Here is a 141,883-nt window from a genome sequence, read left to right as displayed (position 1 = left end):
GCTAAATGCCCCCTCCCTGAAGTGCCCACTTTAAAATGGTTGATTTTACGTAGCGTAAATTTTGCCTCCATCTACGTAAACAAGTCTCTTTTCTGAAAGCCACATCACCTCTAAAAATGTAATTAGTCTTCTGGAAGCTCTTTATAAACTGTAATGTGAGCTGTTATCACCCGCATAGTAAAACAACCCTCTAATTCCAGCCAAGTGTCTGGCATCTGAGGATTTATAACAAAGGCACCTACAACAGGGGATAAACTCTCCACAAGGGTAACTTGTGACTACATCCCTCTAAGATTTTAAACCAACAGAAGAAACACCTCCCGCCAACAAAGGTGTCTCTCATACCTTTGAAAATGATTCATCCAGAGAAACCCTCTTCTAGCATCTTGCTAGTTCCCTCTCCACCCAAGATGATAAATATAACATTAGCCTGACCCTTCGTTCCCACATAGCAGACCCTCAACCTCTTGACCCAAGGATGGAGACAGACCCTCTGGGTCCTGAGACAGTGCTTCGCACCGTCCCGGGGATCCCACTCAGAACATTTATCAAAGATTTCCAGCATCACGTTTGCTCTCTCCGCCTCACGCTTTGTTTTCATTAAAAAAACCTGAAAACCCACGGTGCTTTCTAGACCAAAAGAAAAACAAGAGAATCAAACGAGAAAAGGGAGGGGTAAGTCAACATCCTAGGGAAGCCGAGCATGCACCCCACCCGCGCGGCCTCATCACCTAGGCATCCGGCTAGCTGCAGAAGACGGCGTGATCAACACTGACCTCTGATCTGCAGCCCTGGACTTTGACCTCAGGCCTGTGACTGTGCGTTGCCTTCAGTCAGCCTGGTGCTGGGAGAGTCAGAGGAGGCCCGAGCAGGAAGAAGACCACAGAGGACTCTGCATCCTTCCCTTTTCAGGGTCAAACCTCCTTCCTTCTGATGAGCAAACGCACCACAGTCACCGTGGACGAGCCAACTCCCAAAGAGCATCGCCCCAGGAACTCAAGACAACCACTGGAGACAAGATCAGTCTGTCCGTTCGCCTGTCCTCTTCCCTCTGAGAAAATCGATGCTCCACGCTTGGTTTGATCAGGCATGAAGGTGGGATGTGGCTCCATGCAGAACGTTTCTGCATCTCTCCATGCGGGCAATGCAGGGATGCACCACACCAGCATCACCCCTGAAACACACCTTAGGGTCAGCTCAGCTATCAAAACAAAGATTCGCCTAAACTTCAGCACAAAGGAACCAACACAACAGCTCAAGGTTACACCCCAGCTTAGTGGGCAGCGGGGCTGTCGTTCGGGGATGCTGGCTGCCTGGGCTGTGCTACCTGCCGCACGTGGCCTCCCAGGTTGAGTCCACTTGAGCTGGAATGGGGAAGAGCTCGGGCTTGTAAGCAAGTAATGTGGTAGGTGCTCAAGTCCGCTGGCTGGGGTGTAGACCCTCTGCCCCACCAGGCTACAGAGGGTCTGGGAAATAGAGCCCCAGGCTTGTTACCCACCTCCACACACACGGCCAGTACAACGGGAGAAGGGAGAAAGGATTTACATGGGCAGCTAGCAGCCCCCTTGCCGTGTGCCAAGTTCCCACATGGGTCCCTACCACCGTCTGACTTCTGCTCGCTGCCTTGTGGCTCTTCTCCTGGTTCAAAACCACACAAAAGGCTGCTCGTGTGGAAGAATAATCATCAAAGTACTTGAAGAGGAATTGTTTTCAGCAGGGGTAAAGGAGACTGCAAATGGATAAGCAGCATGGGGTCCATGCACACAGTGGAATTTTATGCGGCCATGAAAAGGAGTGAAGCTCTGACACGGGCTACAACGTGGATGGACCTTGAATACACGATGCTCGGTGAGAGAGGCAGACACAGAAGGACACACAGTGTGTGATTCCATTGATAGGAAACGTCCAGAACAGGCCAATCCACAGAGACAGAGGCAGATTTGTGGGGCATTGGCCACCTTGACTTTGAGGGTCCTTGGAGACATTCAGGTGACCCTCTTAGGGAGGATTTGGGGAATGTGAGCTCAGGGCGAGGATGAGTCTCAGGTTCAGGAATGCGGGGCGCACGATGCACAGGTCCTAACGGAGCCAAGGGCGTGCAGGGGAGTGTGTGGGGGAGGGACCAGGCGGACCTCCACAGCCAGAGAGAGGAGGACGTGCCAGCCCTGGAGAGGGAGGCACACCTGGATGGTGCAGGTGAGACCCTGGGGGAGGGAGCAGCACAGAAGACGGGGGGAGCCCACCCCGAGCAGAAACACCGAGGAGATCCGTGAAGTGTTGGTTTCATGTTTAAAAACAGCTCACGTAAGTAATAATTTCCCAAGATAAATAAGAGCCCAGGGAAACAGAAGCCACGTGAACACCGGCAGAAGCATTATCTTTAAAACAATCCTGAAGGAAGGATGGGCGGGCAGTGACCCTGACAGGCAGGCGTGAATGGACCAGCCTTTTGCCCTTTATTGCCTCCTATTCAGTTGCTTTCCAGCGTGCCATAGGTGAGTAGACTTTCTCCCAGAACATGTCCCTGACCCCGAGAAGGCTGGTGTGCCCGAGGTGGAAGGGACAGTGGTGCTTGTGGTGGAGGCCACGGTGGAGGCAGTGGTGGTGGACATGTGCTGGCGGGGCTGGCAGGTGAGTTGAGCTGGTTCCTGTCTGTGTTCCTTACTCTGGGGGGTCTGGCTCCTTGATCCCAATAGAAGCTACACTGGGATGTCATCTTTCCAAGCAGCCTCGACAGCTGGACTTTTAAATTTCACGAAGAATTACCGGGGCCAAGATGACGACCTTGAACCTCTCCGTTCACGGCTTTCTAGGGTCCGTTGAAAGACTGGAGAGAGTCCCCTCTGCTTACTGCTTTCCCTGCCACCTGCTGCCACACCAGGCCCCCGCTCCTGCCCCAAATGCCCCGTCCCTCCCCTCACCCATCCCGGGCTGGGAGCTGGGTGCAGAAGTGGCCTCTTTGCAGCCTAGCCTTCCTCGCCCACCAGCACATCAGAGCGTCTCAACGTCCCCGCAGAACCACTCCCCCTCCGAAGCCCCGGCTACACGGGGCCACTTTGCAGAAGTTGCTCCAGTGCTTCATCACCACCTCCCCGACGTGTGTCAAAACCCAGGAGCTGCTGCACGCAGAATTGTTGCAGGGCCTGCAGAAAAGGGAGCGCCCAGCCAGCAGGACAAAAGCAGGTAATAACGGACCAGACCTCTGGGGTCATGGTCTCCATGGCAGCAGGCGACCCTTCCCCAACCACTGTGACAGGCAGCTTCGGGCTGGCCCATCAGTGGGCCCCTGAACTCCTAGAACCACCAGTGGGCAGCCATCAGCGGCCCTCACGGCTGTTTAAACGGGGGGTCTGCACACCTCACGTCAGTTCCGGACAAGCCTCTCCGTGCATCTGATCCTAGTGCAAACGAACCACAAAGGACGCCCCACTTCCAGAAACTTCCATTCATTCTTCTTAGAAATTAGAAGAGCAGGATCTGTCTAAACACCAAGAAATCCCAGTTGTGACCCTAAATAATTCACACGGGCATCAAGAGATCCTTACACACCCACAGAACGGGAGTCTCCACGGAGGATGACAGCAGGGCATCTCACGCACTTTTGTTGGCTCTTAAAAGATTTCTGCCAAAAGAAAAAATTCTCAGGGAAACCCCAAAAGGCTGACAGTTCCCGGCGAAGCTGCTGGGAAAGCAGTGTTTCCAGGGCAAGGCTGGGTAAGACCGTCTGCGGCAGGGAGGCCAGGGGACACGTGCTCGTGGCCATCAGCTGCCCGCGTGTGAACGGGGTGACGTGAGAACAGCGCCGGACGCCCTGCACATGTCTGGAAGCAGCAAGAACTCTGCTCAGCGTGTTCTGGACAATTTCACGCCACCCGGGTTTTTGACGTTTTCTTCTCTGGGATCACTGGCTGGCCGGCGCAGACACGGGGCCTTAAGGGAACCTATCTTCCCCGTCGGTTTTCATCAGATCTGCGCCATGACCCTTAAATGCAGAGAAGCCGGGAGAAGTCAGAGAGGTGGCCGAGGGGATGGGTTTGTCAGCAGCAGCCTGCAGGCATGCCAACGTCAGTTCTGAACTAGTCGGTTTGCAGTGTAACCTGGACCAAGTTAGGAACCCCCGTCGGGATGGGGGAGGGTTGATGCTGGTTTATAATGAACTTCAAAAAACAACCCGGAAACACCAGCCTCGTTAAACACAGAAACGTGGGGAAGGCTCCCGCTGGTCAGCAGAGAAAAATTTTAAAGCCTTTGGTAAAGGAAATAAGTATTTCAAAACTCTGCAGAAGCCAGGAAGTCTCTGCATTTCCGTGGGTGACAGCGCCATCGTGTGGCTTCACGGGGAACGGGCACCCAGATTCTGGGTTCTGATCCAGAGTCAGTGGCAGCTGCATTCCTACCGGCCCAGGGAGCACCCTTCAGGACAGGCAGCCTCGCAGGCCTCCCCATGAACCTGGGTGGGGGGAAAAGCTAACACGCCGTGCATCTGGCGGGGAGAACTGTAGGTACTGGAATACGAACTGGTGTCCTGCGTTTAGGGGATGGATAATTATCTTAGAGGTCGTGGGGACTTGTTTTTGGGAGATGCATCCTGGAACATTCTGAGCCATGTTGTGTGTTTAGCCATCCAGCTCCACAGACAGACAGAAGGCCCCGGCCCCAAGATCCCAGGACCTGCATGCCCCGGCTGCAGGCTCCTTGACCCCCCTCTGTTCTCTCCCCACTCCTGCAGGCTTGTGAGTCTGTGTCCTACATTTCCACAGATTGAAAACAGCATCAGCAAACGATACCTGAGTGATGGCTCTTCTGCCCTGTATGGGTCTCATAATTGCCCCATTTACAGATGAGGAAACTGGGGCACAGAGAGAGCAAGACACCTGCCCTTGGTCACACAGCTGACAAGCGGCCGGGCTCCGGGTTTTGTGCTCCAGACACCTTGTTATGAAACAAAAGCCTTTGAATGGCCCTAGGAAGCCAGGAGCAGTACGGCCCTGTCCCCACCACGCTGGCACAGACCTTTGCCCCCCTCGCACTGCCCAGGTGGTCCCCACGAGTCCAGGGCTCCCCAGCCCCCAAGCTATTGCCTGAGCTGCTCCCGCCCCCACCCAGGCCCTTCCTCATCCCTTCTCTGCAGACATCGGCCCCACCCCCCCACCACCACCTGCCCTGCTCGCTCCCGTCAGCGGCCCCTGCCTCTTACAGTCGGTCTGATGTCCTGGGTCACCTTGTCCACCAAGCAGTACGGTCCCCAGGGGCAGGCTGCCTGCGGATCAGTGCTGCTAGGAGAGAGAGCCCGGGGTTGTGAGCCTCCCAGGGTGCCTGGGGCTGTCTCCTGAGAGAGACGAAGAGGTGAGGAAAGAGGGAAGGAAGGAGGGAGGGAGGGAGGGAGGGAGACCCTTGCCTTCTGTCTATGCCCTTCAGGCTGACTCCATTGTAGGCGGAGTCCAGGAAATCACCGTGTATGATCCCTCCATGCACACAGACACCCCCAGCCCCGCCAGCCTCCTCGGGAGCCCCCATCTCCCCTTCCCTGTGGTCCCCAGAGCCTCAGGAAGCAGAGGGTCCCAGGTCTCCATCTACACCAGCCGACCGTGTGTGGCCATCAGCCGTCCAAATGCTTGCTAATTCTGGTGGAAGGGGGCTGAGGCCACCCCCACTTGTCCGAATCCCACCACGAGCATCCCCTTTCAGATGGCTGACTGCCTCTGTCCCCAGTACTGCCGTGCAGGTAAACTGAGTTCCCACCACGAGCATCCCCTTTCAGATGGCTGACTGGCTCTGTCCCCAGTACTGCCGTGCAGGTAAACTGAGTCACAGCAGAGGGAACTCGGGAGCCATGCACAACCTGTTGTCCTCTAGGGTATCCCAATAGTGCCTGGTGCCCAGAAGGCCATCCAGCCCCTGGGACCCCAGTAGCACAAAGCTCTGCAGGAAAGCATCTGTAGGGCTCCCCTGGGGTGGACACTGGGGCACCTGGAGGGACTATGCTGTCTGGGTGCTGGGGGACCATGTGCTGATGCCTGGGCTCCTCTCTGGGAGGGGGGATGTGGCCACTGGCAGACCTCAGCCCCAGGGTTTCATCCACAGTGGAGCAAAGGGACCAGTGTAGGTGCCATGCAGGTAAGAGTCACCCACACACCTGGGCACACAGGTGAGTCCACAGCAGAGAAGGGAAAATGGTTTGGTGGTTTGTCAATCAGTGAAACAGAATTACTATACAACCCAGCAATTCTGCTTCCAGGTATGTCCCCAAAATAACTGGAAACAAGTGTTCAAACAAATACTTGTACCTGAATGCTCATGGTAGCACTATTCACAGCAGCCAAGGGTCCACAGATGGGTGGATAAATGGATGGTTGGATGGATAAATGGATGGATGGATGGATGGGTGGAATGAGTGGATGGTTGGATGGATAAATGAATGGATGGATGGATGGATGGATGGGTGGAATGAGTGGATGGATGGATGGATCCTTGGATGGATGGGTGGAATGAGTAGATGGATGGATGGATGGAAGGACGGACAGACAGATGGATGATGGATAAACAGAATGCAGTCCATCCACACAGTGGAATATGACTCAACCATGAAAAGGTGTGAAACTCTGACACAGGCTACAGCGTGGATGGACTTTGAATACATGATGTTCAGTGAGAGAAGCAGGTATAGAAGGCCGCTTATTGTATGATTCTATTTATAGGAAACGTCCAGAGCAGACAAATCCACAGACGCAGAACGTAGACTAGCGATTGTGGGGTTGCAGGGAAGAAGGACTGGACTGACTGAGATTCACCTCTGAGGACGGGGGTCACTTCCATTCTCTCACGACCTTCCACACGGTGGGCTGTACAGCCCCAAGAGGACCCTGTGTGGGTGTGAGAAGCTGGGCTCTGGATCTGAGAGCCTTGAGTGGGTCAGAGCGACGGGACACAACTGGACACCAGCACTTTCTTCTGCTTCCCTTTGTCCTTTGAGTGGACTCTGGGCCCCTCACCAGGCCTGCAAGACCTCCATGACAGGGTCTCTGACAGCCTGTAAACACCCCCAACCCCCAGGAATTCTCCCCTTGGCCCTTAGACCACCCTGATGGCCTTGAGACCTCAGGACACGCCAAGCTCCTTCCCAGTTCATACCTGACTGTCTTGAGATCTCAGGACACGCCACGCTCCTTCCCAGTTCATACCTGACGACCCTGAGATCTCAGGACACGCCAAGCTCCTTCCCAGTTCATACCTGACGGCCTTGAGACCTCAGGACACGCCAAGCTCCTTCCCAGTTCATACCTGACGGCCCTGAGACCTCAGGACACGCCACGCTCCTTCCCAGTTCATACTTGATGGCCCTGAGACCTCAGGACACGCCACGCTCCTTCCCAGTTCATACCTGATGGCCCTGAGACCTCAGGACACGCCAAGCTCCTTCCCAGTTCATACCTGACGGCCTTGAGACCTCAGGACACGCCAAGCTCCTTCCCAGTTCATACCTGACGGCCCTGAGACCTCAGGACACGCCACGCTCCTTCCCAGTTCATACCTGACGGCCCTGAGACCTCAGGACACGCCAAGCTCCTTCCCAGTTCATACCTGACAGCCTTGAGACCTCAGGACACGCCAAGCTTCTTCCCAGTTCATGGTCTTTGCACATGCTGATGCTTCTGCCTGCTTGCTGTTCCCTGCACATGGCTGGCTTCTCCTGGCCCTTTAGGTGTTAGTTTACATGTTGTTCCCTCTTCCTGGGCAACTCTGTCACCAGCCTGAGTTGACATCTTCATTCTTCCCTTCTGCACACCCTGCGAGGTCACTTCCCCCCAGGGAACTCCCCACAAGCAGCAGTTATATATTATTTTGTTTGTCTATGCACTTTCAGTGTTCATAGCGGATGCTCAGCCAGCATCTACTAAGGTGAATTCACGGGCAGCCCTGGGTTGTCTCCTTGGTGGGTGTTCGGGGCCCTTCTGTGTTGGCTCCTGTGTTGGCCTCCCTGCCCACACATAGGCTGCTCAGATGTAGGGGGCAGTGGGTTTGAGTTCAGTCTTAGTGGTACTCACAGCTTTCCTCCTAAAACTACCCCCTGGGCGCTGGCGCCCACATTGACGAAGATGTCCAGGAAGGAGGGTCTCTTCTGACCTCACTGAACCCACTCTATGTTGGGGAGCGGCTTCTCTGTGTCAGGCACAGTGCTTTATTCAGTGGACATTTGATACCAGATGGATGGGCAGTTGGTCAGGTAAAGCAGAGCGTTCAAGATAAGCTAGGGGCTGGGGACAGAGGTCGAGAGCAACAGGACAGAATCAGACGTCGGCACAAGTGCGCGTAGTCTACAAACCTAAGTCCCAGCGTCTGGGTCTGTGGGTAAATGCCGGCTCTTCCCCAGCTGGACGCTTCCTTTTGCCTCAAGAAAAGGCAACCCCCCAATGAGACATCACCTCACACCCAGCAGGACGGCGATGATCGTGAAGCAGAACTCCGGGGCTGGTGAGGATGCGGACAGAGGGGAGCCCAGGGATGCCGGAGGTGGGCATGCACAACGGGGCAGCCACGCTGGAAAACACTGCGGCGGTTCCTCAAAATACTAAACATTGAATTCGCGTATTATCCAGAAATTCTCCTCTGAAATTCCCCCCCAAATCATGGAAAGCAGGGACTCAAAGAGACAGTTGTACACCCAGGTTCACAGCAGCATTATTCACAAACGGCTAAGAGGTCAACATACCCGAAGTCCATGGATGGATGGATGGATGGACAGATGGATACACGAAATGGGGTCCATCCACACAGTGGAAAATGACTCAGCCATTAGAAAGGAGTGAAGCTCTGACACAGGCTGCCACGTGGATGGACCTTGAGGCCATTACACTAAGTGACATAAGCCAGACACAGGACAAATACTGTGATTCCACCAGTACGAGGTGCCTAGAGGAGTGAAATCCACAGAGGCAGAGAGCAAGAGGGTGGGGCTGGGGCTGGGTTGCGGGGGGAGTGAGCGTCCCAAGGAGACAGAGTCTCAGTTTGGGAAGATGAGAAAGTTCTGGAGACGGACGGTGGGGATGGCTGTACAACGTGAATGTACTGGAGCTGTGCATTTAAAATAGTTAAAAACCAGGGAATTCCGTGCCAGTCCAGTGGTTAGGACTCAGCTCTTTCACTGCCATGGGCCCAGGTTCAACCCCTGCTCAGGGAACTAAGATCCCACAACACGTGCAGCATGGCCCCCCCAAAACAGTTAATGTAGAGAATGTTATGTATATTTTACCACAATCAACAAAGGATAAACAGAGTTAGTTAACCAGCCGCACATGCAGACCCGGCCACCTCATGGACCTCGATTCCTTTGTGTAATTACTTTCAGCCAGATGCTTCCGATGCCCAAAAACTAGGTACTTGGTGTGAGATGTGCATGAATCTGTGCTACGGGGGCGCCCAGATCCTGAGCCGCAAAAATAATGAGAGCCAATTGCTGACTTCTCTGTATCTGTGTCTGATCCTAACGAAAGGTCTGCAGCACCCAGGGTCAAAGTTAACATGCGTGGGCTCTGGGTCATACTCTAATGATGTGCGCTAACACGCGCCAAGGTTCAATACATAAAGCAGGTGGAATGTTTTCTAACACTGGGATTGTTTTTAATTCAATAAGGGAAGTTTCATTTCTTTCAATTAAGTGCTTTTAAAAAGTCCATCCCTTTCATTGCTGGGCAAGGTATAGTAAAATAAGTACCAATGTTATTTCTACTTGTAATAAACTCAAAAAAGTAAAGAAAACCTCAAAACTGGTGAAATGCTCTGGCAGGCTTGTACAAAATTAAGTTTCTACGTAAACATCGATCATGTCCTATTACATCTCAAAACACAGAGCATAAGACTGTAGAAAAAAATCATTTGCTATTTGAATGATGTGTAAATTGATACCCTTTTCCAGCTACGGTTAATTATATAACATCTGCTAATGTAACGTTTAAGAAACTGTGGGAAACCCCAAAGCAATTATGATCACTGTCAAGAAAGTTAACCCTTCACGGAAAGCAGTTTTTTATTGTTCACGATCTTGTTGCTTTTCAAACCTGTGCCGTAAAGCTCTCCGTCCAAACACATAAAGCAGTGAACTCGGGGTGATTCTCTTAAACTCGGAGTGATTCTTTTAAACAGTAAAACGAAGGGTATTACACGCCACACTGGCATGAAGGCAGAGACCCGTGTAATCCACAAACCTACACTCAAAACCACCCACATGTCCGGAGGTGCCTCCCCGCCATGGCTCTTAACTCCCTTGACGTTTTTTTTTACGGAAAAAAACCCCCAAAACTGTCACGGGTGGGTTGTGTCCCCCAAATGAGGTATGTTGAAGCCCTTACCCCCAGGACCCCATCATGAGACTGTATTTGGAAATAGGGTCTTTACAGAGGTGGGTAGGATGAGGTGCTTCGGGGTGGCGGTGACGCCTGTGTACTTACAGGACAGGGTGGTGACACTGGGGACTGTCTCTCCAGTGGCTGCGCAGGGAGACCTCATCTTCATTTTTCACCCTGAAGCGTAGGAAGCGCCATTTCCTTTCTGGATAACATTTCCGATTATAATGCAGACGTTCACAGGTGAAACACTTGAGCTGAGCTGGAAACTGGGTGGGGCTGTGACCCCAGTAACTTAGGACCTCAGCTTAGTAAAGAGACTCCTTCTCTGAGCCCAGATGATTGAAAACTTACCCTTCTTACCTGCAGTCCCGGAGCAACTAGAGGACTGGACCCCATCTGTACAGCAAAGCAGAGGAGCCAGCAAGGGAACAGGGACCCTGCCCCCTCCTGGGCCTCCCTCAAGCCCTGGGCGACGGGCGAGTCAGCCATACATACGGGGACATGGTCTCTGTTTGCAAATGATCGTGCTTCCATCGCTGTGTTTTGTCTACTCTCTCGAAGTCCCACCGTACCGTTATTGGGGAGAACGCATTTGAGCGCCAGCTCCTGGATCAGACAGGAGACCCAGCCCTGGGTAGGATCTGAATCTCAAAGGCACGTCTCATTGCCCAGGGTCTAGAGGAGGACCTCTTTGACCGGATCACCGAGGTTCTCCATCCTGAAGCAGAGCGCTCCGAGGACCTCACCCTGAGCCGTCGTGGGACAGAGGAGACCGGCGCGGGTGGCCCCGGACGTCCGCCCCGCCTCCAGCAGGCGGTGATGAATGTCCGCCTGTCTTCATCCAATGCGCCCCGGCCCTGGGCAGCTGCAAACCTGAGCTGACGGGCCCGCGGCCTGGACCACATCCTCAGCCGAGACTCCTCCGCGGTCAGACGTGCAAACCCCCGCCCCCGCAGGCCCCCAGCTCTGCCCCTGCGGCAGTCCTTCAGCCACCACCTCACGTTCCGGGAGCCGGAGGCCGTCCAGAGCCCCCCACACTGTCCTCTTACGCATACGTTTACACCCGATAGACAAACAACACTTTCCCAGGGCCTCTGTGGCTCGCGAACGCAGGGGGACGGGCCTTCACCAGCACGGAGAGGAATGAGGACCCCCAGCCGGTGCATAGAGCCGTCCGGGCTTATAAGCGCGGCAGACCTGGATGTCTGGTCCGCATGGTCGTATTTCACTGTAAGGCTTATAGATGGTCCGACCTCCGACGAGGCAGCTTGCGCTCAGCCCCAGGACAGCGTTCCTGGGGGTGGGGGGCGGGGAAGAGGGGGACAGTACAGCCCCGGGAGCTGCCGATGGTCTTGGGTCCCCAGGGCAGCAGAGTCAGCCCTTCCAGTCCCGTCTCACAGGAAAGGAAAGGGAGGGAGCGGGTGTTACAGGCTGATGTCTGTGATGGAGATGGTGCCTCTGGGACGTCATGAGGTCATGAGTGTGGTCGTAAGGGTTAGTGTCCTTATGAAAGAGACCCCAGCTTCCTGGCCACCTGGGAAAGGGACCTTATGTGGAAACAGGGTCCTTGCAGATGAGATGAAGTGAAGGTCTGAGATGAGGTCCCCCTGGAGGAGGGTGGCCCTACATCCAATGACAGGGTCCTTCTAAGACACAGAAGAGGAGAGACACAGACACAGAGGAGAAGCCCCGTGAAGATGGAAGCAGAGATGGGAGGGATGCGGCCACGAGCCCAGGGGCGCCTGGAGCCCCCAGAAGCTGGAAGGGGCGGGAAGGACCCTCCCTGGAGCATCTGAGGGAAGCGCGGCCCTGGAACATCTTGACCTCAGACGTCTGGTCTCCAGGATGAGGGAGGATGGATTCCTGTGCTTTTAAATTCCTGGTTGGTGTCATTTGTTATGAAAAACCCCAGGAAACTCATCACCCGAATTTAGTCCTGACCAAGCCGAGGAGGCTTGGTTGCCATGACCCTTTGCAGGAAAAGCCATAAATTCTGGCTGTTAGGGCCACCTGTTCCACCATACATGGCACCACCATACCCCCATTCCCTCTCATTTTGGAAACATTAAACAGCAATTCTGGACTCTGTTTTGCAGCGTGGCTAGTCTGACCGTCGGCACCACCGATGCATGAAGTTCTGTGGCCGGTGGACTCCCGATGAGCGGGGACCCTCAGGTCCAGCCTGGAGTCCCCCAGCCCCGGGGAGCACTCCAGGCCCCGGCAAGTGGTGGTGGGGTTCCTTCTGGGCTCCTTATGCAGCGTCCCAATTCCCATCCCAGCTTTGCCTAACCCTGACATGGGGCGTCTCCACCCTCCGTGGCCCCAGCAGCGCCACACGCCGGTGGTCCTGCGTCCTCCTTCCCGAAATGAGGGCACCATCACCCGAGCCAGGGCGAGTGCACTCCTGGAGGTGAGGATGCCGACGGCTGATCCGCACCCGACCGGTCAGCATCCTGCAGCAGACGTGCCAGCTTTGTGTGAAGGAGGACAAGACCACATGCCCTGGTGGGGGGCAGCATCCCCTCCGGAGCGCTCACCCAGCCCTGCTGGACGGGTCCCTGGGGGCAGCACAGCTGCATTCTTTCTCCTGGGACCGTAGTTACTCCAGAGCCACGTCCCATTCTGCAGGACAGGGGCCTGGTCATTGCAACCTCGGCACCAGGGAGACTCAGAGAGGTTGGGGTCCCCCCGGGATCCCTAGGGTGATGGGCAGGGATGGCAGCTCCTCCCCTTTGCACAAAGCCCCCAGTGCCTCCCGGGTGACGTTTCAGGGTTGGTTTTTCCCCCCTTTCCACACCCACGTCCACTGCTCTCGAACAAACGTCCCGATGACTGGACTCTCAAGAGGTCCCTCTTACAGTCTTCAGGTTTTCTCTGAACTCCTCCACTTTCCTACCTGACACCCTCCAGCTCATAAGCATCCGTATCTCCTAGAATTCAGACTTTGGGAAATCCTGTGTGCTTTTCAAAGGACACTGAAGCTGCTTCATTCATGCAGGCAACACTGCAGAAAAAGACAGAGATTCTCTCTGAAGCCACGGTACACGCCCAGGGGTCAGTCCACCTGTGAGCTGTTCCTGCAAAGACAACCAGGCAGCAGAGGCGGGCGCCTGACCCCTCCGGGCTGGTGCCGTATCTTGGGCAAAGTGGCTCAAAACTGTGTGTCTTAAAAGTAGCATAGACCTCGCCAGCCAGACCCCTGCCCGTGTTTCTGAAAACGGAGATCAGACAAGGAAACGTTTGGCCCTCACACCCTGGGGTCCACAGAGCTGCTGTCACTGTGGGCGCGCGGCATCACGAAGCCCCGGCGCGATCTCTGAAGGCGCCGTGTCCCCCGTAACCCACCGCGTCGAGAGGCCAGGCCCGGGCTGTCCCTGTTTACAGCAGCCTGTCCTGGCGGCCCACGCCTGGCTCTGACCCTGGCTGACCCCCTATTTATAACCCTGCACGTCCCAGCAGCCACACAGACACAGCCCCCGTGACAGCTGAGGAGCAAAGGCGCGGCCCCGAGGCCTTAGGTGTGCAGATCCTGTTACACGGGCCCAGAAAAGACCTGAGCCCCAAGGCGTCCGGGGTCCCCACCCCTGAGCCGACCCCCCAGCTCGGGGGAGGCTGGATTCTCTGCGTGAGCCCAGCTGCCAGCCAGGACCCGGAGGGGGAGAGGCTGTGACATCTCCCCAATGTGTGGGTTCAGGTCTTCTCTCACTCGGAGGGAGGGGGCCACAGTCCCCGAGGCTGAGGGCAGTGCTGGCCGGGCTCGGGCCAGAGGGTGTGGCATGGATGGGGCCACAGCCAGGGAAGGCATTTCATGGAGATTTGCGAGCCCAGGTGCCTCTAGGTCTGAGCCGCTCTGGGTGCCTTTAAAGGAGAGTGACCACATGGATGGACCTAGAGGGCATAATGCCAGGTGAAATGAGTCAGAGAAAGACAAATACTGTGTGATCTCACTTACATGTGGAATAGAAAAGACAAACGCACAAATACAACAAAACAGAGGCAGACTCACAGATATAGAAGACAAACTCGTGGTGACCAGTGGGGAGAGGGAAGGGGGTAGGGGCAAGACAGGGGGAGGGGAGTAACAGATACAAACTACTAGGCATAATCTAAATAAGCTACTAAATTCCCTGGGTACAGCACAGGGAATACAGCGAAAATTTTATAATCACTGTAAATGGAATACAGTCTTTAAAAATAGTAAAGACTATTCATGTTTTTAAAGACTACCTATGTTGTACACCTGAAGCTAATATAATATTGTAAATCAACTATACTTTAATTTAAAAAGAGGAATCAGGGGCTTCCCTCGTGGCGCAGTGGTTGAGAGTCCACCTGCCGATGCAGGGGACGCAGGTGCGTGCCCCGGTCCGGGAAGATCCCACGTGCCGCCGAGCGGCTGGGCCCGTGAGCCATGGCCGCTGAGCCTGCGCGTCCGGAGCCTGTGTTCCGCAACGGGAGAGGCCACAGCAGTGAGAGGTCCGCGTACCGCAAAAAAAAAAAAAGAAAAAAAGAAAAGAAAAATCACCAAAAAGGTACATTATTTTATAAGTGTGCTTTATTGTACAGTCTTCATATTTTTAGAATCGCATTATTTTTATACAGTTTACCCTTTTAAGGAAAAGAAAAAGACGTTGCTTACTGAACATAATGGTCATATTTGGTTAAATCATTTAAAACCATGAGTTATTGTTAGGCTATTTAACTTGAGCGCAATGTTTCCTTCCCACAGACAGGTAGGTGTCTGGACCCAACAGCCCACAGCCTGGGAGAATGAGCTCTGTATCTCGGTACCCCAGCCCCCCACTTCCAAACATTTCACCCCCCAGCTCCCTGACCAAGCCCCTCAACCTCTCTCCCATCCCCTGGCATCCCTTTCCTCCAGCAGGTCCAGAGTGCGGAGGTCTTCTGGGAGAGGGAGGGCGTCCAGTCATCCCTGCAGGATAGAAAGCCCACTCCCCCGGGGGACAAGGCAGGAAATGTCACACTGGGTGGCCATAGCGACGCACACAGAGACCGGAGACGGGTAAACAGACCCGCCAGCCCTGCCAAGCGGAAGGAGGCCACCTCGCCAGGCAGGAGGCCATGCCCAGCTGTCCCCCTCCCCCCGCGGCAGCTGCTCACCCCCGCCCCCGAGGCCGCGACCAGGCGAAGGATGGCCGTGTGACATGGAACAGACACACCAGAGAGGGGGCCACGTCCCAGGTTACGGTTCTGGATAAACTGACATGCGGGGTAGTGTTTGCAGAGACCAGCATTTCCGTGCTGTCAGGCAAGGTTTGGGCTCCTGTGCGCGGCGAGGCTTCCGTGTTCAAGCCGACAACCCTTGAAGACCTTGTTGCGAGAAGAGGTTGGAAGGGCTCGGCCGCGATAGTCATTTCCCTCTGGCCCACCAGGTGGCGCGAATCGCCACCAGCCTCCGCTTTAGAACACATTGATTCCCAGCACAGATATAGGTTGGGGCCATATTTTCACCCCTAGCAGATCCCAGGTCCCCAGAGCTCCCAGGAAATCAAGTGAGATAATGTATAAGTCACACACCGCGTGAAATACCCACAAATACACTTGACACAAAAAAAGAAGCCTGCAGTCCCGCAACTGTTAACAACGTTTCACAGGGAAGGTTTATCCGTGTTGGTGGGAATGTAAATTGGTGCAGCTGCTGCGGAAAAAATTAACATAGATCTACCATGTGACCCAGCAATCCCACTTCTGGAGGTTTGCCCCAAAGAACTGAAAGCAGGGTCTCAAAGACATATTTGCACAGCCATGCTCACAGGGGCACTGGGTGTAAACCCAAGTGTCCACGGATGGATGGATGGATAAACAACAGTAGAGTATTATCCAGCCTTAAAAAGGAAAGGAATTCGGACACATGGTACAACCTAGACAGACCTTGAGGACATGATGCTGAGTGAAAAAGCCAGACACAGAAGGACAAATAGTGCGTGAGTCCCCTCATATGAGGTCCCTGGAGGAGTCCGATTCCTAGAGACAGCAGGTAGAAGGGTGGTTTCCAGGGACTGGGCAGGGGGATGGGGAGTGAGTGTTTAACCACAACAGAGTTTCAGTGTGGGAAGCTGAAGTGGTTCTGGGGACGATGCTGCAGGTGCTTGCATGACCCCATGAATGTGCTTAATGCCCCTACAGCGTGTACTTAAAAATGGTTAAGATGGTCATTTTTACGTGATGTGTATTTTACCACAATTTTAAAAAGTCTTACTACATGTTTTCTTTCTACGATAAAGTTCATCGAACTATACGAAACTGTAAAGACTTCAGAAACCATAGCAAAAGAAAAGTCGAGTGCGGGTCTCTACCCAGGAGCCCTGCGCCAGCTCCACCGGGCACATGCCTCCCGGAGAGGTGGATCGCCCCTTCTCCTGACCTTCGGCAGAAGCTGAGCTTCAGGCCCCAAATCCCAAAGACAACCCCATCTCCCTCTGCAGAATGCCTCGGTGTCACCCACCCAACCCACAAACTGGTGGGTGTGTGAGGGAGGGTCTCAAAGATGGTCTGCCCTGCAATTTCCCACCCTCTCTGTAAGCCTCCCCGAAGCGAGCCTTTGGAGAAGATTCTCTAAAATCCGAAAGGTGATTCACTCCGAGGGTCATCTCTGTAGGACATTTACACTCAATACAGCTGCACAACCGCCCACCGGTGTGAGGCCGGGTCCAGGACAGTCTTAGGAGGAATGACCACGGACCACGGTTTGGGTATCTTTGTTTGTTTGGCTGTACCACGAGGCATGCGGGACCTTAGTTCCCCAACCAGGGATGGGACCCGTGCCCCCTGCAGTGGAAGTCTTAAGCACTGGGCCAGCAAGGAGTTCCCTGGGGAAGCTTTTAAAAATCCCAAGAGGTACATCTGAGTTCCATAGTTTTGCCAAGTAGGTGGACCCCAGCAGCGGCTCTGATCCCATTTATTCAGGGATTAACTAACCAGCACACGGTCCCCTGGTTACGCAGATGGCAGCTATGCCAACCTCAGCCCCAGATTCCAACTCAGGGCCGGTTCTGGCCTGAACAAGTACAAGACAAGCATCGGTTAATAAGGTGGGACCAGGAAATACAGGACAGAGGAAGAGGGACCCCTCCGTCCTGGCCGGGGTGGGTTACATATGCCGAGGATGAGGGGTCTGCTCTCTGTGAGAGGGAGCTTTCCAGGCAGATACTCCTCCACCGTGCAGCCCGTGGGCTGGACTCTGAACCACCACCCACCCAGACCCCACAGTTGTGGCCTGTCTGAAGGGTGCGTCATTCATTAGAATGCAAATGAGATGAGACGGCTTTTTCTGAAGACACCCTTTTCCATCATTTTCACAAGCATTTGGTACCAAGGCAATGTCCCCGCAAAGGACTAAATCACAGCACCGCCAGTTCCTTTATCTCCTTTCTGTTTTATTTCTGCCCACCCTCGCTGAGAAAAGGTCCTTCTGGAATCTTCTGGAATCAGCAGAAAGACAGTTGTGTGTTCTTCAGCCAGCTCACCGGTGGTCTCTTTGTCCTGTGTGGAGCTTTCCTCTTCCTCGGCATCTCGTGTTCATTTCTACGAGCTGCTCCCGGGACTCGACCACACCAGGACCCTTGTCAGCTGGAGCTAGAGCTAGAAGAGTCCTTCCGTTTGTGTTGAGGTGATGGTGCTGATTCGGGGACCCCAGAGGAGCAGAGAGGTGGGTTTGCCGTATCCAAGGGTCGTAATTACGCTCTTCACACCAAGACTGCCTACTTTTCACACCTCGCCAAACGTGGCTCCCTGACAAGCCTTAGTACAACTCCCTTAGTGTTCTTACATTACATTTATGCGTCTGGATAGAAGGCACCTTGGCCAACTGAGTCAGCAGATTTCCAGATAAAAAATTTGGGCCCAGAGCTCTCTTCCAGAGATCAACATGGAGCCAGTTCTGATGCCTGCAACCCTCCACCTGCCAGATACTCACACCCACAACCAAGACGGCGCCCTGGGTCTGAGGGCTGTGGATTCTCCAGGTGTGCCAATCGTCTGTCCCATGGTGGTTCTTCCCAGCAAACCCTCGGGGACCCTCTCCCATCAGTCCAGCTGCTGTGGTACAGAGGGCAGGATGTGTCCCTGAGGCCACTGCAGCGACAGCAAAGCCGATTCTTGGATAAAGGACACCTAGGTGCCTTGTTCTCAACAGTCTGGAGACCCCTACTCAGAGCCCTGCATGCAAGTTAGCTGGTATCCAAAAGAATCGAAACCAGGTTTACAAAAATTTGTACACGCATGTTCATAGCAGCACAAGTCACAATCAGCAAAAGGTGGAAACAACCCAAGTGTCCACAGATGGATGGATGGATGGATGGATGGATGGATGGATAAACAGCATGGGGTCCAGCCACACAGCGGAATATGACTCAGCCGTGGAAAGGAGTGAAGCTGTGACACAGGCTACAGCGTGGATGGACCTTGAACACACGATGCTCAGTGAGAGAAGCAGACACAGAAGGACACACAGTGTGTGATTCCATTGATAGGAAACATCCAGAACAGGCAAATCCACAGACACAGAAAGTGGGTTAGCGGTGCTGTTACAGAGTCCAGGCTCACTTTGCTTGCTGCACGACAGGCCAATAAATCAGAGATGAGGTGTTGAGGCAGGGAATATGACTTTATTTGGAAAGCCTGCAGGCCGAGAAGATGGCAGACTAATGCCTCAAAATAACCATCTTGTCAGGGTTTGGATGCCAGTTTCTTTTATAGCACAGAGAGGGGCAGGAGATGAGGAAATAAAGTAAAAAGGCCATAAGTTTTGCAAATATCCCCTAGAATGGCCAGCCTCGGGGAGGGGCTGTGTTAATTTCTTCTTTCTTGCAGCCATCTGCAGGTGGACAGGGTCTGGATGCTTCCCTGAACAAAGACACTTCGGTTTAACATTCAGGCAGAGCGGCAGGGTTCCCTGAGGCAGACCACTGTGTATAGACAGTATCTTTTTTGTGAGAAAAGCAGCGGGAAGCAAAGGTTATGGTGAAAGAAACAGATCCAACGTGGAGTCAGAATTGGCTCTTCCCTCTTACAGTGCCAAGGGCTGGGATATTGGGGGAGGGTTTGGGGTTCATAGCAAAGGAATGTGGAGTTTTTTTCTAAGGTGATGAAAATGGTCTAAAATTGACTGGGGTGATGACTGTCCACTCTGAACACAGTAAAACAGCCCTGAATAGAACAGTTTAAATGGGTCAATTGTGTTATGTGAACTGCATCTCAATAAAGCCCCTTTTTTACAAAATCAATCCATGTCATCCACTATACGAATAGGATAAAGGACCAAAAAAACACACCATCACCGCAATGGATGCAGAAAAAGCATTTAAAAAAAAAATCCAACAACTTTCATGATAAAAACTCAATACACGAGGAACAGAAAGATCTCCCTTAACCTGATTAAGGGCGGAAAAATGTTTCTGTGAATTTTACCTCAATTTGAAAACAAAAGCTTGATTGGGAAAAAAAAACTCTCAAGGCCAAAGGAAACATAGACCTTCAATGTCTGAGTTTACCAAACACAAGGGAAAGAGCAGGGATGGGACGGGAGGGGTCGCAGTGGACCCCCAATCTGGCGCCCTACCCAGCCTGACGTGGCCCAGAAAGACGAGGAGACTTTGGCAGGTACCCAGCTTCAGAAGCATCCTTCACTCCCCCTCCCAGGAAGAGCAGAGACAGCCCACAAAGGAGGTGGCACAGGCAGTGACACAAAACTACGGTTTATTTAAAAATAGGTAACAAAGCAAATGTTCCAACAGACTATTTACAACCAAGCACTCTTTTGTTCCTTTGAAAAAGAGATTACACGGCCGCATCGTTTGAGATCAAAGGTGCACATACATGCATAAATGTCGGTGAACGGTTTGGGGTTTTCTTCTTATTTTTTGGTAGAACTTTTTTGCATTAAAATGGCGACATTTTGTCCAGAATTATTACCTGCTTGAACAAAAAGCCCATTTTTTTTTTGTCTTGGGAAGAAAAAACAACTATGCTATTCAATTTGTGGCTCCAACAATGTACTGTCATATGAAGTAAATAAAAGAAAAAAAATACAAAGTAAGAGTTTAGATTAAATTACCCCACAGAAACCTGAGGGAAGGAAGGAAGTCTAATCCTACGAGCATGTAATCAATAATGGAGTTTATGCATCCCGTCTTATGACTTGATTAAAAAATTCTTCCATTTATAAAATAAGTCCACATCCTTCTGAGAAGTCATGAAACAGCTGCCGCGGATCTAGGGCTGGTTCTTCAGAGAATGGTCAGCGCTCTGCGTGACCCTCCTGCTTTTCTCTTTAGACCCTGATGACTCGGGGTTGTCTCAGAGATGACTTAAGTCCATCAGCATTTACTGTGTATGAAGGATGGGGGTCATGGAGGAGGGGTTTCTGCCAGAAGTCGGAATACTGCGTCCTCCAAAACGTGTCGTTTCTGGAATGAAATCGCATGGCTATGATTGAGGGCAGTTTCTGTTTCCAAACTGCAGGAAAATAACAAAGAGCTTTAATAACAGGGAGTCGATATCTGAGCTGGGAGCCTCTGGGACAGGAGGCCCGGACTGAGCCCTGATCCCCCAACTGGAATATGTTCATCTTGCTTTTTTTTTTTTTGAAGTGGCCAAAGGCCTGTTCGTGTGACAACACCAGGATGCCCTCAGGTGGTTCCTGCCCTGCCGTGCACATGGGGCTTTCAGAGTGAACGGCGGGTGCAAGTTGGGAGGTACAAGAGGGGAAGTGTCCATCTGCCCGCGAGTCGTCTCGGCTCCGCCGTGCGTACCCCAACTCCGTGGTGCCCCAGGTCCCTCTGCTTTAAACGGAGAAGGATGACACCCCCCCCAAAGAAGTGCATCGTCCATTCAAGTGTCAGGTGTCCACCAGGTGGAGAAAACCCTGCTGCTACCTCCTGCCTGACCCCCTCGCGTCCCACCCTTCACGCCCCCTCCTGAGCATGGAGGCAGAGAAGAAGGGGCAGGAAGGAAGTTCACTCCCCCTACCCCCGTGTCATGGCCCGTTCCTGCCAGCCTCAGCAACCACACACACACACACACACACACACACACACACACACACACACACCCATCTCTCCACAGATATTTTATTCCTAAATCGCGGTTGCAGACACACAGCAGTGCTGAGCAATGAGATTCTGCGGTGATATTTCCCCAACTAGGAAAATACTGATGCCCAAAACATCAGGCCCATGACTCACCCCCTCCCTTTCCTGCCCAAGGGGGCAGGGCTCTGTTCTGACAGCTCCACCTAGCATCGGAATGTTCCACAATGCTCAGAACTACGTCCTGTAATAGAAACTCCTTAATATCCACGGGCGAGGACACGGCGAAAAACATACTGCGTTAACTTGTGAACAAACCTCCCTTTTTTTCCAACTCACCTCTACTCCAAACTGATGTAGCGTAAAGGAATAGTAAGGGGTGGGATCCACAGTGTTGGTTTTCAGCACTGAAAAGCACGCCTATTCCCTGTGCAAACAGCTTCAATGGGGCATGGTGTCCGTGCTCTTCTGAGACAGGGAGGGGGTCTGCTAGAGAAACCCCACCTAAGCTCATCTTTTCTCATTCTCAAAAGAACATGCTGTCTCACCAGCTCATCCACTCGTGTACTGATCACACAAACCTTATGTAGACACCGACCCAGTGCCAGGCAAGATCTAGGAGCTGGGGGTCCCAGCAGTGGGTGAAACAGACTTGTTCCCTGTCCTCAGGGGTATATGTTCTAATGGGGCCTGGGGGCTGCTCCAATGGGGACATGACATCCAGACAGTCCAAAAGTACCGTATTTTATGTCACAGCATCAACATCCTTCCCTATAAAATCTTCCCTCAGGACTTGAAACATGAAGGCCAAAACCAAAGATGTTTCAGGGGCAGGACCACGGAAAGAATTTATCTCTAGCTCATCCACATTCCAGAAACATTAAAGGACTTCCTTCAGGCAGAAGGAAAATGGCATCAGGGGGAAATAAGGATCTAGTTGAAGGAATTCAGAGTTTCAGAAATGTCAGTGATTTTGGTGATTACATATCCTACATTCTTATTATTTAAATCTCTTTAAAACTTTCACTAGCATAGCTGTAATGGACTGAGTGTATCCCCCCAAAATTCATATGTTGAAGCCTCGACCCCCAATGGGATGGTGTTAGGAGGCAGGGCCTTTGGGGGGTGACTAAGGTTAGATGAGGTCATGGAGGGTGGGACCCCCAAGATGGGATTAGTGTCCTTTTAGGAAGAGGAATAGACCGGAGCTCTCTCTCTATCATGTGAGGACACAGCAAGAAGGTGGTTGTCTGCAAACCAGGAAGACAGCCTCACCAGGAACTACATCTGCCCACACCGTGATCTCAGACTCCCAGTCTCCAGGACTGCGAGAAACAAATGTCTGTTGTTTAAGCCCCCAGCCTGGGGTATTTTGTTACAGCAGTTCCAGCAGACTAAGACAATGGCTTTAAAACAAATCTGGGAAAAAATAAGCGATGAAAAGAAGAACTTTTCTCGGCACCCATCTTTTCTCTGAAGTTGTGAGCGTGCAGTGAAACGGCCTCCAAATCTGTCCGGAACGTGAGAATCTAATGTCAGGAGTAAATAAAAGAGCCAGGGCTGACTCATTCCCAGTCAGCAGTATGACATACATGGTGGATTTGCCAGGAGCGGGACGTGTTCCCTGGAGCGCTCCCAGCAAGGGGCTGTCACTGGCCATTTCTGGGTTTGCCTGGTCCTTTCATGGTGTGCCCACAGATGCTTTATCCAGCGTCCCTGCCCCGTGCGGCTCTGTATGAGTGTCCTGGGGCTGGTCTAACAAAGTGCTACCAACTGAGGGGCTTAAAGGGCAGGAGTCTATCCTCTCTCAGTTCTGGAGACCAGAAGTCTGAGGTCAGGGCTGGTTCCTCCTAGGGGCTCTGAGCGAGAAGCTGCTCAGGCCCCAGGGTCTTTTTATACAGGCCCCAGGCAGAGCGGATCCTGCCCCGTCTGAACAACCTCATCTTAACTGATCGTCTCTATAAAGACCCCCATCTCCAAACACAGTCAGACTTTGAGGTCCTGGGGGTCACGGATGAGTTTGGGGGACACAATTCATCTCATCACAGGTGTCAGCCACACCGGCCTCCCACTTCCTGCTTGCTTCCCTTTGCACGGCCGTCTCTTCTGTCTGGGAGGCCCTCACCTTGCTCCCCACTCCCCCAACCTCCCCCACCCACCTTCTCCAGACTCCCACCTTGAAGGCACATCTCACCCACTTCCGCAACCTCAGGACTCAGCACACAGCACCCGAGCCATGGGAGTGTCCAAATGCCTTGAGACCACAGCCAGCTACGGGGTCATCTTATTCCTTTATGACAAGGAAGAAGGTTCACTCACGCTTCCCTTAAACAAGCCAGCCTCTGAGAACCCAGGAGGCTAGCTCCTATGGGGTGTTGGGGGGATTGATTCAGTACACAAGGAAGAAGGGTAGGGAGTAGTGGGATCCTTGAGGCTTCATATTTAAAAATCATACACTTGGGACTTCCCTGAAGGTCCAGTGGTTAAGACTCCGCGCTTCCAGTGCGGGGGGCACGGGTTTGATCCCCAGTTGGAGAACTAAGATTCCACATGCCGCATGGCATGGCCAAAAAAAATAATATAAGAAAAAATTTTTAATTAAAAAACTAAAAATCATACACTGCTGCAGGAACAGAAGACTATGTACAACAATCTCTCCACTGCCCTGCTTGTCCCAGGGAAGCTGCTCACTGCTTTTGCTTGGATTTGCTTTCCTGGGGGTTCAGCCAAAATGTAAGTGCATCTCTGAAATCCCGTTGGGGCCACCACAGAGCTGCAGGGAGACCAGGAGGAGAATCTAGACCCAAAGAGGGAAGCTCATGTGGGGAACTACTGGCCATCAGAAGCACCAGCTGTGCTATCAACCTGGAGAACCTGGACCACGAGTTCCTGCAGAGCCAAAGGCTTGCAGACGGGAGTGGGGGAATTAACTACGAACATAGGGTCAGGCTCCACGAGACACACTGAATGACAAAAAGGGTGCCCCCGAAAAGCGAGCTGGCATGGCAGGAAAAGCGTGAGAACCCGCCGCCGCAAGGCACAGCCTTTGCAACCAAGAGAGCAAACCTCTAATCTCTGCCATGAGACAGAGCACCCCATCGCAGACACCCTGCTGAGGCTGTCACTCCCTGCTGGGGCTGTCGTTCCCTGCTGAGGCTGTCGTTCCCTCCTGGCCCCCAAGCCCTTCATTCGGATGTTTCAACCCCTCTTTCATAAGCTGAGTGGAGGAAGCCCAAAGAATAAAAATGTTAGCCAGGCTAGGAATCCCTCGGTCGTCCCCCACTCCACAGGGTTTCATCCTTCCTACAGCTGCCCTCCAAAAATAGAGCTGCCCAGGACGCCCGGTATCAGGTGTCGGGTGGAGAGGTATGCGGACAGATGGCCCCTGCAAGCTCGCAGGGATGTTTTTAGAGTGTCGGAATCTAGTCCACTTGTGCTGTGGCCAGAAATAAACTCTCCCACTCCGGCAGGTCAGGCGTCCGGGAGACGCAGGCCTGGCGACATCTGGTCTACGTCCCTGCTCTGCAGAGATGGCCCAGGCGGAGCCCGGAGAGACCATCCTGGTCCCGCGGGCTCCCGTCCACGCCTTGACGTTCGCTGGCTCACCCCGAGGATTCACGCTGGCGCTGTCCTTGCTTAGAATACACAGTGTTCCCTCTCTGGGTCCTCACTCTGGTTGTGTACCTGTGTCTCCACCGCACTCTTACTCATGAGCTAAAGTACCAGCCCAGGCGTCCTCCTGGCTCTTGGCGTCTGTCTGGGGGTCCCTCCTCCGAGCTGTAACAACACAGTCAGCTTGGATCGCGCCCTCAGTGGCTCCATAACTGTGCGTTATTGACCTACAGCCGCTGCCAGGCGAGCAGCTCTGAGCTGCAGGGGGCATTTGGCTGACACCTCCATTGGGGCGTTAATCCCATCCAAGGGGACACGGCTATGCCTCCCCAAGGGATGGGTCAGTGGGGGGACACACAGTCTTCCCTGTGCATGCAGACCCTACAGGTCGGGGTCCATCAAGGGCTTGTGGGTGCAGCCTTCTAAAAGCGTGAGCGGATGATGGCACCTGCCTACGAGGGATGGATTCCAGGTTTTAATGAGAAAACCTAACTGCTAATAAAAGAGGTAAACACACAAACCTATTAACAGAGGAGCCTGGCTCCCAGCCTTGCACAGCCCCCGGGTGTGGGGTGGAAGATCCCAGGCACCCTCCCCAGGCACATAGGGTGAGAGGTCGTGGGGACCTTCCCCAGGTGCATGGGGTGGCAGTTCCCAGGGACCCTCCCTGAGGTCATGGGGTGACAGGTCGTGCGGACCCTCCCTGGGCACATGGGGTGACAGGTTGTGACCTGAGTCCGTAGCCTCTGAAGTGGGTACCCCCCCCCCCCGCCAGCTGAGGCCTGTGATCCCTCCCATCAGCTGCTGTAAGGTCAGGTCCGCTCTCCCAAACCTAGAGATGGGGCACAGCCGGCACTTTAAGTCTACAGGCTCAAGGGGGAAGAGAAAGATGGGAAACCTGCCCACAGGTGAGTTCTGTGGACCTCAGTGCTCGTGGCGCACCAGTGTGGGTAAGCTGCTCTGGCATCCAGGCGGGGGGACCTGGGCTACGCCTGACAGCAGGTGAGAAGCGCAGCTGGGGACCCGCAGCCTCTGGGGCCCAGGCCATCCAGGCAGGGGCTGTCCTGAATCCCTGTCTGGCCAGACACAGATCTGACCCCAGTGGGAAGGCAGCACCTGTCCACAAACCCCCACTGCACGGCCGCCCTGGGGAGGTTCCAGGTAGGAAGACTCCAGAGAATTCACTCCGTGGGGTGGGCACAAGGTTGGAATCCATGTGTAAAACTTCAAAGCCATCTTAATAATTTGTTGGATTGTAAAAATGATGCAAAAAAGAAGTCAAATTATATATAATATAGCATACTACTGTATTGTATAATAAGATATGCATGTGCCATGGGCATATGAAACGTATAGTATTATTATATTGTACTATGTTAATTATATAACATATATACTATGTAATAATATAGTATCATAATAAACAGCATCTAATATTATATTGTTATATGATATGTACACATATTAAAGTTATGTTACATAAGATGTATACATATGTATTATATGTATGTAATATATAACTACGTATTGTACAATTTTATATGATACACATTGTATGCATATTATAGAATACTATAGACTATAATATATAATTATATAATTTTAATACACATTATATATATATTCACGTATCTCATAAACTCTTTGTTTATTTCCAAGTGGCATATGTGTATGTATCTTAAAGGAAATACATATCACCTATCTATCTATCATCTATATATCATCGCCTATCCATCACCTATCTATCCATCCATCTATCTATCTGGCATCTATCTATCAATCTAACCTAATCTAATCTAGCTATCATTTATCTACTTACCTATTTATCATCTGCTGTCTATCCAATGTATACATCCATCTAATTTAATCTAATCTATCTATCTATCTACTATTTCCCTTTCATCCCATGTCTAGAAGGAAACTGAAGCTCAATACATGAGTTACTTTTCAAAGCATCAAGTGTCCACCCTCTCAGTGCATTTGCACAGAAAGAATTTAATTGGTTTGGGCAACACGATGAGGTTTGGGTTTAAAGTGGGTCAGAAACAAATCCCCAGTGAATAACCCACTTCCTCCCTGAAACCCAGTTCTGACTCTGCCACGCTCCCTGTGGCCAGAACACGGCAATTCAACAGAGAAGTTCAGACACTGCAGAAGCAAGAGCTGTCTGACCCTTCGCATTCCTGACCATGGTGGGGGACTTTCTTCAGGTCCCACTGACGGTGTTTGCTCTGTTTGAACATCAGAACTGCCACCAGCCTGAGATTTTCCTGGTGGTCCAGTGGTAGAGACTCCGCCTTCCAATGCAGGGGACGTGCGTTCGATCCCTGGTCAGGGAACTAAGATCCCACATGCTGCGGGGCAACTAAGCCTGCACGCCACAACTACTGAGCTCGCGCGCCTCAACTAGAGAGCCCACGTGCCGCAAACTACAGAGTGCCCTGGAGCCCGCAGGCCACAACTAGAGCGAAGCCCGCGTGCCGCAACAAAAGATCCCACATGCCTCAACAAAGAGCCCGCACGCCGCAACTAAGACCCGACGCAGCGGGAAAAAAATAAGGAAAATAAATAAAGTAAATATATATTTTTTAAAAATTTAAAAAAAACAAAGAACTGCCACCAGCCCTGTGAGAGCGTGCCTGTGACGTCACCAGAAAAGCCCATCAGAAGGTGGACGAAGGAGCTTCTTGCTGCTATGGAACCATCCTGTCCCATCCCCGCGCCCAGTCCCGTGCACGCAGCACCAACTACCATGCCCGCTGAACCCGCACGGGTTCTGCATCCCCTCCATCCAGCGAAAGCCCACCGCTCAGTGTGTCTCTGTCCTTGAAGAGCCCGACCGAGGTCACCGCTGAGGTTTAGAAGCTAATGACATTCTTCAGATTCCAGAGCCGGACAGTAATGCAGCCTTAATGCCATGCGTGGCTGTGATTTCCTGAGATTTGCTGAACGTAACCCCTGGGGCATGAACGAGAGCTCTTAAAATAACCCGAGTTATGTGCTGCCAACACAAGCCTGTGCTCAGTTGTTGCCACGAGGAAATGCCTTTCCCGAGGCTCCTGGGGGGATGTGGCACACGGCCAGAGCAGCTGAACGTGTGGCCTCTTCAACTTTGGGGGCAGTGGCCAGAGACAGAGCATGGTGTCGGGGCAGCCTCGTTTGAATGGTTTGTCACGAGATGCCACCCTGTGCTGTTTAAGATGGTCATCGGGACTTCTGCCCACACCCAGGCACCAGTCTGACAGGCTGTGCTCAGTTTCCGATGTCTCCCACTCTGTGGGTTCCTCAAGGTGGCAGATGACTGCAAATTGGGGGGTTTAAAAGCACAGACATTCATCCTCCCCCAGTCCTGGAGACCAGACGTCTGAGGTCAGGGTGTCCCAGGGCTGCGCTCGCTCCAGAGGCTCCAGGGGAGGGTCCTTCCCGCCTCTTCCAGCTTCTGGGGGCTCCAGGCGTCCCTGGGTTTGTGGCCGCATCCCTCCCGTCTCTGCCTCTGTCTCCTCGGGGCTTCTCCTCTGTGTCTGTGTCTCTTCTCTTCTGTGTCTTAGAAGGACCCTGTCACTGGATGTAGGGCTACCCTCCTCCAGGAGGAGCTCATCTCAGACCCTTCACTGCATCACATCTGCAGAGACCCTGTTTCCAAATAAGGTCCCGTTCACAAGTGCCAGGGGTGGGGATGCAGATGCATCTTCTAGAGATGCAACTCAGCCCACTATACCCACATGGCCTTCAGCAACATTCATTAATTAGGTCTTGACCAGGTGAAGATGCACAGACCACACACACACAGAGCTAAGTGCCCCCCCTCGGGGACTCAAGCACTGACCTCACATCAGTCGTTCCGTCCATCCACGGCCTTGAGTGACTCATACACACTCATTCGTGCTGTATTCATAGAACCCTACACCCTGGCTCAGATCACAAGGTTGGGGTGATCCAAGATCCCTTTGTTCCTCTTTCAGTAACCCTGAGCCCAGCATGCACTGTCCCCTGGTCCCCTCCCCGTGACAACTCCGTGTCCCAGGCCACCGTCCCCTTCTCAGGACCCCTACAGCCGCCTCCTTGCCCCCTACCCATCCCCATTTCTCCGCCCAGCAGCTCTCGTCCCCTCGTTTTCTGGTGTCTTTCTTTAGTGGCTTTACTGAGATGTAATTCACATCCTATACAATTTATCTATTTAAAGTGTATAATTAGGTGGATTTTAGTGTTTTCACAGAGTTGTGCAATCACCGCTGAGTTTGTTTTAAAGCATTTCATCCCCAAAAAAGAAACCCCGCGCCCATCAGCTATCATGTCCGTGTAAACCCCTGAGAAATCACGAACCCACTTTCTGTCTGTGGATTTGTCTGTTCTGGACGTTTCCTGTCAATGGAATCACACACTGTGTGTCCTTCTGTGTCTGCTTCTCTCACTGAGCATCGTGTGTTCAAGGTCCATCCACGTTGTAGCCTGTGTCAGAGCTTCACTCCTTTTCATGGCTGAGTCATATTCTACTGTATGGATGGACCCCGTGCTGTTTATCCAACATCCATCCACCCATCCACCCATCCATCCATCCATCCACCCATCCACCACCCACGCATTCATCCATGGACACTTGGGTTATTTCCACCTTTTGTCTTTTGTGAATCCCGCTGCTGTGAGCACTGTGTGTGAGGTTTCCTGTGGACGGCTGTTTTCTTCTCTCTCGGGTACACGCCCAGGAGTGGAATCGCAGGGTCACATGGTCACCCCGTGTTTAACCCTTGGAGGAACGGCCGGACGGTTTCTCGAACCCTCTGTACACAGCAGACAGTGCCCCCTTGTGTAAGACCTCCCTCCCGGTGGCTGGCTGTGACTCCAGGACCTGCTGGCTGGCCCTGGTCACCCGCTGACATCAGCTCAGCTCAGCACCCATGGCTCATGGGCTCCAGCTGGGCCTTGGTCCCCCTGGACACACGCAGCTTCTTCCTGCCCTGGGACCCTCACCCTGGGTGTTTTCTCTGCCCAGGACCCTTCCCCACATTTGCAGGGCTGACTCCAGTGCCTGTGTCTCCCGACCATGAAGCTGAGAGGGGACACCAGGACCCTCTCAAACACACAACACGGATCCCCGTTCTCTGCAGAACCCTTCTGACAACCCATGCGGGCATCGGCCTTCTCCCCAAGAAAGGGGAGCCCCATTACCACCTTCACGAGGGTACAGTTACCTGTCCTCCTGAGCATGGCCATCCACACCTGGACCCAGAGGCACGCGCACACACAGGGTCCACTCTGGGTGGGATGATGACCCTCAAGTTCTGTGTTCTTTATATTTTCCTTAGATTTCCCCATGTTCTCCCATCTCTACCTATCACTTTTACGGTCATAAATATAATCAGATGTCTGGAATATGGTGATCTAAATCACTAACCTTGGCCCTCAGAAATACAGCCCCATATCATTTAGAAAAGTGTACACTCTACACTCCGAGTCAAATGTACATCTTGAACAGGAAAAAAACTAGTTTCTATCACCAGCATCCTTAAAATTGTGCTCACTGAAAGAAAAGAGTAGCACATCTGAGTTTCCACCTGCTTTAAGTTCAGGGGAAAGTGTATGTCATAGCAGAAGAGCTATAGCTAAGGCTTTCGTTAACCAAAGAAGCATCCAGAAAACAACCTCTTTCTCTCCTTAAAGAAGAATTTGTGAGTGATTTTCTAGAGCCACACATTCCTGGGAACAGTACAACTGTTCTCTCTTCTATTATCACCTAAGCTTTTTTATAGCCTAGCGCTTCTCAGAAATAATTCCAACACGCATGTAATTTTAACGCATGTGAGTCTCACTATTTGAAATTTGGAAGATAGAGGAAATACTTTTAAGTCACTTATTATCCACATCTGTTTAACAAGCATGAGTGTCCTTTTGTGTATTCCTTCCCCGTCCTCTTCAAGGCTCCTTTTACAGAGAGTGCGTCCTGCTTCACGTGTAGCTCTTTCTGCTGACGTGACAGACACACCACTGCGGTCCTCGTTCGTCGCGGCCTTCTGTCGACCATGCGCAGTGCTGCCCAGTATCTTGAGGAAATGCGTCGTGACTTACGGTCCCTCCTGCTGTTCTTGGGCATGGAGACAGCTTTTATTTTTCCGTTTTTGTGGGTCTTGCAGGGATGAAGATCTGTGCTTGCTTTGGGAGACTGTTTTCTTTTTCTTTTTTAAATTGAGGTATAACTCATTTACAATATTATATTAGTTGAAGGTGTATAACATAGTGATTCAAAATTTTTACAGTTTATACTCCATTGTAGGTTATTACAAGATAATGGCTATATTCCCTGTGTTGTACAACATATCCTTGTAGATTACTTACCTTATACATAGTAACTTGTACCTCTTAATCCCCTACCCCTATCTTGCCCCTCTCCCCACTGGTAACTACTAGTTTGTTCTCTTTATCTGTGAGCTTGCTTCTGTTTTGTTATATTCACCAGCTTGTTGCATTTTTTAGATTCCACAGATAAGTGATAAAATACTGTATTTGTCTTTCTCTGTCTGACTTATTTCACTTAGCATCATGCCCTCCAAGTCCATCCATGTGGCTACAAATGGCATTACTTCCTTCTTTTTTACGGCTGAGTAGTATTCCACTGTACATATGTACCACATCTTAATCCATTCATTTGTTGATGGACATTTATTTTGCTTGCATGTCTTCAGTATTGTAAATAGTGCTGCTGTGAACACTGGGGTCTACATACCTTTCAAATTAATGTTTTCATTTTCTTTGACTTAAGGGATCTATCAAAAGAGCCCCAGGGGTCACAGAGAAGTGTCTCTTGTCTTCTAAGGGGGATGAAGGGCCGCAGGTGATGGTCAGTGAGGGCTTGTGGATCTGCAGGCCCCGTGGCCCCAGCGGAGGTGGTGGTGTGTCAGTGTCCTGGGGTGGCCACACAGCTGACCACCAACCAGGTGCTTCAAACATCTCAAACCCATCCTCTCCCAGTCCTGGAGACCAGACGTGTAAGATCAAGGTGTCCCAGGGCCGCGCTCCCTCCAAAGGCTCCAGGGGAGGGTCCTTCTTGCCTCTTCCAGCTTCTGGGGGCTCCAGGAGTCCCTGGGCTTGTGGCTGTGTCCCTCCCATCTCTGCCTCTGTCTTCCCGGGGCTTCTCCTCTGTGTCTGTGTCTCTCCTCTTCTGTCTCTTAGAAGGACCCTGTCATTGGATGTAGGGCCACCCTCCTCCAGGAGGACCTCATCTCAGACCCTTCACTTCATCACATCTGCAGAGACCCTGTTTCTAAATAAGGCCTCATTCCCACATTTTGGGGGTCAGGGCATGCACATATCTTTTTGGGGCCACTGTTCAGCCCATAACCATGGTCTGTGCCCGGTGGGGGCAGGGAAGGGTCTGTGTGGGTGTTTGAAAGTGAGCAGGGCTCACGTGACCCCAGCGAGGGGCCCACACCACATCCCCAGCCCTCGTTGTGAGGTTCCAGAATGGTTCTGAGTGCCTTTCCCATGTCAGCTCATCTAATGTGTGTCAGAATCTGCCAGATGAGGGCTGTGATGGAGGCAACACTGCCAAGGAGGCAACTGAGGGTCAGAGTGGTTGAGTCAATGTTCTGGTCCCCGAGTAAACCTCAGTGACACAGTGAATGGTAAACATTTTCCCTTACAACATGAAGGCTTTCGTAGCATTACGACAGATAGCAGGCACGGAGCAGAAACCACCCAAGTGTCCATGGATGGATGGATGATGGATGGGTGGATGGATTGATGGATGGATGGATGGACAGATGGATACACAGAATGGGGTCCATCCACACAGTGTAATATGACTCAGCCATGAAAAGGAGTGAAGCTCTGACACAGGCTACAACGTGGATGGACCTTGAACACACGATGCTCAGTGAGAGAAGCCAGACGCAGAAGGACACACAGTGTGATTCCATTGATAGGAAGCGTCCAGAACAGGCAAATCCACAGACAGAAAGTGGGTTCATGGTTGTCAGGGGCTGGGGGAAGGGGATGGGCAGTGACAGCTGATGGGGACGGGGTCTCCTTGGGGGGATGAGAAGAAGATAGAGGTGGTGGTTGTACAACACGGTGAATGTGCTAAATGCCACCGACTTGCCCACTTTCCAATGGTTAATTTTATTTCACCTGAATAAATTAAAAACTAAATTTTATAAAATGGAACAGTTGTGTGCAGGCATGTGACACCTTGGATCATAGACAAAAGGAAGGGGTTCCGGTAGCTCTGGGAACCACCAGAGCGACAGAGCTGCTCTTCCAGGTGACCATGGGAGACCACCTGGTTCCCCCAGCAGCGGGGCCGGGGGGGCGGCCAGGGGCTGGACAGAGCCTCCTACAGCAGGGCCCTCTGCACAGCCCCACTCCCTGCTCTACTGCCCATGAGTCAAGCCCAGGAGATCAGTGTGATGGGCAGGGTGGGGCCACCTGGATTCCCACCTGTGCCCAGGTGAGGAGGGGCTGGCGAAGTGGTGACCTGAGAGAAAAAATGTGGGTGTAGCTGGGGTCACTGGGGTCATCCAAGGACAGGGCCCACATCCAGGTCATGCCTGAGAGCAGACCAGGGGATGGCTCAGTCACAGAGATTACCTGGGGGATGGCGACGTCAAGGTCACCCAGAGGATGGTGAGGTCACAGGGGTCACCTAGGATGACGTCTATGTCCAGGGCACTGTGAGATCGTGTCTGTGACAGATCAGGGATGGTGGGGTCTCAGAGGTCTCCCAGGGGATGGTTTTGGGGTCATGGATGTCACTCTGACATGTCAGTCCCCTATGCCCTGCTCGTCCAGCCCCGTGTCTAGGCATCTAACGATCGGCTTCACCGTCCAGTCCACACAAGGACGGTGCTGAGCCCCTTCTTGTATCTGGGACCCTGTGGAAATCGCACGTGTCTCACGGGGACTTTGACGGGAAGGCAGAGCCTTCCTCCCCTAAATACTTTCCAGGAAGACAGGTCCCCGCCCTAAGGCCCCCGAGTCTCCCTCTACAACATCCCTGCCTTGGTGACCAAGGAAGAAACAAAGTAAACACCTAGCGTTCGCAGCATAAATAGAAGACAGAAAACACATTCCCCATGCGCTCCTCATGGGCACGTCTCATTGGACCACGGTGACTATGACCACACTCCCCACCAAAGCAGGCTGAGTGACAGGGGCGCCTGGGGCAGCAAGGAACATTCCCGTACGTGCTTTTCCAGAACATTAAAGCACAGGGCCCAGCAGCCTAGGACCTGGGCTGCTCCAGGCTCCAAATCTCTTCATTTTCAGCCTGATTTCTCACCCCGAAGCACCTCTATGCCCGAGAACCCCAGTCCTGCCTCTGGTGTTGGGACGGGCCAGGGCTCAACCTTCCAGGCTGTCCGTCCTGTGAATTCCCATGCTCGTCTCTAACGAGGTGTTTCCAATTCTCTGCAGCTCCCGCAGATTCATCTTCTCCTTTGAATCCTTCGGAAACGCGTCAAGGTTTGGCAAGACCCACAGCTTCTGTTCATTTCCCGCGAGGACACCTGTCCTTCCCCACGAACGCGGTGGCAGGCGGCTGCCGCCTTGCCCAGCCCAGCGGATGCATTTCCATGTGCTCTCGTACATTAAGTCCTAATTTGTGGCCTACCATTTCTTCCCCTGTGACAGAGCTGTTATTGGTACAGTCATAGGAGGACGCGGGGCCTCGCGGCGTAATGTGCATTTTTGCACTTTGCGGGGATATTCAATCGACTTCACTATTTCCAGCACTCCCGCGTGCATTCTCCCACTTGATTACCTGCCCCAGAAGCGTTTCCATATGCCATCCATCACCCTGACCCGTGCGGAGTGCTGCATATTCAGATTAAATTGGAGCTTTTTCCCCATGAATAAGGAATTTGATTCTATTCTATCACACACATCGTCTCCAGGGACGGGAAATTGAGTTGAAGGCGGCGGAAGGCAAGTCAGAAAATTTTATTATCCAAATACGAGATTCTTTCCCTTATCATCAAAACCTTGAAATGGCGCCGTGGGGAACTGGGGGGTCAGGGAGAGAATTCAATTAGACGTGAAAGTGGAAAAGGAGCCTTTTTCAACGGACCTTTTATGTTGCCAAACAAGTGGCAGTGAGAGGGCCCAGGACAAAGAGGTGTTTGTCAAGGTCTCCTTGCGATGGATCAGGACACAGGCCTGAGGAGTTATAGGGGAGGGAGAAGCCACCTCTGTGCTCTCTTGTGAGACGTGGTGCCGGCCATTCCTGGCTTCTTCTGCTTCTTCTTTTTCCTCTCCGCTGACTTGAGACACGCAAAATTGACACAGTGTACTTATTAGAGTTTCACAGAGCATCTCGGACAAAGGGGCTGGATTAAAGCTCAGATTTCTGGACTTTCCCTCCAGCACCACCCCATTTTCACAAGGACCCAGAGTGTGAATGTCCCAGGGCTGCCGTAACTCATCACCCAAAACTGGGGGCCTTAAAACCACGGGAATTCATCCTCCACCAGTCCTGGAGACCAGACGTCTGAGATCAGGGTGTGGACAGGGCTGCGCTCCCTCCAGAGGCTCCACGGGAGGGTCCTTCCCGCCTCTTCCAGCTTCTGGGGGCTCCAGGAGTCCCTGGGCTTGTGGCCGCCTCCCTCCTGTCTCTGCCTCTGTCTTCACGGGGCTTCTCCTCTGTGTCTGTGTCTCTTCTCCTCTGTGCCTTAGAAGGACCCTGTCATTGGATGTAGAGCCACCCTCATCCAGGAGGACCTCATCTCAGACCCTTCACTTCATCACACCTGCAAAGACCCTGTTTCCTAATGAGGTCCCATTCATAGGTTCTGGGGTCAAGATGAGGGCATAACTTTTGGGGGCCCCCTTTGAATCACTTACACCGGGGTGATGAGGGAATAGTCATCTCCATCAGAACAGTGTTTCCCTTTTCAGAGCCCACACGAAGCTTGGGATGACTTTGCCGGGTTTTCGTTGTCCAAACTTCTCCGGCCACTGGTCAACTTGCTTCAAATGCCTCCGTCAGTTACACACGGCTGGCTAATCAGACCTACATCACCAAGTGGTTTTAAGGCAAAACGAGAAGCAGCGCTCGCCTTAGTGCTGAGTCTGCTCGGAAGCCTCAAATATTCAGGGGACGGCAGAGGAAGCACTCCACCACGTCTAGTCTTCCGGCTCCTGACCCGGGATCCCTCTCTGGGCTGTTTCTCGGTTTTTCTCTACCTGTGTGCTTTCTTTTCTTTTCTCTTTTTTAAATTAAGGTGAAATTCACATGATATAAAAATGAGCATTTAAACTGGACAACTCAGTGACATTAAGCCCATTCACAATATTGTGCACCCACCACTTCTGTCTGGTTCCAGAACATTCCATCATGCCAAAAGGAGACCCTGTCCCCATGAGCTGTCACTCTCCATCCCCCTCCACCAGCCCCTGGCGACCACTGATCTGCCTTCTGTCTCCATGGATTTGCCCGTTCTGGACATCTCACGTAAAAGGCACCACACAGTATGTGCCCAGACATTGCACTCACTCAACAGACTTTATTTTGTTGTTGTTTTGTTTGCCTGCTTGTTGTTGGCCATGGCGCATGGCTTGTTGGATCTTAGGTCCCCAACCAGGGATTGAACCCGAACCCCCTGCAGTGGAAGCATGGAGTCCTAACCACTGGACCGCCAGGGAAATCCCCAACAGACTTTAAGTGGATGCTTAAAATAAGCTCAAAGAGCTAAAGGAGACCAAGAGAATTTCAATAAAGAGACAGAAATTATAAAGAGGAAGCGAGAAGAAGCAGTCTTTTCTCTGCTTCTGAGTTCTTTGCTGCTTTTTGGACAGGTGAGGTTTCCAGGCAATTGTCATGGCTACCGTTCACGATGTCTCATGTTCCCAAGGCCCCTCCCCAGCCCACCCTTTCACCTGTTACGGGCTGAACTGTGTCATCGAAATTCCTATGTTGAACTCTTGACCCCCAGGACCTCAGAATGGGGCTGTATTTGGAGATGCTGTCTTTAAAGGCGTGATTAAGGTAAAATGAAGTCTCTAGGGTGGGTCCTGATCCCATAGGACTTCTGTCCTTATAAGAAGAGGAGATCAGGACCCAGGCACACACAGAGGGATGACCCCGTGAAGACACAGGGAGGAGATGGCCATCTACACGCCCAGGAGAGAGGCCTCAGTAGGGAACAGCCCTGCCCACACCTGGATCTCAGATTCCAGCCTCTAGGACTGGGAAATACATGTCTGTTGTTTAAGCCTCCAGCTGTGCTACTTCCTTATGGCAGCCCCAGGAAATTAACACCAGTGGTAAAAGTGACTTCGCAGATGTCATAAAATCAATGGTGTTGAGATGGGAGGTGATTCTGGATTATCTGGTGGCCCCAATGTCACCACAAGGGTCCGTTTTGGAGGAGGCAGCAGGAAATTTGAAGGCAGAAGAGGTGAAGGCTGTGTGACTACAGCAACAGAGATTGGAGTGATGAGATTTGAGGATGGAGCTAGGGACCATGGGCCCAGGAAGGCAGCTGTCTCCAGAAGCTGGAAAAGACATGGCGCAGATTCTCCCCTGGAGACCCCAGAAGGAGCCAGCCCTTGACTGCAGCCAGTGAAACTGATTTTGGACTTCTGACCTCCAAAACCATGAGAGAGGACATTTGGGTTGTTTTTAGCCACTGAGTTTGTGGCTTTTTGTTACAGCCGACCTAGGCAACTAATGCACCCACTAAAATCCCTTACAGCCTTGGAATCGTTGTCTAGATTCCCATGCCTGTAACTCATCTTCCTCCTCACTGTCAGAGTTAAAGGCCTCAGACATACTGGATCATTTCAATCCCTGCCTTTTGCGTTTCAACGGTCTGCCTTTTGTGTATCAGGCAGTTAGTCGTGTGTAATGACCATCCCCAAACTCTGTGATTACAATAACATCATTTCTTCTCCCTTGTGCATCTGTATCCATGGCTGGGAGTTGGCTGACATGAGCTGGCCCTTCTCTCTAAACTCAGTGACAAGGATTCTGGGCTCTTTCTCAGAGTCCCCCACCCCCAATTTGCTCTCTCTAGTTCTTTCAGAAGTCTTCATAAAGGGAATCAAACCTGCATTAGGTCTTTTCTCCAAGGTTGTGTTATAGTGGACACACTTCTGATTGGATGAAAGAAAATGGATTCAATTTCTAACCCGGCAATTTGGGGGCTTGCCCTTATTCTCTGTAAAATTCTGGTGGCAAATTGGCCCATTCTTTCCTTTTCTTTCATGTAGAAATTGATGGAATATAGTTGGTCACAACCAGCCTGCAGTCTTGTTTTCAGATGGTTTCCCAGAGCTGCCGGTGTACAAGGTACATGTTTTGCCTCCCAGGTTAATGCAAGTTGTGGTTTTACCAACTATCCCACCATAACTTAACATGATCACTATTTTTCCAGCCTCCTAATTTAAGGTATTTGTGCATGAGAACGTCCAACGTCTCTGCCTGGCACAGAAGCCGCTCACGACAGACCCTCAAACAATGGTTCTAGCTTCAATTCTTGTGTGTTCTTTCCACGCAGCCTGCTTTCCACTATTAATTATCCTTAACAACTCTGCTTAAATAGCACTTCCCTCAACCCCCTGCAAGCCTGTCCTGTCTCCCCACGTTCCCTTTTCTATCATCTTTCTGCATCATACTGTATAATTGAACATTGAATTATCTAATTAAATAATTCCCCTCTTCCACCCCATTCCGCTTCCGGATCTCTGAGATCATGAGTTGTTTTATTTATCTATGTCCTCAGGCGTATCGCACACACTCAGATGACCCAATACTAACCCGTTTAATTATGCTGCGTCCCAGCATAACAAATAAATTTTTAGTAAATTAAAAGACAAGGGATTGATAGAGGCGGGCGAGCTGATGTCATGAAGTTACAGCGGATCACAACCGTAACAGCTGACAGCTGGACAAATACGACAAAAAATGGGGCAGAGTCAAAGGTCATTTAGAGGATGGGGTCCTAAGCCAGCATTTAGAACTGGGATGTTGAATCAAGACCATCAGTGGATGTCTGGAAAGTTTCGTTATAAATAGTACAAAACCATATGCACATACACAACTTCTGTAAAACTCTTTCTTGTGGATAAAAGGGCATATTATATGCATACTCCCCATTTTTTTTCTTTTTAGTTTTTATTGGTTGATTTACAATGTTGTGTTAGTTTCAGGTGTACAGCAAAGTGAATCAGTTTTATATATACACTCTTTTTTTTTCATATTCTTTTCCCATATAGGCCATGACAGGGTATTGAGTAGAGTTCCCTGTGCTATACAGTAGGTTCTTATTAGTTACCTATTTGATGTATAGTACTGTGTGTATGTCAATCCCAACCTCCCAATTTATCCCTCCCCCCTCCAATCTTTAAAATTTTTTTTTTTTTAGCATTTGAGATTTTTCAGTTCTATTTAGTTTGCTTAGAACTGCTATGAATTCGTTTCATTTTTCCTCTTTTGTTTAACATTCTTATTCTTTGAAGGCTTATCAAAATGGGTGCTAAGAAAGAAAAATTTTTTTTTAATTATCAGGTCCATATCGCATTTTACCTAAAATGCTACTACTTATATAGGAAACGTTCAATGGATTTCCCCCTCCTTTTTGTCCTGGCTGCAGGAAAACCTTAGCACATAAGGAATGCCGAAAAAATGTTCAAAGGCCATTTGATCCCTGGTTCTGTGTCTGGAAACCTTTCCTCGAAACCACTTTGCTTTCAATGGAGGGAAACTCGGGGGCACTGGGTCCGGGGTTTGTCTGAGTCCCACAAGTTAGGGGGTACAGGGGTGAGCGAGGTTCACAGGAAGGAAATGGTTCCTCGACAATCAGGGAATGTGCAGTATTCCCGTAACGGGATGTGTCTGCCGGGGCTGCCCCACAGTGATGGGATGCACCAGCCACTTCCTCCGCTTTCACATGGTCTGAAAGGAAGTCTTATCCAGCAAGAAACCAAGGCTGAAAAGGAAATCAGTCGGGAATAAAACAAAGCAAATAAAGACAAGGAAGGGAAAAGACAGAGATGGAAAAGACACGCCAGTCAGAAAAGAGCCTCCACTGTACTTGATGGAACTCCCCATTAAGTACTTTGAGAGGAAGTCACTTGAAATCAAACACATGTACCCTCGTGGCTGTTCAGGAGTTCTTTCTCACGAGAAAGACAAAGACCAAAAAAAAAAAAAAAAAAAAGAAAGAAAGAGAGAGAGGGAGGGAGGAGGGAGGGAGGAAGGAAGAGAGGGAAGAGAGGAAGATGGAAGGAGAGAAAGAAAGGAAGAAAGGAAGGAGGGAAGAAAGAAGAAACTCAGGTGGAACAGCCGTGGCAGATATCAACTTGATCACTCCGACCTCTAGCTGCACAGAACACGTATATTTGGAGCTCAGGGTCAGCCCAGGACCAGTGAGACTGACCACATAGGACACTCTGTCCAGGGCGTCTTCACGCCTCACACCTGAGTGTGCAATCAACCACCCGACCTGGGCTTTGGTGATAGGCAGGTGTGACTCAGAGCCACAGGGTGTCCTGAGCGCCTGCCTTTCCGAGCAGCTCCACCTGGGGCTGAAGCTGGTGTGTCCCATCGGCTTTGAGTTGATGGCCACAGAAGGGCCCTGGGCTCCCGTGGACGAAGGAAGGACTGCCCTCCCTCCCACTCCCTTGGATAAGCTCCGCCCTCCCACATGGGGAGCATGCGCAGTGCATGCCCTCCCACAGGGGGCCCTCTGGGATCTTCCTCTCCACTTGCACGCTGTCCACACACCCCCCCCCACACCCCGCCCCACCGCCCTGAGACCTCCGCCACCCCTGGAAGGCGGATGCAGCCAGCAGTGCTTCCATTCCTGCCTTCAGCAGAGTCCTGCCTCTGTTCAGGGGTGGGCGGTGCACATCCCAGGCCCCTCCGGCCTCTGCCCCGCCGTCCTCGGGCCACACAGCACCTCTCTGTCCTCTGCGGCAGGATCCACCGCACAGACTGAAGGAGGTTCTGTTTCCTTCCCGGAGTTTGTTGCTGTCCCGTTGGCAGACGCACAGACCTTTCTTTAGGCCCCGCCGAGCCCCGGCGTATAAAGCCGTCTTGTGCAGGGACTCAAAATGACCACTCCCCGCCCCCCCCCCCACCCCGCCCAAAACCACGTGGATGAATGGCAGCTCGTTTACAGACCCCGAGTGAAAAGCACATTTGTTCTTGGACAAGATGTCTGTATGTGATAAACTCAGAGACGTGTATTAATATTTACTTCTCTCCAGAAGTCACAGCCTGTGCACGCAAGCATTAGCTTCCCAATGAATAGAAATAACCGCACAGAATTCCCGCATTATGGCCCTGTCCTGACACAGGATACTCGGATTTTTATCTTCAAGCCATATCAGTAAACAAAGGATATTGCATCCATCAAGCTCTCAGCCACTGCAGGCACCCTGGACTGTGCACCCTGGGGGGACTCAGGATGGAGAAAAGCAGGATACTGGTCCCAGATAGCTACGGTGCATATCAAAAGAGTGATCTCCTATCTTTAGCATCTTCCCATTCATAGAAAAGTGCTAAATTCATTAACTTGAGATGTCTGTTTTTCTTTCATTAACAGTAACCTTCCAACTATCTTATTTTTTGTTGCAGAAAAGGCCTCTGTACTCTGGCTCCTCCCTGACCTCTTGGAAGAAGTCCCTCAGAGCCATCTGAGAGGCTACCTCCCTGGCTTAAGTCCTCAGCAAGTCCACGGAATAAAACATAATTCTCAACTCTTAGGCTGTGCATTTTTCTTCAGTCAACAAACACAAATGAAGTTTGAAATCATTGTAGGCACAAAATAAAACCATAGTTTAAGAGTTATTTAGTGAGTCTAGCTATATTTATACTTATATAGGAGAGCCCAGCTCATAAGACCTCGAAATTACCTCCTAAAAGAGAGCAAACCCAAATGAAACCTCATAATGTTAAGAGAAAAAAAAAAAAAACTTAGAAAAAAGAAATCAAGGCATTAAAAAAAAAGAGGTGCACGTGTGCTGTGTGGATGATTTACCGACACTATTAAAAGGATAAACTGAAATAAGCTAGTCATGGGGCCAAAGTCATTTAAGTAATTACTTCCACTTCCATCAAAATAAACGTATTATTTTTGCAATTACAAAAGCAATTCATTCTGGGCCTGAAAGGCCAGCTTTAAAGCAGCTGCACGCCTCCATCCCGTCACTATCATTTAACAAATTTAAGGCAACCGCGACCATTGCGGTCTGAAGGGGCCCCGTTTTATCTAAAATCTGCATTTCCCCGCAACCGCCGCCACGCCCGCCTCCCGCTCGCTCCCGCAGCGCGCGTGCTCGCTCCCGCGGTCGGCGGGCACGCACTGCGCATACTCGTCCCCTGTACCGCGCCCTCTCCTCGCACAATGTCCAGCCTCCGACTAGTTCCCGGCGGGCACGCACTGCTCATGCTCCACCGACTGGCCTCCCGAGCGCCGCCACTACAGGCATGCACTGCGAATGCCCAACAGACCGGCCAACTAACCCCGCCCATCCCGGCGAGATGGCACCGCGCATGCTTGCACTTCCGCGGACAAAAGGGCACGTCGCTGGTGCGGGCCGCACCCCAAGAAAGCCTAAAAGCTGAAAGACATGGGGTGGGGTGCCCGCCATCCCCCGCCCCCGTCCCCACTCCAGCTCCTGAGCGCCGTCCAGCCCACTGAAACGCCCCGGCACAGCCACGGCTGGAGTCGTGGGCGCCTACTGGTGGCGCCGTGATGACGCCACGTGTCACGGTGACGCACGACATAGGCGACCTTCTTTGGGAGCGCAGCGGGCGCGCCCGTTTTGAAGCTGCCCTGAGCTGGGCGGGCCCCGCCGCGGTCCGGCCTTCCGCCTCCGCCGAGCCCCCGAGTCCGCGCAGCCCTTGGGCGGGGTGCCGCCCTACCCCTGACCCATGACCCCGGGCCAGCGACGCCCGCCGGGCAGTTGACTCCACACCGGACCCCGGCCCGCCACGCCCGCCGGGCCGCTGCCTCCTCACCGGGTCCCGGACCCGCGACGTCCGCCGGGCCGGCCGCCTTCACCCGGGACCACGGGTCCGGGACCCCCGTGGGGCTCGTCCCCTCTGGCGGCCGTCGCCTACTACGCGGAGGTCCTTTCAGGCCGGACTTCGGTCCCGGCTCCAGGCACCTGTGCAGGAGGAAGGAGTCCCCCTGGAAGGAGGGTCCGAGCCCCGGAGATGCCGCCCGGCAAAGTCCTGCAGCCTGTCCTGAAGATGAAGGTGGACGAACTCTTCCTGTGCTGGCTCAGCGAGTCCAGCACGCAGGCAATGCTCCAAGACTGCTTGCAGAGGATCAAGATGCCCGGGGGACCCGAGGGGGTCGGGGGAGACGCAGGGCAGCCCGGGCCCCCGTTCGCAGCCCCGGCCCTTGCCTGCAGGCCGCGCGGGTTGGATAGCTCAGGGGCGCCCAGCCCGTCCCCCGTGTCCACCGCTCTCCCCCTGGGAGCCGCCTCTAGTGCCCGGAGTGGACCACCTGTTCGAGGGCCTCGTCGATCCGCAGGGACGAGAGTAGTAAGTTACCCTTCCTTCTAACGCCTGCGGAGGTAACTCGGGTCGCCTACCGACGTGTAGCTGAGGGTGGCTGAAGATGCTGGAGGAGTGTCAGGCATGAAAGGCTGGCACGGCTAGTCTCTTCCCCCTGCCAACAAAGTCTCGCACACAGAAAAATGTTGTCTTTGACACATTCCCAAGTTGGTCGTCATTCTGGGACAGCAGTATATTTAATTTTTACAAAAGGTGCTTTTTGATTTTTAATACTGTGTCGGTTAAAAGTAATAAAGCGTCTCCAGGTGTTACGGGAAAACGTATGGTTGGTGCATATCGTACCCCTAGCATACGCCTAAGCCTGAAGGAGTGTGACTGTTCCATTGGGACTTGATGATAACATTTAAGTGTTTTCGGTTGAGTCCGCATCCATCCCATCAACAGCACTGAGCATATAGGAGGAGGGACTTCCCCCATAACTTAGTTTGCTGGTTCCCAGCCACGAAGGGGAGGGTGAGAAGTGGATGTCAGTCCGGAAGGAACTCGTCTGGTTCCAAGTGATTGGAGGGTGTCTGACATGTTCTTACAGATCAAGGATATTTTCCAGAAAGTGAGCCTCCAAGGAGGATGGGAGGTAGACCCAGAGGCAGCTTGGGAGACCCTGTAGAAACGCCCCGAAGGCGGCTTATTTGGATCTGCAGGAACGTGTGTCCTGGGACTCATCCCTGAGTCTGACCGTCTGCAGTGCCCCCACTGACCTGCAGAACCACAGTGTTCCAGAAGGCCTACCTGAGCCCCCATTGAACTGAGGAGGTGGGTACGTGAAGAGGGCCAGGGCTCAGCAAGATCCCTCTAACAGTGACAGCCCCCCGCCCGTCCACCCTCAGGCACTCTTCCTCCCTGGGATCCCTCAGGCCTTCTGTGGGGAGCTCCCCACTTTGTCAATAAGTGTGCTCCGGTGACACAGCCTGGCGGACACCGCTGGAAGATGAATTCTTGTGTTTCGTGACCCCATGACTTGGTGTGAGTCCCCTTAGGTCTGGAGATGTCTACAAAAGGTCAGCTCGTGCAAGGAGGGTGACTTGGATGCATGTGAAGAGAATGTGTTTCTGCGCAGCAAGTAGGAAGTCACAGACCTGTGGAAGTTAAGTTCTGTAGGCGTTCACAGCAGGGAGAGGCCATTCCTCTCCGTCTGGAGGGATGGGGCGTGGAGGAAGTGAGCTGTGGGACTAGGGGGTGCCCTGAATTGGGGGAGGGTGCCTGCGGGGGGAGGGGACGTGGTGGGGGGTGGCTATGTTCCAAGTGTGAGGACCAGGTGTTTATGCTCAGAGCCTCCGCAAGGCAGGCTGCTGCATCTGGGCCCGCCAGCCGGATTGGGATTGAGCCAGAAGCAGAGCTCAGGGCTGGGTAATCTCTCTGCCTCTGTGGCCGGCTGCTGGGCTTCCCGAGGGCAGCGACATGGCGGGAGTGGTGTTTCCCCAAGACCAAGTTATCGCATTGCCTGCACTGCATGGGGCCCGCAGAGAGATGAGCTTCTGCCTGGAGGGGGGGGCGTGGCCTGGGGGGCGTGGCCAGGATGGAAAGTGGGTGAATGAAAGGAAGTGCTGACGGAGGTGGGGTGAGACCGAAGACCCCTCCTCTGGTCTGTGGTTTTCATGACCAGATACAGCAAGTCAGCACGAGAAACCGGTTTTGAGGGAAAACAGAATGACTTTCTCTTAGTCGTCCCAAGAGTGTTCAAAACGTGATGATGGACCTTGCCTGGTACTTGAAGGTGACTTTAAGCACATCTCAGTGTATTTGGAATTTATGGCGCGCTTCACTTGGATTTCGAGAAGCGAGTAACCCAAAAGGATGTTTCTCATTTGGACAAAATGATAAGAGCTCTTTTGCCCCAAGAAGTGGATAATTAATTTCAGAAAAACGTTCATACGTAAAGTGCTGTGAGGAGAGCTCTGGACCTTTTTTTCTTTAACAACTAATAGGAAGCAAGTAAGACTCACGTGAGGCCCTCACCCATGGGAGTGGTGGGGAGGAGGCTGGGTCCTGACCCTCCTCGCAGAGCCCAGGACACCTCAGAGTCCTGGGAGTGACAGGCAACAATCCACCCTCCCCCATCCTGGAGACCAGATGTCTGTGGTCAAGGTGTCCCAGGACCGAGCTCCCTCCAGAGGCTCCAGGGGAGGGTCCCTCCCGCCTCTTCCAGCTTCTGGGGGCTCCAGGCGTCCCTGGGCTTGTGGCCGCGTCCCTCCCGTCTCTGCCTCTGTCTTCACGGGGCTTCTCCTCTGTGTCTGGGTCTCTCGCCTTCTGTGTCTTAGAAGGACTCTGTCATTGGATGTAGGGCCACCCTCCTCCAGGAGGACCTCAGCTCAGATCTTTGACTTTATCCCATCTGCAAAGACCCTGGGCACTGTCCCTCCCCCTTCACTGCTGTGTCTCCTCTCCCCACTTCCCATCGCCATCGGAAGCGAAGGGCTCTGTTTTATCTCTCTGCCGCCTGCTGCGTCCCGGGTGCCTGGACACACTCAGACCTCCACGGTGGGTTTGCTGAGGGGTGCGCGTGTCGGCTGACCCCCCCAGCCCAGCAGCAGCTGAGCCCCTCCCTGAGTGTGGAAGCAGAGGTGTCAGGGAAAGGGAGGGGCTTGTTCTTAACCCTTGATTTTTGAAAAGTCCAGTTTGTGGGGGGTTAGTTTACATACAGCGAATGGTGCCTACAGGTGTGCGGGACGGTCGTCACACTCACTCACGTGTGAACACGCCGAGGAGCGAGCGCTTCCTGCCCCCAGGGCCCCGTGCCCCTCGCCCCCGGCAGCCACTCCCGCTCCCAGGATCTGTCTGAGGTGCTGCGCAGCCTGCCCTTCCCTCTCCCTGCCGAGTAGGATCCCGTTGCGTGGATGGACCACAGCCTGATTGTCACTTCAGCACTGGGGCCACTCGAGCTGTTTCTGCGTGTGCTTCTCATGAATGAAGCTGCTGAGAACCTCGTGGGGACAGGTGTTTGCGTCTCTCTTGGATGAATGACCTTGGAGTGGAACTGCTGGGCTGTGCGCTGTGTGTGTGTTTAACTTAAAAAACAAAACAAAACTGAAAAGCCTCCAAAGCCCCTACACTGTTCTGAGGCAGGTGTCACGTCCCGTTTCCCCAGCCGTGCGTGCGGGTCCTCGTCCACGCCTCCCCGGCACTGGCTGTCCTTAGACTTCTACTTCAGCCGTCCCGGCGGGCGTGTTGTGTGTCATGGTTTTATCTGCATTTCCCTGTTTTCTGGTGACAGCCAGCATCTTTTCATGACGTATCAGCCATTGTGCGCCGCCTGTCCAAATCTTCTGCCCATTTTGAAAACTGGGTATTTCTCCGTCGTTGAGTCGTAAGGGCTCTTTATGTGGAATCTGGATGCAGGTCCTTTATGAGACACATGTTTCCACATATTTCTCTTCAGTCTGTGGCCTGTTTTGTCATTTGTTTAACGTGTGTTTTGAAAGCAAAAGCTGTTACTTTTTTGATTCTTTCAATTTTATTCTTTTATGCTTCTTATTTATTACATCCAATCTACGAAATATGTACCTATCCCAAGCTCTCAGGGTTATCTGCTCTTTTCCTTCTAAAAGCTTCCTGGTTCTCACTTTTGCATTTAAACTTCTGATCCATTTCATAAGTTTCTGCATGTGGTGTAAGATATCCAGGTACACAGCAGTTTTGAAATCTCTCCTTTTCCCATTGAGTTGCATTGTCTGAAATCAATTGGCCGTATGCGTCTGGGTCTATTTTCTCATCCCTAACCCACTGATCTGTGTTTGTGTTCTCACTCTGGGGCGCTTTGTAGACTAACATGTGGAAAGTGGGCGGTGTACGGCCAACTCTGTTCTTTTAAAACAGCTCTAGCTATGCTGACATTCGCATTTCCACCTAACATTGAGAATCAGCTTATGAACTTGTACAGAAAGGGCCTATTGGCATTTTGATCGGGATTGCATTGAATCTGTAGATCAGCTGGGTGTCACTGATGCCCCCGAACAGCTGAGTTTTCCAGCCCATGAACTCGGGGGGGTTTCTCCGTTTACTTACGTGCCCCATAGTTTCTCTCAGCAATGTTGTGTGCACACAGGTCACACCTCCTTGGTTAAATTTATTATCCATCTATTTAGATCTTTCTCTGCAGCTGTTTTGTAGTTTTGGGGGTATCCAGTTAACCGTTGATTCCCTCAGGACATGTGACCATGTTCTAGGTTAGAAGTGCGTTCCTTGGAGACACGCTCGTGTGTATGTGCAGATGCGTGTACACACAGCAGGCACGTGTGTTTACTTTGACGCATCCTTAGATTTTCCTGCAGATGTGTTGGAGACAGAAAGGGCCTGGAAGTCCTCGGAGCAGAAGGTCAGGATCCTGAGAGCGTTTCTGACGGGAGCCTTGAGTTTGCCCGGTGACCGTGACTTCACAGAGGGGCTGAGCTTGGCCACGTTCCATTCTGTGGATCTCTTAGTGAAGAACGATTTCTGGTTTTCGTAGTTGGCATCAACGAGACTCTTTGTGCAGGAAGGAGGGGAAATATTGAGAACTTTTTATCACTGGTCAGGAGTTTGCCACATTGAAGTGGCACGAAGCTAGACGCCCTCCGTTCTCTTCCTGACGAGTGGAACCAGGAGGTTTCTCGGGATCACGTGGTGGGGTGTGTGTGAGTGCTCTTGTCCTGTCCCCTCGGGCCTCCCAAACAGGGCCCTGCACCCGCAGCCTGCATGTGCCACCAAGGGCACCTCACTCTGGTACCCGGCGTCCACCGGGCACTGCCTGGGCCGCCATTCCTGTTCCTGACTGGCCACAGACAGGGCTGCGTGAGGAGCCTGAGGGGCCTGAGATGCAGATTGGCCACAGCCCACTCCCCAGCGATGGTGGGTATCGCCTCGCCCCCAAGTCCTCAGCTCCCCCAAAGCTGCCTGTGGGCCCCCCATGGACCAGCTTCCCCAGGCCCTGTCCAGGCTGCTGGGTCGAAAGGGGCCGACTTGAGGCTCGGCCACTGGATGGCCACTGTGGCCCGGGGGGGACACTACATGGCCGAACCCAGTCCAGGGCAGCACCGGTTCAGTCCTGGCTTAGTCCTGGTTCAGGAGCCATGTTTGATTCCTTGCTCTGGGGTCCTGGTTCAACCTGGTTCATTCCTGGTTCAGGGCCCTTGTCTGGTCAGGTTCAGGAGGCCTGGTTCAGTGCTGGTTTAGCTTGGCTCCGGAGCATTGGTTCATGGCCCATGTCCAGTCCTGGTTCGGGGGCCCTGGTTCAGTCCTGGTTCAGTTGCTTGTTCAGTCCTGGTCAAGAGACCTGGTTTAGACCTGGTTCAGGAGGCCTGGTTCAGTCCTAGTCAGGAGAGGACTGGTTCAGTCCTGGTTCAGAGGCTCTGGCTTAGTCTTGGTTCAGGGGCCCTGGTTCAGTGCTGGTTCAGGGTTCCTGGTTCAGTACTGGTTCAGGGTTCCTGGTTCAGTTGCTTGTCCAGTCCTGGTCAGGAGTCCTGGATCAGTTTTGGTTTAGGAGCCCTGGTTCAAGTTCTGGTTCAGGAGATCTGGTTCAGGGCTCTGGTTCAGTCCTGGTTTAGGGCCCTGCTTCAGTGGTCCTGGCTGAGTCTTGTTTTAGTCCTGGTTCAGGAGCGTGCTAGAGCTAAACCCAGGGAGTATCTCCATGGGTTCCCCATATAGCAGGTACCTTCAGCCTGCGTCTTTATTATCCCCAGGGCCCCACGTCCATCACGTTGCCCCATGTTGGATGGGACCTTTGAATGGGGCTTGTAGGGGGGCAGAATCAGGGCCCTCCCCACCCCAGAGGACTCACCAGCAGAGTCGCCGGTGCTGTGTGCCTGCAGGGGGAGTCCTCGTGGTGGCGCCTCAGAGCCCAGGGCCTCAGGAGCTGGGTCAGTGACTGTCCAGAGCAGAGCTGTGTACCACCCCTCACCCCTGTTTGTGACAGAATTGCCTAGGAGTTACACTTGTTGCTTTGTTTGTTTTTGTTTTTATTTTACACTTGTTTCTTTGGAGCATTCGTTTTCTCAGCACTCGGCAGTACTGTGCGGGTCTCGGGTCGGTGTCAGACTCGGCGGGTCTTTCGGAGCCTTGAAGGGCAGTTTGGGGACAGGTCCACAGCAGAGAGTGCTGTGGGAGCTTCTGTGCGTGTTGTGGCCTGGTGACCTGCTTGGCGGAGCTGATGACATCCTTCAGGAGGGCCCTGGGGACGGATGGATGAAGAGACAGATGAGACCGTCTTTGGGACAGGTGGACCGTGGATGGGAGAGTCCTGAGGCTGGATGGATGTGTGGGTGTCCTGGGGACAGGTGGACAGGTGGAAGGGAGGCCCGTGAAAACAGTTGCTGAGCCCTTTTCCAGAATTCCGGTTTCGGGGGCAGCGGTGGTGGTGGAATTTGTGTGTCTCTACCCCGTTCCAGGGTCTGCTGCTGGGAACCCCTGGGAGGACCCATGCTCGGAGCAGTGGAGGCAGTCAGTCAGTGCAGGGGATGGGGGTGCTCTGAGGAGGCACTTCGGACCCCGCAGCAGGGGCCCTGCCGTCTACACAGTCTTCACCTTGGCCCGGAAGCGGTGTCGCCGCGGGAAGCGCGGCTGGAGGGGCCGGCGCGTGTGACTGCGGCAGGAGCTGGGCCCACGTGTGTGTGTGTGTGTGTGTGTGCACCGCCTCCTGTCCGCGTGGTTAGGACAGGACCGGGGGTGCCAGACCGCGTCGCATCGGCTCCCTGCGGGGAAGCTGCGGAGCAGGGACTCTGGGCGCTCGGAGCCGCTGGACTCACACCACGGGCGGGCCTGCAGGGGGACCACGGCGGAGGCGTCCGTGCTTTCGGAAGTAGGTCCGTGGTGTTCCCACGTGGGAACGTTTCTGTCCGAGTGACCCTATGCCGTTTCTGGAGTCTGTGCTTTTCAGGATTAGGTGGAAGTTGAGCTGCCGGTGCCCCGAGACCAGCTGTCAGCACAGAGCCTGGGGGGCCAGTGAGTGTGTCGGTCTGTGGCCACAGCACCACTGCTCACCCGACGGCCGCGTGCGTCATGTTTCTGGTTGTTGCAGTTGGGGGAGGGGCCCTGGCATCTGGGGTGGAGACCAGGGCTGCCCCCGCCACCCCCTACCCCGCAGACAGTCGTCCACCGCGCCATGCGCACAGCGCCGAGGCCGAGGTCTGCTCGGGAGGCCCGCTGGCCGGTCCCTTCACGATGTCACCTCCTTGCCCCGGGCTGCAGTGTCCTGACAGCACAGAGCCAGCAGACCCTGTGGTGGGTCAGAGGTCAGACCCCGCTGTCATGGCTCCCTGTTTGCCTGCTCTTAACAGCATGGTTAGGCTCGGGTGTCCAGGAAGGCACATTCCCCAGGAAACCTGTCCACGCAAACGTGTTCCAGGGGTACGTTTGTGTGCTGAAGAGCACTTCGTAACCCCACACGGGCTGTTGGTACGAACGCGTGTGTAATTAGACCGGGATGAAAGGAGGAGGTTTCGGGAGCGCCGTGGATCAGTCTTCTGGGCAGAGTTTGCGTTTCAGGGGCCGGGTGCGACCGTTCTGGGTCCCCACCAGGGGAAGGAGGCAGGGTCCCCGTGGATGCTCCCCCGCACCCGCCGGGGCCAGAGTGGTGGTTGTCTCGCATGTGGGGGGTCGGGGACAGCATTTGGGCCTGGGAACGGCTCCCGGGCTGTGCTGCGTGTCCTGCCAGCCTGACCACCCACCGTGCACCTCTTCATCCCCTGGAGCCACCTGCTTCCCGCTTCCAGTCTGTCTGCGCTGCAGCCCCGGGGAGGTGAGGCGGGGCCTTCCCTGCTCCTTGCCTCTTGCAGGTGCCCCATCAGTGGTCCTGGAAGAAGGAAGCACCTTTGCAAGGCCGTGCTGGAAGGGAGAGTGAGGACGCGTGGTGCACGGGTCCCTGAGGATCCCCGGGGCCCCAGGAGAAGGGACGCAGGGGGGCCCTGGAGGACGCTTGCTGGGGAGGATGGCGGAGCTCTGGGGGTGGCACCAGCACCCAGCTGGGCACCCGGGCGGGGGTCAGAGGCCACGGAACGGGGCTCCTCGGGATACAGAGGGCAGGGGCTGAGGGGAGGGTCCGGGGGCTCACGAGGAGGTGGGGGCAGGGTCTCCAGGAGGACGTGGGTGCGGGTGGTCTCCATGAGGAGGTGGGGGGCAGCTGCTGGTCCTTGGACTTGCGGGGCTGCCTGTGGCTGACAGGGGTCCTCTCAGGCCTGCAGCTGCAGGGCTCTGTTGCCGCCCTGGGTGGAGGTCCTGGACCTCCACCTTTATCTGCGTTTCCCTGGCTGTGACATGGGCTTCTCCAACTGCCACAGAGTGGCTGGGAAGTGCCATTCCCCATGTGTCATCCGCGTCTCCGCTTTGAGGTGGGGTGTCCTGGTGCCGGTAGCATCCAGTGCTGGAGGGTGCTGCAGGTCACCGGGCTGTGCAGAGGCGCGACAGACCGCCCAGGGCGGTGCTGAAGTGTCCCTCTGGCTGGCCCAGAGTGGATGGCTTAGTTTTGGAGATGCGGTGCCTTCCCATTCAGGGTTCCAAGGACGTTAATAGTTGTGCACAAACCCTCTCCCGCCTTAGCCACCCCCTGAGGCAGCCAGGGCTCTCAGCAACGTCCGTAGCAGTCCGAGGTCTCCTCTGCAACTGCAGGCAGACTTTTACCAGCTGCGTTCTCGTGTCCTTCATCCCGTAAAGCTCACCGAGTTCGAGCGCGTGCTTCTGCACCGCGTCTCCTTGCTGAGCACTGCTCCCTGAGCGGGGGTGCCTCGTGTTGTGTCTGCTGGACCCTGGGCCTGTCCCGGGCTTTGAGCTCACGGGCACTCGTGCTGAGCACATTCGCCTGTGAGTCCTCGTGAGGACCGTGTCTTCACTCACCTTAGGGACAGGCCTAAGGAGGAATCGCTGGGTTTTATGGCACATGTGCATTTTGCTGTTTAAGGGCCTGTCAAATTGCCTTCCAAATGGGCTGTGCGGTGGCTGTTCCTGCCCCATCCTGACCAGCCCTGGCTATCGCCAGGCCCCTGACCTGCCCCGCTCTGGAATGTGGGCCTCTGGGGGCACCTCTGTGGCTTTATCTGCGTTTCCCTGGTGACGGTGATGTTGGGCTTTTTTGCTGAAGTGTCCATTCAGAGCCTCTACCATTTTCCCCACTGGGTCGTTGGTTTTCTCATTCAGTTGGTAAGTCCTGTGTGTATGCTGGATACAACTCCTTTATCACGTACCGGATCTGCAAATTGTCTTCCTAGTGAATGACTTCTCTTATGTTCCATCTCTTCTACCTCTTTTATCAAGATATAATTGGCACGCAGCACTTTGTAAGTTTGTGTACAGCGTAACGATTAGACTCGTGTAATCGTGAGATGCTGACCACGATAAGTATGGTCCGTTATCTCATATAGATACGACATTAAAGGTATATTAAAAAAAGATACCTTTTCTTTTGTTGTGCTGAGAACTCCTAGGATTTACTCTTAACAACTCCCGTATATAGCAGTGCTAATTATTTTTACCATGTTGTGCATTACATCCCTAGTACACATGTATCCCCTAACTGGAAGTTTGTATCTTTTGACCTCCTCATTCAATTCCCTCCTCACACCCGCACTTCCTCTAGTAAGGAACCTGATCTCTTTTGCTATGAGTGTTTGTTTTGAAGTATAATTGACCTATAAAACTATGTTCTTGTTCTACAAGATAGTGATTTGGTATTTCTATACATTTCAATGAATCTAGTAATGATATGTCGCCATACAAAGATGTTACATAGGGGCTTCCCTGGTGGCGCAGTGGTTGGGAGTCCGCCTGCCGATGCAGGGGACGCGGGTTCGTGCCCCGGTCCGGGAAGATCCCACATGCCGCGGAGCGGCTGGGCCCGTGAGCCATGGCCGCTGAGCCTGCGCGTCCGGAGCCTGTGCTCCGCAACGGGAGAGGCCACAACAGTGAGAGGCCCGCGTACTGCAAAAAAAAAAAAGAAAGAAAAAAAAAAAGATGTTACATAGTTACTGTTTCCCACACTGTACATTTATACCCTTGACTTATTTATTTTGCAACTGGAAGTCTGTATCTCAGTCTCCTTCACCTTCTCTTATATTCTTATTAGTGTTTTCTGAAGCAGAAAAGTTTTTAATTTTGATGAGGTCCAACTTATTCCTTATTTGATGTTCCCAAAAGTATAGTCCATAACGTAAACAGTCTTTGTCATACCCTAGGGCAGATAGGTTTTCTCCTGTGTCTCCTCTAGAACTTTTCCACGTTTCGCTTCTGTGCTTAGACTTACGGTCTTGTCCGCGCTACTTTCCGTGTGTGTCGGGGGAGGTTGCAAGCGCGCTCGTTTGTACGTGATGACTCAATTGCTGCAGCGTCGCTTTCTGAAACGATTTCCCATTGAATTGTGCCGGCGCCTTTGCCGGAAGTCCCGTGTCCGCAGTGTCTGGGTTGGTTCCTGGACCTTCTGTCCCGCGCCTGTGAGCACCTGTGCGCGCACTGCAGGTCGCCCCGCGTTCTGGTGAGCTGAAACCAGCGCCCTGCCCGCCCCGGTGCACGACTGTTGGGATGGCTTTTCTGGGTGCTTTTTGCTTCCGTAGACTTTTAGAATCATGGTGCCAAGTTCTACACAAAAAGGCCACGTGGTCTGCAGACGCTGTGGGGCCGTGGCCGCCCGGCAGTGCGGGTCACCCGTCATGGAGGCTCCCGTCCTTGTCCGCAGGGTTTCTGGCTGGGTGGGCAGGTCTTACGGTGCCTCCCCTAGATGAGTTGCTGGGGCGTTTGTTCCTTGCGGTGCTGCTGGGAGTGGAACTGTCTTCCCGTCACCTCCGCATGCCGACTTCCGACAGCCGTGCACTTGAGTCCCCACCCTGTGATGTCGCTGACCCGCTGATCAGTTCTGCGGTCAGTAGATGCTCGAGGACTCTGCACCGGGGTCGTGCTGGCGTGAGGGACAGCTGTCCCGCGTCACCCCTCCCGGCCAGCGTGCCTGGGACTTTCCTTCCTGCCCGACACTTCAGCTGGGGGGGTCTCGGGGCCTGGTCAGGGGTCAGCGCTGAGAGCGGAGGTGCTCGATTTGTCCCGGCTCAGCCAGAAAGCATCCCGTCTTCCTCAGGATGACATAGATACAGGTGTTTTCATAACGCCCTTCGCAGGTTGAGGAAGCTACCCTGTATGTTTAGTTGGTTGGGAACTGTTAACGTGAATGTGTGTTGAATCTTGTCCAATTCTTTATGATCACGTGATGTTTTCTCACTTGATCTGTGGGTGTTAACCAACCTTGCTTCCTTGGATGAATCCACTGATCCCAGCTGATGATCTCGCACGTTGCTGGGCTCTGAGGGCTCGCATGTTGTGAGGTCAGCGTGTCTGTGGTCGGGGGACACCCGTCTCCTGTCTTCTGTGTGATGTCCTTGGCAGTGGTGTCAGGGGGATGCTGGCCTCCCAAGAGGAGCTGGCATTGGTTACCCCTTGCTCTGTTTTCTGTAAGGGTGTTCAATATCGGTATCATTTCTTCCTTAAAATGCTCTGTAGAATCTAGGCAGGGGGTGAATCTGGTCTCCGTTCCTCTTTTGTCTGGAAGCATACCTCCCTGGGTGTCGAGTCCCAGACCACAGCCCGTTTGAACAAACGTCAGATCCTTTCCGTCCTACAGACTACACGCTGTCGTCACAGAGCAGCGTAGAGATCAGCGTTGTCAGATAAGTCCAGAAACTTAAGAACAGACTTCCAGAAAACTCCTTTGCCAGAGGGGAAGCGCCGTGAGCTTTCTGAGATCGCTCAGACCACACGAGGAGGCTGGCACTTCCTCGTCTCTAGCCGCTGCCGTCTGGGGGCCTCGTGTGCACGTGGCCTGGCCACCTCTGGGCCTTTCAGGAGCCGGGGCAGGAGATGGGCCAGGGCCGAGCTGACTCTGTAGCCGGGTTGCAGCGCTGATTGTCCGGAATCGTTATTTTATCTGCATCGACGCTACATTGTGGACAGTACATCACGTCTTAGTCTTCCTGGCCAGCATTTGGCTCCGAGCTCAGAGAATCATGGGATGAGCAACATGGGGAGGGGGTGCTGGTGGCAGGGATCAGCTGTTCTCTGCTGTCCCGGGGACTTCAGGCCTCCGCGGAGACCCGGGGCCTCAGGGGTGCCCGTGGCCTGCTGCCAGCCCCAGGGTCTGCACCGCCGGCGTTGGGCACCGTCCATACCGGGCGTGGCTGAGAGGAGTTTTCATGGGTGTTTTGCCAGCGAGGGGCCGCCCCCGGCCCCCATGGCTCTTTCTGTTCCTCGTGACAGTGTCTCCAGCCTGGCTGGTGGCTCAGCTTCCGGAGCACCAGGGCCTGGGCTGAAGGAGGGGAAAGAGAGCCGGTGATGCTGTGTCTGCACGTGCCGAGCGCCCGCGTGGTTCTAGACGCTGCCTCGGTGGGTGTGCTGCTCTCAGAGCAGTGGCCGCGGGGGGCAGATGTTCCCTGTCTGTGGAGCGGCCCGGAGCCCTCAGTCCTGCGCAAGGTCAGCTGCCTACCTGAGCCAGGCCCACTCCACCCCGTGGTCTGCGGCCTGTTTCCTCACCTGCTCCCTCTGTCCGGGGCTGTCCTGCAGGTGAGCCCTTGCTCTGGGGCAGAAACGTTACTGAAGGTTGCTGGGGGCCTCAGTCTCCCTCTCTCCTGAGCTACATTTGAGCGTTGGAGAGGCTATGGATTTTTCCCCAGTTTACCTAGAAGTGAAGAAATGAGTAAAATATTCCTTTTTTCTACTTGGATTAAATTTCTGGTTTGTAGCCAAATTGTAACCTACAAGTGAGGGGTCTTGGGGACTCTCTCGGTGTCGGTTTCATGGCCCCTCAGCACTGCAGTTGACGCACGCGTACCAGCATCGCTACAGAAACTTAAACAGAAAGGTTGAGAGCTGACTTGGAAAGGTAGAGTCTGTTTGGTCGGGAGGCCCTGCGGGCAGGGCCTGCCCAGGTGTGTAGTTCTTGTGCTGCCCCACCTGCCCTTGTGTTCTTCTCTCACGCTCAGTGCAGCGGCGCCAAGCTTTGCTGTGAAAACTCACCCCTGGGCTTAGCAGCCCCTGTGTTCTCGGCAGTCTGTGTTCCCCAGTCTCTGCCGGCACGGGACCTGCGGCCATCCCGTGGGCTGGTTGGCCAGGGCCAGGCACAGGGACAAGCCCTGGTCTGGGGCAGGACACATGCTCTGCCTTCCCCTGGGAGGAGCAGCATAGAAGGGGCCCCCGATGGAGGACCTGGACAGTTTTTCAAGCTACAGGAGGAGCACCTCTTCCCTGGGGTTTGCAGGGGAGGGGGGAACGAGAGTGAGCCTGCCGGTGTGGCCGTTCGTGGCAGAGACGTAGCGCGGAGTGACAGGGCTGCGCCTGGGTCCGGAAGTCTCCCTGAGCCACTGATGACCCGCTGCCGACACCGTGAAATCAGAAGTTTGTCCTGAACCTGGTCCCTGCCCGGGGCGTGGTATTGGGGGCCTTCCTGCGTGTTGTGTCCCGGTCTGGACAGGGCAGAACTTAGGCCCTGTGGCCCTACACCAGCTCGGCTGGTTCTGTGGCCACGTTGCGGTGCATACACTGCCCCTGTCTGCATGTCTGGAGAACCAGAGGGGTCGCCAGCCAACCTCTGAATCTTTGAGGATGTTCCAGGAATGGGAAGAAGGACAAAATAGGGTAAAGAGATGGGAAAGAGGCAGAGGGGAAGGACAGGAGAGAGGGCAGCCCCCTGAACAGGAGTTTGAAGAGGAATTTGGGGTGGGGTGATGGTGCAGATGAAAGAGGAAGCGGGTCTGAGAGGCTGCAGCCCTGTGATCCCAGCTAGGGGACACGCCGGGAAGGGCAGACCCCTGCGATCCCGGCTAGGGGACACGCCGGGAAGGGCAGACCCCTGCGATCCTGGCTAGGAGACACGCCGGGAAGTGCAGACCCCAGCGAGCCCGGCTAGGGGACACGCCGGGAAGGGCAGATCCCAGCTAGGGTTAGGACAGAATACGGACACAGTAAGAAGTCAGCGTTGGGGAGGGACATGAACAGGCCGGGCCCAGGGGACTCCAGGGCAGGGACCCCGCCCTGCGTGATGCTGTAATGGTGGACACATGTCACTGTGCGTTTGTCCAGACCCACAGAATGTGCACCACCACGATGCGCCCTAGGGGGAACCGTGGACTTCTGTTCATAGCAGCATATCAGCATGGGGTCATCCTGTGTGCTCATCGCTGTAACAGATGCAGCACCCAGTGCGGGGTGTTTGTGACAGGGAGCCTGGGCTCCGCAGGGGAAGCACACGGGAGATCTGTACTTTGTGCCCAGCGTCTCTGTAAAACAAAAGCTACCCTCCCCCCCAAAAAAGTCCATTAGAAAGACAAGGAGGAGGGTGGATGGGTGAAGTGCCTTTCGACCCCCCAGGTCATTTCCCCAACATCTTTGTCTGGGGGCAGAGGGAAGGGGGCAGGGAAGGTCAGCTTTGGCCGGAGCAGGCGTTCCTGGGGTCCTGGGATTTCAGGGGTGGGACATGCAGGCCTGCTCTAGACGGTATGTGGGGGAAAAGACCGCCCAGAGGGGGGCCTGGCTCTGCTGCTGGTTCATCCTCATGTCAGGGGCTGAGTCGCGTGCTCTCATCGCTCACATGACACGACAGTATGCATCGTCTGTGTCGTATTCCACACCACTCACACCATCTATGTCATCTGCGTTCCACTACACCCTACACAGCCGTGTACGACAGGGCGAGAGCAATAAGACCCCGTATTCCACCCCAACCCCGAGTTTTAAACAAAGGCCGTCAGAGCATCCTCTGCCGGTCAAGTGTATCTTCTCAACTCCTGAAGGGCTGGTGGGTGCCCCCTTCGTTTGGGGCCGTTTTCCCGATGTACCAGCTCTTGGGCCGCACGTGGGCTGTTGGGCGGGCGCGGCCGGGGTGCCGGCCGCGGGCTCTGTAGCAGGTTCCGCTTAGTCCTGGACAGGCTGCCCTTGTCCGGAGAGAAGGCCCACCCTCCCAGGAGCCGGCAGGCGGCGTCTCCAGGTCCGCTGCCCTTGCCGGCCTGCCTACAGGCTGAGCTGAGGGAGGCTCTCGGCGGGAGAGCAGCTCCGCGCGCAGCAGGCCAGCTCGGGGCGGGCGTCCAGCGCTCCGTCCAGCACCACGGAGCACAGCCCGGGCCACGGGAGGGGCCGCGCGTCCGCCACGCCTCCCCTGCCCCCGCCGCGTGCGCCCGCCCGGCCCCGCCTGAGGAATGCGCGCGCCCGAGGCCCGGCCCCCAGAGCGCCGGCCAGCGACGCATGGAGCGCGCTGAGCCCGGCCGCCCGGACCACCCCGACCCCGCCGGCCCCGGCCAGCCGCAGCTCCAGTCCCGCGAACGCGCCCGGCCCGGGCCCCGGCGGCCCATGCGAGCCGACATGCGGCTCCGGGACCTGTCCCTGCGCCAGGACCCCGACCTGCGGCAGGAGCTGGCCTCGCTGGCCCGCGGCTGCGACTTCGTGCTGCCCTCCCGCTTCAAGAAGAGGCTCAAGGCCTTCCAGCAGGTGCGGCGGGCGGGTCCGCTGCGTCCGCGGGCCCCTCGCCGCTCTGGCGAGGTCGGGGTGGGGGGCTGCCTGGGCTCGGGGGGCTCCACCTGCGCCCGTGCGCGGCTACCCTGGAACAGCGCCCGTGCGCGCAGAGAGCAGGTGTGCCCGTGCAGTTTGTCAGGGAAAGCGCTGTGAAGGGAGCCGCCGGCATCTCTTTTCCTGGAGTTCTAGCAGCGGATACCCCGGGCGCGGCGCGGGGCAACGTCGTGGTGCGTCTTGCGTGAGGCGGGGAGGTGTCGACCTCGGGCAGTAGGAGGCTTCGGGACTCGACCCTCCGCAGGTGCGCAGCGAGCCTCCCCGTGTCGCTGGAGCGTGTGGCGCCCTGGGTAATGACAGCGCAGCGCTGTTGGAAAGGAGAGCGCGGTTTGCCGCGAGCGCCTGTGTTGTTTTAAGGGCTTTATCGCAGGCACCTACCAGCCGGAGCGCCCTTCTCCGCGGCTTCAGTGACGACTCGGCTTGTAAACATCACGGTGCTTCTCCTCAGCGCGCACAGAAGCAAACCCCGTGTCTGTGCCTCGTGTGTAAATTCGTGTAAGGGGACCATGGAGTTGAAAAGCCATGGCCACCTGGGACCTTTCAGCAAGTGGAGGTTCTGCTGCCTCACGGATATTCGGCACATTAATCACTTGTATTTTCGCCCAGGCGAGGAGTGAAAGGTCATCTCGTGGCCAAAAAAAAATCACATCGAATCAAGCCAGGCTGTTTGGGGTGGGAAAAAAGACCTGCTTTCTGCTGGTAGTGTAACTGGATTTTTTTCCTGGGATCGTGTCTCAACTTTTACAGGGCTTCTGGTACTTTTCTGTCTGACCTCTATCCTTCAACTTGTGAAATTCTGTCTGCAAGTGGCTGATGCATGTGTGTTTGTTGCTTGTGGAGAAGGAAAGTCTATTTAGAATCTGAACGTGGAGACCTTAAAGTGGACTCAGCTAAGGGTGATCTTCTTCAGAGAGGAGGTCTGAGGTTTGCTGGTTACCGTTTGTGTGCGTGGTGCACTCATGGTGCACACAGGTTGCACCGGGGTGTTCCCTGGATTGGGGAGCCCTTCCCTCTCCCCCCACGGCGGCTGTGACTTGATCTTGGTTGGGGGGGGGGGGTGTCCTGGCTCCACGCAGAACTGTTCATGAAAGCCTGGTTGTTCCAGGATGGCTGTTGGTCTTACAGAATCACTTTTTGGTATACGCGATTTACGGTTGCCTTTAAGAGGTAGAAGTTTCACCTTACGGCAGATGTGTTCCCGTGACGTTTCCCACAAACGTCCGCATGCACTGCGTGGAGTGAGTGCTTCTTGGGGTGGGCATTGGGGGAGTGTCCGGGAGGAGAGTTTTCCTGGCTTCCTTTGCCCCTTGGTGTTTGAGTGTGGACTCGGTGCAGAGCCATGGGTGGTCGGCAGACTTCAGGGCATGGGGAGATGGGGGGAGCGTGGAAGGAGATGGTGGGGGGCGTGGGGAGATGATGGGGGCGGAGGGCAGCTGGGGAAGGTATGGGGAGGAGGGCATGTGGAGATGGGGGTGTGGCCGGAGAGGATGGCCTGAGGGAGGTGGGGTTGGCCTTGTGGGCAGACGGGGACTGTGGAGGGATGGGGGTTGCTTCGTACATGCCGGCCCTGCTGCCAGCTTGGGGAGTCCGTGCTGGTTTTGGGGCCAAGGGAAGGTGTGCAGCGAGGCTGTGTCATGCGTGGGAGGCTGTCCTGCCCCTGCGGCCTGTGTCCGCCCGCCTGCCCTGCCTGTGGCACCCGCGCCTTGCGCGCTCTGAACAGCCCCGAGGCCCCCAGGACGTCCACCGCGACGTCCCTCAGACCTCGTCACAAGCCCTCGAGGGGCCGCTATGGCCGTGCTGCCTGCCCTGTCCAAGCCGGGTCCTGACGCTCCGTCCCCCGGCGCTTGACTCTCGGGCTCTGCACACGCTCTCCTCCACTGTCACCGTGCTCTGGTCCCGCTCACGCCCGTCCAGCTGCCCTGTGGGGTCCTTCAGGTGGATGCACGGGGCACCAAGAACCCAGCGCAGCCGCCCCCGGGGGACAGTGCTGGATGTTGACCTGACCTCTCCTCCACACGGTGACAGCCTGGCCTGGGGACTCTGACCGTCTCGGACACCGCGCAGGGGTCACGGCCCCGCGCAGGGTGGGCCCTGAGTACCCCCTTGATCCATGCTCCCAGGACCCAGGGGTCGGACGTGGGCCCCCGGGTCCCTGAGCCCACGGATGTGACCCCTCACGCCGCCCCCCGTCCCGTCCACGCCCCCAGCCCTGCCTTCCGGCCCTGTGGGGCCCCAGCGTCCTCTGGCCAGGGGTGCAGACCCAGCCGACGTCTCAGGACCCTGCCTCGTGGGCGTGGAGCCCCGGCCTGTCCCCTCACGGCAGCCGCCCCGCTCGGCCCAGCTCCTCGTGGGTCTGAGACTTTGCTCTCCAGCCACCTTTTCTCCCCTGGAAACCTCTGTGGCTCATGTGGCCTCTCGACGCCAGTCCCTCTCCTGTGGTGGCTAGAGGACTTTTGAACAGACCCACGCGCAGGGCCAGCCGTTCTCATCTTTGTTTTGGCGCCTCTGCTTTAAACTTTCGCATTTGGACTCTTGCTGTCCGTCCAGCGGGCCCTTGGCAGATCTAGCTGGGGAGCCTGCCGCCAGCCGGTGGGGAGGGGCCCTGGGGTCGGAGGAGAAGCAGCTCCGGCCTGCAGGGCCTCCCAGCCCGGCGGTGGACTCTGGTGGCCGCCATGCCCGCCCGTGTCCCTGCGCCGCCTGCCGGGCTTGGCCGCTGCCCCTGGGTCTCGGCTCGGATGGGGCCGGCCCGCTGGTTGCTGCTCCCGGGCTGTGCCGCACTTGCCCTGCATCCTGCCCTGGCAGAGTCGGAGCCATGGTCGTTTCCGCCGCCCCAGCTAGTGCGTCTGCCCGACGGGGCGCTGGCCGTGCAAGACTGCGTTTAGAGAAGGCTGGACTGGGCGCTTGCTTGTGCGGGCCCACCTCCCGGGGCCCCTGCCGCTGTGCAGGGATGGCCGTGCTTTCCCATGAGGCCGAGTTCTCAGCCGGCCTGTGTTCCGGGGCCCCGGGCGTCTCCGTGATGTCTGGGCTCGTGATGAGTCAGGCAGCGCTGGTGTCCGTGCGGGCGACAGAAATAGCTCTGTGCGAGCAGGTGTCATCTTGACCGGTGCCCGGGTGACAGCCGGGAGGCGGGCGTCAGGAGTGTCGCTGGGAGGGAAGCTGCCCTGCTCTGGGAGCTGAGTGCCCCACCTGCTGTGTTGGCTTCTGAGAGGCTTCAGCCCTGCTTGAGAATCCTCCCTGTCTGTCTGTCTCTCTCTCTCTCACACACACACACACACACATACACACACACACACACACATAAACACACACACATATTTGTGCCACGTCCGCTTTCATTGTGGACGTCCAACCTGGACGCAAGTAGCTCAGGAAACAGCCCCCGTGGTCCCCTCCGGCTCTCCTAAGGCCTGTTTGGGGCCTGGAGGTGGCCGGCTCCCAACAGCGCCCTGTGTGCTGGAAAAGAACGCGTGTCCTGCAGCTGTGCCGGCCGCGCTCTATTTATGTCCCAGAGATTACACTGTAAATCTCTCGTGTCCGTGCCCAGCTGTTTGTTTTTCCGTCATCCGGTGGTCCGTCAGGGGTGGCGGGGGAGCGGGCCTGGCCTGCCTCTGTGCCGCGTCCCTGCATTGCCCCAGCACCTTGGCTTGGTCGGCGCCGAGGCTGTGCTGGGGCACCGGTCAGCTCCGGGTCGGCAGAGCTTCCTGTGATGGACGCCCAGTGTGGTGTCCTGACCATCTGTCTGTCACATCCAGACTTTCAACCCTATCTGGGCGTGAATATGGTGATGCCAGCCTTCTTTTTGTCACTGTTGGCTGCTGTATCTTTTTCCACTTGTTAAAAGTTTTCCACCTCTGTGTCCTTATATCTTACATGTGTTTCCTGTAAGTCAGTCTTACTTTCTTTTTTCCATCTGATCTTTGTTTTTTAATTGGAACATTTCATCCATTTACATTTATAAGGACTATTAATCCATTCTGATTTATTTTCACGATCTCATTTATGTTTCTTTTTACGCTCTCCTTTCCCTCTTTTTTATCTTTTCCTCACCGGAGCACTTAATACTAGCTTACTGCTCATCTTACAAGGTCAGTGACTTCGTTTCTCTAGGTACAGAATGAGTATCTTTACCCTCCAACTCAAAACCTTCAAACCCTTCACTGCCGGCACCCTCTCGTTTCATGTTGTTGTCCTGAGAGAGTCTTTAAAGAGAGGTAAAACAATATTCTTATTACCGATGTACGTGGAGGGTGTGTGCGTGGATTTACCCATGTAGGCACCATGTTCCTTGCCCTTCGTTCCATCCTGCAATTCAGACCTTCCATTTGGGAGCGCGTTGCTTCCTGCCTGAGCCCAGTTCTCCTGGGAGGGGCCTACGAGCTGACGTGGGGCAGGTGCCACGGAGCTGGTGACATGGGGAGAGCTCACTGCTCTCAGGAGGCGAGGCTCCACTCCGCCGTGTCCTTGGCGGCTTCATTTCCCTTCGCTTCCAGTGGCTGGTGAGGGCGGCGTCCCCGTCCTGACAGCGGAGAAAATAGCGCATGTTGTTGAGTGACACCTTGTCTGTATGTGTCTGCGGCCGTGGCTTGGCAGGTGGGGATACCTGCCCTGGGACCAGCCGGCCCAGCTGCTTCGGGGATGGGCAATGGTGGCACCCGGCGCTGAGTGCCGCCGTGCCGGGGAGGATGCCAGAGGTGTCAGTGCAAGCCAGCAGCCCTTTCCACAGGCGTGAGCCATGAGCTGCTACAGGTGACAGCCCAGGACATGGGGCCTGCGCTCCATCCTGCCCTCCAAACACAGGCGAGGAAAACTGAACCCGCCCAGAGGAGTGAAACCGGAGGAAACATTCCCCAGGTGAAGCCTGGGCGTCCCCAGGTGATGCGTGAACCCTCCAATCTCTCCGTCCTCAGGACTGGCGCTGGGTCTTGCTTCCCCTGCGGCTGTTCTTTGCCGCGGTAGGTGGGCATCACAGCCTAGCAGCTCTGCCCCGAAACCAAATCCCAGAGCCAGGACGTCCTAGGGCTGGGAGGAGGGGGTCAGCCTCTGTCCCTGGGAGCCGACAGGACCGAGTCTGAATGGAACGTTAGGCGTCCCGCGGCCCCTCCCGGGGAAGGGGCTCCTCCGGGGCCTGTCCTCCCGCTTCCAGCCGTCCCCCCACCCCATCCCCGTGCTGTTACTGCCCCAGCCCGTGGCCATGCCGGCCCTTAGGGCGGCCTGCTGCGCCTCTCCCTCCCCTCCGGGCGCCTCCCATCTCCCGCTCGCCTCTCAGGACTGAGCCAAGTCTGAACGCAGCCCCTCAGGATCGTGTTGGCCCCGTGGTGATCGCAGAGCTCGTCGCCCAGTGTCCCCAGGCTGCCACACGGAACTGGTACAGCCGACTCATGACGGCTCCACCTCCTCTCGGTACGGTCACTGCCCCGCGCAAGGTCACCAAGCACTGAACAGCTGCCTCCTCAGCTGGGGCCTCAGGAAACACAGGAGACGTGGGGCATCCGCGACGTGACAGGAGGGGACGCGGGACATCCCCTATGTGGCTGACGGGACATGGGACGTCCCGAGGTGTGACCGAGGGGACGCGGGATGTCCCTGATGTGACAGAGGGGTCGCGGGAGGTCCCGAGGTGTGACTGAGGGGACGCAGGAGGTCCCTGATGTGACCGAGGGGTCGTGGGACATCCCGAGGTGTGACCGAGGGGACGCGGGAGGTCCCTGATGTGACCGAGGGGTCGCGGGAGGTCCCAAGGTGTGACTGAGGGGGATGCCTGCTGTCTCCTGCTGTGTTGCGGGTGGAGAAGCGGTCTGAGTTGCAGGCTGTAAGAGTGACGTCCACTCACAGCGTTAGAATCAGTGCGCAGCGTGACTCCGAAGGGCCGTGTGCTGTGTCTCGGCTGCAGGTTGGTGGCGGGGCCCCTGGTGCTTGTGGGCGTGGAGCTGTGCTGTGTGTGCCTGGTCGGGGCGGCTGGGACGGGGGCACCCCGCCGTGAGCACACCGCCACCGCGCCCCGTCCTTGGCTGTGCGGGCCTGGCTGCCCGCCCGCCCCAACCCCCTGGATGTAACCACCCCTGGTGGGGCAGTGCTACCTGTGAGCCCTCTCTCCTGCGTTTGCCTTCCGTCTGCTTTTCCATGTGTGTCTCTGGATGCCCAGGGGCCGTGGGCTCCGTGTGTCCTAGTGCCCTGGGTGCGCTGAGTTTCCCAGACCTCGTTGGTGGGCGTACCCCTCGCCGTCCCCTCTCTGGAACACCTGGTCCCTCCCCGTCCCCCGCCGGTCCCATGGCCTGAGGCCTTGGGTGCTCATCCCTCGCTCCAGCGCTTCCCACCAGGACCCTGGGCTCTTTCTGCTGCGTCACAGTATGTCCTCGTGTCCCCAGCCACAGGGAATCTGGGGTGTGTCTAGGAGGTGGGCCGTGGGCTGGACTGTGCTTCCCTGTCCCTGCCCATCAGGGATGCCCGGGTGTGTGAGTCTCCATGGGCATTACAGGCCGTGACTCGGGGCAGCTGTTTCTGGCACCCAGGAGGCCTTGCCGGGTCAGCGCAGAGGCACACTGCACATCCTGCAGGGGGACAGTACCCCACAGTCCAGGGACAGCAAGCCTCACCGAGTGTGGCCACCCTCCCGGCCTCCCCAGAGCTGCCCAGTCCCAGCGCGTCCACTCCCAGCAGGTGCTTCCTGAGTGGTTCCACTGACTGGTCCCGTCTACTCAGGGGCATTGGCGAACGCAACCCTCCTTTGCATGCGTGGTGCACGCTTCTGACCTGTGACTGCACCGAGCTCACAGGTCACCCCGCCGGCCACCGGGCAGACATCCTGATACTGCCGTTTGGAAGGCGCGGTGTGGCTCCAGGATGGCTTCCGGGCGCTCCCTGTGCCAGGATGCTAAGCCCTCGGGGCTGTGGTGCTTTCTGAGGGCCGTGCCCGGCCACGGCGCTGGCCTCACATCCCGTCCACAGGGAAGGGTGGTGTGGGGACAGGCGGTTCCAGGCGCGAGACGCAAACGAGGGGACAGCCCCCCTGTGCCGACCTTGGCCTCCCGGGAGGGCAGGAGGGCAGGTTCTCTCAGCAGCCGTCCTTGTCCTGAGGGGTCACACCCGAGGCAGGATCGGGGGAAGCAGGGCCATGTGTGTGGCGCTCCGCCATGGGCCGCGTCACCTCCCGTGTCTGCAGTCAGCCTGGTGATGGTCTGGGCGTTCTGTCCACAGTCGGGTTCGCTGGGCTCGGGGCAGCCGCTCTGGCCCAGCCCGCCTCTGCTCAGGATGCACCGGTGGGAAGCAGGTGCTCACCGTGCTGGGTCCTCACTGCTCTCTCTCTCAGGTCCAGACGAGGAAGGAGCAGCCCCTGCCGCCCGCTGCCAGCCTGAGCATCCCCACATTCTACTTCCCCCGAGGCCGCCCGCAGGACGCGGTGAACGTAGACGCCATCATCGCCAAGATCGAGAGGACTTTCGCCCAGTTCCCGCACGAGAGGGCCACCATGGGGGACATGGGCAGAGTGGCCAAGGTGGGTGTCTGCGCGTGAGGACGTGGCCCGCGGTCCCCCTGCGGTCGTGGCCTCACACTGCCTGATATTCCCTGGGGCCTGAGGTTCTCTGTTAGTCCAGCGGTTTGGACTTGGTGCTCCTACCACAGGAGCTGAGGCCCGACCCCCGGCCTCGGAACCGGGATCCCACAAGCCACACGGCACTGCAAAAAAAAAAAAAGGCAAAGCAGGGCAATAAGAAAGAATAAAAACTAAAATAAACTTAGAAAAATAAAAATATTGTAAAATTAAAAATAAAACAACAACAAGGCAAAACAGAACCACGACAGCAGAAAAAAGAAAAAAGGGGCCTGGAAGAGGCCTGAGGGGTGGGGCTTAGGCCTAGCACCGCGGGAGGGGCCCTGGAGGGCTGAGGGTTAGGCCCAGGACGCCGGCAGGCTCGCCAGGGCCAGAGTGGTCGGGGGAGACGCTGGCCACGCTCCCCTCTGACCCCCTGATCCCCCTCCCATGTGGGAACCCCTCCCCTCCCCGTCCCGAGGGTGCCGGTCCCATCCCACCTCCACTTTTCCTCCCCTCCTCCTTCCCCTCCACGTCCTGCCCAGTTGCTTGGGGATCCCTCCCTTCCCTTTAGATGTCTGAGGCCCCACCGCACCTGGCCGGTGCCCTGTTGTGAGGAGACTCGAACTCCGCCTCTTCCTGTGCGCCATCTGGACCCCTCCTCCTCCAGGGTGTTTACTGCCCCCTTTTTAACTCGTGTCTGTTGAATGAAGCCGTCTGTTCCGTTGTCTGTCCCTTCAGGGGAATTCTCTTGGTCTGTTAACTGCGAGTGGTTTCCCTGCTTCCTGTACTTACATTTCTCTTACTCTGTGAGCTTAGGAGAAACAATTACGTGTTGTAGTCTTGGGAGGCTATTTTATGTGGGACTCTGTCCCTTAATCTTTTTGGCACAAGGGCGGCTTTTAGTTTGGCACGCTTGCCACCTCTTTCCTCAGCGTGTGCTTGCTGTTACCCCCGTAATAGGGGTGTGCAGGGGCCGGCAGCCCGTGCGCACTCCCGGGGCCCCTACCAGCAGGGGCAGTGATTGGCGCTTGCTGACGGGTCTCTCAGCGGGTGCGGTGGCCCGCGCGCGCTCCCAAGCCCTCGCCGGGCAGGGACAGTGATTAGCACCTGCTCGCTGGTCTCTTGGGCACAGTGGCAGCCGGCCTGCTCCCAGGATGGCAGGGGCAGCGATTGTTGCCTGCTCCCTCATCTCTCGCAGCAGTGGTGGCTCACGCCCACCCCGGGGTTCGTGTAGGCGGTGTGCTGTTGCCTGAGAGTGTGCGCGCTTGGGGAGAGAAGCTTCTTCAGTGGTCCCGCCGTTCCCCTTGCACATCCCCCAACAATCGTGCCTTGCCTCTCCGGGGGGACCCAGGCTTCTTCCACGTACACCCTCCACGGCCACACTCCAGCCCCTTCAGGATGTCTCCGCACAGCCAACCCCCGTCCTCTCCCCGGGTCTGACCTCTGAAGCCCAAGCTTCAGCGCCCAGCCCCCACCCGCCCCAGTGGACGGGTGTCTCAGTCTGGGGAGCACAGGGCAGCAGTGACCACCGTATGTGCAGGTCACTGCCTGCGTTGCCTTTCTCAGACCTGCTGTTGTGCTCTCTCTGAGGCCCTGAAGCTCCCCCTTCGTCCACGCTGATCTCCCTGCCAGCGAGGGCACTCTCCAGGGTGCAGGAACCTTGCCTCTTCCACAGCTCCCTCCCTGGGGCCCAGGTCCTGTCCCCATTCCTTTCTCTCTCTCTCTTTTTCTCTTCTTTGTTTTGCCCTGCCTGGTTCCATGGAGATTTTCTTGCCCTTTCTGTAGTCTGAGGTCTTCTGCCAGTGTGCAGTAGGTGTCCGGTGAGAGCTGTTCCACACGCAGGTGGATTGTTCTTGTATTTGTGGGAGGATGTGAGTTCCATGTCCTTCTCCTCCTCCGCAGTGATCGCTTTCCTCCACATTTTCCTCTTTGAGTTTTAATTTCCTTTAATGTTACTGCTTTATTAAGGGTTTTAATTTCTGGGGTCACTTTTGGTCATTTATACTTTTTTCTAAAACAATCGTTGGCATGATTATAAATGTATTATTCTAAAGCTTTTCCTTATCTTCTCATATGATTCTTTTAAAATTTTTGTTTTCTTTTGGAGTATAATTGATATACAGTGTTGTGTTAGTTTCAGGTGTACAGCAAAGTGATACACTTATACATATATCTATTTCTATTTCAGAATTTTTTTCCCACTTAGGTTATTACACGACATTGAGTAGAGTTCCCTGTGCTATACAGTAGGTCCTTGTTGATTATCTGTCTTGTATGTAGTAGGGTGTATATGTTAACTCCAGACCCCTAATTTATCCCTCCCCGTTGCCTTTCCCCTTTGGTAGCCATAAGTTTGCTTTCTAAGTTTGTGAGTCTGTTTCTGTTTTGTTAATAAGTTCATTTGTATCATTTTTTTAGATTCCACGTATAAGTGATATCATATGATATTTGTTTTTCTCTGTCTCACTTACTTCACTCAGTATGATCATCTCTAGGTCCATCCATGTTGCTGCAAATGGCATGATTTCATTCTCTTTGATGGCTGAGTCATATTCCATTGTACGTATGTACCACATCTGTATCCATTCACCTGTCGATGGACATTTAGGTTGCTTCCATGTCTTGGCTATTGTAAATAGTGCTGTAATGAACATTGGGGTGTGTTTATCTTTTCAAATCATGGTTTTCTTTGGATATATGCCCTGGAGTGGGTTAGCTGGATCACTTGGCAACTCTGTTTTTAGGTTTCTGAGGAACCTCCACACTCTTCTCCACAGTGGCTGCACCAACTTACATTCCCACCGGCAGTGAAGGAGGGTTCCCTTTTCTCCACACCCTCCCCAGCATTTATTGCTTGTACATTTTTTAACAGTTGCCATTCTGCCCAGTGTGAGGTGATACCTCATTGTAGTTTTGATTTACATTTCTCTGATAGTTAGCAGTGTTGAGCATCTTTTCATGTGCTTTTTGGCCATTTGTATGCCTTCTATGGAGAAGTGTCTATTTAGATCTTCTGCCCAGTTTTCAATTGACTTGTTTTCTTTCATACTGAGCTGCATGAGCTGCTTGTATATTTTGGAGATAAATCCTTTGTCAGTTGCTTCGTTTGCAAATGTTTTCTCCCACTCTGTGTGTTGTCTTTTTGTTTTGTTTTGATGATTTCCTTTGCTATGCAAAACTTGTAAGTTTAATTAGGTCCCATTTGTTTATTTTTGTTTTTATTTTCATTACTCTGGGAGCTAGGTTCAAAAAGATACTGCTGTGATTTATGTCAGAGTGTCTGTCTTTGTTTTCCTGTAAGAGTTTTCTAATATCCGGTCTTACATTTAGGTCTTTAATCCATTTTGAGGTTTTTTGTGTGTATGGTATTACGCAGTGTTCTTATTTCTTTCTTTTACATGTAGCTGTCCAACTTTCCCAGCACCACTTATTGAAGAGACTGTCTTTTCTCCATTGTATATTCTTGCCTCCTTTGTCATAGGTTAATTGACCATAGGTGCATGTGTTTATCTCTGGGCTTTCTATCCTGTTCCGTTGAATGTTTTTATGCTGGAACCATACTGTTATGATTACTGTAGCTTTGTAGTGTAGTCCAAAGCCAGGGAGCCTGATTACTCCAGCTCTGTTTTTCTTCTCAAGATTGATTTGGTTATTTGGGGGTCTTTGTGTTTCCATATAAATTAAATTTTTTTTTCTTCTAGTTCTATGAAAAATGCCATTGGTAAATTGATAGGGTTTGCATTGAATCTGTAGATTGCCTTGGGTAGTATATTCATTTTGGCAGTATCGATTCTTTCAATCCAAGAACATCAAGTCTGCACATTTGACCCTTTGTCTTCGTAGGGTTATTTATCTCAGATTCCTTTTGACTAGTCATGCTAGAGGTTAACTTATATTTTTTCAGATAAGAATCTATCAACTCCATTGAGTACTTTAATTTTTTGTTCATCTCCTTCATAAACCTCTGCTTTCTTTTTTGTTACTTTATAACATTTTTTCTGTTGTCACTTTTTGCCAGCTTCTTGAATTGAACAATTATTTTTCAGTCAGCTTTATTGAGATATAATGGACACAGAGTAACACTCCCCAGTTCTAAGTATACAGTTTGACAGAATTTGATAAAAGTTCACCCCTGTGGATCCACATCACTGGCAAGGTAGGGAACACTAATCCCCCAGGGACGTCCCTTGGACTCCTTGATCAGTGGGTTGGGCCAGAGGGAGTGGCTTGGGCATCTGCCCACCCCCTTGGTGGTGCCGCGTACAGGGATCATGGGTGCAGGACCCTGCTTTTGCTCCTGGCACCGCAGAAGTGACAGTTAGGTTCTGACTTTTTTGTGTCTTGTTCATAATTTGCCCCAGCTGCACGTGTGTAGTCCCTCGTAGTTTCTTCGTATCTGTTGCTGGAGGAGATGTTTGTCCATGTGCAAGCCCTGCAGCAAAGCGTCCCAGGTCCTGGCCTACCTCACCCTCACTCCCTGGCCCTATGGTGCTATTGTTTTGCCTTTTCTAGAATTTCTCATGAATGGGATCATGTGGTGGGTTGTCTTGGGTTTTTCTGGCCTCTTTCACCCAGCCTAATCGTCAGTGTTCGTCCTTAGCATTTACTGCTAAGTAGCATTCTGTGCACACACGTCCCTCGGTGTATCTGTTTACTGGTGGATGAAAGGTTGTTCCCAGTTTTGTCTCATAAATAAAGCTGTTGTCTGTACACGGGATTTGTGCAACACCTTTGGAAGTTCTCTGAGGTGAGAAATGCTGCAGAGGTGCATTGCTTGGTCATCTGGTGACTATATCTTTAATTTTATAAGAAACTGTAAAACTGTCTTCCAGCGTGACTGTCCGTTATGTGTGTGCAGCCAGCAGTGTGTGAGACGCCAGTTGCTCTGTAAGCTGTCAGCACTTGGTGTGGATGCTTCTTAGCTGTAGCCGAGCTGGCGCCTGTGCAGAGGTCGCTTACTGTGGCTTCGTGTCTCATTTCCCTAATGATTATGTTCAATCCCTGGTTATGTGTTTGTTTCTCATCAGCATCTTTTTCTTTTTTTGGCAGCTCTCTTGAGGTACAACTGATGTGAGGTAAACAATAGATGTTTACTGTGTGCCATTTAGTGAGCTTTGATGTGTGTGAATCCCCGTGAAACTATGCAGACAATCGAGATGAGAAGCATTTCCAGCATCCCCCCAAGTTGGCTTCTTTCCAGTCCATCCTGGCCCAGCCCCAGGCCCCCACTGGTCTACTTTCTGTCACTGTGGATTAGAGTTTCCTAGAACTTCATGTAAATAGAATCACAGAGTAGGTACATATTTTTTTTAATTGTGGTAAAATTCACATAAAAATCTATCAGCACGTTAGCCATTCTAAAATCTAAAATTTAGAGGCCCTTATTACATACACGGTGTTGCACGACCCTTACCGCTGTCTAGTTACAGAGCATCCTCATCGCCCCAAAAGAAGCTCTGGGCCCCTTGGCATCACTGCATTCCCCCTCCCCCAGCCCCTGACACCGCTCCTCTGCTTCTTGTCTCTGTGGATTTGCCTGTTTTAAAGATTTCATATTAATGGAACCAGTACACCAATTGTCCTGTGTCTGGCTTCTTTCCTTTACTTGGCATCGTGTCCTCCTCAAGGTCCATCCACGTGGTAGCCCGTGTCAGAGCTTCACTCCTTTTCGTGGCTGGGTCATATTCCATTAGGTGCTTGGACCCCGTTCTGCTTCTTCACTCATCCATAGATGGGCGTTTGGGTGGTTTCCACCTTTTGGCTGTTGTGAGCGGTGCTACTGTGAACATTTGAGTACGTGTGTTTGTGTGAGGCCCCGTTTTCAGTTCTTTTGGCTGGGGGGCGGCGGTGGTGTGTGTGTGTGTACACATACCTAGGAGTGGAATTGCTGGGTCGTGTGGCAATTCCGTGTTTAACTTACTGAGGGGCCACCCAGCTGACTTCCACGGCAGCTGCGCCATCTTGCATCCCCACCCGCACGTGTGGGTTCCCGTCTCTCCACGTCCTCTGCACGCTTGCTTTTCTCTCTCTTTCACTGTAGCCATTTGTCTTGGTTCAGGCTGATGTACCAAATCCTGCAGACTGGGTGGCTTATAAACAGCAGAAGTTTGCTTCTCATAGTTCTGGAGGCTGGATGTCCCAGATCAAGGTGTCAGCAGGGCTGGTTCTGGTGCGGGCTGTCCTCTGGGGTACAGAAGTTTCTTGCTGTGTCCTCACCTGGAAGAAGCGGTGAGGGAGCTCTCTGGAGTCCCTTTTCTAAGGACACTAATCCCGTTCGTTCATAGGGCACCACCTTCATGACCTCATCACCTCCCAAAGGCTCCACCTCCTAATACCATCACCTTGGGCGGGGGCCGGGGGGGGGCAGGATACAAACATTCAGACCACAGCTCTATCCTATTGGGTATATGGAGATAACTTGTTTTAATTTGCACATTTCTAATGACTGACAGTACTGAGTGAGCATCTTTTAAATGTGCCCATTTGTCATTGTATGTCTTCTTTGATGACATGCCTGTTCAGATCATTTGCCCATTTAAAAATCTGGTGTTTTCTTACTAGTGCGTTATATGTGCTTTGCATACATTCTGGATACCAGTCCTTTGTCAGAGGTCCTGTACAGCCGACGCTGTCTCCCCGCGTTCGCTCGTCTTTCTGCTCTCATAACAGGCTTTGGAATTGCAAACGTTTTTCATTTTGATTGTGTCCAGTTTTCAGATTTTTCCCCTACTTGGTTTATGCATTTGTATCCTTGATGAGAAGTGCTGGAAAATCCAAGGCCAGTAGGATTTTTCTCTTGTGTTTTCTTCTAAAGGCCGATTCGAGTAACTCTTCCCTTCAGGTCTGTGCTCCATTCTGAGTTGGGTACTGGCACATGTCGGGTAGGAGGGAAGGTGCATCTCTGCACACAGTGTCCAGTGGCCCCAGACCCACTCGTTGGGCACCTCGTCCTCCCGCTGACTTGCCTCGGCACCTTCTTCCGACAGGAATTGCCGTACGTGAGTCTGTCCCTGGACGCTCTTGGGTGTCGGTGACGGGTTGTCTGTCACAGCAGGACAGCACTGGCCCCGCTGCTGTAGCCTCACTGCTGTGTTCATTTCAGGCAGTGCCGATTTTCCTGCTTCTCTCTGATTCTCAAGTGCTGAGACTGTTCTGGTGTCTCTGCATTCCCACACGAACTTCAGAATCACCTTCCCCACGTCTGCGAAAGAAGCCTGCTGGGATTCGGCTTGTGATCGTTTGAGTGTGTAGGTGAATTTGGGGACAGTCCACGCCTTTCCAACATCGAGTCTGCTGGGTTATGACCCCAGCATTTCTCAGACTTTAAGGCATCGTTAATTTCTCTCAGTATCTGTTTTGTCATGTTCATCTTTCATCAAACGTATGAATACTTGGGCATAACCCAGTGTTTCATATCTTTGGTGATACCGTCAATAGCGTTATTTTACTGCAGTTTACTGCAGTTTACGGCTGTTCCTTGAAGTGTACAGAAGTACCGTTGATTTTTGTGTGTTGACTTTGGACGAAACATACTCCTCAGATCACTTTTTCAGGTTCCTTAGGAGTTTCTAGTAGACGATCACGTCCTCCACAGATAAAGAGGGTGTCCCCGTTTCCTCTGTAATCTGCGTGTCTTGTATCCTCTTTCCTGCCCTGTTCACTGTGCTGGCCGGGCCTCCCTGAGGACGTTGTCTCGGGGTGTGGGAGCAGCACAGCCCTCCCCCACCAGCCTTAGGGCGCGTCGCTCCCAGCAGACACAGTGTGGGGGCTGCAGCTGCTCCTGTGTCCTTTGTCAGGTTGAGGAACCTAGTTTGCTGAGAGCCCTTGTACTGTGTGAAATCTCGAAGGCGTGATGAAATTTGCCCAGTGCTTTTCTGCGCGTATTGAGGGCTCCTGTGGTTTTTCTTCTTCCCTCAAGCCGTCTTGCGTCTTTGGATGAATCCCATTTCATCATAAATCCTGTCTCTTCCTCCTTACGTGCTTTTGGATCCTGATTGCTGGTGTCTTGTTAGGGTTTAAATCCAGACTCCGGAAAGACGCCCATCTGGAGATGCCTTGTCTAGTGAGTTCTCTGGTTCGGTAGCAGGGTGGCCTGGCCTCACAGAATTGGTTGGGCTATTGCCCTCTTTTCCGGAGCCGTGTGTTTAGAACTGGGCTGGTGTTCTACGTTAAACGTTGGCAGAATGCACAGTGAAGCATTGGGGTTGGACATTCTCTCCCTGGGAAGGTTGTGGACGTTGCGTTTGATGGGGTAGTTCCTGTCTTTCAAGTGTGTGCCCAGCTCCCATGACTTGGTGAATTTATTGACACACGTTGTTGGTAAGATTCCACACGTTTAGGGTCTGTACTGACTGACGTCCCTCTGCCACGTTTAGGGTCTGTACTGACAAATGCCCTCTGATGTTGGCATTTGTGTCTTCTGTCCTTGTCCTCAGCCAGCTTGGCCAGAAGTTTTTTTATTTTCCTGATCTTTCCTGAGAACTAGCTTTTAGTTTTGCTAACTTTTCTGTAATGATTTCCTATTGCAGCGATTTCCCGTCTTTATTATTTCCTCTCTTCTGCTCTCTTTAGGGCTAACTGTTCTGCTTGCAGTTTCTTAACGAGGCAGCTTTGTGCACTCAGCCTTTCTGCTTTGCTCACGGAAGCACTTAATGCTGTGAACTTCCTTCCGGGCGCTGCTTGACCGGCATCCCAAACATTGTTGATGTGTTGATTTTTGTGTTTTTTCGTGCTTGTTTTTTTTTTCGCTTCTCATTCAGTGCAAACTGCATTTGTGTTTGACTTGTAACTTCTCCTTTGGCTGATGTATTATTTAGAATTTCGTTGTTTTGATTTTCAACTCCTGCACCTTGTTCACACATGTTTTGGTTACTGGTTTCCAGTTTAGTTCTGTCGTGGGCAGGGTTGCTCTGTCTGGTCTCAGTGCTTTCAGATGTACTGAGACTTGTTTTCTGGGCTGAGGGTGGTCGTCTTGGTAAATGCGCACTTGAAGGCCGTCCAGCCCTTGAGTGTCGGCTTGCTCCCTGGGTTCCGAGCGTGTCCAGGTCCCGGCGTTTCGGCAGCTTCTGCCTGTTCCTTCGGTGAGGGTGCGGCTCCCGATGCTGAGTGACTGCGGGGTTTCCCTGGGGAGCTGTGGGCCGGGGGCCGTGGCCTTTGTGCCTCTGTTGGTGGCTGTGTCGTGTGAGGACCTCCTGTCCCCAGATCAGCTCCGCCCTCACACCCCTTCTTCTCTCTCGTCATCGCGACACGGCCCTTGTTCTTGCCGGAGACATGCTTCTCGGGAGCCTGCGCGCCCGAGACCGGTGGACCCGCTTCTCTGAACACGGAAAGGGGCAAACGGCTGATCCGTGAAAAGGACAGTCTCTGCTTCCTTTGCCTGCGCACGAAGGCCTCTTTCGGCACACGTGTGGGCTTTGATCTGGGCGTCCTGCAGTTCGTCCAGCTCTGAGCCCTTCTGCCTGGAGTCAGCACGGGGGGGTGCTGAACCCACGGGGCCGCCCTCATTTCACACTCCAGGCCCGAGTCCGAGGCTGTCACCTGTGTGTCCGTCTGACCAGCTCTGGATTCCGGGGGTTCCCACGACCCCCTCTCGAGTTCCGCAGTTCGCATAGCAGCCCACGGGACTCAGGGAAACACCAGTTCATTATAGAGGGCTCCTTATAAAGGGTGTGATGAGGGGTACAGGTGAGCAGCCTGGTGGAGAGGGAAACACCAGTTCATTATAGAGGGCCCCTTATAAAGGGTGTGATGAGGGGTACAGGTGAGCAGCCTGGTGGAGAGGGAAACACCAGTTCATTATAGAGGGCCCCTTATAAAGGGTGTGATGAGGGGTACAGGTGAGCAGCCTGGTGGAGAGGGAAACACCAGTTCATTATAGAGGGCCCCTTATAAAGGGTGTGATGAGGGGTACAGGTGAGCAGCCTGGTGGAGACGGAAACACCAGTTCATTATAGAGGGCCCCTTATAAAGGGTGTGATGAGGGGTACAGGTGAGCAGCCTGGTGGAGAGGGAAACACCAGTTCATTATAGAGGGCCCCTTATAAAGAGTGTGATGAGGGGTACAGGTGAGCAGCCTGGTGGAGAGGCATCAGGGAAACACCAGTTCATTATAGAGGGCCCCTTATAAAGGGTGTGATGAGGGGTACAGGTGAGCAGCCTGGTGGAGAGGGAAACACCAGTTCATTATAGAGGGCCCCTTATAAAGGGTGTGATGAGGGGTACAGGTGAGCAGCCTGGTGGAGAGGGAAACACCAGTTCATTATAGAGGGCCCCTTATAAAGGGTGTGATGAGGGGTACAGGTGAGCAGCCTGGTGGAGAGGGAAACACCAGTTCATTATAGAGGGCCCCTTATAAAGGGTGTGATGAGGGGTACAGGTGAGCAGCCTGGTGGAGAGGGAAACACCAGTTCATTATAGAGGGCCCCTTATAAAGGGTGTGATGAGGGGTACAGGTGAGCAGCCTGGTGGAGAGGGAAACACCAGTTCATTATAGAGGGCCCCTTATAAAGGGTGTGATGAGGGGTACAGGTGAGCAGCCTGGTGGAGAGGGAAACACCAGTTCATTATAGAGGGCCCCTTATAAAGGGTGTGATGAGGGGTACAGGTGAGCAGCCTGGTGGAGAGGGAAACACCAGTTCATTATAGAGGGCCCCTTATAAAGGGTGTGATGAGGGGTACAGGTGAGCAGCCTGGTGGAGAGGCATCAGGGAAACACCAGTTCATTATAGAGGGCCCCTTATAAAGGGTGTGATGAGGGGTACAGGTGAGCAGCCTGGTGGAGAGGGAAACACCAGTTCATTATAGAGGGCCCCTTATAAAGGGTGTGATGAGGGGTACAGGTGAGCAGCCTGGTGGAGAGGGAAACAACAGTTCATTATAGAGGGCCCCTTATAAAGGGTGTGATGAGGGGTACAGGTGAGCAGCCTGGTGGAGAGGGAAACACCAGTTCATTATAGAGGGCCCCTTATAAAGGGTGTGATGAGGGGTACAGGTGAGCAGCCTGGTGGAGAGGGAAACACCAGTTCATTATAGAGGGCCCCTTATAAAGGGTGTGATGAGGGGTACAGGTGAGCAGCCTGGTGGAGAGGGAAACACCAGTTCATTATAGAGGGCCCCTTATAAAGGGTGTGATGAGGGGTACAGGTGAGCAGCCTGGTGGAGAGGGAAACACCAGTTCATTATAGAGGGCCCCTTATAAAGGGTGTGATGAGGGGTACAGGTGAGCAGCCTGGTGGAGAGGGAAACAACAGTTCATTATAGAGGGCCCCTTATAAAGGGTGTGATGAGGGGTACAGGTGAGCAGCCTGGTGGAGAGGGAAACACCAGTTCATTATAGAGGGCCCCTTATAAAGGGTGTGATGAGGGGTACAGGTGAGCAGCCTGGTGGAGAGGGAAACACCAGTTCATTATAGAGGGCCCCTTATAAAGGGTGTGATGAGGGGTACAGGTGAGCAGCCTGGTGGAGAGGGAAACACCAGTTCATTATAGAGGGCCCCTTATAAAGGGTGTGATGAGGGGTACAGGTGAGCAGCCTGGTGGAGAGGGAAACACCAGTTCATTATAGAGGGCCCCTTATAAAGGGTGTGATGAGGGGTACAGGTGAGCAGCCTGGTGGAGAGGGAAACACCAGTTCATTATAGAGGGCCCCTTATAAAGGGTGTGATGAGTGGTACAGGTGAGCAGCCTGGTGGAGAGGGAAACAGCAGTTCATTATAGAGGGCCCCTTATAAAGGGTATGATGAGGGGTACAGGTGAGCAGCCTGGTGGAGAGGGAAACACCAGTTCATTATAGAGGGCCCCTTATAAAGGGTATGATGAGGGGTACAGGTGAGCAGCCTGGTGGAGAGGGAAACACCAGTTCATTATAGAGGGCCCCTTATAAAGGGTGTGATGAGGGGTACAGGTGAGCAGCCTGGTGGAGAGGGAAACACCAGTTCATTATAGAGGGCCCCTTATAAAGGGTGTGATGAGGGGTACAGGTGAGCAGACTGGTGGAGAGGGAAACACCAGTTCATTATAGAGGGCCCCTTATAAAGGGTGTGATGAGGGGTACAGGTGAGCAGCCTGGTGGAGAGGGAAACACCAGTTCATTATAGAGGGCCCCTTATAAAGGGTGTGATGAGGGGTACAGGTGAGCAGCCTGGTGGAGAGGGAAACACCAGTTCATTATAGAGGGCCCCTTATAAAGGGTGTGATGAGGGGTACAGGTGAGCAGTCTGGTGGAGAGGGAAACACCAGTTAATTATAGAGGGCCCCTTATAAAGGGTGTGATGAGGGGTACAGGTGAGCAGCCTGGTGGAGAGGGAAACACCAGTTCATTATAGAGGGCCCCTTATAAAGGGTGTGATGAGGGGTACAGGTGAGCAGCCTGGTGGAGAGGCATCAGGGAAACACCAGTTCATTATAGAGGGCCCCTTATAAAGGGTGTGATGAGGGGTACAGGTGAGCAGCCTGGTGGAGAGGGAAACACCAGTTCATTATAGAGGGCCCCTTATAAAGGGTATGATGAGGGGTACAGGTGAGCAGCCTGGTGGAGAGGGAAACACCAGTTCATTATAGAGGGCCCCTTATAAAGGGTGTGATGAGGGGTACAGGTGAGCAGCCTGGTGGAGAGGGAAACACCAGTTCATTATAGAGGGCCCCTTATAAAGGGTGTGATGAGGGGTACAGGTGAGCAGACTGGTGGAGAGGGAAACACCAGTTCATTATAGAGGGCCCCTTATAAAGGGTGTGATGAGGGGTACAGGTGAGCAGCCTGGTGGAGAGGGAAACACCAGTTCATTATAGAGGGCCCCTTATAAAGGGTGTGATGAGGGGTACAGGTGAGCAGCCTGGTGGAGAGGGAAACACCAGTTCATTATAGAGGGCCCCTTATAAAGGGTGTGATGAGGGGTACAGGTGAGCAGTCTGGTGGAGAGGGAAACACCAGTTAATTATAAAGGGCCCCTTATAAAGGGTGTGATGAGGGGTACAGGTGAGCAGCCTGGTGGAGAGGGAAACACCAGTTCATTATAGAGGGCCCCTTATAAAGGGTGTGATGAGGGGTACAGGTGAGCAGCCTGGTGGAGAGGGAAACACCAGTTCATTATAGAGGGCTCCTTATAAAGGGTGTGATGAGGGGTACAGGTGAGCAGCCTGGTGGAGAGGCATCAGGGAAACACCAGTTCATTATAGAGGGCCCCTTATAAAGGGTGTGATGAGGGGTACAGGTGAGCAGCCTGGTGGAGAGGGAAACACCAGTTCATTATAGAGGGCCCCTTATAAAGGGTATGATGAGGGGTACAGGTGAGCAGCCTGGTGGAGAGGGAAACACCAGTTCATTATAGAGGGCCCCTTATAAAGGGTTTGATGAGGGGTACAGGTGAGCAGCCTGGTGGAGAGGGAAACACCAGTTCATTATAGAGGGCCCCTTATAAAGGGTATGATGAGGGGTACAGGTGAGCAGCCTGGTGGAGAGGGAAACACCAGTTCATTATAGAGGGCTCCTTATAAAGGGTGTGATGAGGGGTACAGGTGAGCAGCCTGGTGGAGAGGGAAACACCAGTTCATTATAGAGGGCTCCTTATAAAGGGTGTGATGAGGGGTACAGGTGAGCAGCCTGGAGGAGAGGGAAACACCAGTTCATTATAGAGGGCTCCTTATAAAGGGTGTGATGAGGGGTACATGTGAGCAGCCTGGAGGAGAGGGAAACACCAGTTCATTATAGAGGGCCCCTTATAAAGGGTGTTATGAGGGGTACAGGTGAGCAGCCTGGTGGAGAGGGAAACACCAGTTCATTATAGAGGGCCCCTTATAAAGGGTGTGATGAGGGGTACAGGTGAGCAGCCTGGTGGAGAGGGAAACACCAGTTCATTATAGAGGGCCCCTTATAAAGGGTGTGATGAGGGGTACAGGTGAGCAGCCTGGTGGAGAGGGAAACACCAGTTCATTATAGAGGGCCCCTTATAAAGGGTGTGATGAGGGGTACAGGTGAGCAGCCTGGTGGAGAGGGAAACACCAGTTCATTATAGAGGGCCCCTTATAAAGGGTGTGATGAGGGGTACAGGTGAGCAGCCTGGTGGAGAGGGAAACACCAGGTCATTATAGAGGGCCCCTTATAAAGGGTGTGATGAGGGGTACAGGTGAGCAGCCTGGTGGAGAGGGAAACACCAGTTCATTATAGAGGGCCCCTTATAAAGGGTGTGATGAGGGGTACAGGTGAGCAGCCTGGTGGAGAGGGAAACACCAGTTCATTATAGAGGGCCCCTTATAAAGGGTATGATGAGGGGTACAGGTGAGCAGCCTGGTGGAGAGGGAAACACCAGTTCATTATAGAGGGCTCCTTATAAAGGGTGTGATGAGGGGTACAGGTGAGCAGCCTGGTGGAGAGGGAAACACCAGTTCATTATAGAGGGCTCCTTATAAAGAGTGTGATAAGGGGTACAGGTGAGTAGCCTGGTGGAGAGGCATCAGGGAAACACCAGTTCATTATAGAGGGCCCCTTATAAAGGGTGTGATGAGGGGTACAGGTGAGCAGCCTGGTGGAGAGGGAAACACCAGTTCATTATAGAGGGCCCCTTATAAAGGGTATGATGAGGGGTACAGGTGAGCAGCCTGGTGGAGAGGGAAACACCAGTTCATTTTAGCGGGCCCCTTATAAAGGGTGTGATGAGGGGTACAGGTGAGCAGCCTGGTGGAGAGGGAAACACCAGTTCATTATAGAGGGCCCCTTATAAAGGGTATGATGAGGGGTACAGGTGAGCAGCCTGGTGGAGAGGGAAACACCAGTTCATTATAGAGGGCCCCTTATAAAGGGTGTGATGAGGGGTACAGGTGAGCAGCCTGGTGGAGAGGGAAACACCAGTTCATTATAGAGGGCCCCTTATAAAGGGTGTGATGAGGGGTACAGGTGAGCAGCCTGGTGGAGTGGGAAACACCAGTTCATTATAGAGGGCCCCTTATAAAGGGTGTGATGGGGGTACAGGTGAGCAGCCTGGTGGAGAGGGAAACACCAGTTCATTATAGAGGGCCCCTTATAAAGGGTGTGATGAGGGGTACAGGTGAGCAGCCTGGTGGAGAGGGTAACACCAGTTCATTATAGAGGGCCCCTTATAAAGGGTGTGATGAGGGGTACAGGTGAGCAGCCTGGTGGAGAGGGAAACACCAGTTCATTATAGAGGGCTCCTTATAAAGGGTGTGATGAGGGGTACAGGTGAGCAGCCTGGAGGAGAGGGAAACACCAGTTCATTATAGAGGGCCCCTTATAAAGGGTGTGATGAGGGGTACAGGTGAGCAGCCTGGTGGAGAGGGAAACACCAGTTCATTATAGAGGGCCCCTTATAAAGGGTGTGATGAGGGGTACAGGTGAGCAGTCTGGTGGAGAGGGAAACACCAGTTAATTATAAAGGGCCCCTTATAAAGGGTGTGATGAGGGGTACAGGTGAGCAGCCTGGTGGAGAGGGAAACACCAGTTCATTATAGAGGGCCCCTTATAAAGGGTGTGATGAGGGGTACAGGTGAGCAGCCTGGTGGAGAGGGAAACACCAGTTCATTATAGAGGGCCCCTTATAAAGGGTGTGATGAGGGGTACAGGTGAGCAGCCTGGTGTAGAGGGAAACACCAGTTCATTATAGAGGTCCCCTTATAAAGGGTGTGATGAGGGATACAGGTGAGCAGCCTGGTGGAGAGGGAAACACCAGTTCATTATAGAGGGCCCCTTATAAAGGGTGTCATGAGGGGTACAGGTGAGCAGCCTGGTTGAGAGGGAAACACCAGTTCATTATAGAGGGCTCCTTATAAAGGGTGTGATGAGGGGTACAGGTGAGCAGCCTGGTGGAGAGGCATCAGGGAAACACCAGTTCATTATAGAGGGCCCCTTATAAAGGGTGTGATGAGGGGTACAGGTTAGCAGCCTGGTGGAGAGGGAAACACCAGTTCATTATAGAGGGCCCCTTATAAAGGGTGTGATGAGGGGTACAGGTGAGCAACCTGGTGGAGAGGGAAACACCAGTTCGTTATAGAGGGCCCCTTATAAAGGGTGTGATGAGGGGTACAGGTGAGCAGCCTGGTGGAGAGGGAAACACCAGTTCATTATAGAGGGCCCCTTATAAAGGGTGTGATGAGGGGAACAGGTGAGCAGCCTGGTGGAGAGGGAAACACCAGTTCATTATAGAGGGCTCCTTATAAAGAGTGTGATAAGGGGTACAGGTGAGCAGCCTGGTGGAGAGGCATCAGGGAAACACCAGTTCATTATAGAGGGCCCCTTATAAAGGGTGTGATGAGGGGTACAGGTGAGCAGCCTGGTGGAGAGGGAAACACCAGTTCATTATAGAGGGCCCCTTATAAAGGGTATGATGAGGGGTACAGGTGAGCAGCCTGGTGGAGAGGGAAACACCAGTTCATTTTAGCGGGCCCCTTATAAAGGGTGTGATGAGGGATACAGGTGAGCAGCCTGGTGGAGAGGAAAACACCAGTTCATTATAGAGGGCCCCTTATAAAGGGTGTGATGAGGGGTACAGGTGAGCAGCCTGGTGGAGAGGGAAACACCAGTTCATTATAGAGGGCTCCTTATAAAGGGTGTGATGAGGGGTACAGGTGAGCAGCCTGGTGGAGAGGGAAACACCAGTTCATTATAGAGGGCTCCTTATAAAGGGTGTGATGAGGGGTACAGGTGAGCAGCCTGGTGGAGAGGGAAACACCAGTTCATTATAGAGGGCCCCTTATAAAGGGTGTGATGAGGGGTACAGGTGAGCAGCCTGGTGGAGAGGGAAACACCAGTTCATTATAGAGGGCCCCTTATAAAGGGTGTGATGAGGGGTACAGGTGAGCAGCCTGGTGGAGAGGGAAACACCAGTTCATTATAGAGGGCTCCTTATAAAGGGTGTGATGAGGGGTACAGGTGAGCAGCCTGGTGGAGAGGCATCAGGGAAACACCAGTTCATTATAGAGGGCCCCTTATAAAGGGTGTGATGAGGGGTACAGGTGAGCAGCCTGGTGGAGAGGCATCAGGGAAACACCAGTTCATTATAGAGGGCCCCTTATAAAGGGTGTGATGAGGGGTACAGGTGAGCAGCCTGGTGGAGAGTGAAACACTAGTTCATTATAGAGGGCTCCTTATAAAGTGTATGATGAGGGGTACAGGTGAGCAGACTGGTGGGGAGGCATCAGAGAAATACCAGTTCATTATAGAGGGCTCCTTATAAAGGGTATGATGAGGGGTACAGGTGAGCAGCCTGGTAGAGAGGGAAACACCAGTTCATTATAGAGGGCCCCTTACAAAGGGTATGATGTGGGGTACAGGTGAGCAGCCTGGTGGAGAGGGAAACACCAGTTCATTATAGAGGGCCCCTTATAAAGGGTATGATGAGGGGTACAGGTGAGCAGCCTGGTGGAGAGGGAGACACCAGTTCATTATAGAGGGCCCCTTATAAAGGGTATGATGAGGGGTACAGGTGAGCAGCCTGGTGGAGAGGCATCAGGGAAACACCAGTTCATTATAGAGGGCTCCTTATAAAGGGTATGATGAGGGGTACAGGTGAGCAGCCTGGTGGAGAGGCATCAGGGAAACACCAGTTCATTATAGAGGGCTCCTTATAAAGGGTATGATGAGGGGTACAGGTGAGCAGCCTGTTGGAGAGGGAAACACCAGTTAATTATAGAGGGCTCCTTATAAAGGGTATGATGAGGGGTATAGGTGAGCAGCCTGGTGGAGAGGCATCAGGGAAACACCAGTTCATTATAGAGGGCCCCTTATAAAGGGTATGATGAGGGGTACAGGTGAGCAGCCTGGTGGAGAGGCATCAGGGAAACACCAGTTCATTATAGAGGGCTCCTGATAACGGGTGTGATGAAGGGTACAGGTGTGCAGCCTGGTGGAGAGGGAAACACCAGTTCATTATAGAGGGCCCCTTATAAAGGGTGTGATGAGGGGTACAGGTGAGCAGCCTGGTGGAGAGGGAAACACCAGTTCATTATAGAGGGCCCCTTATAAAGGGTATGATGAGGGGTACAGGTGAGCAGCCTGGTGGAGAGGGAAACACCAGTTCATTATAGAGGGCTCCTTATAAAGGGTGTGATGAGGGGTACAGGTGAGCAGCCTGGTGGAGAGGGAAACACCAGTTCATTATAGAGGGCTCCTTATAAAGGCTGTGATGAGGGGTACAGGTGAGCAGCCTGGTGGAGAGGGAAACACCAGTTCATTATAGAGGGCCCCTTATAAAGGGTGTGATGAGGGGTACAGGTGAGCAGCCTGGTGGAGAGGGAAACACCAGTTCATTATAGAGGGCCCCTTATAAAGGGTGTGATGAGGGGTACAGGTGAGCAGCCTGGTGGAGAGGGAAACACCAGTTCATTATAGAGGGCCCCTTATAAAGGGTGTGGTGAGGGGTACAGGTGAGCAGCCTGGTGGAGAGGGAAACACCAGTTCATTATAGAGGGCTCCGTATAAAGGGTATGGTGAGGGGTACAGGTGAGCAGCCTGGTGGAGAGGGAAACACCAGTTCATTATAGAGGGCCCCTTATTAAGGGTGTGATGAGGGGTACAGGTGAGCAGCCTGGTGGAGAGGGAAACACCAGTTCATTATAGAGGGCCCCTTATAAAGGGTGTGATGAGGGGTACAGGTGAGCAGCCTGGTGGAGAGGGAAACACCAGTTCATTATAGAGGGCCCCTTATAAAGGGTGTGATGAGGGGTACAGGTGAGCAGCCTGGTGGAGAGGGAAACACCAGTTCATTATAGAGGGCTCCTTATAAAGGGTGTGATGAGGGGTACAGGTGAGCAGCCTGGTGGAGAGGGAAACACCAGTTCATTATAGAGGGCTCCTTATAAAGGGTGTGATGAGGGGTACAGGTGAGCAGCCTGGTGGAGAGGGAAACACCAGTTCATTATAGAGGGCCCCTTATAAAGGGTGTGATGAGGGGTACAGGTGAGCAGCCTGGTGGAGAGGGAAACACCAGTTCATTATAGAGGGCCCCTTATAAAGGGTGTGATGAGGGGTACAGGTGAGCAGCCTGGTGGAGAGGGAAACACCAGTTCATTATAGAGGGCTCCTTATAAAGGGTATGATGAGGGGTACAGGTGAGCAGCCTGGTGGAGAGGGAAACACCAGTTCATTATAGAGGGCCCCTTATAAAGGGTGTGATGAGGGGTACAGGTGAGCAGCCTGGTGGAGAGGGAAACACCAGTTCATTATAGAGGGCCCCTTATAAAGGGTGTGATGAGGGGTACAGGTGAGCAGCCTGGTGGAGAGGCATCAGGGAAACACCAGTTCATTATAGAGGGCCCCTTATAAAGGGTGTGATGTATGTACAGGTGAGCAGCCTGGTGGAGAGGGAAACACCAGTTCATTATAGAGGGCCCCTTATAAAGGGTGTGATGAGGGGTACAGGTGAGCAGCCTGGTGGAGAGGGAAACACCAGTTCATTATAGAGGGCTCCTTATAAAGGGTGTGATGAGGGGTACAGGTGAGCAGCCTGGTGGAGAGGGAAACACCAGTTCATTATAGAGGGCCCCTTATAAAGGGTGTGATGAGGGGTACAGGTGAGCAGCCTGGTGGAGAGGCATCAGGGAAACACCAGTTCATTATAGAGGGCCCCTTATAAAGGGTGTGATGAGGGGTACAGGTGAGCAGCCTGGTGGAGAGGCATCAAACACCAGTTCATTATAGAGGGCCCCTTATAAAGGGTATGATGAGGGGTACAGGTGAGCAGCCTGGTGGAGAGGCATCAGGGAAACACCAGTTCATTATAGAGGGCCCCTTATAAAGGGTGTGATGAGGGGTACAGGTGAGCAGCCTGGTGGAGAGGCATCAAACACCAGTTCATTATAGAGGGCCTCTTATAACGGGTATGATGAGGGGTACAGGTGAGCAGCCTGGTGGAGAGGGAAACACCAGTTCATTATAGAGGGCCCCTTATAAAGGGTATGATGAGGGGTACAGGTGAGCAGCCTGGTGGAGAGGGAAACACCAGTTCATTATAGAGGGCCCCTTATAAAGGGTATGATGAGGGGTACAGGTGAGCAGCCGGGTGGAGAGGGAAACACCAGTTCATTATAGAGGGCCCCTTATAAAGGGTATGATGAGGGGTACAGGTGAGCAGCCTGATGGAGAGGCATCAGGGAAACACCAGTTCATTATAGAGGGCTCCTTATAAAGGGTATGATGAGGGGTACAGGTGAGCAGCCTGGTGGAGAGGGAAACACCAGTTCATTATAGAGGGCCCCTTATAAAGGGTGTGATGAGGGGTACAGGTGAGCAGCCTGGTGGAGAGGGAAACACCAGTTCATTATAGAGGGCCCCTTATAAAGGGTGTGATGAGGGGTACAGGTGAGCAGCCTGGTGGAGAGGGAAACACCAGTTCATTATAGAGGGCCCCTTATAAAGGGTGTGATGAGGGGTACAGGTGAGCAGCCTGGTGGAGAGGGAAACACCAGTTCATTATAGAGGGCTCCTTATAAAGGGTGTGATGAGGGGTACAGGTGAGCAGCCTGGTGGAGAGGGAAACACCAGTTCATTATAGAGGGCTCCTTATAAAGGGTGTGATGAGGGGTACAGGTGAGCAGCCTGGTGGAGAGGGAAACACCAGTTCATTATAGAGGGCCCCTTATAAAGGGTGTGATGAGGAGTACAGGGGAGCAGCCTGGTGGAGAGGGAAACACCAGTTCATTATAGAGGGCCCCTTATAAAGGGTGTGATGAGGGGTACAGGTGAGCAGCCTGGTGGAGAGGGAAACACCAGTTCATTATAGAGGGCTCCTTATAAAGGGTATGATGAGGGGTACAGGTGAGCAGCCTGGTGGAGAGGGAAACACCAGTTCATTATAGAGGGCCCCTTATAAAGGGTGTGATGAGGGGTACAGGTGAGCAGCCTGGTGGAGAGGGAAACATCAGTTCATTATAGAGGGCCCCTTATAAAGGGTGTGATGAGGGGTACAGGTGAGCAGCCTGGTGGAGAGGCATCAGGCAAACACCAGTTCATTATAGAGGGCCCCTTATAAAGGGTGTGATGAGGGGTACAGGTGAGCAGCCTGGTGGAGAGGGAAACACCAGTTCATTATAGAGGGCCCCTTATAAAGGGTGTGATGAGGGGTACAAGTGAGCAGCCTGGTGCAGAGGGAAACACCAGTTCATTATAGAGGGCCCCTTATAAAGGGTGTGATGAGGGGTACAGGTGAGCAGCCTGGTGGAGAGAGAAACACCAGTTCATTATAGAGGGCTCCTTATAAAGGGTGTGATGAGGGGTACAGGTGAGCAGCCTGGTGGAGAGGGAAACACCAGTTCATTATAGAGGGCCCCTTATAAAGGGTGTGATGAGGGGTACAGGTGAGCAGTATGGTGGAGAGGCATCAGGGAAACACCAGTTCATTATAGAGGGCCCCTTATAAAGGGTGTGATGAGGGGTACAGGTGAGCAGCCTGGTGGAGAGGCATCAAACACCAGTTCATTATAGAGGGCCCCTTATAAAGGGTATGATGAGGGGTACAGGTGAGCAGCCTGGTGGAGAGGCATCAGGGAAACACCAGTTCATTATAGAGGGCCCCTTATAAAGGGTGTGATGAGGGGTACAGGTGAGCAGCCTGGTGGAGAGGCATCAAACACCAGTTCATTATAGAGGGCCCCTTATAAAGGGTATGATGAGGGGTACAGGTGAGCAGCCTGGCGGAGAGGGAAACACCAGTTCATTTTAGCGGGCCCCTTATAAAGGGTGTGATGAGAGATACAGGTGAGCAGCCTGGTGGAGAGGGAAACACCAGTTCATTATAGAGGGCCCCTTATAAAGGGTGTGATGAGGGGTACAGGTGAGCAGCCTGGTGGAGAGGGAAACACCAGTTCATTATAGAGGGCTCCTTATAAAGGGTGTGATGAGGGGTACAGGTGAGCAGCCTGGTGGAGAGGGAAACACCAGTTCATTATAGAGGGCTCCTTATAAAGGGTGTGATGAGGGGTACAGGTGAGCAGCCTGGTGGAGAGGGAAACACCAGTTCATTATAGAGGGCCCCTTATAAAGGGTGTGATGAGGGGTACAGGTGAGCAGCCTGGTGGAGAGGGAAACACCAGTTCATTATAGAGGGCCCCTTATAAAGGGTGTGATGAGGGGTACAGGTGAGCAGCCTGGTGGAGAGGGAAACACCAGTTCATTATAGAGGGCTCCTTATAAAGTGTATGATGAGGGGTACAGGTGAGCAGCCTGGTGGAGAGGCATCAGGGAAACACCAGTTCATTATAGAGGGCCCCTTATAAAGGGTGTGATGAGGGGTACAGGTGAGCAGCCTGGTGGAGAGGCATCAGGGAAACACCAGTTCATTATAGAGGACCCCTTATAAAGGGTGTGATGAGGGGTACAGGTGAGCAGCCTGGTGGAGAGGGAAACACCAGTTCATTATAGAGGGCTCCTTATAAAGTGTATGATGAGGGGTACAGGTGAGCAGCCTGGTGGGGAGGCATCAGAGAAATACCAGTTCATTATAGAGGGCTCCTTATAAAGGGTATGATGAGGGGTACAGGTGAGCAGCCTGGTGGAGAGGGAAACACCAGTTCATTATAGAGGGCCCCTTACAAAGGGTATGATGTGGGGTACAGGTGAGCAGCCTGGTGGAGAGGGAAACACCAGTTCATTATAGAGGGCCCCTTATAAAGGGTATGATGAGGGGTACAGGTGAGCAGCCTGGTGGAGAGAGAGACACCAGTTCATTATAGAGGGCCCCTTATAAAGGGTATGATGAGGGGTACAGGTGAGCAGCCTGGTGGAGAGGCATAAGGGAAACACCAGTTCATTATAGAGGGCTCCTTATAAATCGTATGATGAGGGGTACAGGTGAGCAGCCTGGTGGAGAGGCATCAGGGAAACACCAGTTCATTATAGAGGGCTCCTTATAAAGGGTATGATGAGGGGTACAGGTGAGCAGCCTGTTGGAGAGGCATCAGGGAAACACCAGTTCATTATAGAGGGCCCCTTATAAAGGGTGTGATGAGGGGTACAGGTGAGCAGCCTGGTGGAGAGGCATCAGGGAAACACCAGTTCATTATAGAGGGCCCCTTATAAAGGGTGTGATGAGGGGTACAGGTGAGCAGCCTGGTGGAGAGGCATCAAACACCAGTTCATTATAGAGGGCCCCTTATAAAGGGTATGATGAGGGGTACAGGTGAGCAGCCTGGTGGAGAGGCATCAGGGAAACACCAGTTCATTATAGAGGGCCCCTTATAAAGGGTGTGATGAGGGGTACAGGTGAGCAGCCTGGTGGAGAGGCATCAAACACCAGTTCATTATAGAGGGCCTCTTATAACGGGTATGATGAGGGGTACAGGTGAGCAGCCTGGTGGAGAGGGAAACACCAGTTCATTATAGAGGGCCCCTTATAAAGGGTATGATGAGGGGTACAGGTGAGCAGCCTGGTGGAGAGGGAAACACCAGTTCATTATAGAGGGCCCCTTATAAAGGGTATGATGAGGGGTACAGGTGAGCAGCCGGGTGGAGAGGGAAACACCAGTTCATTATAGAGGGCCCCTTATAAAGGGTATGATGAGGGGTACAGGTGAGCAGCCTGATGGAGAGGCATCAGGGAAACACCAGTTCATTATAGAGGGCTCCTTATAAAGGGTATGATGAGGGGTACAGGTGAGCAGCCTGGTGGAGAGGGAAACACCAGTTCATTATAGAGGGCCCCTTATAAAGGGTGTGATGAGGGGTACAGGTGAGCAGCCTGGTGGAGAGGGAAACACCAGTTCATTATAGAGGGCCCCTTATAAAGGGTGTGATGAGGGGTACAGGTGAGCAGCCTGGTGGAGAGGGAAACACCAGTTCATTATAGAGGGCCCCTTATAAAGGGTGTGATGAGGGGTACAGGTGAGCAGCCTGGTGGAGAGGGAAACACCAGTTCATTATAGAGGGCTCCTTATAAAGGGTGTGATGAGGGGTACAGGTGAGCAGCCTGGTGGAGAGGGAAACACCAGTTCATTATAGAGGGCTCCTTATAAAGGGTGTGATGAGGGGTACAGGTGAGCAGCCTGGTGGAGAGGGAAACACCAGTTCATTATAGAGGGCCCCTTATAAAGGGTGTGATGAGGAGTACAGGGGAGCAGCCTGGTGGAGAGGGAAACACCAGTTCATTATAGAGGGCCCCTTATAAAGGGTGTGATGAGGGGTACAGGTGAGCAGCCTGGTGGAGAGGGAAACACCAGTTCATTATAGAGGGCTCCTTATAAAGGGTATGATGAGGGGTACAGGTGAGCAGCCTGGTGGAGAGGGAAACACCAGTTCATTATAGAGGGCCCCTTATAAAGGGTGTGATGAGGGGTACAGGTGAGCAGCCTGGTGGAGAGGGAAACACCAGTTCATTATAGAGGGCCCCTTATAAAGGGTGTGATGAGGGGTACAGGTGAGCAGCCTGGTGGAGAGGCATCAGGCAAACACCAGTTCATTATAGAGGGCCCCTTATAAAGGGTGTGATGAGGGGTACAGGTGAGCAGCCTGGTGGAGAGGGAAACACCAGTTCATTATAGAGGGCCCCTTATAAAGGGTGTGATGAGGGGTACAAGTGAGCAGCCTGGTGCAGAGGGAAACACCAGTTCATTATAGAGGGCCCCTTATAAAGGGTGTGATGAGGGGTACAGGTGAGCAGCCTGGTGGAGAGAGAAACACCAGTTCATTATAGAGGGCTCCTTATAAAGGGTGTGATGAGGGGTACAGGTGAGCAGCCTGGTGGAGAGGGAAACACCAGTTCATTATAGAGGGCCCCTTATAAAGGGTGTGATGAGGGGTACAGGTGAGCAGTATGGTGGAGAGGCATCAGGGAAACACCAGTTCATTATAGAGGGCCCCTTATAAAGGGTGTGATGAGGGGTACAGGTGAGCAGCCTGGTGGAGAGGCATCAAACACCAGTTCATTATAGAGGGCCCCTTATAAAGGGTATGATGAGGGGTACAGGTGAGCAGCCTGGTGGAGAGGCATCAGGGAAACACCAGTTCATTATAGAGGGCCCCTTATAAAGGGTGTGATGAGGGGTACAGGTGAGCAGCCTGGTGGAGAGGCATCAAACACCAGTTCATTATAGAGGGCCCCTTATAAAGGGTATGATGAGGGGTACAGGTGAGCAGCCTGGCGGAGAGGGAAACACCAGTTCATTTTAGCGGGCCCCTTATAAAGGGTGTGATGAGAGATACAGGTGAGCAGCCTGGTGGAGAGGGAAACACCAGTTCATTATAGAGGGCCCCTTATAAAGGGTGTGATGAGGGGTACAGGTGAGCAGCCTGGTGGAGAGGGAAACACCAGTTCATTATAGAGGGCTCCTTATAAAGGGTGTGATGAGGGGTACAGGTGAGCAGCCTGGTGGAGAGGGAAACACCAGTTCATTATAGAGGGCTCCTTATAAAGGGTGTGATGAGGGGTACAGGTGAGCAGCCTGGTGGAGAGGGAAACACCAGTTCATTATAGAGGGCCCCTTATAAAGGGTGTGATGAGGGGTACAGGTGAGCAGCCTGGTGGAGAGGGAAACACCAGTTCATTATAGAGGGCCCCTTATAAAGGGTGTGATGAGGGGTACAGGTGAGCAGCCTGGTGGAGAGGGAAACACCAGTTCATTATAGAGGGCTCCTTATAAAGTGTATGATGAGGGGTACAGGTGAGCAGCCTGGTGGAGAGGCATCAGGGAAACACCAGTTCATTATAGAGGGCCCCTTATAAAGGGTGTGATGAGGGGTACAGGTGAGCAGCCTGGTGGAGAGGCATCAGGGAAACACCAGTTCATTATAGAGGACCCCTTATAAAGGGTGTGATGAGGGGTACAGGTGAGCAGCCTGGTGGAGAGGGAAACACCAGTTCATTATAGAGGGCTCCTTATAAAGTGTATGATGAGGGGTACAGGTGAGCAGCCTGGTGGGGAGGCATCAGAGAAATACCAGTTCATTATACAGGGCTCCTTATAAAGGGTATGATGAGGGGTACAGGTGAGCAGCCTGGTGGAGAGGGAAACACCAGTTCATTATAGAGGGCCCCTTACAAAGGGTATGATGTGGGGTACAGGTGAGCAGCCTGGTGGAGAGGGAAACACCAGTTCATTATAGAGGGCCCCTTATAAAGGGTATGATGAGGGGTACAGGTGAGCAGCCTGGTGGAGAGAGAGACACCAGTTCATTATAGAGGGCCCCTTATAAAGGGTATGATGAGGGGTACAGGTGAGCAGCCTGGTGGAGAGGCATAAGGGAAACACCAGTTCATTATAGAGGGCTCCTTATAAATGGTATGATGAGGGGTACAGGTGAGCAGCCTGGTGGAGAGGCATCAGGGAAACACCAGTTCATTATAGAGGGCTCCTTATAAAGGGTATGATGAGGGGTACAGGTGAGCAGCCTGTTGGAGAGGGAAACACCAGTTAATTATAGAGGGCTCCTTATAAAGGGTATGATGAGGGGTACAGGTGAGCAGCCTGGTGGAGAGGCATCAGGGAAACACCAGTTCATTATAGAGGTCCCCTTATAAAGGGTATGATGAGGGGTACAGGTGAGCAGCCTGCTGGAGAGGCATCAGGGAAACACCAGTTCATTATAGAGGGCTCCTTATAACGGGTGTGATGAAGGGTACAGGTGAGCAGCCTGGTGGAGAGGGAAACACCAGTTCATTATAGAGGGCCCCTTATAAAGGGTATGATGAGGGGTACAGGTGAGCAGCCTGGTGGAGAGGGAAACACCAGTTCATTATAGAGGGCTCCTTATAAAGGGTGTGATGAGGGGTACAGGTGAGCAGCCTGGTGGAGAGGGAAACACCAGTTCATTATAGAGGGCTCCTTATAAAGGCTGTGATGAGGGGTACAGGTGAGCAGCCTGGTGGAGAGGGAAACACCAGTTCATTATAGAGGGCTCCTTATAAAGGGTGTGATGAGGGGTACAGGTGAGCAGCCTGGTGGAGAGGGAAACACCAGTTCATTATAGAGGGCCCCTTATAAAGGGTGTGACGAGGGGTACAGGTGAGCAGCCTGGTGGAGAGGGAAACACCAGTTCATTATAGAGGGCCCCTTATAAAGGGTATGATGAGGGGTACAGGTGAGCAGCCTGGTGGAGAGGGAAACACCAGTTCATTATAGAGGGCTCCTTATAAAGGGTGTGATGAGGGGTACAGGTGAGCAGCCTGGTGGAGAGGGAAACACCAGTTCATTATAGAGGGCTCCTTATAAAGGCTGTGATGAGGGGTACAGGTGAGCAGCCTGGTGGAGAGGGAAACACCAGTTCATTATAGAGGGCCCCTTATAAAGGGTGTGATGAGGGGTACAGGTGAGCAGCCTGGTGGAGAGGGAAACACCAGTTCATTATAGAGGGCCCCTTATAAAGGGTGTGATGAGGGGTACAGGTGAGCAGCCTGGTGGAGAGGGAAACACCAGTTCATTATAGAGGGCCCCTTATAAAGGGTGTGGTGAGGGGTACAGGTGAGCAGCCTGGTGGAGAGGGAAACACCAGTTCATTATAGAGGGCTCCTTATAAAGGGTATGGTGAGGGGTACAGGTGAGCAGCCTGGTGGAGAGGGAAACACCAGTTCATTATAGAGGGCCCCTTATTAAGGGTGTGATGAGGGGTACAGGTGAGCAGCCTGGTGGAGAGGGAAACACCAGTTCATTATAGAGGGCCCCTTATAAAGGGTGTGATGAGGGGTACAGGTGAGCAGCCTGGTGGAGAGGGAAACACCAGTTCATTATAGAGGGCTCCTTATAAAGGGTGTGATGAGGGGTACAGGTGAGCAGCCTGGTGGAGAGGGAAACACCAGTTCATTATAGAGGGCTCCTTATAAAGGGTGTGATGAGGGGTACAGGTGAGCAGCCTGGTGGAGAGGGAAACACCAGTTCATTATAGAGGGCCCCTTATAAAGGGTGTGATGAGGGGTACAGGTGAGCAGCCTGGTGGAAAGGGAAACACCAGTTCATTATAGAGGGCTCCTTATAAAGGGTGTGATGAGGGGTACAGGTGAGCAGCCTGGTGGAGAGGGAAACACCAGTTCATTATAGAGGGCTCCTTATAAAGGGTGTGATGAGGGGTACAGGTGAGCAGCCTGGTGGAGAGGGAAACACCAGTTCATTATAGAGGGCCCCTTATAAAGGGTGTGATGAGGGGTACAGGTGAGCAGCCTGGTGGAGAGGGAAACACCAGTTCATTATAGAGGGCCCCTTATAATGGGTGTGATGAGGGGTACAGGTGAGCAGCCTGGTGGAGAGGGAAACACCAGTTCGTTATAGAGGGCTCCTTATAAAGGGTGTGATGAGGGGTACAGGTGAGCAGCCTGGTGGAGAGGGAAACACCAGTTCATTATAGAGGGCCCCTTATAAAGGGTGTGATGAGGGGTAGAGGTGAGCAGCCTGGTGGAGAGGCATCAGGGAAACACCAGTTCATTATAGAGGGCCCCTTATAAAGGGTGTGATGAGGGGTACAGGTGAGCAGCCTGGTGGAGAGGCATCAAACACCAGTTCATTATAGAGGGCCCCTTATAAAGGGTATGATGAGGGGTACAGGTGAGCAGCCTGGTGGAGAGGCATCAGGGAAACACCAGTTCATTATAGAGGGCCCCTTATAAAGGGTGTGATGAGGGGTACAGGTGAGCAGCCTGGTGGAGAGGCATCAAACACCAGTTCATTATAGAGGGCCTCTTATAACGGGTATGATGAGGGGTACAGGTGAGCAGCCTGGTGGAGAGGGAAACACCAGTTTATTATAGAGGGCCCCTTATAAAGGGTATGATGAGGGGTACAGGTGAGCAGCCTGGTGGAGAGGGAAACACCAGTTCATTATAGAGGGCCCCTTATAAAGGGTATGATGAGGGGTACAGGTGAGCAGCCGGGTGGAGAGGGAAACACCAGTTCATTATAGAGGGCCCCTTATAAAGGGTATGATGAGGGGTACAGGTGAGCAGCCTGATGGAGAGGCATCAGGGAAACACCAGTTCATTATAGAGGGCTCCTTATAAAGGGTATGATGAGGGGTACAGGTGAGCAGCTTGGTGGAGAGGGAAACACCAGTTCATTATAGAGGGCCCCTTATAAAGGGTGTGATGAGGGGTACAGGTGAGCAGCCTGGTGGAGAGGGAAACACCAGTTCATTATAGAGGGCCCCTTATAAAGGGTGTGATGAGGGGTACAGGTGAGCAGCCTGGTGGAGAGGGAAACACCAGTTCATTATAGAGGGCCCCTTATAAAGGGTGTGATGAGGGGTACAGGTGAGCAGCCTGGTGGAGAGGGAAACACCAGTTCATTATAGAGGGCTCCTTATAAAGGGTGTGATGAGGGGTACAGGTGAGCAGCCTGGTGGAGAGGGAAACACCAGTTCATTATAGAGGGCTCCTTATAAAGGGTGTGATGAGGGGTACAGGTGAGCATCCTGGTGGAGAGGGAAACACCAGTTCATTATAGAGGGCCCCTTATAAAGGGTGTGATGAGGGGTACAGGGGAGCAGCCTGGTGGAGAGGGAAACACCAGTTCATTATAGAGGGCCCCTTATAAAGGGTGTGATGAGGGGTACAGGTGAGCAGCCTGGTGGAGAGGGAAACACCAGTTCATTATAGAGGGCTCCTTATAAAGGGTATGATGAGGGGTACAGGTGAGCAGCCTGGTGGAGAGGGAAACACCAGTTCATTATAGAGGGCCCCTTATAAAGGGTGTGATGAGGGGTACAGGTGAGCAGCCTGGTGGAGAGGGAAACACCAGTTCATTATAGAGGGCCCCTTATAAAGGGTGTGATGAGGGGTACAGGTGAGCAGCCTGGTGGAGAGGCATCAGGCAAACACCAGTTCATTATAGAGGGCCCCTTATAAAGGGTGTGATGAGGGGTACAGGTGAGCAGCCTGGTGGAGAGGGAAACACCAGTTCATTATAGAGGGCCCCTTATAAAGGGTGTGATGAGGGGTACAAGTGAGCAGCCTGGTGGAGTGGGAAACACCAGTTCATTATAGAGGGCCCCTTATAAAGGGTGTGATGAGGGGTACAGGTGAGCAGCCTGGTGGAGAGAGAAACACCAGTTCATTATAGAGGGCTCCTTATAAAGGGTGTGATGAGGGGTACAGGTGAGCAGCCTGGTGGAGAGGGAAACACCAGTTCATTATAGAGGGCCCCTTATAAAGGGTGTGATGAGGGGTACAGGTGAGCAGCCTGGTGGAGAGGGAAACACCAGTTCATTATAGAGGGCCCCTTATAAAGGGTGTGATGAGGGGTACAGGTGAGCAGCCTGGTGGAGAGGGAAACACCAGTTCATTATAGAGGGCCCCTTATAAAGGGTGTGATGAGGGGTACAGGTGAGCAGCCTGGTGGAGAGGGAAACACCAGTTCATTATAGAGGGCTCCTTATAAAGGGTGTGATGAGGGGTACAGGTGAGCAGCCTGGTGGAGAGGGAAACACCAGTTCATTATAGAGGGCCCCTTATAAAGGGTGTGATGAGGGGTACAGGTGAGCATCCTGGTGGAGAGGGAAACACCAGTTCATTATAGAGAGCCCCTTATAAAGGGTGTGATGAGGGGTACAGGGGAGCAGCCTGGTGGAGAGGGAAACACCAGTTCATTATAGAGGGCCCCTTATAAAGGGTGTGATGAGGGGTACAGGTGAGCAGCCTGGTGGAGAGGGAAACACCAGTTCATTATAGAGGGCTCCTTATAAAGGGTATGATGAGGGGTACAGGTGAGCAGCCTGGTGGAGAGGGAAACACCAGTTCATTATAGAGGGCCCCTTATAAAGGGTGTGATGAGGGGTACAGGTGAGCAGCCTGGTGGAGAGGGAAACACCAGTTCATTATAGAGGGCCCCTTATAAAGGGTGTGATGAGGGGTACAGGTGAGCAGCCTGGTGGAGAGGCATCAGGCAAACACCAGTTCATTATAGAGGGCCCCTTATAAAGGGTGTGATGAGGGGTACAGGTGAGCAGCCTGGTGGAGAGGGAAACACCAGTTCATTATAGAGGGCCCCTTATAAAGGGTGTGATGAGGGGTACAAGTGAGCAGCCTGGTGGAGTGGGAAACACCAGTTCATTATAGAGGGCCCCTTATAAAGGGTGTGATGAGGGGTACAGGTGAGCAGCCTGGTGGAGAGAGAAACACCAGTTCATTATAGAGGGCTCCTTATAAAGGGTGTGATGAGGGGTACAGGTGAGCAGCCTGGTGGAGAGGGAAACACCAGTTCATTATAGAGGGCCCCTTATAAAGGGTGTGATGAGGGGTACAGGTGAGCAGCATGGTGGAGAGGCATCAGGGAAACACCAGTTCATTATAGAGGGCCCCTTATAAAGGGTGTGATGAGGGGTACAGGTGAGCAGCCTGGTGGAGAGGCATCAAACACCAGTTCATTATAGAGGGCCCCTTATAAAGGGTATGATGAGGGGTACAGGTGAGCAGCCTGGTGGAGAGGCATCAGGGAAACACCAGTTCATTATAGAGGGCCCCTTATAAAGGGTGTGATGAGGGGTACAGGTGAGCAGCCTGGTGGAGAGGCATCAAACACCAGTTCATTATAGAGGGCCCCTTATAAAGGGTATGATGAGGGGTACAGGTGAGCAGCCTGGCAGAGAGGGAAACACCAGTTCATTATAGAGGGCCCCTTATAAAGGGTATGATGAGGGGTACAGGTGAGCAGCCTGGTGGAGAGGGAAACACCAGTTCATTATAGAGGGCCCCTTATAAAGGGTATGATGAGGGGTACAGGTGAGCAGCCGGGTGGAGAGGGAAACACCAGTTCATTATAGAGGGCCCCTTATAAAGGGTATGATGAGGGGTACAGTTGAGCAGCCTGATGTAGAGGCATCAGGGAAACACCAGTTCATTATAGAGGGCTCCTTATAAAGGGTATGATGAGGGGTACAGGTGAGCAGCCTGGTGGAGAGGGAAACACCAGTTAATTATAGAGGGCTCCTTATAAATGGTATGATGAGGGGTACAGGTGAGCAGCCTGGTGGAGAGGCATCAGGGAAACACCAGTTCATTATAGAGGGCCCCTTATAAAGGGTATGATGAGGGGTACAGGTGAGCAGCCTGGTGGAGAGGCATCAGGGAAACACCAGTTCATTATAGAGGGCTCCTTATAAAGGGTGTGATGAGGGGTAGAGGTGAGCAGCCTGGTGGAGAAGGAAACACCAGTTCATTATAGAGGGCCCCTTATAAAGGGTGTGATGAGGGGTACAGGTGAGCAGCCTGGTGGAGAGGGAAACACCAGTTCATTATAGAGGGCCCCTTATAAAGGGTATGATGAGGGGTACAGGTGAGCAGCCTGGTGGAGAGGGAAACACCAGTTCATTATAGAGGGCCCCTTATAAAGGGTGTGATGAGGGGTACAGGTGAGCAGCCTGGTGGAGAGGGAAACACCAGTTCATTATAGAGGGCCCCTTATAAAGGGTGTGATGAGGGGTACAGGTGAGCAGCCTGGTGGAGAGGGAAACAGCAGTTCATTATAGAGGGCTCCTTATAAAGGGTGTGATGAGGGGTATAGGTGAGCAGCCTGGTGGAGAGGGAAACACCAGTTCATTATAGAGGGCCCCTTATAAAGGGTGTGATGAGGGGTACAGGTGAGCAGCCTGGTGGAGAGGGAAACACCAGTTCATTATAGAGGGCTCCTTATAAAGGGTGTGATGAGGGGTACAGGTGAGCAGCCTGGTGGAGAGGGATACACCAGATCATTATAGAGGGCCCCTTATAAAGGGTGTGATGAGGGGTACAGGTGAGCAGCCTGGTGGAGAGGGAAACACCAGTTCATTATAGAGGGCCCCTTATAAAGGGTGTGATGAGGGGTACAGGTGAGCAGCCTGGTGGAGAGGGAAACACCAGTTCATTATAGAGGGCCCCTTATAAAGGGTGTGATGAGGGGTACAGGTGAGCAGCCTGGTGGAGAGGCATCAGGCAAACACCAGTTCATTATAGAGGGCCCCTTATAAAGGGTGTGATGAGGGGTACAGGTGAGCAGCCTGGTGGAGAGGGAAACACCAGTTCATTATAGAGGGCCCCTTATAAAGGGTGTGATGAGGGGTACAAGTGAGCAGCCTGGTGGAGTGGGAAACACCAGTTCATTATAGAGGGCCCCTTATAAAGGGTGTGATGAGGGGTACAGGTGAGCAGCCTGGTGGAGAGAGAAACACCAGTTCATTATAGAGGGCTCCTTATAAAGGGTGTGATGAGGGGTACAGGTGAGCAGCCTGGTGGAGAGGGAAACACCAGTTCATTATAGAGGGCCCCTTATAAAGGGTGTGATGAGGGGTACAGGTGAGCAGCATGGTGGAGAGGCATCAGGGAAACACCAGTTCATTATAGAGGGCCCCTTATAAAGGGTGTGATGAGGGGTACAGGTGAGCAGCCTGGTGGAGAGGCATCAAACACCAGTTCATTATAGAGGGCCCCTTATAAAGGGTATGATGAGGGGTACAGGTGAGCAGCCTGGTGGAGAGGCATCAGGGAAACACCAGTTCATTATAGAGGGCCCCTTATAAAGGGTGTGATGAGGGGTACAGGTGAGCAGCCTGGTGGAGAGGCATCAAACACCAGTTCATTATAGAGGGCCCCTTATAAAGGGTATGATGAGGGGTACAGGTGAGCAGCCTGGCAGAGAGGGAAACACCAGTTCATTATAGAGGGCCCCTTATAAAGGGTATGATGAGGGGTACAGGTGAGCAGCCTGGTGGAGAGGGAAACACCAGTTCATTATAGAGGGCCCCTTATAAAGGGTATGATGAGGGGTACAGGTGAGCAGCCGGGTGGAGAGGGAAACACCAGTTCATTATAGAGGGCCCCTTATAAAGGGTATGATGAGGGGTACAGTTGAGCAGCCTGATGTAGAGGCATCAGGGAAACACCAGTTCATTATAGAGGGCTCCTTATAAAGGGTATGATGAGGGGTACAGGTGAGCAGCCTGGTGGAGAGGGAAACACCAGTTAATTATAGAGGGCTCCTTATAAAGGGTATGATGAGGGGTACAGGTGAGCAGCCTGGTGGAGAGGCATCAGGGAAACACCAGTTCATTATAGAGGGCCCCTTATAAAGGGTATGATGAGGGGTACAGGTGAGCAGCCTGGTGGAGAGGCATCAGGGAAACACCAGTTCATTATAGAGGGCTCCTTATAAAGGGTGTGATGAGGGGTAGAGGTGAGCAGCCTGGTGGAGAAGGAAACACCAGTTCATTATAGAGGGCCCCTTATAAAGGGTGTGATGAGGGGTACAGGTGAGCAGCCTGGTGGAGAGGGAAACACCAGTTCATTATAGAGGGCCCCTTATAAAGGGTATGATGAGGGGTACAGGTGAGCAGCCTGGTGGAGAGGGAAACACCAGTTCATTATAGAGGGCCCCTTATAAAGGGTGTGATGAGGGGTACAGGTGAGCAGCCTGGTGGAGAGGGAAACACCAGTTCATTATAGAGGGCCCCTTATAAAGGGTGTGATGAGGGGTACAGGTGAGCAGCCTGGTGGAGAGGGAAACACCAGTTCATTATAGAGGGCTCCTTATAAAGGGTGTGATGAGGGGTACAGGTGAGCAGCCTGGTGGAGAGGGATACACCAGATCATTATAGAGGGCCCCTTATAAAGGGTGTGATGAGGGGTACAGGTGAGCAGCCTGGTGGAGAGGGAAACACCAGTTCATTATAGAGGGCCCCTTATAAAGGGTGTGATGAGGGGTACAGGTGAGCAGCCTGGTGGAGAGGGAAACACCAGTTCATTATAGAGGGCTCCTTATAAAGGGTGTGATGAGGGGTACAGGTGAGCAGCCTGGTGGAGAGGGAAACACCAGTTCATTATAGAGGGCCCCTTATAAAGGGTGTGATGAGGGGTACAGGTGAGCAGCCTGGTGGAGAGGCATCAGGGAAACACCAGTTCATTAGAGAGGGCCCCTTATAAAGGGTGTGATGAGGGGTACAGGTGAGCAGCCTGGTGGAGAGGCATCAGGGAAACACCAGTTCATTATAGAGGGCCCCTTATAAAGGGTGTGATGAGGGGTACAGGTGAGCAGCCTGGTGGAGAGGCATCAAACACCAGTTCATTATAGAGGGCCCCTTATAAAGGGTATGATGAGGGGTACAGGTGAGCAGCCTGGTGGAGAGGCATCAGGGAAACACCAGTTCATTATAGAGGGCCCCTTATAAAGGGTGTGATGAGGGGTACAGGTGAGCAGCCTGGTGGAGAGGGAAACACCAGTTCATTATAGAGGGCCCCTTATAAAGGGTATGATGAGGGGTACAGGTGAGCAGCCGGGTGGAGAGGGAAACACCAGTTCATTATAGAGGGCCCCTTATAAAGGGTATGATGAGGGGTACAGTTGAGCAGCCTGATGGAGAGGCATCAGGGAAACACCAGTTCATTATAGAGGGCTCCTTATAAAGGGTATGATGAGGGGTACAGGTGAGCAGCCTGGTGGAGAGGGAAACACCAGTTAATTATAGAGGGCTCCTTATAAAGGGTATGATGAGGGGTACAGGTGAGCAGCCTGGTGGAGAGGCATCAGGGAAACACCAGTTCATTATAGAGGGCCCCTTATAAAGGGTATGATGAGGGGTACAGGTGAGCAGCCTGGTGGAGAGGGAAACACCAGTTCATTATAGAGGGCTCCTTATAAAGGGTGTGATGAGGGGTACAGGTGAGCATCCTGGTGGAGAGGGAAACACCAGTTCATTATAGAGGGCCCCTTATAAAGGGTGTGATGAGGGGTACAGGGGAGCAGCCTGGTGGAGAGGGAAACACCAGTTCATTATAGAGGGCCCCTTATAAAGGGTGTGATGAGGGGTACAGGTGAGCAGCCTGGTGGAGAGGGAAACACCAGTTCATTATAGAGGGCTCCTTATAAAGGGTATGATGAGGGGTACAGGTGAGCAGCCTGGTGGAGAGGGAAACACCAGTTCATTATAGAGGGCCCCTTATAAAGGGTGTGATGAGGGGTACAGGTGAGCAGCCTGGTGGAGAGGGAAACACCAGTTCATTATAGAGGGCCCCTTATAAAGGGTGTGATGAGGGGTACAGGTGAGCAGCCTGGTGGAGAGGCATCAGGCAAACACCAGTTCATTATAGAGGGCCCCTTATAAAGGGTGTGATGAGGGGTACAGGTGAGCAGCCTGGTGGAGAGGGAAACACCAGTTCATTATAGAGGGCCCCTTATAAAGGGTGTGATGAGGGGTACAAGTGAGCAGCCTGGTGGAGTGGGAAACACCAGTTCATTATAGAGGGCCCCTTATAAAGGGTGTGATGAGGGGTACAGGTGAGCAGCCTGGTGGAGAGGCATCAGGGAAACACCAGTTCATTAGAGAGGGCCCCTTATAAAGGGTGTGATGAGGGGTACAGGTGAGCAGCCTGGTGGAGAGGCATCAGGGAAACACCAGTTCATTATAGAGGGCCCCTTATAAAGGGTGTGATGAGGGGTACAGGTGAGCAGCCTGGTGGAGAGGCATCAAACACCAGTTCATTATAGAGGGCCCCTTATAAAGGGTATGATGAGGGGTACAGGTGAGCAGCCTGGTGGAGAGGCATCAGGGAAACACCAGTTCATTATAGAGGGCCCCTTATAAAGGGTGTGATGAGGGGTACAGGTGAGCAGCCTGGTGGAGAGGGAAACACCAGTTCATTATAGAGGGCCCCTTATAAAGGGTATGATGAGGGGTACAGGTGAGCAGCCGGGTGGAGAGGGAAACACCAGTTCATTATAGAGGGCCCCTTATAAAGGGTATGATGAGGGGTACAGTTGAGCAGCCTGATGGAGAGGCATCAGGGAAACACCAGTTCATTATAGAGGGCTCCTTATAAAGGGTATGATGAGGGGTACAGGTGAGCAGCCTGGTGGAGAGGGAAACACCAGTTAATTATAGAGGGCTCCTTATAAAGGGTATGATGAGGGGTACAGGTGAGCAGCCTGGTGGAGAGGCATCAGGGAAACACCAGTTCATTATAGAGGGCCCCTTATAAAGGGTGTGATGAGGGGTACAGGTGAGCAGCCTGGTGGAGAGGGAAACACCAGTTCATTATAGAGGGCCCCTTATAAAAGGTATGATGAGGGGTACAGGTGAGCAGCCGGGTGGAGAGGGAAACACCAGTTCATTATAGAGGGCCCCTTATAAAGGGTATGATGAGGGGTACAGTTGAGCAGCCTGATGGAGAGGCATCAGGGAAACACCAGTTCATTATAGAGGGCTCCTTATAAAGGGTATGATGAGGGGTACAGGTGAGCAGCCTGGTGGAGAGGGAAACACCAGTTAATTATAGAGGGCTCCTTATAAAGGGTATGATGAGGGGTACAGGTGAGCAGCCTGGTGGAGAGGGAAACACCAGTTCATTATAGAGGGCCCCTTATAAAGGGTATGATGAGGGGTACAGGTGAGCAGCCTGGTGGAGAGGGAAACACCAGTTCATTATAGAGGGCTCCTTATAAAGGGTGTGATGAGGGGTACAGGTGAGCATCCTGGTGGAGAGGGAAACACCAGTTCATTATAGAGGGCCCCTTATAAAGGGTGTGATGAGGGGTACAGGGGAGCAGCCTGGTGGAGAGGGAAACACCAGTTCATTATAGAGGGCCCCTTATAAAGGGTGTGATGAGGGGTACAGGTGAGCAGCCTGGTGGAGAGGGAAACACCAGTTCATTATAGAGGGCTCCTTATAAAGGGTATGATGAGGGGTACAGGTGAGCAGCCTGGTGGAGAGGGAAACACCAGTTCATTATAGAGGGCCCCTTATAAAGGGTGTGATGAGGGGTACAGGTGAGCAGCCTGGTGGAGAGGGAAACACCAGTTCATTATAGAGGGCCCCTTATAAAGGGTGTGATGAGGGGTACAGGTGAGCAGCCTGGTGGAGAGGCATCAGGCAAACACCAGTTCATTATAGAGGGCCCCTTATAAAGGGTGTGATGAGGGGTACAGGTGAGCAGCCTGGTGGAGAGGGAAACACCAGTTCATTATAGAGGGCCCCTTATAAAGGGTGTGATGAGGGGTACAAGTGAGCAGCCTGGTGGAGTGGGAAACACCAGTTCATTATAGAGGGCCCCTTATAAAGGGTGTGATGAGGGGTACAGGTGAGCAGCCTGGTGGAGAGAGAAACACCAGTTCATTATAGAGGGCTCCTTATAAAGGGTGTGATGAGGGGTACAGGTGAGCAGCCTGGTGGAGAGGGAAACACCAGTTCATTATAGAGGGCCCCTTATAAAGGGTGTGATGAGGGGTACAGGTGAGCAGCATGGTGGAGAGGCATCAGGGAAACACCAGTTCATTATAGAGGGCCCCTTATAAAGGGTGTGATGAGGGGTACAGGTGAGCAGCCTGGTGGAGAGGCATCAAACACCAGTTCATTATAGAGGGCCCCTTATAAAGGGTATGATGAGGGGTACAGGTGAGCAGCCTGGTGGAGAGGCATCAGGGAAACACCAGTTCATTATAGAGGGCCCCTTATAAAGGGTGTGATGAGGGGTACAGGTGAGCAGCCTGGTGGAGAGGCATCAAACACCAGTTCATTATAGAGGGCCCCTTATAAAGGGTATGATGAGGGGTACAGGTGAGCAGTCTGGCGGAGAGGGAAACACCAGTTCATTATAGAGGGCCCCTTATAAAGGGTATGATGAGGGGTACAGGTGAGCAGCCTGGTGGAGAGGGAAACACCAGTTCATTATAGAGGGCCCCTTATAAAGGGTATGATGAGGGGTACAGGTGAGCAGCCGGGTGGAGAGGGAAACACCAGTTCATTATAGAGGGCCCCTTATAAAGGGTATGATGAGGGGTACAGTTGAGCAGCCTGATGTAGAGGCATCAGGGAAACACCAGTTCATTATAGAGGGCTCCTTATAAAGGGTATGATGAGGGGTACAGGTGAGCAGCCTGGTGGAGAGGGAAACACCAGTTAATTATAGAGGGCTCCTTATAAAGGGTATGATGAGGGGTACAGGTGAGCAGCCTGGTGGAGAGGCATCAGGGAAACAGCAGTTCATTATAGAGGGCCCCTTATAAAGGGTATGATGAGGGGTACAGGTGAGCAGCCTGGTGGAGAGGCATCAGGGAAACACCAGTTCATTATAGAGGGCTCCTTATAAAGGGTGTGATGAGGGGTACAGGTGAGCAGCCTGGTGGAGAAGGAAACACCAGTTCATTATAGAGGGCCCCTTATAAAGGGTGTGATGAGGGGTACAGGTGAGCAGCCTGGTGGAGAGGGAAACACCAGTTCATTATAGAGGGCCCCTTATAAAGGGTATGATGAGGGGTACAGGTGAGCAGCCTGGTGGAGAGGGAAACACCAGTTCATTATAGAGGGCCCCTTATAAAGGGTGTGATGAGGGGTACAGGTGAGCAGCCTGGTGGAGAGGGAAACACCAGTTCATTATAGAGGGCCCCTTATAAAGGGTGTGATGAGGGGTACAGGTGAGCAGCCTGGTGGAGAGGGAAACAGCAGTTCATTATAGAGGGCTCCTTATAAAGGGTGTGATGAGGGGTATAGGTGAGCAGCCTGGTGGAGAGGGAAACACCAGTTCATTATAGAGGGCCCCTTATAAAGGGTGTGATGAGGGGTACAGGTGAGCAGCCTGGTGGAGAGGGAAACACCAGTTCATTATAGAGGGCTCCTTATAAAGGGTGTGATGAGGGGTACAGGTGAGCAGCCTGGTGGAGAGGGATACACCAGATCATTATAGAGGGCCCCTTATAAAGGGTGTGATGAGGGGTACAGGTGAGCAGCCTGGTGGAGAGGGAAACACCAGTTCATTATAGAGGGCCCCTTATAAAGGGTGTGATGAGGGGTACAGGTGAGCAGCCTGGTGGAGAGGGAAACACCAGTTCATTATAGAGGGCTCCTTATAAAGGGTGTGATGAGGGGTACAGGTGAGCAGCCTGGTGGAGAGGGAAACACCAGTTCATTATAGAGGGCCCCTTATAAAGGGTGTGATGAGGGGTACAGGTGAGCAGCCTGGTGGAGAGGCATCAGGGAAACACCAGTTCATTAGAGAGGGCCCCTTATAAAGGGTGTGATGAGGGGTACAGGTGAGCAGCCTGGTGGAGAGGCATCAGGGAAACACCAGTTCATTATAGAGGGCCCCTTATAAAGGGTGTGATGAGGGGTACAGGTGAGCAGCCTGGTGGAGAGGCATCAAACACCAGTTCATTATAGAGGGCCCCTTATAAAGGGTATGATGAGGGTTACAGGTGAGCAGCCTGGTGGAGAGGCATCAGGGAAACACCAGTTCATTATAGAGGGCCCCTTATAAAGGGTGTGATGAGGGGTACAGGTGAGCAGCCTGGTGGAGAGGGAAACACCAGTTCATTATAGAGGGCCCCTTATAAAGGGTATGATGAGGGGTACAGGTGAGCAGCCTGGTGGAGAGGGAAACACCAGTTCATTATAGAGGGCCCCTTATAAAGGGTATGATGAGGGGTACAGGTGAGCAGCCGGGTGGAGAGGGAAACACCAGTTCATTATAGAGGGCCCCTTATAAAGGGTATGATGAGGGGTACAGTTGAGCAGCCTGATGGAGAGGCATCAGGGAAACACCAGTTCATTATAGAGGGCTCCTTATAAAGGGTATGATGAGGGGTACAGGTGAGCAGCCTGGTGGAGAGGGAAACACCAGTTAATTATAGAGGGCTCCTTATAAAGGGTATGATGAGGGGTACAGGTGAGCAGCCTGGTGGAGAGGCATCAGGGAAACACCAGTTCATTATAGAGGGCCCCTTATAAAGGGTATGATGAGGGGTACAGGTGAGCAGCCTGGTGGAGAGGGAAACACCAGTTCATTATAGAGGGCTCCTTATAAAGGGTATGATGAGGGGTACAGGTGAGCAGCCTGGTGGAGAGGGAAACACCAGTTCATTATAGAGGGCCCCTTATAAAGGGTATGATGAGGGGTACAGGTGAGCAGCCTGGTGGAGAGGGAAACACCAGTTCATTATAGAGGGCTCCTTATAAAGGATGTGATGAGGGGTACAGGTGAGCAGCCTGGTGGAGAGGCATCAGGGAAACACCAGTTCATTTTAGAGGGCCCCTTATAAAGGGTATGATGTGGGGTACAGGTGAGCAGCCTGGTGTAGAGGGAAACACCAGTTCATTATAGAGGGCCCCTTATAAAGGGTATGATGAGGGGTACAGGTGAGCAGCCTGGTGGAGAGAGAAACACCAGTTCATTATAAAGGGCCCCTTATAAAGGGTGTGATGAGGGGTACAGGTGAGCAGCCTGGTGGAGAGGGAAACACCAGTTCATTATAGAGGGCCCCTTATAAAGGGTATGATGAGGGGTACAGGTGAGCAGCCTGGTGGAGAGGGAAACACCAGTTCATTATAGAGGGCTCCTTATAAAGGGTATGATGAGGGGTACAGGTGAGCAGCCTGCTGGAGACGGAAACACCAGTTCATTATAGAGGGCCCCTTATAAAGGGTGTGATGAGGGGTACAGGTGAGCAGCCTGGTGGAGAGGGAAACACCAGTTCATTATAGAGGGCCCCTTATAAAGGGTGTGATGAGGGGTACAGGTGAGCAGCCTGGTGGAGAGGGAAACACCAGTTCATTATAGAGGGCCCCTTATAAAGGGTGTGATGAGGGGTACAGGTGAGCAGCCTGGTGGAGAGGGAAACACCAGTTCATTATAGAGGGCTCCTTATAAATGGTGTGATGTGGGGTACAGGTGAGCAGCCTGGTGGAGAGGGAAACACCAGTTCATTATAGAGGGCCCCTTATAAAGGGTGTGATGAGGGGTACAGGTGAGCAGCCTGGTGGAGAGGGAAACACCAGTTCATTATAGAGGTCCCCTTATAAAGGGTGTGATGAGGGGTACAGGTGAGCAGCCTGGTGGAGAGGGAAACACCAGTTCATTATAGAGGGCCCCTTATAAAGGGTGTGATGAGGGGTACAGGTGAGCAGCCTGGTGGAGAGGGAAACACCAGTTCATTATAGAGGGCCCCTTATAAAGGGTGTGATGAGGGGTACAGGTGAGCAGCCTGGTGGAGAGGGAAACACCAGTTCATTATAGAGGGCTCCTTATAAAGGGTATGGTGAGGGGTACAGGTGAGCAGCCTGGTGGAGAGGGAAACACCAGTTCATTATAGAGGGCCCCTTATAAAGGGTGTGATGAGGGGTACAGGTGAGCAGCCTGGTGAAGAGGGAAACACCAGTTCATTATAGAGGGCCCCTTATAAAGGGTGTGATGAGGGGTACAGGTGAGCAGCCTGGTGGAGAGGGAAACACCAGTTCATTATAGAGGGCCCCTTATAAAGGGTGTGATGAGGGGTACAGGTGAGCAGCCTGGTGGAGAGGGAAACACCAGTTCATTATAGAGGGCTCCTTATAATGGGTGTGATGAGGGGTACAGGTGAGCAGCCTGGTCGAGAGGGAAACACCAGTTCATTATAGAGGGCCCCTTATAAAAGGTGTGATGAGGGGTACAGGTGAGCAGCCTGGTGGAGAGGGAAACACCAGTTCATTATAGAGGGCCCCTTATAAAGGGTGTGATGAGGGGTACAGGTGAGCAGCCTGGTGGAGAGGGAAACACCAGTTCATTATAGAGGGCTCCTTATAAAGGGTATGATGAGGGGTACAGGTGAGCAGCCTGGTCGAGAGGGAAACACCAGTTCATTATAGAGGGCCCCTTATAAAGGGTGTGATGAGGGGTACAGGTGAGCAGCCTGGTGGAGAGGGAAACACCAGTTCATTATAGAGGGCCCCTTATAAAGGGTGTGATGAGGGGTACAGGTGAGCAGCCTGGTGGAGAGGGAAACACCAGTTCATTATAGAGGGCCCCTTATAAAGGGTGTGATGAGGGGTACAGGTGAGCAGCCTGGTGGAGAGGGAAACACCAGTTCATTATAGAGGGCTCCTTATAAAGGGTATGATGAGGGGTACAGGTGAGCAGCCTGGTGGAGAGGGAAACACCAGTTCATTATAGAGGGCCCCTTATAAAGGGTATGATGAGGGGTACAGGTGAGCAGCCGGGTGGAGAGGGAAACACCAGTTCATTATAGAGGGCCCCTTATAAAGGGTGTGATGAGGGGTACAGGTGAGCAGCCTGGTGGAGAGGGAAACACCAGTTCATTATAGAGGGCCCCTTATAAAGGGTATGATGAGGGGTACAGGTGAGCAGCCTGATGGAGAGGCATCAGGGAAACACCAGTTCATTATAGAGGGCTCCTTATAAAGGGTATGATGAGGGGTACAGGTGAGCAGCCTGGTGGAGAGGGAAACACCAGTTAATTATAGAGGGCTCCTTATAAAGGGTATGATGAGGGGTACAGGTGAGCAGCCTGGTGGAGAGGCATCAGGGAAACACCAGTTCATTATAGAGGGCTCCTTATAAAGGGTATGATGAGGGGTACAGGTGAGCAGCCTGGTGGAGAGGGAAACACCAGTTAATTATAGAGGGCCCCTTATAAAGGGTGTGATGAGGGGTACAGGTGAGCAGCCTGGTGGAGAGGCATCAGGTAAACACCAGTTCATTATAGAGGGCCCCTTATAAAGGGTATGATGAGGGGTACAGGTGAGCAGCCTGGTGGAGAGGCATCAGGGAAACACCAGTTCATTATAGAGGGCTCCTTATAAAGGGTGTGATGAGGGGTACAGGTGAGCAGCCTGGTGGAGAAGGAAACACCAGTTCATTATAGAGGGCCCCTTATAAAGGGTGTGATGAGGGGTACAGGTGAGCAGCCTGGTGGAGAGGGAAACACCAGTTCATTATAGAGGGGCCCTTATAAAGGGTATGATGAGGGGTACAGGTGAGCAGCCTGGTGGAGAGGGAAACACCAGTTCATTATAGAGGGCTCCTTATAAAGGATGTGATGAGGGGTACAGGTGAGCAGCCTGATGGAGAGGCATCAGGGAAACACCAGTTCATTTTAGAGGGCCCCTTATAAAGGGTATGATGAGGGGTACAGGTGAGCAGCCTGGTGTAGAGGGAAACACCAGTTCATTATAGAGGGCCCCTTATAAAGGGTATGATGAGGGGTACAGGTGAGCAGCCTGGTGGAGAGAGAAACACCAGTTCATTATAAAGGGCCCCTTATAAAGGGTGTGATGAGGGGTACAGGTGAGCAGCCTGGTGGAGAGGGAAACACCAGTTCATTATAGAGGGCCCCTTATAAAGGGTATGATGAGGGGTACAGGTGAGCAGCCTGGTGGAGAGGGAAACACCAGTTCATTATAGAGGGCTCCTTATAAAGGGTGTGATGAGGGGTACAGGTGAGCAGCCTGGTGGAGAGGGAAACACCAGTTCATTATAGAGGGCCCCTTATAAAGGGTATGATGAGGGGTACAGGTGAGCAGCCTGATGGAGAGGCATCAGGGAAACACCAGTTCATTATAGAGGGCTCCTTATAAAGGGTATGATGAGGGGTACAGGTGAGCAGCCTGGTGGAGAGGGAAACACCAGTTAATTATAGAGGGCCCCTTATAAAGGGTGTGATGAGGGGTACAGGTGAGCAGCCTGGTGGAGAGGCATCAGGGAAACACCAGTTCATTATAGAGGGCCCCTTATAAAGGGTATGATGAGGGGTACAGGTGAGCAGCGTGGTGGAGAGGCATCAGGGAAACACCAGTTCATTATAGAGGGCTCCTTATAAAGGGTGTGATGAGGGGTACAGGTGAGCAGCCTGGTGGAGAAGGAAACACCAGTTCATTATAGAGGGCCCCTTATAAAGGGTGTGATGAGGGGTACAGGTGAGCAGCCTGGTGGAGAGGGAAACACCAGTTCATTATAGAGGGCCCCTTATAAAGGGTATGATGAGGGGTACAGGTGAGCAGCCTGGTGGAGAGGGAAACACCAGTTCATTATAGAGGGCTCCTTATAAAGGATGTGATGAGGGGTACAGGTGAGCAGCCTGGTGGAGAGGCATCAGGGAAACACCAGTTCATTTTAGAGGGCCCCTTATAAAGGGTATGATGAGGGGTACAGGTGAGCAGCCTGGTGTAGAGGGAAACACCAGTTCATTATAGAGGGCCCCTTATAAAGGGTATGATGAGGGGTACAGGTGAGCAGCCTGGTGGAGAGAGAAACACCAGTTCATTATAAAGGGCCCCTTATAAAGGGTGTGATGAGGGGTACAGGTGAGCAGCCTGGTGGAGAGGGAAACACCAGTTCATTATAGAGGGCCCCTTATAAAGGGTATGATGAGGGGTACAGGTGAGCAGCCTGGTGGAGAGGGAAACACCAGTTCATTATAGAGGGCTCCTTATAAAGGGTGTGATGAGGGGTACAGGTGAGCAGCCTGGTGGCGAGGGAAACACCAGTTCATTATAGAGGGCTCCTTATAAAGGGTATGATGAGGGGTACAGGTTAGCAGCCTGGTGGAGAGGGAAACACCAGTTCATTATAGAGGGCCCCTTATAAAGGGTGTGATGAGGGGTACAGGTGAGCAGCCTGGTGGAGAGGGAAACACCAGTTCATTATAGAGGGCCCCTTATAAAGGGTGTGATGAGGGGTACAGGTGAGCAGCCTGGTGGAGAGGGAAACACCAGTTCATTATAGAGGGCTCCTTATAAAGGGTGTGATGAGGGGTACAGGTGAGCAGCCTGGTGGAGAGGGAAACACCAGTTCATTATAGAGGGCCCCTTATAAAGGGTGTGATGAGGGGTACAGGTGAGCAGCCTGGTGGAGAGGGAAACACCAGTTCATTATAGAGGGCCCCTTATAAAGGGTGTGATGAGGGGTACAGGTGAGCAGCCTGGTGGAGAGGGAAACACCAGTTCATTATAGAGGGCCCCTTATAAAGGGTGTGATGAGGGGTACAGGTGAGCAGCCTGGTGGAGAGGGAAACACCAGTTCATTATAGAGGGCCCCTTATAAAGGGTGTGATGAGGGGTACAGGTGAGCAGCCTGGTGGAGAGGGAAACACCAGTTCATTATAGAGGGCTCCTTATAAAGGGTATGGTGAGGGGTACAGGTGAGCAGCCTGGTGGAGAGGGAAACACCAGTTCATTATAGAGGGCCCCTTATAAAGGGTGTGATGAGGGGTACAGGTGAGCAGCCTGGTGGAGAGGGAAACACCAGTTCATTATAGAGGGCCCCTTATAAAGGGTGTGATGAGGGGTACAGGTGAGCAGCCTGGTGGAGAGGGAAACACCAGTTCATTATAGAGTGCCCCTTATAAAGGGTGTGATGAGGGGTACAGGTGAGCAGCCTGGTGGAGAGGGAAACAGCAGTTCATTATAGAGGGCTCCTTATAAAGGGTGTGATGAGGGGTACAGGTGAGCAGCCTGGTGGAGAGGGAAACACCAGTTCATTATAGAGGGCCCCTTATAAAAGGTGTGATGAGGGGTACAGGTGAGCAGCCTGGTGGAGAGGGAAACACCAGTTCATTATAGAGGGCCCCTTATAAAGGGTGTGATGAGGGGTACAGGTGAGCAACCTGGTGGAGAGGCATCAGGGAAACACCAGTTCATTATAGAGGGCCCCTTATAAAGGGTATGATGAGGAGTACAGGTGAGCAGCCTGGTGGAGAGGGAAACACCAGTTCATTATAGAGGGCTCCTTATAAAGGGTGTGATGAGGGGTACAGGTGAGCAGCCTGGTGGAGAGGGAAACACCAGTTCATTATAGAGGGCCCCTTATAAAGGGTGTGATGAGGGGTACAGGTGAGTAGCCTGGTGGAGAGGGAAACACCAGTTCATTATAGAGGGCCCCTTATAAAGGGTGTGATGAGGGGTACAGGTGAGCAGCCTGGTGGAGAGGGAAACACCAGTTCATTATAGAGGGCCCCTTATAAAGGGTGTGATGAGGGGTACAGGTGAGCAGCCTGGTGGAGAGGGAAATACCAGTTCATTATAGAGGTCCCCTTATAAAGGGTATGATGAGGGGTACAGGGAGCAGCCTGGTGGAGAGGGAAACACCAGTTCATTATAGAGGGCCCCTTATAAAGGGTGTGATGAGGGGTACAGGTGAGCAGCCTGGTGGAGAGGGAAACACCAGTTCATTATAGAGGGCCCCTTATAAAGGGTGTGATGAGGGGTACAGGTGAGCAGCCTGGTGGAGAGGGAAACACCAGTTCATTATAGAGGGCCCCTTATAAAAGGTGTGATGAGGGGTACAGGTGAGCAGCCTGGTGGAGAGGGAAACACCAGTTCATTATAGAGGGCCCCTTATAAAGGGTGTGATGAGGGGTACAGGTGACCAGCCTGGTGGAGAGGCATCAGGGAAACACCAGTTCATTATAGAGGGCCCCTTATAAAGGGTATGATGAGGAGTACAGGTGAGCAGCCTGGTGGAGAGGGAAACACCAGTTCATTATAGAGGGCTCCTTATAAAGGGTGTGATGAGGGGTACAGGTGACCAGCCTGGTGGAGAGGCATCAGGGAAACACCAGTTCATTATAGAGGGCCCCTTATAAAGGGTATGATGAGGAGTACAGGTGAGCAGCCTGGTGGAGAGGGAAACACCAGTTCATTATAGAGGGCCCCTTATAAAGGGTGTGATGAGGGGTACAGGTGAGCAGCCTGGTGGAGAGGGAAATACCAGTTCATTATAGAGGTCCCCTTATAAAGGGTATGATGAGGGGTACAGGGAGCAGCCTGGTGGAGAGGGAAACACCAGTTCATTATAGAGGGCCCCTTATAAAGGGTGTGATGAGGGGTACAGGTGAGCAGCCTGGTGGAGAGGGAAACACCAGTTCATTATAGAGGGCCCCTTATAAAGGGTGTGATGAGGGGTACAGGTGAGCAGCCTGGTGGAGAGGGAAACACCAGTTCATTATAGAGGGCCCCCTATAAAGGGTGTGATGCGGGGTACAGGTGAGCAGCCTGGTGGAGAGGGAAACACCAGTTCATTATAGAGGGCCCCTTATAAAGGGTATGATGAGGGGTACAGGGAGCAGCCTGGTGGAGAGGGAAACACCAGTTCATTATAGAGGGCCCCTTATAAAGGGTGTGATGAGGGGTACAGGTGAGCAGCCTGGTGGAGAGGGAAACACCAGTTCATTATAGAGGGCCCCTTATACAGGGTGTGATGAGGGGTACAGGTGAGCAGCCTGGTGGAGAGGGAAACACCAGTTCATTATAGAGGGCCCCTTATAAAGGGTGTGATGAGGGGTACAGGTGAGCAGCCTGGTGGAGAGGGAAACACCAGTTCATTATAGAGGGCCCCTTATAAAGGGTGTGATGAGGGGTACAGGTGAGCAGCCTGGTGGAGAGGGAAACACCAGTTCATTATAGAGGTCGCCTTATAAAGGGTGTGATGAGGGGTACAGGTGAGCAGCCTGGTGGAGAGGGAAACACCAGTTCATTATAGAGGGCCCCTTATAAAGGGTGTGATGAGGGGTACAGGTGAGCAGCCTGGTGGAGAGGCATCAGGGAAACACCAGTTCATTATAGAGGGCCCCTTATAAAGGGTGTGATGAGGGGTACAGGTGAGCAGCCTGGTGGAGAGGGAAACACCAGTTCATTATAGAGGGCCCCTTATAAAGGGTATGATGAGGGGTACAGGTGAGCAGCCTGGTGGAGAGGGAAACACCAGTTCATTATAGAGGGCTCCTTATAAAGGATGTGATGAGGGGTACAGGTGAGCAGCCTGGTGGAGAGGCATCAGGGAAACACCAGTTCATTTTAGAGGGCCCCTTATAAAGGGTATGATGAGGGGTACAGGTGAGCAGCCTGGTGTAGAGGGAAACACCAGTTCATTATAGAGGGCCCCTTATAAAGGGTATGATGAGGGGTACAGGTGAGCAGCCTGGTGGAGAGAGAAACACCAGTTCATTATAAAGGGCCCCTTATAAAGGGTGTGATGAGGGGTACAGGTGAGCAGCCTGGTGGAGAGGGAAACACCAGTTCATTATAGAGGGCCCCTTATAAAGGGTATGATGAGGGGTACAGGTGAGCAGCCTGGTGGAGAGGGAAACACCAGTTCATTATAGAGGGCTCCTTATAAAGGGTGTGATGAGGGGTACAGGTGAGCAGCCTGGTGGAGAGGGAAACACCAGTTCATTATAGAGGGCCCCTTATAAAGGGTATGATGAGGGGTACAGGTGAGCAGCCTGATGGAGAGGCATCAGGGAAACACCAGTTCATTATAGAGGGCTCCTTATAAAGGGTATGATGAGGGGTACAGGTGAGCAGCCTGGTGGAGAGGGAAACACCAGTTAATTATAGAGGGCCCCTTATAAAGGGTGTGATGAGGGGTACAGGTGAGCAGCCTGGTGGAGAGGCATCAGGGAAACACCAGTTCATTATAGAGGGCCCCTTATAAAGGGTATGATGAGGGGTACAGGTGAGCAGCGTGGTGGAGAGGCATCAGGGAAACACCAGTTCATTATAGAGGGCTCCTTATAAAGGGTGTGATGAGGGGTACAGGTGAGCAGCCTGGTGGAGAAGGAAACACCAGTTCATTATAGAGGGCCCCTTATAAAGGGTGTGATGAGGGGTACAGGTGAGCAGCCTGGTGGAGAGGGAAACACCAGTTCATTATAGAGGGCCCCTTATAAAGGGTATGATGAGGGGTACAGGTGAGCAGCCTGGTGGAGAGGGAAACACCAGTTCATTATAGAGGGCTCCTTATAAAGGGTGTGATGAGGGGTACAGGTGAGCAGCCTGGTGGAGAGGCATCAGGGAAACACCAGTTCATTTTAGAGGGCCCCTTATAAAGGGTATGATGAGGGGTACAGGTGAGCAGCCTGGTGTAGAGGGAAACACCAGTTCATTATAGAGGGCCCCTTATAAAGGGTATGATGAGGGGTACAGGTGAGCAGCCTGGTGGAGAGAGAAACACCAGTTCATTATAAAGGGCCCCTTATAAAGGGTGTGATGAGGGGTACAGGTGAGCAGCCTGGTGGAGAGGGAAACACCAGTTCATTATAGAGGGCCCCTTATAAAGGGTATGATGAGGGGTACAGGTGAGCAGCCTGGTGGAGAGGGAAACACCAGTTCATTATAGAGGGCTCCTTATAAAGGGTGTGATGAGGGGTACAGGTGAGCAGCCTGGTGGCGAGGGAAACACCAGTTCATTATAGAGGGCTCCTTATAAAGGGTATGATGAGGGGTACAGGTTAGCAGCCTGGTGGAGAGGGAAACACCAGTTCATTATAGAGGGCCCCTTATAAAGGGTGTGATGAGGGGTACAGGTGAGCAGCCTGGTGGAGAGGGAAACACCAGTTCATTATAGAGGGCCCCTTATAAAGGGTGTGATGAGGGGTACAGGTGAGCAGCCTGGTGGAGAGGGAAACACCAGTTCATTATAGAGGGCTCCTTATAAAGGGTGTGATGAGGGGTACAGGTGAGCAGCCTGGTGGAGAGGGAAACACCAGTTCTTTATAGAGGGCCCCTTATAAAGGGTGTGATGAGGGGTACAGGTGAGCAGCCTGGTGGAGAGAGAAACACCAGTTCATTATAGAGGGCCCCTTATAAAGGGTGTGATGAGGGGTACAGGTGAGCAGCCTGGTGGAGAGGGAAACACCAGTTCATTATAGAGGGCCCCTTATAAAGGGTGTGATGAGGGGTACAGGTGAGCAGCCTGGTGGAGAGGGAAACACCAGTTCATTATAGAGGGCCCCTTATAAAGGGTGTGATGAGGGGTACAGGTGAGCAGCCTGGTGGAGAGGGAAACACCAGTTCATTATAGAGGGCTCCTTATAAAGGGTATGGTGAGGGGTACAGGTGAGCAGCCTGGTGGAGAGGGAAACACCAGTTCATTATAGAGGGCCCCTTATAAAGGGTGTGATGAGGGGTACAGGTGAGCAGCCTGGTGGAGAGGGAAACACCAGTTCATTATAGAGGGCCCCTTATAAAGGGTGTGATGAGGGGTACAGGTGAGCAGCCTGGTGGAGAGGGAAACACCAGTTCATTATAGAGTGCCCCTTATAAAGGGTGTGATGAGGGGTACAGGTGAGCAGCCTGGTGGAGAGGGAAACAGCAGTTCATTATAGAGGGCTCCTTATAAAGGGTGTGATGAGGGGTACAGGTGAGCAGCCTGGTGGAGAGGGAAACACCAGTTCATTATAGAGGGCCCCTTATAAAAGGTGTGATGAGGGGTACAGGTGAGCAGCCTGGTGGAGAGGGAAACACCAGTTCATTATAGAGGGCCCCTTATAAAGGGTGTGATGAGGGGTACAGGTGAGCAACCTGGTGGAGAGGCATCAGGGAAACACCAGTTCATTATAGAGGGCCCCTTATAAAGGGTATGATGAGGAGTACAGGTGAGCAGCCTGGTGGAGAGGGAAACACCAGTTCATTATAGAGGGCTCCTTATAAAGGGTGTGATGAGGGGTACAGGTGAGCAGCCTGGTGGAGAGGGAAACACCAGTTCATTATAGAGGGCCCCTTATAAAGGGTGTGATGAGGGGTACAGGTGAGTAGCCTGTTGGAGAGGGAAACACCAGTTCATTATAGAGGGCCCCTTATAAAGGGTGTGATGAGGGGTACAGGTGAGCAGCCTGGTGGAGAGGGAAACACCAGTTCATTATAGAGGGCCCCTTATAAAGGGTGTGATGAGGGGTACAGGTGAGCAGCCTGGTGGAGAGGGAAATACCAGTTCATTATAGAGGTCCCCTTATAAAGGGTATGATGAGGGGTACAGGGAGCAGCCTGGTGGAGAGGGAAACACCAGTTCATTATAGAGGGCCCCTTATAAAGGGTGTGATGAGGGGTACAGGTGAGCAGCCTGGTGGAGAGGGAAACACCAGTTCATTATAGAGGGCCCCTTATAAAGGGTGTGATGAGGGGTACAGGTGAGCAGCCTGGTGGAGAGGGAAACACCAGTTCATTATAGAGGGCCCCTTATAAAAGGTGTGATGAGGGGTACAGGTGAGCAGCCTGGTGGAGAGGGAAACACCAGTTCATTATAGAGGGCCCCTTATAAAGGGTGTGATGAGGGGTACAGGTGACCAGCCTGGTGGAGAGGCATCAGGGAAACACCAGTTCATTATAGAGGGCCCCTTATAAAGGGTATGATGAGGAGTACAGGTGAGCAGCCTGGTGGAGAGGGAAACACCAGTTCATTATAGAGGGCTCCTTATAAAGGGTGTGATGAGGGGTACAGGTGAGCAGCCTGGTGGAGAGGGAAACACCAGTTCATTATAGAGGGCCCCTTATAAAGGGTGTGATGAGGGGTACAGGTGAGTAGCCTGGTGGAGAGGGAAACACCAGTTCATTATAGAGGGCCCCTTATAAAGGGTGTGATGAGGGGTACAGGTGAGCAGCCTGGTGGAGAGGGAAATACCAGTTCATTATAGAGGTCCCCTTATAAAGGGTATGATGAGGGGTACAGGGAGCAGCCTGGTGGAGAGGGAAACACCAGTTCATTATAGAGGGCCCCTTATAAAGGGTGTGATGAGGGGTACAGGTGAGCAGCCTGGTGGAGAGGGAAACACCAGTTCATTATAGAGGGCCCCTTATAAAGGGTGTGATGAGGGGTACAGGTGAGCAGCCTGGTGGAGAGGGAAACACCAGTTCATTATAGAGGGCCCCCTATAAAGGGTGTGATGCGGGGTACAGGTGAGCAGCCTGGTGGTGAGGGAAACACCAGTTCATTATAGAGGGCCCCTTATAAAGGGTATGATGAGGGGTACAGGGAGCAGCCTGGTGGAGAGGGAAACACCAGTTCATTATAGAGGGCCCCTTATAAAGGGTGTGATGAGGGGTACAGGTGAGCAGCCTGGTGGAGAGGGAAACACCAGTTCATTATAGAGGGCCCCTTATAAAGGGTGTGATGAGGGGTACAGGTGAGCAGCCTGGTGGAGAGGGAAACACCAGTTCATTATAGAGGGCCCCTTATAAAGGGTGTGATGAGGGGTACAGGTGAGCAGCCTGGTGGAGAGGGAAACACCAGTTCATTATAGAGGGCCCCTTATAAAGGGTGTGATGAGGGGTACAGGTGAGCAGCCTGGTGGAGAGGGAAACACCAGTTCATTATAGAGGTCGCCTTATAAAGGGTGTGATGAGGGGTACAGGTGAGCAGCCTGGTGGAGAGGGAAACACCAGTTCATTATAGAGGGCCCCTTATAAAGGGTGTGATGAGGGGTACAGGTGAGCAGCCTGGTGGAGAGGCATCAGGGAAACACCAGTTCATTATAGAGGGCCCCTTATAAAGGGTGTGATGAGGGGTACAGGTGAGCAGCCTGGTGGAGAGGCATCAGGGAAACACCAGTTCATTATAGAGGGCCCCTTATAAAGGGTGTGATGAGGGGTACAGGTGAGCAGCCTGGTGGAGAGGCATCAAACACCAGGTCATTATAGAGGGCCCCTTATAAAGGGTATGATGAGGGGTACAGGTGAGCAGCCTGGTGGAGAGGGAAACACCAGTTCATTATAGAGGGCCCCTTATAAAGGGTGTGATGAGGGGTAAAGGTGAGCAGCCTGGTGGAGAGGGAAACACCAGTTCATTATAGAGGGCCCCTTATAAAGGGTGTGATGAGGGGTACAGGTGAGCAGCCTGGTGGAGAGGGAAACACCAGTTCATTATAGAGGGCCCCTCATAAAGGGTGTGATGAGGGGTACAGGTGAGCAGCCCGGTGGAGAGGGAAACACCAGTTCATTATAGAGGGCCCCTTATAAAGGGTGTGATGAGGGGTACAGGTGAGCAGCCTGGTGGAGAGGGAAACACCAGTTCATTATAGAGGGCCCCTTATAAAGGGTATGATGAGGGGTACAGGTGAGCAGCCTGGTGGAGAGGGAAACACCAGTTCATTATAGAGGGCTCCTTATAAAGGGTGTGATGAGGGGTACAGGTGAGCAGCCTGGTGGAGAGGGAAACACCAGTTCATTATAGAGGGCCCCTTATAAAGGGTGTGATGAGGGGTACAGGTGAGCAGCCTGGTGGAGAGGGAAACACCAGTTTATTATAGAGGGCCCCTTATAAAGGGTGTGATGAGGGGTACAGGTGAGCAGCCTGGTGGAGAGGGAAACACCAGTTCATTATAGAGGGCCCCTTATAAAGGGTATGATGAGGGGTACAGGTGAGCAGCCTGGTGGAGAGGCATCAGGGAAACACCAAGTCATTATAGAGGGCCCCTTATAAAGGGTGTGATGAGGGGTACAGGTGAGCAGCCTGGTGGAGAGGGAAACACCAGTTCATTATAGAGGGCCCCTTATAAAGGGTATGATGAGGGGTACAGGTGAGCAGCCCGGTGGAGAGGGAAACACCAGTTCATTATAGAGGGCCCCTTATAAAGGGTGAGATGAGGGGTACAGGTGAGCAGCCTGGTGGAGAGGGAAACACCAGTTCATTATAGAGGGCCCCTTATAAACGGTATGATGAGGGGTACAGGTGAGCAGCCTGGTGGAGAGGGAAACACCAGTTCATTATAGAGGGCCCCTTATAAAGGGTATGATGAGGGGTACAGGTGAGCAGCCTGGTGGAGAGGCATCAGGGAAACACCAGTTCATTATAGAGGGCTCCTTATATAGGGTGTGATGAGGGGTACAGGTGAGCAGCCTGGTGGAGAGGGAAACACCAGTTCATTATAGAGGGCCCCTTATAAAGGGTATGATGATGGGTACAGGTGAGCAGCCTGGTGGAGAGGGAAACACCAGTTCATTATAGAGGGCCCCTTATAAAGGGTGTGATGAGGGGTACAGGTGAGCAGCCTGGTGGAGAGGGAAACACCAGTTCATTATAGAGGGCCCCTTATAAAGGGTGTGATGAGGGGTACAGGTGAGCAGCCTGGTGGAGAGGGAAACACCAGTTCATTATAGAGGGCCCCTTATAAAGGGTGTGATGAGGGGTACAGGTGAGCAGCCTGGTGGAGAGGGAAACACCAGTTCATTATAGAGGGCCCCTTATAAAGGGTGTGATGAGGGGTACAGGTGAGCAGCCTGGTGGAGAGGCATCAGGGTGACGCGTCGGGGGCTCCCCAGTGCAGCTGTCTGTCCCCATGGAGTTGGGGTACATCTCTGTCCTGGTACGGCGGATTTGTTCCCTAACTTGGAAGGCCCCTGAGCCCGCTCCCTTAGGGGATATTTCAGAGGTTTCATCCCATGGGCATGATCGAGGCTTCTCTCCACCTCTGCCCTCGCCCTCTGCAGAGAATGCCGGGGGGCTGAAAGTTCTAGCTCAGTAACCATGGCGTGGGCTCTTTAAGGACAGCCCCATCCACGACCAAACAGGCTCCCGTCCCCCCAGGAGATTCCAAGGGACTTGGGGGCTCCATGTCAGGAGCCGGGGGCAGAGGCCAAATATCAGAGCAGAAGACGCTCCTGGCACCAGGTGTTCGTGGTGGGAGCACAGCTGCTCTGGGGCTCCCTCCCTTAGGGGACCCCAGGGTGCGCCTGACCGGGAACCGGGCAAAGGCCAGCGCGCACCTGCGCATGGTCTGCCCACAGAGTCCTGCACGGGGGACGTCAGATGCCCTGTGCCCCGTGAGCACAGCCAGACCCCAGGCCCCGGCCAGATGCTGCCGTGCTCGGGACAGGCTGTGTGGACGGACGGGGAGCTCTGTGTGTGCGCCAGCGTCGGGGGGTGCCGTAAGGGGCGTGAGGGCGGGGATCGGGGTCACCGCAGGGCTGCTCCTGACGGGGTGACGAGGGCCTCGGCGTGTGCCCAGGTCTCCCGTCACGTACACTAGATAGACGTTACAGACCTGTAAAACCTGACCCTGCCATGTGTTTTTCCCCTTCAGGGTGGCATTTTACCATACTTTTAAACGCGTTTCTTTGTACCTCTGGATTTCAGAGTTGGTGTTTCCCGTTCCCTTAGAATGTTTGCAGACGGTCCTGAGAGGTAGCGGACGGAGGTCACAGTGAAAGCGTTAGGATGGACTCTCCAGCTGCCTGTGGGGTGGGTGGGCTTGGAAGTGCAGGCACCGCTCGTTCTGGGGACGTGAATGCAGGCGTCACCCCACGGGCAAGGGCACAGCTCCTGCTGTGCGGTGGACGGACGCACGGCCGTGGGACAGGACAGTGCCATCGCCCGAGTCCGCCCAGCGAGCTCTCACATGCCCGCACGAGCACCCCAGGCAAGATGCCCGAGGCCCCTGGCTCCCCTGTCCCTGCCGCCTGCGCCCTCCCACCCCGGGGAGCAGCCAGTGTCCTCCACGCCCTGACTCACACAGCCCCCTTGGGGCCCTGGCGCCAGCATCCCTGGCAGGAGGCCTCTGCTGCCCGTCGCCCAGGACGCACGCCCACCTGCATGGAGTAGAGGCCTTTCAGCCCGCACTGTGCCCGAGCCTCGCCCCGTGGTCCCCGCCCCAGCGTGTGCGAGAAGCCACAGAGCATCCAGACGCACGGCTCCCGCGCAGCTGGGCAGCTCCCTCCTGGGGCGCCAAGGGTAAGGCGCCGGCACGTTCTAGGCCTGGCGCGATGGGCAGGAGTGGACTCCGGTGGTCTCCCCCAGGGCGGCTCCTGGCCACGGGCGTGCGTGGCCAGTGCTCGGGTCAGGGGGCGCGTCCTGCCAAACCATCTGCCGGCAGCTCCCCGACCCGCGGGCGATGCCCATGAGCCGGGTCCTGTGAGCGCCATGGCCCATGTGGGCTTCTGTGGGGATCCGGTTTGCGCCTTTCCTCTGCCTCTCCCTCCGGAGTCCTGGCCGTGTTCACACCCTTTTCCCTGCAGGGCCTGTCGCTCTCTTGGGCCCTTTGCCTTTTTTCCTGTACCTCTGCCTTAGTTTACAGTCTGTGTGTGGCCGCTTTGTCAGGATGATGCCCTGTGAACGTTTTCCTGGTCTGCCGTTTGTTTTTGTGCTCTCAGCGACGGCTGCCCTGGAGTTCTGGTGGGGAAGCGGTTCAGTTCACCCACCTTCTCTTTCAGAGTTTTGGTGTTTGAGTCACGTTTAGGGAACCTTTGCTTCTCCAGCATCGGGACGATCTCCTGCATTTCCTTCTGGAGTTTCACTGTCCACGCTTGGGGCCAGGATCCCTCCCTCATGGTTTTGTAGAGTTGCCTGCCGACCAGCTGGGCTCTCAGTAGAGACGATTGTTCCCTCGGAGCTGCCGCCAGCTTTGTCTGTGCTGAGTTGGTGGGTGGACGTGGGCATCTGACCCTAAACTGGTCCCTTCCTCTTTGCCCTGATGCACAGCCTCACTGCTGTGACTGCACGGAAGGCTTGACAGTCGTGTGCGTTTGCACGTGGGCTTTGAATGAGCTGGTTGATTTCTGCAAAACACACCTTGCTGGGTGTGCATTGGCTTTGCGTTGGATCTGTGGGTCGTCTGGGGAAGAGTTGACATTTTAACACATTATTGACCGTGGGATTTTTGCAGAAACTAAGGCCTGTGCCTGTAATGTCTCCAGTCAAAAATGTGTCAACAGCATTAAGTGTCCAGTCCAGGAATCTGTATGGTCTGTCCCTCCATTTGGGGGGTCTTTGATTTCTCCCAGCCACGCTTTCTCGTTCCCTTTGTAGAGATCTCGCACTTTCAGTTACGTTTACCTGTAGGTTCATGTTTTTTATGCTGTTCGTAGACGGCACTGTTACATTTTTTATTTTCTAATTGCTTGTGGCCAGTGTGTGGAAATATAATTGATTTTTGTACATTGTCCTGGGATCCCGCAGCTTTGCTGGTTTTCTGTTACAAATAAGTCCCCTACGTACACACCTTCAAGTTGAGAACGTTTAGAGATGCGAACGTGCTTACTGTCAGCGTCAGGCACGAGTGAGAGTGACGTTGCAGCTCACCCTCCGCCTTGTACTACTGACGACCCTTCAGCTCTACCGTCTCCCCCCTCCTCTCCCTCCTGCAGGCAGTAACTCTTCTTGCCTGCTCCCTCGATGCCAGCCCCTGTGTGCCGCTGTTGTACTGGACTGCTGTACTTTTCAAGGGACTGTAAAAATGTCTTCTTCATCTTCTGTGTTTCTTTTTTACGTATCATTTGCATGGGAGGTATAGTACAGTACTATGCAGCCGGTTGTGTTACTTGGGTACCTAGGCTGACTCTGTTGGACTTACCGACGAACGGGACTTCGGAACGTGCTCTCGGAATGGAACTCGTTCGTGTGTAGGGGACTTAGTGTAATTTCGGTATTTCGTAACCCTTTCGGAATTCTCCCTCCCTTCGCGTATTTTTGCATTACCAGAGTTTCCCCTTTGTCTCTGCCCGGAGCGTCCCCTCCTCCATCTCTGCTGGTGGATCCTGTCCGTTCCAGCTCAGGGCAGAGCCGGCCTGCGCACATCTCCACGTGCAGATGTGAGCCGTGGGCTCCTGTGTACACCCCTGATTACAGTGCTGTGTTCCCTCTTCTTCTTAAGTTTCCTGGCCTGTTGTTTGTTTCACTGTGATTTTTCTTTTTTTTTCACTGCTGGATTCAATTTGCCGGCCTGGCTTTGTGTGGGATGTTGGCATCTCTGTTCCTGGGAGCTGAGGGCGCCTGATCTCCCTTCACAGGTGTCAGGGTCCCGGACGTGCAGCCTCGTAACAGGAGTTGGGAGACGTCCCTTGTTTCCATTCTCTGGAAGAGTGTGGGTACCATCTACGTGATTTCTTCCCTAAAGCTGGGCCCGGGATTTTCTCAGTGGGAAGGTTTTAAGCCACGGGTTCGGTCTCTTGAAATGTAGAACCGTCTGGATGTCCGTTGTCACTTCTGGTTAGACACGTTCATTAGTCAAGGAGTCCGCCCTGCAGTCGTCACGTTTCCTGGCCTCCAGTTGTTGGTAGTGTCCACTGCCTGTCTGTCCAGCGCTGGTGGGCTCTGCAGTGACCGCTGATGTGCAGAGCGCGCGTTTCCTTTTTCTGCTTCTCCAGGAGTGTTGCTGAGGGGTGATTACTTGCTTAAAAGCTTTCCGAAGAGCTGACTCGGCCTTGTTGACTTTCTCTGTCGTGTACCTGCTCTCTTTTTCTCTTCTCTCAGCCTTTGTTGTTTCCGCCCTTCTTCTTCTGTGTTTTCGGGAGGGAAGCTCAGAGCGTGGGTTTTCCGCCTGCTTCCCGGTCAGCACCTGCGCTGACAGCTGTGGACGCCAGCCCTGCGGTCGCCTCGACCCCTGAGATGTGCCCGGGTCACAGCCTCGTCCTTGTCGCACCCCGAGTGTCTCCTGACATTCTCTGTCGTTTACGCCGTCCCGACGCGTTATCGGAGGTGCTGCACATCCAGGGCTGGGGATGTGCTCGTTGCCTCTGTACAGCTGCCGATGTGACACCTCCAGTTGGGGCGGTGGTCTGTGCCCCAGGCTCGGGAGCGCCATTTCCGTCAGCGTCTCCAGAGTGTCGGCTGGGAGAGGCTGCCCCTTCCCCTGGAGGCCCCTGGGGCTGGCGCAGGCGCTGGGCTGCGCGGTCGGGCTGTGTGCACGCGGTGCGCTCCCGGCCGCCTCGGAGGCTCGGGCAGCCGGGGGCCCAGGGCGCGCTAACCCTGTGTCGTCCCCCACCCTTCCCCCCGCAGGCCTGCGGCTGCCCGCTCTACTGGAAGGGGCCGCTCTTCTGCGGCGCCGGTGGAGAGCGCACGGGCTCCGTCTCCGTGCACAAGTTCGTCGCCATGTGGAGAAAGTGAGTCCCGGGGCGGGAGTGGTGGTCCGGCCGTGCCTCTGCCTCCACTGGCCGGCGCTCCTGCGGCCGGGACAGTAAGGGACTGAGACGGCTGTCCGGGGGTGCCCGGCACGGCCGTCGTGTCCCTTGCGGGGCCCCATCCATCTGTGCCCGTCCTCACGGAGCACCTGGCCCCGGAGTCTGGGGAGGGGCCTGTGGCCGCGCATGGGGTGCAGCTGGGGTGCCCTCTGTCGCCCAGGATGCTCCAGAGCTGTCACGATGACGCGGCCAAGTTCGTCCACCTGCTCGTGAGCCCCGGCGGCAACTCCCTGGCGCAGGAGGACTTCATCCCCTTCTTGCAGGTGCATCCCCGCCTCCCCGCTGCACATGCCCTCGCCCCCTCCTCGCAGGCGTGCCCGTGTCTACACCCCGGAGGTGGGCGGGCGGGCTCCTCTGAAGCTGGCCCCATGCAGCCCCTCCAAACCCGCGTGAGAGGCAGGACGGTGTGGACAGCTCCACACCTGAACCTGCGGAGCGTGGAGCCGGACAGGGGTTAGCACCTTCGGGGCGCCGGGCCGCCCACGAGAAGCCGGTCGCGGTTTGCAGAATGCTCGTTTCCAAACGCCGTTCTGGTTCATGTAAACGCGGTTATATTTAGCGCTCTATGTTCCATCTTGTAGAGGGGAATCGAAGGTGGTCCCCGATTACCCGCGTGTTCCCCGTGAACACGGAGTAACCGAAGTTACCAAAACCATTTGAATAGAAGTGACTTAAAGGGCTCCTGGAACTGCAGTGCTCTGTTAAGTGAGGATACCGCAAATTTTCTTTCTCAGAATCTGGGATGGACTTCCACGGTGGTCTTTTATACATTTACACGTGTCAGATTATTACCCTTGGCCGCGAGAGGTGGCATGCTTCCTTAGCTCGCGGCCCAGATGATTCTGTGTGGTCCTTTAATTTGATGTGATTTCGTGTAACCGTGTGTGTGGGGTGATGCTGCGTGAGCGGCTCTGTGGCTGGATGTGTGAACCTGGATGTTGCTGGTGGACACGTGCGTTCTTATCCCTGGGCCTGGCGGCACATCCCAGGGCCGTGTCCCATCCCCCGTGTGCAGGACGTGGTGAACACCCATCCGGGCTTGGCATTCCTGAAGGAAGCGTCAGAGTTCCACTCCCGCTACATCACCACGGTGAGTACGAGCACGGCTGCTGCCCCTGGGCTTCCGTGGGCGCCTGAGGCCCGGGCTCCAGGCCCGCCGTGAGGGAACGGACACCCAGCCCCGCACCCGTGGCCCTTCACGGCCCGCTTTCTCACCAGGAGGCCGGAGTGGGGCTCGGGCATGGGGAGGGCTGTGTGTCCCACCTGGGTCCCCAGCTGGGCGCGCTCAGCGAGAGCCTGGGTGGTCCTGGCCGCAGGCCCCGGGGTCCGACCGGGCGGGGCAGGCGAGGGGACGTCCAGAGACCCAGCGGTCTCCCTCTCTGGGCAGGAGGGGCCTCAGAGGACGCCCGGGCCCCTCCTCCTGAGGGCCGGGTCTCCTCGGGTCCAGGCGAGCACGCCCAGCGAGTTGGAGCACGGCGCTCTGAGCGCTTCAGGTGGGATGCCGGCCTGGCCTGGGGACACGAGGACCCCATGGCCCATCCCCCGCCCCCGCCCTGGTCAGAGGTCACCTGGGGAGGACGGCCCTCCGGCTCTAGGTGGAGGTGGGCGGCGCGGCGGCCCCGTGGCACGCCGGCCAGGGGCACGCTTGTCGCGCGGCGCGGAGCGCACGCTTGTGGCAGTCTGCGTGCCCGCGGTTCCCCAGGCCTCCCTCCACCCCCTCACCGCTCCTCGTCGCCCTGCGGGCCCGTCGCCGAGGAGCGGTGCCCGGAGCCCTGCCTCATTCCAGCGGCGGCAGGGAGCGCTGCGTGTGAACGGGGCTGTGCGCCAGGTGCTCCGTTCCCATGCCCCGACCTCCCTGCGCAGACAAGACAAGGCAGGGCACGTCCGGGGGGAGGGGACAGCCTCCGGCAGGGACGGGGGAAGGGGATGTCTCGGACGAGGACAGGTTGGCGGGGATGCCCCGGGAGGGCAGGTGAGGGGACAGCCCGTGACAGGGACAGGCGAGGGGACGTCTCAGATGAGGACAGGTGAGCAGATGCCCTGGGACAGGTGAGGGGTATCTCAGTTGGGGACATGCCCACCCGGGAGCGGAGCTGAGCCCCGTGGCCAAGGCGGGCCTCACTGTGCAGGGGGCAGGGGCCACTCTCTGGCTTTAAGTTAACGCTTTTCATTCAGTGGTCAGTTGAGTGTCCCCGGAAGCATTGGGGGCAGTCTCTCAAACCACCCGCAGTGTAATAAGGGCTCCCAGCCACGCAGGAACTGCGTGCCCGCGCCGTCCCAGCTCAGGTGCGGCCGTCTCACCCGGACATCCCCCCGCATGTGGCAGCAGGTCCGCTTCTCCTGCCACCTGTGTCCTCCCTGCAGCTGGAGGCGGGGCTGCTTCCCACCCCCACCCCCACCCCCCCACCCCCACCCCCCCACAGCCCCACCCCCGTCTGCTGACGTGCGGGGCGGTCGCCCTCTGCTGGCGACACGGGGCCCTGCGGCCCAGGGTGCGGAACTCCTGGCGAGGCCAGGCAGGAGCTCGTAGGCGAGGTCCCAGGCTGGGTTCCTGCAGCACCACACGTGGGGTTGCTGCACAGTCACGTGCAGGGCCCCCAGCCCCCCACGTCCCAGTGCTCAGCCGACGGGCCTCCTCCTACAGGTCATACAGAGGATCTTCTACACGGTCAACAGGTCCTGGTCCGGGAGGATCACGTGCGCAGAGCTCCGGAGGAGCACGTTCCTGCAGGTGGGTGGCGGCTGGCCGAGGGGACACAGGGCCTTCTGCATGCCCCCGCCCACTCATCCGTCCTCCCCAGGTTCCACCGCGACCCATCCACCCATCCCTGCACCTGGCCAGCATCGATCCCCCATCCCTCCACCAGCCTGTCAGCCGTCAGCGCACGCGTCTACCCAGCCGTCCTCGTCCTCGTTACCCCACCCCGCCTCCCTCCCTCCCTTCTCCGGCGTCATCCATTTCTCAACCCATACGCCAGCAGTGCATCTTTACCCACGTACACGTCATCCGTCGGTCCACCCACCCCTCCGCCCACCCGTCGTCTCTCCCTGCACCCACCAGCCTGTCACCCGTCCCTCCATCGACTGACGCATCACCTGTTTCTCCCACCCAGTCCACCCACCCGTCGTCCACCTTCTTGTCCATCTACCTGGCCGTTACCCATTCCTCCAGCAACCTACCACCTGTGCCTGCATCCATCCCCCACCCATCATCCACTTCTTCGTTTACCCATGCTCTCATTCATCCCTCCACCCCCCACCAATAACCCATCGCTACACCAACTCCTAGGTCATCCATCTGTCCACCCTCCCACCCTCCATTCCTCCCCACCCCCCTCCTCCTCACTCCCCCCTCCCTCCCTCCCTCCCTCCATCCGGCACCCAGCTTCTCAGCGGTCACCCCATTCATCTGCCTACCTGTCATCATCACCCCACCCACCTGTCATCCATCCCTCATCCCCCAACTCGTCCATCATCCATTCATTTTCCTGCCTTTCATTTATCCACCCGCCCACCGGTTTTCTTCTTCCGTTCGTCTTGTACCCTTCCTTTCCCCTCATCCATCCCGGAGGCACGGCCCCGCCCCGGTGCACCCGGGTTCTGTGGACGTGTGCGTGTCAACAAGGGCGGGGCTGACCCGCTCGCGTCAGGAGCCCCCGGCCACGAGGGCGTACGTGCTTGGGCTGCTCTGTGCTGCAGTCTCACAGACCTGACCGGGCGCACCCCGACCTGGGTGCTGGGCTCCCAGCCATCAAGCAGGCCTCCACCAGCTCTGACCCTCCGCCCTCACGACGTGGGACTCCTGGGGCATGTCCCTCCTGCGGGAGGCCCGTCTCCACGCTGCAGCCGGAGGTTCCTGACAGCGGTTTTCTGGGTGTGTCCTGGCAGAACGTGGCGCTCCTGGAAGACGAGGTGGACATCAACCAGCTGACGGAGTTCTTCTCCTACGAGCACTTCTACGTCATCTACTGCAAGTTCTGGGAGCTGGACACGGACCACGACCTGTTCATTGACGCGCAGGACCTGGCCCGGCACAATGACCATGGTGAGGACGCGGCCTGCAGGCGGCGGGGACACAGCACTGGGGCGGGCGCTGCCCTGCCGGGCCCCTGCGTCTCCAGGGAGACCAGTGTGGCTGCCTCCCCTGACCCTTGAGGCCTGAACCTTGTCCTGCCTCTGGTCTCCTCCTACAGGACACACAGGAGACAGGGACACAGCACAGGACCCTGGGGACCAGGGCGGACACGGGACACAGTACAGGATGCGTGGGGAACGGGGAGGACACGGGACATGGCACAGGATGCGTGGGGACTGGGGAGGACACAGTACAGGACACGTGGGGACCAGGGTGGACCCGGGACACAGTATAGGACCCTGGGGACCAGGGCGGACATGGGACACGGTACAGGACGCTGGGGACCAGGGCGGACACGGAACATGGTTCAGGACGCGTGGGGACTGGGGCAGACACGGGACACGGCACAGGACGCATGGGGACCGGGCGGACACGGGACACAGCACAGGACGCATGGGGACCGGGGCGGACACGGGACATGGCACAGGATCCTGGGGACCGGGACAGACACCGGACACAGCGTGGGACACATGGGAACGGGACAGACACGGGACACAGCACGGGACACACGGGAATCGGGACAGACACGGGACACAGTACAGGACGCATGGGGAATGGGGCGGGCATGGGACACGGCACGGGACCTGCGGGGACCAGGACGCACAGGTCCTGCCGTTGGTGGAGGCGCTCTCTGGGGGGCGTGGAGCCCCGTCCTGAGCAGAGGTAGTGGCTGCCACACACAGGCCACATCCGTCCATCCCCCCACTCTCCCCGCCCCACCTCCCCTCCATTTGTCCTCAGGTATTTGGGGGCCACCCCACCCGTCATTTCACGCCAGGTCTCCTGATGAGCCCCAGTGTGGGCCAGTCTGGGTGCCGCCCTGAGCTCCCAGCACCTGTTGCCGTAGCTGAGCAAACACCTGTTCTGCAGGTGGGGCAGCGTTCCCCTCCCTCCCTCCCTCCTCCCACGGCTTCCTGCTCTGTGTCGGAGCCTCGAGCGGCTACCGCGGAGTGGACGGTGCTCTGTCTGTGTGGGCGGCTCGGGGCACCGTCCCAAGGCCAAATTCCAGCTCGGGGCCTCTGGGGCCACGTCGGGTCGGACGGCGGCGGTGGCCCCAGGAGTCGTCCTGAGGGGAGGGAACGGCGGAGCAGAGACGCGGTTCCCTGAGAGATTTCACTTCTGGCTTCTGGGTTTGGCTGAGCTTCCGTGCGTTCTTGTCGCAGAGAGGCCTGAAATGATGAACTCTGGCCTCCGCACAGCTCAGGAGCAGCGGGGGGATCCAGTGTAAATGCTTCTGTGATAAGAGAAAATGATCATCTCCCACCTCCCGTGACAAGAAATCACATGTTCAGGGTGCAGAGTGGACCAGAATTTAAGTGCGCCGCGGGTTCTTAGTTTTAGAAACAGTTTTCTTAAGACTGCACGTTTTCACATAACGGATTTTTCACGTACCCACACGCATGACCGAATTTCTGAATCCTCTGGGCGTATGTTTTGTCTTTGGTCAACGGGACCCGGACGGTCCCCTGACGTGAGCTCCCCGGGGCACCGTCTGCTTGCTGTATCTCTCTGACTGGCCTCGCGAGGGTGCCGTGAACGCTGGCATGTGGACGTCTGAGCGGACGTGGGTCTCTCTCAACTCCGTCCCTAAATTCGACGCCTGGTCTCAACTCCAACTGCCTCTGTGCTCTCGGGAATAGCTCCAGGCGCAGACCCGTGGTGGCTGGCACGTGGTTCCCCAGATCGGGGGTCACCTGTCCCCGCCCGTCCCCACGACTCTCTCCTGGTGCCCACATCCCTGTGTCCACCCCGTCGAGGTCTCACGTCAGGGCATCTCGTGGGGCTGGTGTTAGGGCTTTGTCACCAGGCAAGGCTGGTGGTGTGTGGCCTCGAGACACGACTGACTGTGGGGACCGTGGTCTTGCGGCCAGCACAGGACACTGGGTGGCTTCGGGCACAGCCCCCCAGCTGTGGACGTGAGCGCCGTGATGCGTCCCTCCCCTTCCCTCTGCCGCTTCCTAACCTACCAGGTCCTGCACAAGAGGTGGCAGGGCTCCTCCTTACGTCATGGGAAGGAACAGGCAGAGGGGCAGAGCTGACCTTTCCCGTGTCCCACGGACGAGCAGGTTCTGTTCTCAGATTGCCGGTCGTGGCAGTGAGTCTGAGTCAGCTGTCCAGTTCCCTGGGGCTCTCGTCATGGCAGGCGGGGGGTGGGGGCGGACCCTCAAAGAACAGGAAATTATCCTCCCAGTTGAGGCCAGAGGTCCAAAATCAACGCATTTATGAAGGACTGTCATCCAGGAGGGGCTTCCTGAGGCGGCTGTAGCGGATGACTGCAAATCAGGGGCTTAAAATCCATCCTCCCCCAGCCCTGGGGACCAGATGTCTGAAGTCAGGGTGTCCCAGGGCTGAGCTCCCTCCGGAGGCTCCAGGGGAGGGTCCTTCCCGCCTCTTCCAGCTTCTGGGGGCTCCAGGCGTCCCTGGGCTCGTGGCCGCATCCCTCCCGTCTCTGCCTCTGTCTTCTCGGGGCTTCTCCTCTGTGTCTGGGTCTCTCCTCTTCTGTCTCTTAGAAGGACCCTGTCATTGGATGTAGGGCCACCCTCATCCAGGAGGACCTCATCTCAGACCCTTCACTGTGTCACATCTGCAGAGACCCTGTTTCCATATAAGGTCCCGTTCACAGCCCAGGAGTGAGGACGTGGACATGTCTTTCTGAGAAACTCTGTTCAGCCTCTGACACCATCCAGTCATTTCCCATTAGAGGTGACTTTCATTGAGGCAGGATGACTTGGGGGAAAAGATACTTTGTCTGTATTTCTCCATTTTTGTGGTTATAGGTCTTGGGTATGGGCTGAAAAGTGTCCCCAAAATTTACACGATGAAGCCCTGACCCCCGGTACCTCAGGATGTGACTGGCTTTGGACATGGGGTCTTTAAAGAGGGGACGAAGGTACAATGAGGTCACTAGGGTGGGTCCTGATCCCATAGCACTGGTGTCCTTATAAGAAGAGGAGATCAAGACACACGCAGAGGGACGACCCTGTGAGGACCCAGGGAGGAGATGGCCATCTACACGCCCAGGGGAGAGGCCTCGGGAGGGACCAGCCCTGCTGACCCTTGGATCTCAGACTCCAGCCTCCGGGACTGGGGGAGAAATAACGTGTGCTGTTGAAGCTGCCCCGTCATTATGGCAGCCCCCGCCGAGTAATTTGGTGTCTTTCACTCTTTTATCCTCTTAGTTGCCTGGGGGTTGGATGCATTTGTGTGCTGATCACAGCAACCTGAGTGTTTGGAGGCAGAGCCTCTGAAAGGGCAGACGTGTGTGTCCTGTCTTTACCGTCCCGCTCTGTCTTGGGGCCCCTGGGCCAGCTCTTCGCTCTCGCTTTGCTCTGGGCTCAGGTCCTGGACTGGAACATGCCGGGCAGCGCCCGAGGGAGGCCAGGAGCAGGAGATTGGGTCCCGAGGGTTCCGCCTGACTGGGCTTGGGTCTCAGCATTCAGACCTGAGCCCGCCCAGCCGCCTGCAAGGCTGCGACGTTGGGCCGGGAGCAGCGTGCGGGGCTCACGGCCTGCTTCCTCTTTTGCAGCCATATCCACCAAGATGATTGAGAGGATCTTCTCAGGAGCCGTGACGCGGTGAGTCCCGCTGCTCAGCTAGCTGGTCTCGTCAGTGTTTGGGCTGACGTTCCGCACGCGCGTTCGCGCCTGACTCGTTTGCTCCTGATGTGAGGTGGCCGTGCTCTGGGAGTGCGTGCCATCGTCACGTGAGGTCGTGGGTTAGGGACACGCGTACACACCTTTGTCACACGAGGTCACGAGTCAAGTCACATGTAAGGGGCACGCCATTGTCACACGGGGTCGTAGCTTGGGACACATACACGCCTTTGCCACGAGGTCGTGAGTCGGGGGACACAGGCCCCTGCACTTGCGGCCGTGACCATGGCGGCTGCCCCTGCCGGAGCTGGGCCCCAGGGACCCTCCTCCGGGTCACATGGTCTTTCTCAGGCCTTGTCCCAAGTAGGAACCAAGGGTACAGGACTGGGCCAGACGCAGGGTTCCCCACTCCCCGGGGGAGGTGGGCGGGGACCCCTCCTCAGGTTGCTTCTCCCTGACGCAGTCTTTGTCTCTCGATTCGGCCCTGAATCCAGAGGGAAAAAAGTGCAGAAAGAAGGAAAAATAAGCTACGCTGACTTTGTCTGGTTCTTGATCTCCGAGGAAGACAAGAAAACCCCGACCAGGTGAGTGTCTGGCGGCTGTCCTCTGCTCCACTTGCTAGAACACTTAGAAGCAGGGGCTACTGGTCACCCCTGAGTGAGGGCGCCCCCGCTCCGTGATCCACCTGGGCAAGGTCAGACACAGGCGGGGCTCGCACTGGGGGAGGGGTCCCCAGGTGGTGGCGTCTGTCCCAGGCGGGGCTCACACTGAGGGAGGGGTCCCCGGGTGGTGGCGCCTGTCCCAGGCGGGGCTCGCACTGGGGGAGGGGTCCCCGGGGGGTGGCGTCTGTCCCACATGGGGCTCGCACTGGGGGAGGGGTCTCTGGGTGGTGGGGTCCGTCCTGGGCGGCCATGCTGACCATGGCCCGGTGTCACAGCATTGAGTACTGGTTCCGCTGCATGGACCTGGATGGGGACGGGGTGCTGTCCATGTTCGAGCTGGAGTACTTCTATGAGGAGCAGTGCCGCCGGCTGGACAGCATGGCCATTGAGGCCCTGCCCTTTGAGGACTGCCTGTGCCAGATGCTGGACCTGGTGAAGCCCCAGAGCGAAGGTGATGCCGGGGGGCGGGTCCCCCAGTGACACAGGGACACCCAGGGGGAGTGGGTCCTTGGGGGTTGGGCAGGTGGTCCCCCAACCCCGTGGCCCTGTGCCTGTGCTCCTTCAGGGCCCACGTGGGGAGACCAAGCCCGGGGCCCCTGGTGTGGGCACTTCAGAGGGCCTGTGCTGGGGCCCCCGGGGTGTGTTTGGTGGGTGTGGGAGCCGGGAGCCCACCAGGTGCGTCTGTCCGGGGGCGCTCAGGACACCTTCCAGGGTCAAAGGGAGGGTCTGCCCGAACCCACCCGCCTTAGTCGGTGTCGTGCGTCCGTGTCCTGGACCCTGGTCTCAGGTGTCGTCACCGGGGGCCATGGTGGCCTGGGCCTTCCTGCCCTGGCTGCGGGTTCCTACCCCGTGTCCGCGGGTCCAGGGCAGCTTGGGTCCCGCCCTCAGGTGACTGGTGGGTGGCCCTCGCTGTGTTGGGCCCTGTCTCCCAACCCCTTCCACCCCCCGGGCTTCTGCCCACACTCGTGGCCTGGTTCGCGGCAGGGGGTGCCGTGTCCTAAGGCGTGTCGTTACGCACGCACGCACGCACGGAGGTGACGTGGCTCCTGGGCGTGCGTGGGAGCCGCGTGTGCTCACGTGCCGCCCTCGCCCGCAGGGAGGATCACGCTTCACGACCTGAAGAGGTGCAAGCTGGCCAGTGTCTTCTTCGACACCTTCTTCAACATCGAGAAGTACCTGGACCACGAGCAGAGAGAGCAGATCTCCCTGTTCAGGGTGAGTGGGGGGGGCGTGGAGGGGGCGCAGGGGGGCACCTCTGGGTCCCCCCCCACCCCGTGTGACATGACGTGCATGCTTCCCGCAGGAGAGCGAGAGCGAGGGCCCCGAGCTGTCTGACTGGGAGAGGTACGCCGCTGAGGAGTACGACATCCTGGTGGCTGAGGAGGCCATGGGGGAGCCCTGGGAGGACGGGTAAGGGTGCGGCGGGCATAGGGGCCCGGGACGCGGGGATGGCCCGCTGGGGGGCACGGGGACACTTGCCCCATGTCACCGCCCGAGGCCTGAGGCCGCAGACCCCACCCCTGCGGAGGGGTGGCCGGGGGAGCCGGCACGGCAGACCCTCGTGGAGTCTTCCGTCGGGGAGCATGGCTGTAGCTCAGTGGGCACGTCTACCGACAATGTCCCTCCTCCCCCGTGGCTGACGGGTGTGGACAGCTGAGGGGAGCGGGGCTGGGGACTGGGCGTCTCCCCCAGGGCCTTGGTCCTCAGGCTTGAAAGCAGCCTTGCGGTAGAGGAGTGTTGGGGTCCGGTGTTCATGCCTGGGTCCCTGGCGGGCTCGGACCCCCGCCCAGAGCCTCCCGACCTGCCTCTTCCCCTGACGGGGCTGCTCGGCACCGGGGCCGGGGTTGGCACGGCTGCTCTTGTGGTGCACGGGGTGGCAGTGGAGCCCAGGGCCTGAGGGTCACCCTCCGCCTCTGAGGGGGGGATTCAGTTTGCTGACAGCAGCTCTGCCTGCCCAGGGAACCATCCTGAGGGGGTTCCGAGTGGGCAGGAGGGTGAGCACGCCCGTCACCCCAGATCCCACCCACGCTTAGGCCTTGTCTTTGGTCCAGGTGTTTGGCCTTCTCCAGAAGGTCACAGAGGTGGAACCCCACAGCCCCTGCATGCCCGCCTTTGCTCTCAGCACGAGGCCTCTGAGAGCCCCGCGGGTCCCTGGGCGCGTCAGGAGCTGGGCCCCTTCACACCTGGCCGCGTCCTCACCAGCGACGGACATTGGCTTGCTGGTGTCCGTTGCTTCGGGCCTGGGCATGTGTGGCCGGCCCTGGTGTCGAGCTGTGCAAGCTGGATTTGTGGGGCTGTAAGCGCTCGTCTCCTGGCTCAGAACCTGGGCGGGGGGTTCTGGGTCACCTGGTAGACAGACGCACCTTTACCTCCACGAGCTGCCCACCCATCTTCCCACGTGGCTGCGCCACTTTGCGTCCCCGCCACTTTGCGTCCCCGCCAGCGTTGGGCGTGCGTTCCCGCGGCTGCACAGCCTCGCCGGCTCTGCCGTGGTTACGGTTGGCTTGTTTTTTAAATTGTAGCCACTCGGACGTGTGCAGCAGGATTGCACCCCGGCTTCAGCTGTTCGTGTCCTTGTTGCCCTTTTCTGGTGAACGGCTGTGTCTTGTGTCTGTTCCCCATCGTGGGTGACTTGTTTCCTTCTGATCGAGTCTCAGGGGTCCTTTACCTTCTGGATACAAGTCCTTCAGGAGGGAGGGGACTTGTATTTCCTAGCGGTTTGTGGTGTATCTCCTCCTTCTCCTAACCTTGTGTATCACGGAGGAGACGCTGTGAACTTTGATGAACTGCCATTTGTCACTTTGTCTTTATGGGCTGGGCTTTGGTGTCACGTGTAAGAAAGGATTGCCTAATCCAAAGCCACAGAGACCCTTCTGGAAGTTTCAGCGTTTTCCGCTTTCCGCTGGGTCTGTGATCTGCTCTGAGTGGCCTCCCCTGCGGGGCATGGGGTCTGGTCCAGGTCATTTCTTTATGCACCTGGATGTCCAGTGTAACGCAAGACCCCCAGGTCAGCATCTCTGTGGAGAATCAGTTGACCGTGTCTGTGGGGTCTGTCTGTGAGCTCCTTCGGTTCTGCTGACGCTCATCTGTCCAGCCACCAGTGCAACGCCGTCTCGCCTGCCGTGGCCTCGGGGTGGGGGCAGTGGACTCACGTAGCGAGGCCTCCGACTCTCGTCTTGCCCAGAATCGTCTGGGTCACTCCAGTTGCTCTGGCTTCTGTGTGAATCATATAGAGTAGGCCTGACTGTCCGAGGAGAGCCTGGGGAACGTTTACTGGGCTGAGCCGGGTCTCTACATGGTGAGACTTGGCACCGTGACCGGGTGACCACCTGTGAGTTGGTCTCGGGACCGTCTGTCCCGCGACCGGTGTGGCTGGCCTCTTGCCGCCCCACCCCCTGGCTGTGCTTCCTGCAGCTCCGAGGTAACCCGGCCTCTGCGTGGTGAGACCCTGCATCCTTCAGCGTGGTGTTGGCTCCTTTGTTTTGATGTGGACGTTTACGAACAAGCTTGTCTCTACACAATATTAAGCTGAGACTCTGAGGAAGGAACGAGCGCTCTGGGTACAGTGACACCTTAGTGACGTCGAGCTTCCTGATCCACAAAGCACTGTTTCCGTTTATTTCGGTCTCTGATTTCTCCTGCCAGTGTCTTGTAATTTTCAGTGTATGGATCTTACACGTATTTTGTGAGATTTGTACTTGAGTACGTCATCGTTTTTGGTGTTGAAAAGGTCCTACTAAAGTCTCCATCCCAGCAGTTCACTGGTGATGTAGAGAAATACGGTTTATTCACCTTGTTGTGGTTCCTCCACCACCCAGCACGATGCTGGATGAAAGTGGTGATGGGAGACGGCCTGGCCTTGATCCCACGTCAGGTGTGGAGTCCCCCGCTGTCCGGGAAGCGTGACGCTGCTGTGGGATGTTTCCGCCCACGTGCTTCCCCAGCCTGCGGACACCCCGCTTCACTGCCGTCCGCAGAGACTCTGACACTTTGTCAGGTGCCTTGGCCAGATGGCTCCTCGCCTGTCGGCTGCCGATACAGATACGGCGAGGTTCTTGTGGTTGAACCGGCCTTGGCTTCCCGTGAGAAACCTGGTCGCGGTTCGCGGGCTTCCCGTTTGTCCTTGGACTGTGCTTCAGAGATTACTTGCACTGTCTTGTGACACTGTGCCCTGCTTTGGCACCGGGGTCACGCTGGCCTCCTGGCAACCATCCTGGAATCGGGGTCACAGCCTCCTGCAGCAGTGAGGGTGCCTCCACCCACCCTCTGGAGGAGTTTGGGTGGAGGATGTGCCTGTTTTCCCCGCGGGCAGGACTCAGCAAGGAGGCCGTCGGCATGGCAGTCCTGCGCTCACGCGTCGGGGGGCTGCCAGAAGCACCTCTGGCCGCAGGGGAGCACAGGTGGGGCGCGCGCCCGCCCGCATCCTCACCAAGCCCCTCCCTGCAGGTATGAGGCGGAGCTCAGCCCCGTGGACCAGAAGCTGAGCGCGCTGCGGTCTCCGCTGGCCCAGAGGCCCTTCTTCGAGGCGCCAACCGGCCTGGGCGCCGTCGAGCTATATGAGTACGAGCACGGGGGTGACGACCTGCCGCCCTCGTGACCTGTGGCCTCTGTGGGGCGTGAACGCGGCCTCTGCCTCAGGAACAGAACTGTGTGCTTGTTGAGCCCTTTTACAGAAAGTGAAGTGCGTTTGTATGGAGAGACCTTATTTATTCAGCACAGAAGCTGGCCAGAGATGGTCACGGTCACTGAGGCGGGTCCCCACCCGCCCTGGAGGAGCTGACGCGCGTGCGAGAGCCCCAGGCACACGCGCCCCAGCGTCCCCAGCGGTCAGGGTGACCTTGGCCCCACTGTCCAGCTTCCAAGTATAGGTGTTTGCAGGCTCGCGCCGTCTGGCTGAGCGGCAACCAGGCGCCGCCCCAGAAGATCCGCCTGCGGTCGGTCGTGGATGTGCGCTGACTTCGGGGAGGGGTGTGGTCGTCAGGAACATTCCAGGAGCCCCTGCGCCTCCATCCCGTGGGCGCCCCCGCAGGGGCCACTGTCCCGGCCGCAGCTTCTCCCCCAGAGGGAGCGCCCACATCAGCATATCTTTTATTGTTTTTGTGTAAATGTACAGCATATGTAAAGTTGAGTTTTATTTGCCGTGCAGAGCAGTTTAAAAACGTTTTATGAGATCACGTTTGTATTTTCAAATAAAGAATTTAAAGATTTTCAGCCCCAGGCTCACCTTGGGGCAAAAACGGACACAGCGGCCAGGGATTCCGAACTCAGGTCACAGAGGGACGTGGGGACAGACGGTGGTGTCACTGTGGGGAGACCGCAGGGTGTGGAGGCCCTCAGGGCAAGGAGCCGGGGGCGCAGGTCCCAGGCCCTGGGCCCCAGGGCCCTCACAGCCTGACCCTCTGGCCACGGTGGTGGGGCTGACACCACCCGATGGCCACTCTCGCCCACGGTCACTTCTGACCTGTGCGTGAGGGGGTGCGAGCCTTCCCCGCAGACACCACGGGGAGGCCCCGACACCCACCCTCCATGCCGCTCGGGCCACACCCGGGTCCGCCCGGCTGAGTCGGCACCAACCTGAGACTTACAGGGAGGGCGCGGCCCACGTGTCCAGGGGGAGGTGGCCGACGAGCCCCCTGCCCAGGCCAGGAACAGGTCGTCTAAGGTCTGGGTGCTGAGCAGACCTCAGGGAATGAGTCTGTCCACCCTGCAGCTGGGCCCGCGGCGCTGGACAGAAGACGCGCCCACGGCAGGGCCGGCGGTGAGAGGAGCCGGCCCCCGCATAGCCAGACCACGTGGGGCCACGCAGGGCTGCAGGCACCATGCGCCGAGCCCCACGGACAGGAGCAGGGCCGACTCTGGCACCTGCCTTCCCAGCCGGGCACGGCAACTGGCCACTGAGGAGGCTGGGGGCAGGCGGGTCCCCAGCTGAGGGTCACACAGCCCTGTCCTGGGCAAGGGCCGCCGTCACCCGCCCCGCAGCCTGGGGGCCCCGAGGCCTGGGTCATCGGCACACGCTGGCCCCTGGGCCCCTGGTGATGGAGGAGGAACTGCCAACATGAGCTCCAGCAGTGTGGCTCACCTTCAGTCAGACCCGCCCCACGGACAGACAGGACAGGTGCTCAGGACACGTGGACGGATGCACAAACGTTAGGGCCCAGGACCGACAAATACGGGGCCAGAGGTCGGCCTGGCTGCCCACAGGGTGGTTCCCAGTCAGTTCAAGGACAGTTTGGCAAGTCCCCAGAAAGCAGACGGGGGACCCTCACCTGCCATGGCTGTTGGGGCCGTGAAGACGGCCGGGGGCAAGGCCAGCCGCACTCCCGCCCGGAGCCCCCTCCTGGGCTGGTGCACTGACCACGCGGGGTCTGCACAAGGTGCCCCGGAGAGGAGCATCTCTGCTCCTAAAGGGCCGTCCCAGGCCCATACTCACCGGGGCTCTGGCAGCACTGCCCCAGCCCAGAGTCAGGAGGGATGCCAGACCCCAGGGCACCCCCGACCCTGTGGTCTGAGCCACGTGAACCTGGGGGCACACCTGAGGCTCCCGAGCGAGCCCCAGTCCACACCTGGGGTATCAGAGCACCTGGGGTGGCTCAGCGGGGCCTGGGCCACCTGACAACCAGCCAGCCACTGGTGATGGTGCATACAGTGGCCCCGGGTCACTGGGACCAGGGCCTGGATCCCTGGTGCTGACTGCACAGGGGCCCCTCCCGTCCCCACGCTGGGCTCAGGTCTCAGCTGGGAGACCCCAGCGGCTGCAGCGTCCCACCTGCTCCCTCGCTGCCCCCCAAGTACCCACAACGCAGGGGACGCCTCACCTGCTGGACTGGGGACCCTGCAGACGGTTCTGGGTTCCCCGCCGACCACGGAGGTGCCGGCCAGGGGGTCCAGGTGGAGCTCGTCCCTGTGGGCAGCTCTGCAGTGGCAGGAGTGGCCAGCCACGGTGGCACAGCAGGGCTGCTGCTCCCCTGCACCGAGGACGCTCCCTGTTCTGAGGATGCTCGCCTCTCACGCCCCGCCCCCCTCGCCTCCCCACAGACCCCTTGGGGGCGGCAACGGGTTGTCGACAGGCTGCGCGTCCCCTCCCCAAAGGCCTGCACACCCGCGGGGATGGAGTCCCACAGGTGGGCGAGCCTGCAGCAACAGGGTACCTGGACGGGGACAGGTGAGGGGACTCCCCAGGAGCCCACCTGTGCCCCCTCCCCACGCTCACAGCGGCGAGGACGCCGTGCGGGGACACGGAGGCTCGGGTACGGGGGAGCGCCCTGCCCCCCAGGAATCTCCTTCGCCCTCCTCACTACGGCGCCGGCTGGGCACTCACGCTCTGCCGGGATCCTGCAGAACTGGCCGAGCAGGAGTAGGACGCCGAGGTTGGGGACGCGCTGGTGGCTGTGGTCCTCCTCTGTCCTTCCCCTGGGGCTCCGGGGCCTCGGGGCTCCGGGGCCTCGGGCCTCCGGGAAGGCGAAAGCCTGTTCATCCCTGGGGGCGGGGCTCAGGGAGAGGGCGGGGCTTATACAGGGAGGGATCCAGCGGAGGGGCGGGGCCAGTGTGGGTGGGGCCAGGTGCGGGCGGGGCTAGGGACTTAGAGCTCAGAGAAGTGGGCGGGGCTCAGGTGGAGGGGTGAGGCTTAGAGCCAGGGTGGGTCCA

The 141,883-nt window shown here is 54.6% G+C and overlaps 1 protein-coding gene across 1 annotated transcript; it reads left to right on the top strand.

Moving 5' to 3' along the window:
* The first annotated feature begins 43,157 nt into the window (after positions 1 to 43,157).
* Positions 43,158 to 138,836, top strand: PPP2R3B (protein phosphatase 2 regulatory subunit B''beta). Its single transcript, XM_065901005.1, has 13 exons — positions 43,158 to 43,490; positions 66,322 to 66,507; positions 125,668 to 125,771; positions 126,010 to 126,112; positions 126,865 to 126,939; positions 128,494 to 128,580; positions 129,738 to 129,894; positions 133,511 to 133,559; positions 134,072 to 134,161; positions 134,515 to 134,690; positions 135,336 to 135,454; positions 135,543 to 135,649; positions 138,686 to 138,836. The coding sequence occupies exons 1-13, from the start codon at positions 43,158 to 43,160 to the stop codon at positions 138,834 to 138,836; spliced, it is 1,737 nt and encodes a 578-aa protein (XP_065757077.1).
* Positions 138,837 to 141,883: the final 3,047 nt, after the last annotated feature.

The sequence above is a fragment of the Phocoena phocoena genome, chromosome X (assembly GCF_963924675.1).
Source record: "Phocoena phocoena chromosome X, mPhoPho1.1, whole genome shotgun sequence".
In the NCBI taxonomy this organism is placed as follows: Eukaryota; Metazoa; Chordata; class Mammalia; order Artiodactyla; family Phocoenidae; genus Phocoena; species Phocoena phocoena.
The sequence above is the reverse complement of the archived record's forward strand: the minus strand, read 5'-3'. Positions and strand labels throughout refer to the sequence as shown.

Coding starts and splice junctions, on each gene's coding strand:
- PPP2R3B (XM_065901005.1), top strand. CDS start 43,158: ATGCCGCCCGGCAAAGTCCTGCAGCCTGTCCTGAAGATGAAGGTGGAC. Junction 134,691..135,335: donor GGTGAAGCCCCAGAGCGAAG/GTGATGCCGGGG, acceptor CCTCGCCCGCAG/GGAGGATCACGCTTCACGAC. Junction 135,455..135,542: donor AGCAGATCTCCCTGTTCAGG/GTGAGTGGGGGG, acceptor TGCTTCCCGCAG/GAGAGCGAGAGCGAGGGCCC.